At 43.0% G+C, this 144,179-nt stretch overlaps 2 protein-coding genes across 2 annotated transcripts in view; one reads left to right on the top strand and one right to left on the bottom strand.

Moving 5' to 3' along the window:
- The window catches only part of Ccdc177 (coiled-coil domain containing 177), a 5,358-nt gene extending 4,093 nt beyond the window's left edge, over positions 1 to 1,265 (bottom strand). Inside the window, exons 1-2 of the mRNA XM_075948029.1 lie at positions 974 to 1,265; positions 1 to 102 (exon numbers count right to left, since the gene is read on the bottom strand). The exon at positions 1 to 102 is cut by the window's left edge and continues 4,093 nt beyond it. Of these exons, the coding sequence (XP_075804144.1) occupies positions 1 to 74 (74 nt within the window). The 5' untranslated portion in view covers positions 75 to 102; positions 974 to 1,265. The remainder of the gene's footprint in view (positions 103 to 973) is intronic.
- Positions 1,266 to 32,591: 31,326 nt separating this feature from the next.
- Positions 32,592 to 128,850, top strand: Susd6 (sushi domain containing 6). Its single transcript, XM_075947252.1, has 6 exons — positions 32,592 to 32,726; positions 76,180 to 76,403; positions 116,354 to 116,551; positions 117,567 to 117,705; positions 121,834 to 122,261; positions 124,752 to 128,850. Exons 2-6 carry the CDS (start codon positions 76,283 to 76,285, stop codon positions 124,775 to 124,777), a joined length of 912 nt encoding a protein of 303 aa, XP_075803367.1. The 5' UTR covers positions 32,592 to 32,726; positions 76,180 to 76,282; the 3' UTR covers positions 124,778 to 128,850.
- Positions 128,851 to 144,179: the final 15,329 nt, after the last annotated feature.

Below are 144,179 nucleotides of genomic sequence, written 5' to 3'. Positions count from 1 at the left end.
GCTGTGGCCCCATCCCCTTCTGAGCCACCAGGCTCCGCTCCCTCTTTCTCCTCTTCTGGCACCGGGTCCACCATAGCTGAGTCTCGTCCTTTGTTGGAGTCCCTGAGATGAGGGGGAGGGGGACATAGAGGAATGCATCTGTGAGCTGTTTCTCCCTCCTCAACCAATATTTACCCATCCCAAGTTAATCCGATTTCAGACTAGGCACAGGGGCCTGATGGAACGTAAATCCTAAAACCGATGTCCTGAAAACCCAGGCTAAGCAGTTGGGGGTGGGGGTAGGGGACGCTGGGGCTCTGAATCAGCAGCCTCAGTGTTCCTCAGTCTTAGAACGCAGGGCCTGTGGGGAGACTACATTGATGTGAGGCCCGCTAGATGCATCCCCTTCCTGCTAAGACTGAGGCGCAAGGCAGCAGCCAGAAAGGGAGGCACTGGAGGATTCCTGGGAGGATTAGCTATTTGTTTGTAGCTTAGGCGGTCTGCTGGGATGCAGCTTTGCAGGCACACAAAAGGGGAAGGGGCCTGTTCATGTCAAAGTGCATTGCTGTGAGGGCCCCAGTTGCCTAGTTTATGGTTGATTTCCCACTGCCAAAAGGCCCCGGGGCGCAGGGCCCCTGGGAGATGGAAGAGCTGAGAGAAGTCTCCAAAGGCTCCTTTCTGAGTGAAGTGATGGATTCTTTCTCCTGCATCCCCGGCAGGGCTTGCTGAGAGCTCTGCCTGCTTCTTCTTCCGGCCCCCACCAGGTGTTTGCCTGGGATGCACAAGGCACCTGCATCCGACCAGATGCGCCCGATCTCCAAGGCTGAATGAATGTGCAGCTCAGGGTACCATCAACCCCAGTATGGTGGACTCAGACACCAGCCCCAGACACCCACCAGTTCCTTCACCGCATCTCAGGGAAGTGGGCTCGTAGCTCTGCAAACCCTGCCGCTCCATGCCGGGAGCTGCCAGGTCCCCGGGAGGGCTCACTTACCCCAGGTCCGGGCTCCGGCCCCCACGCCGAGGGCTTTTGTTCACCTCTCGCTGCTTTCCCCGGCGCCTCTTCAGTCCCTGCGCCGGCGGGGTCGGGTTACTGCCGGCTGCAGCAGCCAGCGTCTCTCCATGGAGGATTACGAACAGGGCGCACTTCCCAGATGCTACCTACCCCGGGGAGGGGGGAGTGCGACAAAGTCTCCCCAAAATAACGTGGCTCTGCTCCCTTGCTCACACTGATTCTTAAAAAAGGAAGCTGGGTTTCCTCGCCGCTGCATCCATCTCCACCTCTACCGCCAAGGTACCGCAGGTCTTTCTCTGCCTCTGGCGCCTCCTGGTGGCCACTTGAGGCTGTTCATTTGTTTGCTTAGAGGACTACAAAACCACTAAAACACAGTAACTACACATATTTATGTATGCATAATGCACATATACAGGGAGGTGTGGATATAGCAATATCACGAGAAACCTAATCCTTGGGCCCCTTAGCTGGCTGGAATAAAATGGGTGGAATGGAATATTTCTCAAAGGGATCCTGAGAAGCAAACAAACTAGACATCAAGTAATTGGTCAGAAATAGGACACCTGATCCAAACTGCGATTTTATTATTTAAGGAAAACAAAGATGGGAGAACGAATGAGAGCAAAGTATAATGACACATGCGTATGAAGATGCTATTACTTTGTATGCTAACCTAACCTAAAGTTTAAAAAAGCCAAACAAACACAACAAAAACACGCATATGGGTTTGAGGCAGGCAGAACGTAAGTGACCAATGAAAGCAACTTCTGAATTGCTGGTTTCATATGGTAAAACAAGTTAGTACCATTTAATGAGTGCTGTTTGCTGACACCTCATCCCACCGCTTCCATTTTGAGTGGTAGTGGCCAAAGAGATTCCAGATTAGAATCCTCCAAGGAGAGGAGCGTGGTGTGGGTGAGATGTAGCGTCAGGGAGTGTGGTGAACTGTGCTGTTGACTCTGGCAGGGAAGCTGTGAGAAGGGGAATATGAGTAGGGAAATGACATAGATATATTTCATATTTTAGGAACATAACTCTAGCAACAACAAAAAGACCAAGGAAGCCCAGTTAGGGAAGCACTGCAGTTACCCAACACGGGGAATGGAACCAGAAAGGGAGCAAAGGCAGGAAAAGAGGAGTCGGGGTTCTGTAAATAGAGAGAAAGAAATAACACTCAAAGATAAGGAAAGTAAAGGATGAAGGATGACTGCCTGGAATAGTAAGATGCTGTGTGTGTCATGGAGAGACAGTGGATCTAGGGCCAGGATCACCTGGTATGGGATACCAGTGTTGGACAACTGCTCCCCTCAGTCAGAAGAAGGCTGCTCAATAGGTAGCTGAGTAAGTCATATATGAGGTCTATACTGGAGCTAAATTGAGGATATGTCATCACCAATGTGCCGTTCCTGCGCTGGCTAGTTTTAGAAACTTGACACAAGCTAGAGTCATTTAAGATGAGGTGACCTCAAACTGAGAAAATGTACCCCCAACTGCTCTATACGCAAGACTGTGTTGCATTTTCTTAATTAGTGATTGATGTGGGAGGGCCCACATTTGGGTGGTTTCGTTTCTGGGCAGGTGATCCTGGGGCGTATAAGAAAGCAGGCTGAGTAAGCCTTGGGGAGCAAGCCAGTAAGCAGCACCCCCCACTGCTGCTGTATCTGTGCCTGTCTTCAGGTTCTTTCCTTGAGTTCCTGCCCTGACTTCCTTCGATGATGAAACTGTGATGTAGAACTGTACGCAGAAATAAAATCTTTCCTCCCCAAGTTGCTTTGGTCATGGTATTCTATCACAGCAATAGAAAGCCTAAAATAATAATATGGGTGAGATCACCCAGGGAGGACAGATGCATTGATAAGAGGACGTCATTGATGGGACTTCAGAGGGAAAAGGTGTTTCGATAAGACCAGTAAGGAGTAGAAGGGGAGTGTGCTGTGTAGGCAGAGCACTCAGAAGAATGCCAAGGGCTACAGAGGTCCACATGGGTTTATTCTGGAATAGCCAAAGAAACTAACAGATACCAGCCTTGGGTAACATTGGCAAAAACAAAACAAAAGCAAACAAAAAGAAAAAAATAAACCAGTGTGTTGTACTGGGAGCAGATGACAAGGCGCAATGGTGGCCGAGGAAGCGGGAGGTATTGATCCTTTTGACTCTTAGGTGATGATGTCATGAGCTGTAAGGTTTGACCTTTATCCGACTTACAAGCTAGCAAGTTAGCCTCCAGGGTGCATAGATGCTGGCAGAAGACGTGGTACTCCTGGGCCAGAAACAAAGCACTTTGTTAGTCGGGTACAGCAAGAACACGAAGTTCACTTTTTCTTGATTGGAGAGTGGGATCAAGTAGACACTGAACACAAAATGGGCATATGTTACATTTGGGGCACTCTAATCCTTTAAAGGGGGCTGTAATGTTTAATCTTTATCATCTTGATTGGACTTAGAAACACCTCTAGGTGTGTCTGTAAGGGCATTTTCAGAGAGAGAAGACCCCGTGTGAACGTGGGAGCACCACCATGATCGGGGGGGGGGCCTGGACTGAATGAAAGACTGGAATGAGAGGTGGGGGCGTGGCTCTGTTGGTGGAGAGCTTGTCTGACATGCACAAAGAGCTGGGTTTGAGCTCCAACACCGTATGAAACCCTGCATGACTGCACACTGTAATCCCCGCACTCGGGAAGTGGGGCAGTCAGAAGACTCAAGGTCATTGCCTCAGAGGCTAACCTGGGCTGCATTGTAAAGACCCTGCTGTCTCAGAAAGGGACAGAGAAGGGAATGTGAGCTCAGCACCCATAGTCTTATATTCATACGTCTCTGTTTCCTGACTGTGGACACGATGTGACCTGTCACTGTGCCTTCCCATCATAATAGACTGCTCCCCTTTTCAAACCATCAATCAAAATAAGTATTTTCCCCCCTAAGTTGCTTGTTTCAGATATTTGGCCATAGCAATGTGAAGAGTAACTAAAACAGTAGCTAATAGCAAACATGGTCTTGCTTTGTCCCAAGGGAGACATTGTCTTAGTTAATACCCTCTGAGCTGGGGGAAGTCGCTATCTCTGTTGTTCAAGGATGTTTGGTGAACAAGCATCTGTGCAGTAAAGTCTGCGAAAGTCTTTATAAGACATGAAGCATGAGATAGAAAAGGAGTCATTGGTCACAAGGTTAGTAAGAGGTGGGGCTGGGGTTTGGATCAGGATTTGTCTCATCCTGAAGTGGATGCCACGCTTTGTACTTCCACACTAAACTGTGGATCTGGAGAGATGTCGATTCAGGTGGTAATAAGTGGGGTGGACAAGTCAGCATATCCATGTCTGGGTGTTCCTCTGCAGAGAATCCCGTTAAATTATCTTGCGGAGCTAGAAACACTATGCAAGCAAACATTTTGAATGAGCAGTGGTAAACACCATTTATTTTGATTATTTTGGTAAACCATGTAGATATGGTAAAACCAATAGGAAGATGTGTGTATATGAATATGTATAATTATATACATTCATATTATATATTCATTATATAATTTCAGCCTTAAATTTGCTGAAAATGCCCTAGAACAACTGATCCTCCCGACTCTACCTTCCAAGTGCTGGGATTACACAGAGGTGAAGGGCTGGTGCCATCACAGGGAGATTCCCTGCATGCCAAAGATCAAGGATGTTACACCCAGTTTCATTGTGGCACACAGTAGAGAAAGCAACACCCACATGCCCATGGTGGTAACACCGTAATGGTGAGGGAAGGTGGACTTAAGAGGTGGATAGGTCAGGGGCAATTCTACCAGCCTGTGTTATTTCAGGCAATTTTTAAAATCCTTTTTATTTATGGTGTGTGTGTGTATGTTTGCAGAGGCCAGAAGAGGTCATCAGATCCCCTGAAACTGGAGTTACAGGCAGTTGTGCCCCAACTGCCACACACCATGCTGGGGGGGGGGGGGCAGAACTGAACTCAAGTTCTCTGGAAGAGCAGTAAGAACTTCTGACCTCAGTCATCTCTCTAGTCCCCTGACAAGGTTTTTTAAACCCCTCTGACTCTCACCTTTTTTTTTTTTTTGACTCTCATCTTCTTAAGTACAGATTATTTTGCCTTGCACCAGCCTTTAAAGATAACTCATTGGGTTCTTTCTTAGGCTTTTAATGCAGTAGCTCATTAATTTAGACTAAAGCAAAAACAAATCCTCCATGCCATGTACATATTATCTTTATTTTAATTTCCTTCGCTGTCAAGTGTGTTCGTCGTCCCGGCACTCAGGAGTTTGAGGCAGGAGGCTTGAGGATTTGAGGCTGCAAGACCCTATCTTAGAAGCAACCAATGAACAAAACCCCTAAATTCCTCCTGTTGGGCCTCCCTCTTCTGTCTTGGCTTCATGCACCCTACCCTTCCCCCCTCCTCTCTCTCTTTCTCTCTCTCTCTCTCTCTCTCTCTCTCTCTCTCTCTCTCTCTCTCTCTCACACACACACACACACACACACACACCGTCAATATACTCCTCTTTCCGGAGAAGAGGTTTGGTTTTGTTTTTCTTCCCTTTGAAGTTACACGCCAGGAGTTAGCTCAGTTGGTTGCCAGTTTTTGTAAATCAGGTTTTACTGGAGCCCAGCCACACGTATTTGTTTACATATTGTCTGTACAGCTTTCGTATGGCAAAGGCCAACCTCAGTAGTTTTGACAGAGACCTCATGACTCACAAAGCTCTAACTGCTTATTATCAGGTTCCTGGTGGAACTGTTTCTCAACCTCTGTCCTAATGACTGACAACTGCTTATGTCAATCATCAACTTACAGCTCCATGTCTACCCTGTTGTACCTGTCCTGGAAAAACAGACTAAGTCCTTCCCACTTGGCAGTGAGCCTCACGTGCAGGCTCACCAGGGGAGGGAAGAACCGGGGCAGGCATGGGGCTCCTGATTCTTCCTGGCCACTGGCGTTTTACTATTCTTGCTACCTGACTAGTGATACAGACGCGTGGGAACTTCCTGTGGCACTGTCCTCCGACTGAACCCCCAGAACAGTCGCTTGATGATGCCTGGGTTTAGGGACCACCTTCCTTTGCCCTCCTGAGGTAGACGTTGCCCGCCCAAGGCCTTGATTCTTGTTCTAGTATCCTGACTCTCCAGCCTCAATTCACCGGCAGTTTTTTTTTTAAATATTTGTTTATTTATTTATCTATTATGTATACAATATTCTGTCTGTGTGTATGCTTGCAGGCCAGAAGAGGGCACCAGACCTCATTACAGATGGTTGTGAGCCAACATGTGGTTGCTGGGAATTGAACTCAGGACCTTTGGAAGAGCAGACAATGCTTTTAACCTCTGAACCATCTCTCCAGCCCCTCACCTGCAGTTTTGAAGACTGTTTCCTCCTTGTGCAACAACTGTGGAACAACGTGCATCAGGCAGACATATTTGCTGCCTTAAAGACTGCAACATCACCTTCTCCAAGAAGGCCTGAACCATGGTCTTGAGGAAGGGTCTTCCTTTCACTGTCCTCCCTTGAGCACCCAAGGCTGAGGATTTTAGACCTCTATGTGTGTGTACAGTCATTCTCTTTTCTTAGTTTAATTCCTCTTGAAGTTTCTTCTGTTTAAATTACTGTGGCTTTTTGTTTCCCAAGTGGATCCAAACCAATATAATTAAAATATCACCATTCTTAATTTTTAAGATTAAAGAATTAAGAAGAAATCTCAAATGTAAACCAGTGGGTAAATGCAATATTTGACAAAAGTATAGGTTTTATTTTCTGCTTTAATAAGTAATATGTTCTGTGGCTGGAGAGATGGCTCAGCAGTTAAGAGCATTGACTGCTCTTCCAGAGGACCTGGGTTCAATTCCCAGGACACACATGGCAGCTCACAACTGTCCGTAACAGCAGGATCTAACATCCTCACACAGACAGATGTACAGGAACAACATCAATGCACATAAAATAAAAATAAGTAAATTTTAAAAGTAATATGTGCTAATCAAAATAGGAAATTAGACAATACAGAAATTAGGAAGGGAAAGGGTCACCAGTAGGAAAAGGCCCCTCAAAGACCATCACTGTTTCAGCTTGGTACGGCAACGCAAAGATTTCAGCAGCCCTGCAGCAGGCAGAGCCTTGTCTGTTTGGGTCACGGCTGTTTAGGAATGTATCCTTCCTGCCGGGTGCATCATTGAGAAGGAATGGGGTCTGAGTGAGGCTACACTGCTTGTTATGTGTCGTGAAACCGGCTGCATCAAAATATTTTGAGCTACTACGCTGCTTCAGTCAATCTGCGGCATTAAACGTCTGGAGCAGGTAAAGCTCTTGTCCTGTAGGGGAGCAGGAACCCGTAAATTGATGACTGCACTTTTTTCCTGGCCTCCCAGTCCCGAGTAATCACACAGAAATGACTCTGAGGTTTAATAGTAATTACAAACTGTTCGGCTTCTTAACTCAGACTTATTATTAACTAGCTCTTACAACTTAAATTAACCCATTTCTGTTATTCTATATTTTACCACGAGGCTCATGGCTTGTTACCCCATGTCTTGCTTCTCCCATGGCTGCTGGAATCATTAACTCCACCTTCTTTTTCCCTGTCTCTTTGCTTGAATTTCCTGCCTAGCTATATTCTACCTGGCTATTGGCCAAAGCAGCTTCTTTATTAACCAAATGGTAATAAAACATATTCACAGCATACAGAGAGGCATCCCATATCATCTCCTCTTTTCTGCATAATTAAAAAGAAAGGTTTAAACTTTAACATTGTAAAATTACATATAACAAAACAGGCATCAAGCAAGAACTACAGTTACAACATTTAATCTATGTGTATTTGGTAAAAATTAAAGAAAATATTCTATCTATTCTATCTTTGTGAGTCTAAAATCTCATATCTAATTTGTCTTTTGTCATAACTAAGAAAGCTATAACTACGTAGTCTTCAACTCCATTGAAGCCCCAAGAAGGATATAATATTACCTAAGTAAACAGGGAGTGCATTGTAAGTAACATTCAAAACTCTAGAAATGACAGAGATATTGCTGGGTCCAGGGGTAGGTTAATCCCGAATTTCCTGAGAAACCGCCACAGTGCTTTCCAAAGTGGTTGCACAAGTTTGTATTCCCACCAGCAATGGATAAGTGTACCCCTTTCTCCACATCCTCTCCAGCAAAGGCTATCATTGGTGTTGTTTATTTTAGCCATTCTGACAGGTGTAAGGTGGTATCTTAAAGTTGTCTTGATTTGCATTTCCCTGATCGCTAAGGAAGACCCAAAAAGAGGAACATGGGATGTACTCACTCATATTTGGTTTCTAGCCATAAATAAAGGACATTGAGCCTATAATTCGTGATCCTAGAGAAGCTAAATAAGAAGGTGAACCCAAAGAAAAACATATAGGCATCCTCCTGAACATTAACCTTCATCAGGCGATGAAAGGAGACAGAGACCCACATTGGAGCACCAGACTGAAATCTCAAGGTCCAGATCAGGAGAAGAAGGAGAGAGAGCACGAGCAAAGAACTCAGGACTGCGAGGGGTGCACCCACACACTGAGACAATGGGGATGTTCTTTCGGGAACTCACCAAGGCCAGCTGGACTGGGTCTGAAAAAGCATGGGATAAAACCAGACTCGCTGAACATAGCGGACAGTGAGGACTACTGAGAACTCAAGAACAATGGCAATGGGTTTTTTATCCTACTGCACGTACTGGCTTTGTGGGAACCTAGGCAGTTTGGATGCTCACCTTACTAGACCTGGATGGAGGTGGGTGGTCCTTGGACTTCCCACAGGGCAGGAAACCCTGATTGCTCTTCGGGCTGACGAGGGAGAGGGATTTGATGGGGGAGGGAAATGGGAGGCAGTGGTGGGGAGGAGGCAGAAATCTTAAATAAATAAATAAATAAATAAGTAAATAAATAAATAAATAAATGAAATGACAGAGATATCTGGCTGCCTGGACAGTCACCCAAACTTCTTCTGTATCATTGGAGCCTTCATCTTCAGCTTGTAGGCCTAGAGTGTCTGTCGGATTTCTCAGTGAAGCAGGAAATTTGAAGGACTGTCTTGCCTATTTCAGAAAAATTTGCTGCTTTCTTCTATGTCCTGCAGAATGTCTAGGAGAATCTTTCATGAAGCAGGAACCCTGAAGGGCCATCTCACCTTGCTTTGACAAGTTCAGCAGTCATTTTCCTGTGGGTACTGCATGTGCAGTTCATATAGCATACAGTCAAGCAGTCCAGGCAAGAGCAGTTTCTTGCCCAAATGGCTAGCCTTGCCACATTGAAAACAAACTCCATAAAGAGCTTCTTCAATGCCCATCTTCCTCTTGAAGTAATTGCTGCTGCCAGGTGGTGTAGGAGGTCCTTCTGTTTTTGTGTTGCTTTCATTAGTTAATAAAGAAATTGCTTTGGGCCTGGTGATAGGGCAGAACTTAGGTAGGCAAGGAGACAGAACTGAATTCTGGGAGGAAGAAAACAGGGAGAGAGAACTGCCATGGAAGTGCCAGAATCAGACATGCTGAATCTTTTCCAGTAAGCCACGACCTCGTGGTGATATACAGATTAAGAGAAATGGGTTAAATTAAGATGTAAGAATTAGCCAATAAGAGGTTAGAACTAATGGCCCAGGCAGTGTTTCTGTGTGATTATTTCGGGTGTAAGCTAGCCAGGCTGCTGGAACAAGGGGCCCCGCTCCCTGCTACAGCTAGGAACAAATGTGTCTCCCTGTTGATAAAAGTCTAAGTTCTTTTTTTTTTTTTGAGACAGGGTTTCTCTGTAGCTTTTGGAGCCTGTCCTGGAACTAGTTCTGTAGACCAGGCTGGTCTCAAACTCACAGAGATCCGCCTGCCTCTGCCTCCCAAGTGCTGGGATTAAAGGCGTGCGCCATCATCACCCAGCAAAAGTCTAAGTTCTTAAAACATTTTAAATGCCATATTCTGTCAGTTTTTGAAGTGTTTGAAGATTACTTATACATCTGAAATATATCTCTGCATATCTAGAAAACCTAACTAACATGACTATAAGTTTGGCTATTACAGATGACCATTAATTTATATTTCTTAACTGTACATTACATTTTTAAATGAGCTATCTAGACATAATACCCTAAATAATAGTAGAAATATACATACAGTATAACAAAACTGACCTTAAATTTATATCAATTTACAAAAATCCTTTAAACAAGAATAGAAACATATATACAGTGTAACAAAATTAACTTTAAATTTGTATCACTATAGCAAAATCCATGTCAATGCAAAATATCTGAGATTGATAGTTGTCTTTTTATCCTATATTCCTATATTCCCCTAAATTTAACAAGCATCCATAACCTACCAAATCACCAAAGACCATCCATACCCCCCAAAACTCTTAAAAATATGGATGTCATTTTCTCCAAACTGCTTCCTACTGTCTGTGGACGAAGTTAGGGTCCCTGGTAAAATTTTGAGATACTGACCAAGTCCTAGGAAGACCAGTGGTAATGTTTGTTGATAGCTATCACGTGTCAAGGTTCAGGAGCTCTCCCATGGTCAAAGCTGGTCCATCTTAACCTGGAACGCATCCATAGCCTCTTGTTTCCTGTGGAAACGAAAGCAAAACTGCTTCTCCAAAGCAATGCATTTTTTAAGTCCCATTTTACAGATATGTTTTTTGACTTCTGTTTTAAAGCTAAGGTATTTAAAAAATATTTATGTTGTCACATTTTATCAGTCTCTCTTTCAGTCCCAGGTCTCTGAGCAGCTGTCCTTTGCTTTTCAGCAACCAAAAAAAGTTCAAAATCGACACAATACTATACAGGATCCAGACTCCCTGTGTATTTTCCATCCTTACGTGGCTTTTTTTCTTTTATATTACTTCTACTATCTCTTTAAATATTTTGTTTTCCTTTTTAAAATTCTTTATGTCTTTTTATAACTGTCTATACTCTTCTCTTTCTCAGGCCTACGTACATTTTTTAAACACTCTGTGACCCATTTAGAGAGATTTTTTTGTCTGAATCTGTCTGTAAGCATAAGGACCTGAGTTCCTATCTTCCGAGCCCACATAAAGCTGGGCACAGTAGCATGTGTCTGTGATTACAGCATCCCTATGGTGAGATGGGACACATGGACAAGACAATCCCTAGACGTTTTTGAGTCAGCTAGCATGGGAACACAACAGCGAACAGCAAGAAGCTCTGTCTCAAACAAGACCAGCACCATATGTGTGCTTACATAATCCACACACAAATCAAACACACATACAGTTTTTTAAAAAATACCCCACATAATGGAGCTGTCATCAAGGAGGCCTAGAGGGACCATGACGATCAACCCAGTGGTGTTTTTCTCTACTGCGATTCTAACCAGAGCCATCTTAAAGGATACTGAGGATGGAACCTCCTTCCTGAGGGTGATCATGAGTTGGGGTGATCCCCTTTGGACATTTTATTGGTGGCACATGAGTCCACATAGGAGTGAGTGTTGCTCAGAAGCCGTGCTTGTTTCTAGCTTCTCTCTCTCTCTCTCTCTCTCTCTCTCTCTCTCTCTCTCTCTCTCTCTCAGAAGGTCATTGGCCTGCTGGGTGCTACAGGCCCCGTTACATACAGGCTATGTTGGAGTCAGAGCCATTGTTTTTCACAGGCCTCTTCCCTAACTCCACCTCCTTATCTCCTTATCTCCATCTCTCTCTCTTTTTAAAAAAGATTTACTTTTCATTTATGTGTGAATGTATGTGCACATGTGTGTGGATGCCTGTGGAGGCCAGAAGAAGTCAGATACCCTGAGACTGAAATTCTAGACAGTTGTGAGCCACAGAACCTGGGTCCTGGGAACCGAACTCTACAAGAGCAGAAAGCATTCTTAACTGCCGAGCCATCTCTCCAGGTCCCAGTTTTTTCTCTTTTTAATGGGGAGTCCTGTTGCAGGAGCTCCTTCCGCTCCTTCAGCCAATAGCTGCTGAGATACCAGCCCATTGGGGCGTGGTCTCTCTCTCTCTCTCTCTCTCTCTCTCTCTCTCTCTCTCTCTCTCTCTCTCTCTCTCTCTCTTTAAAAAAGCAGCAACTGTCCTTTGGCTTCCGGCTCCGCTTCCGGCAACTAGGCTCCCTTCCTGATTGCGCAGAGGGCTGTCGTTTGGGACTGTGATTTGTAAGTTTTCCCCCTTAAATAAATAACCATTCTATTAATCACAATTCCAAACTGGTGTGGGATTGTTTGTGACTTACGCCTTCAGAGTCCTAACTTCAAACATTGTACACCATTACCCAGTATAATACCTTAGACCAGTTATCCTGAACCGCGCTCCGAGATAAGTCATACTAAGCTTCTGGAGACAGTTGTCCCCTCTGTATGTGTCTCTTAGAGATCAGGCATTTGCCTTCAGGATCCCTTTCACACATCCAAATGTGTCAATCAGTCACACAACAGCAATAAAAAATGCCCTGAAAGGTTTCCACTACAAGCCATTGGACCGTGGGAGCTAGTGTAGAGTGCTTGCCTAACACGCACAGGCCTCAGGTTCCATTTCTGCACCACAAAACAGCTCACCAAGCTTAGCCTGGAAGTCTGGGAGCATAGAGGAGAAGACAGGGCTCTTGCCCTGCGTGTCAGGAAGAGTAGCAAGTCCCAGACTTTGAATAAGCTGATAAGTCAGTTACAAGAGCTGCAAATAAATGTGGCTATAAAGCAGAATGTGATCGGCTTTGCTAATTAGTTGTACACAATCAGTGCCTCGACTGCCCGAGACTTTCTTGATAGTGTTCGTTTGCTAGAGCTACCTAAGAATGTCAGTGTTTTTGCTTCCCCCGCCCCCTGAATTCTCACTGTGTCCACACGGGGGCCCTGTCTGTGTTTCTGAGCTCTGACCTCTTCTTTTTTGTGTAAGTGTATGGATATACTTACATAGATGTGTGTGTGTGTGTGTGTGTGTGTGTGTGTGTGTGTGTGTGTGTGTGTGTACTTCAAGGACATGCAGTGTGTCTTTCCTCAAGTGCTGTCTGCCATTCATTCTCTTTCTGGCTCAGAACTTGTCAAGAAGGCCATGCTGATTGGATAGCAAGCCTCAGGGCTCCTTGTTTTCACTTCCTTAGCTCTGTGCTAAAAAGGTGGACATCACCATGCTAAATATGGCTTCTGGGGACCAAACTTGGGTCCTTAATGCTTGCCAAGGTATTTACAGACTTAACTATTGTCTCTCCAGTCCCTAACCTCCTTCCTCACTTACCTCACTTATCAGAACACCAGCCATGTAGGAGTTAGAACTACCTAGACGATTCCTTTTAACTCATAGAGGTTTTTTTGTTTGTTTGTTTAAGGACTCTGATTTTAGTCACAAGGGAAGGCGCCAGCATCTAGGGATCCAATAGATGTGAATGTTGAGGGGCTACAACTCAACAGGACATTGGTGAAATGGAAACAATGACTTCTGCTACCTTCAGCCACTCAGATATCGAGTGTCTCCTGGGTGCCAGCCACTGGGACAGCAGTGGCATAGCCTTTCATTATGGAGACAACCATGGGACATTCTATTATAAATCAACCACACTGTGCTGAAAAGGACAGGGATGCCTGGGTGGGCATCTAATCGGGTAAGCATTGGACAGGCCTGAGCTGAGGCTGCAACAGGAAGATATCTAGAGTCTACGTGAGAGGGTTGAGAATGTAGCTCTCCGTGGTAGAGAACTTGCCTCTGTGTATGAGGCTCTGGGTCCAATCTCCAGCACTACAAAAAAAGTATATATGAGAGACAATACACACAATTGGTGAGTGATCCTGTGTGGAGTTAAAACCCCTAGGTTTCTGGGATGGGCCACCAAGTGAGAGTGGAGGGGAGATAGTGTTATTTACTCAGATTAGAAAAGGAGGAGGAGGAAAGGCAAGGTCGATGAGTACCACTTTGAATGTGTTGGTTGGCCGTATCCATCAAGTTGCTTAAGGATAAGCTCACGTGCTTCAGAGTCTATAACCAGAGTTCAAATCCCGGTTTGTCTGTATCTTGATTCTGTGGCCTTGAAGAAATTACTTAGCCTCTCTGAACAGCCATTTGACCACTATAGAATGGCTGTAATAAGGAACCATTTTCTTTATTTTGTCAATAAACTCTGCTTGCCCTTTGAGTTTATAGCTTTGTTCTGTTATGTGTATGGGCGTTTTGCCTGCATGTATGTTTGTGCGCCACTTCTATACCTGGTACTCAAGTAGGTCAGAAAATAGTGGCTGGGGACCGCAGGGGCTGGAGTTACACATGACTGTGAATTGCAGTGTGGATGCTGGGGATTGAACCCTGGTCCTTCTGAAGAGCAACCACTGAGCCAAGCCATCTCCCCCGCACTTGATTGGCTGTCTTTCCAAAGGGGGGAGGGGCTATAATACATCTCACAAGGCTGTTACTGAGAATTAAATGGGATTAAATATGTTCAGCACATAACACAGCATATCCGTGTGTCTGGCAGAATAATGAAAGGCGGTTATTACTGTTAACTAAACTGGAATGAAAAGATGAGCAAATCCAAACTTCCCAAACTTTCTTTTGGTGGGTTTTCTTTAGACTTGTAAACCATGTCTCTAATTGGTATCTCAATTCCTCTGCTCCGTTTGGGGGACGTTGCCTTTTATTTTTCCAGTTGCTGCTGGAAATGAGAGGTTTTCTCTGCTGCTGGGCTCCTGGACAGAGTTGAATGGCCCCTGGGTTAATGACTGGGAACTCAATGTGAGCTCCTACCTCCAGGTGGCGCCACTCCTCTTCTCATCAGCGTACAGTGAGGCCCTGACACCAGACCAGCTCCTGCAGTCCAGGAGTGTGGCTCTTACCCAAAGGTCAGTTTGATAAGAGGGCTGGATGACAATACCCATCCTTACCATGGAATTGATTTACAGTTCACCTCAAATGTCATCCCAGGGAGGTCCTCGATGACCGAGTCTTCAATTTGGGTTAGGCACCTCTGCACAATGCATAGTATTTGGGTGAGTGGCAGTATATAAAATTTAATGTCTTAGCCTTCCTTCTTTTCCTCCCTCACTCCCTTCCTTCTTCCTTCCTTTCCTTCGTTTTTTGTTTTACTTTTTTATTTTATTTTTTGAGACAGGGCTTTTCTGTGTAACAGCTCTGGTTGTCCTGGAACTTGCTCTGTAGACCAGGCTGGCCTCAAACTCACAGAGATCCTCCTGCCTCTGCTGGGATTAAAGGCATGCACCACTACGCCTGCCTTGATTTTTTTTTCCAGTGTTTCAAGACAGGATTTCTCTGTGGCTTTGGAGCCTGTCCTGGAACTAGCTCTTGTAGGTCAGGATGGCCTTGAACTCACAGAGATTTGCTGCCTCTGCCTCCCGAGTGCTGGGATTAAAGGCGTGCACCACTATTTCTTTCTTTCTTTCTTTCTTTCTTTCTTTCTTTCTTTCTTTCTTTCTTTTTTTTTTTTTTTGACAGAGTCTTACTATCTAACCCAATTTGTCCTGGAACTTTCTTCTACCCAGGCTGGTCTGGAAACATAATCCTCCTGCTGCAGTCACCTGAATTACTGAGATTATAAACTTAATACTTTATTATAGAGAAATTAAAGTGTGTATTGCATGCGTGTATCACACACACACACACACACACACACACACACACACACACACTATACGCCATGTTAGTTTAACAGTAGCTATTTTTCTTACCCAGTTCAAGCCCTGGAAAGAGACCTTTCTGAGGGGAGGACCTGTGTTTTATGTCTTTTGTCCCCAGCTCCTATGCTTGACATACTCAGTAAAGGTTTGTGAAGCAAATACTTGCTAATAACTCGGCCCTACTTCTCTTCCCTTCTTTCCTTAGAACTTCTCCCCACCTGTGCCTCAGCATTTGAGAGGCAAGCAGGGAAGCAGCCATGGGCATTCTCCCCAACACTGAGGACAAAGGAGAGACTCCCATGATGCCTTCCTCCACCAAAGCTGTGGAGTTAGACACAGCGTGGGTTTAGGACCAGATATATAGCTCTGTGTGTGTGTGTGTGTGTGTGTGTGTGTGTGTGTGTGTGTGTGTGCATAAATGCACATGCATGCTCTATAGAAGTCAGCGACAACTTGTAAAATTCAGTTCCATGTAGGTTCTGGGGATTGAACGCAGGTCCCTGGTTTTGGTGGCAAGTATCTTTATCTATGTTGGTGGCCCTCAAGTTACTTTTGTGGTTTTGTTTTGGTACTTAGGATTAACCTATAATCTTGCGTACACTAGGCAAGTGGTCTACCATGGAGCCACATCCCTTGTAAAATCACTTGGTTGTGAGTATCCATGCCATGGTTTACCACAAAAGCCTTGTGCCATAGGTATATCATGGAGTCGTACAATAGAATAACCCACCAACAACATGAGCAGAAATTGCATTTTTGTTAATCTGATCCCAAAATATTTAAATGCTCCATAAACTAGATGGAAAGATAAATTCCTAGACACTCCCTAACTCCAAAAGACATCAAGTACATTCTAGAGACACCCTCTTGAACTCCGAATTCCACAGTAGAACTGATGAGGAATTCTGCCTGGGGATCAGTATCAAAGTTGAAGGTTAAATGTGTACGTCACACCTGTTGCCTCCTTGGGCTGTGGAGAGCCAGCGGGTGCTGGGTAGAAAGGCCGGCTGGAGCCAGAGCAAGTGCGTGCAAGCCTCCCTTTTAACTCTGTGCCTCTTTCTTCATTCTTATCCCTCCCCGACAGCATGGAGATCAAAGCTGCTTGGTAGGCCATACAAAGTCACTGCTGGAAAAGCCACAGAAACATCGCTGCCCTTTGCTGCCGGGCCGGGAGTGGTGCCAGGCGGGAGAGTTTGGGAGGGAGCTTTTCAAGTTCTAGATTAAACCTCTGGAGCAGATGTTGCTGGGTGGGCGGCCAGCATAGACTGGGGGAGCAAATGGCTCCAGAGACCATAGGACAAAGACCCAAAGACACTGTACAGAGGCAGAGAGGAAAGGTGGGGTGTCAGGCAGTCCCCCCAGAGATGAGGAGCCCAGGAAGTCTTTTTGTTTGTTTGTTTGTGGTTTTTTTTTTTTTTTTGGAAGTCTTTTCAAACTTCACAGATAGAAGACAAAGCAAAGGAGCATGTTAATAGCTCCCTGGCTTCTAAGTTACAGAGTGTCCAAACATAGCCCTCCCTACATCTCCTTCACAAAATACACAAGACATAGTCCTTCCTAGATCTTCATCTGGAGTGCTTGACACAGAGTCTGTCTTCTTCCAGCTTTGGACTCAGCCTCCCTGTTTTTAAAACAGGAACAATTTAATGCCTGAAGTTTGCCAAGGAGTTAAAATTTAAGAGTTGGTAGAACTGCCAGGTGGTGGTGGTGCACATCTTTAATCCCAGCACTTGGGAGGCAGGAATGTTAGAACTAACGTGGGCACCACACTTGTGAATATGTCTGCACCCAAAGCTGAGTCACTCGGGCACAGCTGACCAATCTACATCCCTCTTGAGAAGAAGTTACTTGAGGGACCAGAGAGGTTTACCTACCGGAAGACATCTGTCTCCAAGGCACGCCCGAAATCCCACCACTGCCACTGAAGTACCAGGTAGACTGACTAGTCAGAGCAAAAAGAAAAAGAGAGAAGCCAATGAAAAGGAAAGACCAGGGGCTGAGGGCAGGATGGAGTTCAGCGCTGGAGCACTGGCCTAGCGTGAATGCGGACCCAGCACAGCCACGCTTCATCCCACTTCCTAACGGACAGCGGGAGATCTGAGGATACTTAGTGAAAGGTCAGCTTGGCCAACTCTTCCAATCTGCTCAAGGCAGCTTTAGGGGAAAGACACAGCTCAGGGTAGAAAAACAGTCTGTAGGCAGGTAATGGTGATGTTGGGTTCTTTTCTCAATCCCGACAGCCATTGCTAAAGTCAGGCTCACCTCATGGAGTTGCAGTGGATGCGAATGTGCTTTTTTCAATGGACGATGTGCGCATGCGTAATTCATTAAACGCCGTCACTAGCGATGTGTTTGGAGCTAGGATGTCCTATCAGCTGAATTTGCTTTGCTGTCATTGTTTGACTGTGCTTAAGAACTCAGCGTATCCTTGGCTGGTGACTTCAAAAGTGTGTTTCCCTGGAGTCCCTAAGAGGCTGGAGCCTTTGAAGGGTTCACATGAAAATGACATTTACATTTGAAACCAGTTTCTCATTGTCGTGTTTTCTCCCCTCTCCCCCTATCCCCGCCATTCTCAGCCTTTGAAAGAGGGCTTTCATATATTGCTAGTCATCCTAAAATTAATTTTCCTCTTAAAATATTTCTTACTACCAAAGACAGTCGGGCCCTACCCCACAAAGGTGCTCCACGGGGCAGGGCAGGAGAGGAAGCATATGCTCCCTGCATGGAGGGCTGGCAAGACCAGGAGCCAGGAGCCGGGAGCCGGGAGTGAAGTCGGGAAAGGATTCGTCCAGTAGCAGTCAGAGAGGGTGTGCGGGGCTACCGGTGACAGACTAGAATCCTGACTTAGTGGGCCACCTCACACGTAACCACGGTAAATAGCAACTCCCGTGGACAAACTTTTGGTGATGACAGAGCTTCCTGTCCTTGTCAGGATCCAGGCACGGGGGACACCTGTGTCAATGTGGAAACCCACAATGACGGGCCCTTACAGTCTTTCCGCCTCCACCCCCTTTCTCTAAACTTCCTGCCACCTCTTGCAGATTTTTGGGTCGATTTCTCTCACGGAATCCTCTCGTATACTGCTATCATTACCAGGAATGGCTAGTACCTGGGCGTGCACCCTACGTGATAGTAGATTATGTGCTTGGAAGAGCCCTGCCTAGCTTTAATTCTCACCACCTTGAAATTCTCAATGTTTTTCTTTTTATGGAGACGGGGTCTCATTAGAGAGCCCAGGCTGGCCTCCAGCCTCCGTTCCTCCCACCCTCGTTTCCTGAGCGCTGGGATTCTACCCTGCTATGTATGACACATTTTTTTCTTTTCTTTTTTTAAGGAATGTGTTGTGTGTGTGTGTGTGTGTGCGTGCGCGCACGCACGTGAGCGTGCATGTGTGTTACATATGTGTGTTTGTTACATGTGTGTAGATAGTCCTGGAGGCCAAAAGAAGACATTGGATCCCCTAGCGCTGGAGTTACAGGTGTTTATGAACTGCCTGATATGGGTGCTGGTAACCAATCCCAGCAATGTTCTTAACCCCTGAGCCATCTCTCTTCAGCCTGAAGCGACTCTTTTTATTTCTTTATTTTGAAATAGGGTCTCACCTGTGTAGCCCTGGTTAGCCTGGAACTTACCTACCTGTGTAGACCAGGTTGGCCTTGAAGTCACAGACGTCCGCCCGCTTCTGCGCCAAGAGTGCTAGAATTAAAGGCATGGGCCACCCCACCCAGCACGTCTCAACTCTTAACAATTGTGTCTTTGGACCTGTGCTTGGTCGGTGAAGTTCAGTACAGCCCTGAAGCAGGAATGTAAGCAGTAGAGATAAGACACCAGGTGGCTGCTCAAGCAGGCAGGAGCCTGATGGCCCTATACGCACACCTGTGCTTGCTTGTGACAGTTTATGCTTGTTTGAAACAAAAGTCTCACTGTACATCCCTGACCATCCTGGAACTCGCTGTGTGCCTTGAATTTGCAGCAATCCTCTCTGCCTCTGTTTCCTCAGGGCTGGGGTTACAGGTATGTGCCACCATGCCCTCTCTGTCCAAAACAGTTTTTAGAACGACTCAGCCTAGATTGGTGGCGCATATAGGGACAGCAGCAACGACCACAGGAGAAAGAAGAAGTTACCCGAGTGCTGGGACCCTCAATGGAAAGTCTGCTTCTCTGACCATGGCTGTATAAATAATACATCAGGTTCAAGAACAGGAGGAATTAAATTTAAATATCATTGCACGCCATGGATGGAACTTCATGAGAAACGCTTATTAAACCCATTATTAACAAGGCAATTTAAAAATTAATTTTCTTATAATTGAAGCCACAGTGAGAATGCATAAATGGATGTTTTAAATTATATATCAAAGCTGAAACTACTTTTGGTTTCTTGTGTGACTTTTACAAGCTACAGAAAATGTCAGAAGGAACATCCAAAGACCATCGTGTAAGCCTACATCTAAAGCTGAACTCAGCAAGCACAGTGGTAGAGACCTGTAGCCCAGTACTATTTTATATTCATAATGAGTAAATATTTTAAAGGCCAAATTTTGTGATTCAGTATAGGCAGTAACACCTATTTCTTGCCCTTTGAACAAAGATACCATGGTTTTTGTTTGTTTGTTTGTTTGTTTTGGTTTTTCAAGACAGGGTTTCTCTGTAGCCTTTCCAGGAACTAGCTCTTGTAGACCAGGCTGGCCTTGCTTCTGCCTCCCAAGTGTTGGAATTAAAGGTGTGTGCCACCACCGCCTTAGGCTTTGAAACCTCTCCCTCTCTCTTCCAGGGAACTCATGGATATTTATAGTTGAAGAATTCCAGGCTGGGTATGGTGAGGCAGTCTTATCATTCTAGTGCTCAGGAGGATCAAGACCAGCTTGGGCTACGGAGTAAGTTCCAAGCCAGTTCAGGTAATAGGCAAAGATGAGACTAAGCATGCCACAAGTGGATGGGCATGAAAGCTGTTTGCATGAAGAATCAAATTGATTCCCACCATCGGGGTGCATCACATCCAAAATGCCAACAATGCTACAGCTGAGAACCCTGCTCTAGGGTGCTTACTAAGTACAGATTTTAGAAACAAACAGGGCAGCCCCTATGGGGAGTTGAGATATTGACCCGCCGGTGTCATCCCTGAACTCAGAATCCTCATTTTAACAAGAGCCCTGGGTGATCTGTGTGCATACCAAAGCTCCAGGAGCAAGCTAGAGGATGTCACTCTGTAGACATGTTACAGGGGTCCCTTTCAGTTCCCTAACTGAGGCTATGGCAGGTTTTCCCTGTGGGGACTTGTTAACTGAGGTTTTCTGTCCTGCCCGGTTCCCACAATCGTTAAGTCCCAAAGAAATCGCACAGAGGTCTACATTAGTTATAAACTGATTGGTCCATTAACTCAGGCTTCTTATTAACTCTTTTTTTTTTTTTTTGGTTTTTTTCAAGACAGGGTTTCTCTGTGGCTTTGGAGTCTGTCCTGGAATTAGCTCTGTAGACCAGGCTGGTCTCGAACTCACAGAGATCCTCCTGCCTCTGCCTCCCGAGTGCTGGGATTAAAGGCATGCGCCACCATCGCCCGGCTTAACTCTTATAACTTATATCAGCCCATTATTCTTATCTATGTTGGTCACTTGGCTGGTACCTTATTCAGCGGGGTAGTCACATCTTGCTTCTTCTGTGGCTGGGCCAGGACTGCGGACCAAGCTTTCCTCTTCCCAGAATTTTCCTGTTCTTGTCACCCTGCCTCTACTTCCTGCCTGGCTACTGGTCAATCAGCATTTATTTAAAATATAATTGACAGAATACAGAACATTGTCCAAAAAGCCGGGTGATGGTGGCGCACGCCTCTAATCTCTGTGAGTTTGAGACCAGCCTGGTCTACAGAGCTAGTTCCAGGACAGGCTCCAAAGCCACAGAGAAACCCTGTCTCGAAAAACAAAAAACAAACAAACAAAAAAAAAAAAACATTGTCCCACACTTGGAACTCATATCAGTTACTTTTCTCATATCTGGCAAAAGCAACTTTAGATAGGAATGGTTTGTTCTGGCTAACAATTGGAGGGTACAGTCCATTGTGGCAGGGAAGTTTTGGGGGTGTGAAGCAGCTGGTCATGTTGCATCTGCAGTCAGGAATTCTCAGCTTGCTTTCTCCTTCTTATTTAGTATAAAACCCGAGCCGATGGGCCAGTGCCTCCCACATTTAGTGTGGGTCCGCCCGCCTCAATTGACCTAATCTAGAAACTCCCTCACAGACACGTGGAAGGTTTATTTTCCTGGTGATGCTAGATCCTGCCAAGTTCACAATCACTATTAAGCACCAGACTCTAAGGACTGTGCCGGGCTATTCCACATTCATTTCTTGCCCATTTCCTAAAGTCCTTATAGGTATAGTATAGGCAAGCCCAGGCGCAAAGACCCTGTGAGCCACGTCCCACCAGTATCTCAGTCCCAGTATTCAGATTTTAAATGTACTTTGCTGTCAAGCAAGCCTACAGGGAAAAGGGCTAATGCATCTGCAGTTGGTGTTAGTCTGCCTATGCTGCAGCAGGCTGGAGGGTAGGGACTGGACCCTGAGCATTCATCTGATTTCATAGCCTGAGACTCTGAACACGTGGCCCTCTCTCACTTTATCTACCTTCTGCTCAGCACTCAAGGCTCACTTATCAGCCCTGTCCAGAGCATTTGGTGTTCCTCAGGATCCCATAGTTGTCGCCAGACAGACCTGTGACATTGACTCCAAGCTTCAGGGTCTGCAAAGACCTGGTAGGAAAGTGGACAAAAGTCAGTTGCGGGTTGTGACAAGGGGCATATGATTTCCTGACCATATAAATTCAAACTTTAGACTTTTTAAAGAGAGGTAGAAAAATTAGATTCTAAAAATATGAAACCTTCTCATTTTATCTTACTGCAACTAAATGCAAGCTTAAACAAACAACAAACCACAACGCATACCAAACCCCTCTGTGGGAAGCTGGGCCTGAGATACACAATCTGTTATTCTGGGCTATGTTGACACTTGTCCTGTGGTTTAACTGTCGTCTTGTCTCCCTACTCAGCAGCTTGAGTGCCAGGACGAGCACCAGAAGTCCCCCGTGTTCTTGTGAACAAATGCATGAGGGGTTCTGTTCCTTGCTCGATGGTTCTGGCCATGCAGTATATTTAAAGCCTAACACTGTAGGCTGTTTGGACACCCTGGGGAGTGTTTTAGGCTGTTGAAGATGAGACACCTTTGGTGTTTAGCAGGTGGGGTCTAGAGCAAGACAAATAATATCAAATGCTTATTTTTTGCTTATTGTGTCCCAGGCTCTGATTTTAGATTTTTAATGATATGAGATCGTTTAATCTCCACACAATCTTACCCAGTACATTCTACCACCAACCCCATTTCACATGTGAGAGAGCATTGGTTAGTATGCAACAGACATGCTATCCCTAGACTGTACAGAAGCATCCTGTGTTGCATAGATCCCCACAGGCATGCCCTCATTTTGTTTTTATTTTATTTTATTGAGATCAGGGTTTTGTTTTGTAGCCCAGGTTGACCCACTTCATGGTCCACCTGCCTCCACCCAAATGCTGAGATTACAGATATGCAGCTAGCCTTTGGGTGTTTAATGTAAGAAAAAAAACTGTTAGGATTAGAAATATAGCCATCATGCATTGAAGAAGAAAATCATGAAGTTTTCACCTGTAGATCTGAATGGCCTGTGTTTTCAGTTTTGCAATGGGGGCATACCCCACTCCATAAAACAGAGTAAGTGCTCTGTGGGTCTCTCAGAACAGGCTGGTTTTAGAGGTAGGAAAGAGGTAAAGAAGGCATGAACAACAACAAAAAGCAGAGCCCCCATTTCAATATCCTTTTGTGTCAGTCGGGGATGGAGGAGTAGAAACAGAACGGTTTAACTTTGAGTTCGCTAAGGATACCTATGTGCGCAGACCAAGTCAGAGGAACCATTGTCATCAAGTTGATTGAAACTGGCCTGCTTGCAAAATTTGGCTAACTCTTTAATCTTGGTTTCTTAGAAAGTTAGACAAGTAGTGTAGTCTCAGATTAACAACTTGGAACTTTGGCCCAAGTGGCTCCACTTTGATTTTTTTTTTAAATGTTTATTTATTTATTATGTATACAATATTCTGTTTTGCGTGTATGCCTACAGGCCAGAAGAGGGCACCAGACCTCATTACAGATGGTTGTGAGCCACCATGTGGTTGCTGGGAATTGAACTCAGGACCTTTGGAAGAGCAGGCAATGCTCTTAACCTCTGAGCCATCTCTCCAACCCCCTCCACTTTCATTTTTACCAGTGTAGACTTTTAGTCCAAAGACTGACCTTCTGGCATTTCTATTTCACATGTGTAAACTGCCCAGAGAGCACGCTGCATTTCTTTACTAAAGAAGCTTGACTTTCAAAATCATGTTGTTGAATATTATTTTATGTAAAGGTGTGTTGTACTTGTTTATGATCTATTTGTTCAGTGATGTAAAGATGTGTTACGTTTGTTTATGCTGCGTTTGTTTAATTATGTAAAGATGTGTTGCTATATTACCTTGACTGCCTAAGGCACCTGATTGGCCTAATAAATAGGTAGACAGCAGAGGCATAGGCGGGGCTCATAGGCAGAGAGAATAAATAGGAGGAGGAATCTAGGTTCCAGAGAGAACAAGAGAAAAGGAGAGAGTGAGGGGGAAAGGGAGGGAGATGTCCAGGGCCAGTCAGACAAGCAGCTGTCAGCCAGTCAGACACAGAGTAGGACATACAGAATGAAAGAAAGGTAAAAAGCCCCAAGGCAAAAGATGGATAAAGAGAAACAGGTTAATATAAATTATAAGAGCTAGCAAGAGCTGGATGGTGATGGTGTGTGTCTTTAACCCCAGCACTTGGGAGGCAGAGGCAGAGGCAGGCAACTGTGTGAGTTCGAGACCAGCCTGGTCTACAGAGCGACTTCCAGTACAGGCTCCAAAACTACACAGAAAAATCCTGTCTCAAACAAAACAAAAAAACAAAACAAACAAAACAAAATGAGCTAGCAAGAAATGAGCATAAGGTAAGACCGAGCGTTCATAACTGATAATAAGTCTCCGTGTCATGATTTGGGAGTAGGCTGGTGGCCCAAAAGAAAGCCTGCTACAATAGTGAGATCATGTAACAGTATTTTCATCATCCTGGTATTTCAATCCTGACCAAAACTTCCCCTAAAGGTCACTGCCATCCCAATTTTTGTTGTGGTATTTCATTTGTATTTTAATAAATAAAATTTGCCTGAAGTTCAGCAAGTAAAACAGCTGCACTGATCAGTCTTACAGACCAGGCAGTGGTGACATACACCTTTAATCCCAGTAGCCACACTAGTTTGCCATAGAAATCGGGCGGTAGTGGTGGATACTTTTAATCCCAGTCCTAGAGAGGAATATAAGACGGGACAGCTCACACACACAGTCTCATTCTGAGATTCCTGGAGGCAGGGTTGCCATTTCAGACTGAGGTAGAGGTAAGAGCCAGTGGCTGGGTGATATGCTTTTTTGACCTTCAGGTTGAACTTCAATTTCTGCCTCTGGGTTTTTAGTAATCGTGCTAGGTGACTTCTAACACATTAAATGAATTTTGCCTACCTTTGAACTTGATAGAAATAGTGATTAGTCAAAATGACTACAGAACAGTAAAAAACATAGCAAAACCCCCACCCTAAACCTTTGAGATTTTTGTAACAGAAATAAACGGCCATAAAGACTCCTGCCGGGAAGTGAATCTGCCAGAGTGATTTTCTGGAATCTGATGGTATTTTGTAGACACTAGATTAGCCAGTTTGCCTCTTGACCTGGACATTCCGAAGGACTTATCACTCTGGTTCCCAACACAGAACTTATCTCAGTTCTCCTTATCATCCCCAAAGAATGCTTTTGATGTTGTGCGAACCTCAGCCCTGCTTATCTTCTGTGGAACCTCACCTAGCTTCTGAGCTGAGCCCACATCCCAGATTTGCAAATCTTTTCTGCACCCAAATAAAACAGTCTGTTATTTTAGTCTCATTTATGATTTCGTGATTTGCAATAAAAATCACGGTGCATCCATTTTAATGTCTGGCTCTCTTTAGTTTTGGTTCTATTTATGAGATTCGTTCACGATTTGGAGATTTGTTAATTTTTATCCACTGCATAGTCAGCCACCATAGAGCCATACTATAACCACCACGTTGGACATTGTCCACCGTTTTTGTTTGTTTGTTTGGTTTGGTTTTCTGTTATGGATTATAGTGCTATAATCATTTTTTTGTTTTGTTTTGCTTTTCAAGACAGGATTTCTCTGTGTAATAGCCCTAGCTGTCCTGGAACTAGCTCTTGTAGACCAGGCTGACCTCGAACTCACAGGAATCCTCCTGTCTCTGCTTCCCGAGTGCTGAGATTAAAGGCCTGCGCCATCACTGCCTGGCTCACTATAATCATTCTTGAACATGTCTTTTAGAGAACACGTGCATGCCTTCCTTTATTTCCTGCTGTAACACTACAGGCAGTTCTGCTAGGGTTTTCATCCCACGGTAGTAAGGGCATCATCAGAGTCTTGCCCTGCTAAAGGGCATAGATTCTGAGGCAATGCTTGAAGTCCCCTGGTTTGAATAATTGTTTCTGCTCGTGGTCTGTTTGTGCCACAACTGTTGCTCCTGCTGTCCTGTTCTAGGTGCCGAATATGCTCTGTTTAGGGAGAGGGTTTGAGAATTATGTCAGGAGGCTGGAAGGCTGTGGTCAGTATTTTCATTACCACTAGAGGTCACCTGCTTCCTCTCAGACCTGGTTTTCTCATCGTCCATGGTAACTTGGGTTCCAACTTTATCGAGAGAAAGAAATAGAGACCTGTGGGGCTAACACCAAACACCTCTGACCTATTCTGTGGGCCCACCTCCCATCTTCCCAGTTATGCGTAAGGTGTCGAGGGTCTGGCTGCCTCCTTGGGTAATGTACCCACCTTCACTCTAGTGGCTTTGCTGGTGAGTTTGGCTCATCCTAGGCCACCTGTGCCGGGTCCACCTCCTCCACTATTCCCGTTCATTCACATCTGTAGATACAAGTGTTGACAACTGTTGCATATTTTTTCTTCTTAGGTATATAAATTTGATATTTCAGATGCAAGTGTTTGACGGTGTGTGTTGAGGTGGGAGCTGATATAGGATTTTCCAGTTTCCCTTGTGTAAATACTTCCAACCTGATTTGAGGCTGTCAGTCCGTTGTTGTTGCCTATGGAGTTGAAAAGAGACACCATAATAGAACGACATTACTATTCCCAACATACAGAGAGAGCAAATGTAGGTAGACTTGAAAGCAGACAGAAAAGGAGAATGTGGTGAAGTAATTAAGAAGTGATATTTTGAGTGTCATATTAACATCACACTTTATTAAATTATTGCTATGTGATTTAATTTTGTTTAACAATAAACTTGGACATTTGATTGATTTATTTACTTATTTGTTTATTTGGTCCCGGGGATCGGACCCAGGACATTGCGCATGTGAGAAACCCTCCGTACCGCAGCTGTCAGGGCCTCCCAACCCTGACGATCTGAAGGAGAATTGCTGAACCATCATACAGTTCCCCCTTCACTCCATTAAGTCACTGGGAAATGAACCACCAAGAAACCTGGAGGAGGAAGAGTCACCAAGGGACAGTGGTGTCATAAGACTGAGAGCTGTGTGGGTGAGGTTTGTGGGTTGGCTGTAGCCACAAAGGCCATCAGCTGTCCCCTGTCTCTTCCTCCTTCCAGGCTGGCCATCTCCCAGAATCCCTGCCCAGCTCTTGGGCAAAGGTGATCTGGTTGACTAGCCTCGGGTGTGTGCCTGTGACAGGATCTGGCATTTTTCTCCCGCTGGGTTACCACCTGGGCCACCTGAGGACACAGCAGATGGACTCTCATCTTTGAATTATTCTCTCCCTTCCTCACGTCTCTCTCTCTCTCTCTCTCTCTCTCTCTCTCTCTCTCTCTCTCTCTCCTTTCTTTCTTACATGGTCTCATTGTGTCGTCCAGGCGAGTGGATGCTTTTATCGTGGTTTTCTTTGGTGTGAAAAATGGGTCCAACACTTTTACCCAGACTACCGGATCTGTGTTGGGAATAAAAATGTGCTTAGAGTTTGGTGCTTTAGAAAATCGGGAATGGGGCAGCGTCCACACTGGCTGGCCAGGCAGTCTCCAGGACACATTTTCTTTCTTTATTTGTTTAAAATTTACTTCTCTGAGAAAGGGTTTTTCTTTCTATCCCTGTCTGTCCTGGAACTGCCTCTGTAGACCAGGCTGGCCTCAGACTCAGAAAGATCTACCTGCCTCTGCTTCCTGGGTGCTGGGATTAAAGGTGTGGGCCACCAAGCCTAGTCAGGGCTGATTCTAAGTCTGGGGGTAGGGTTGGGGTGTGCAGAGCATTGCTCTGGCTGTTGAGATTCTAACCCTGAGCTCTGCAAAGCCCTATCTGACTGGTTGTCTCTGGAGATCTGGGTATGAAGTCTGGCTCTCACAGGTTCCCATTAAGCTGTGGGAAGGGGTATTCTTACAACAGTATCAGCTGACAAACCCAGAGCTTCCTCCTTGGATAGAATCTTCCGCTCAGCTTGGGCTGGTGGAGCCCCAGTGGTCCATTCATACTAGACTTCTGCTTTCTTTAGCAACTGAATACTTCTATTTCCCTTGGAGACAAGTAGGTTTCCCTTCTTGGTCTGTGAAGGCTACCCAAGGATTTTTTTTTTTTTTGGTTTTTTTTCGAGACAGGGTTTCTCTGTAGCTTTGGAGCCTGTCCTGGAACTAGCTCTCATAGACCAGACTCACAGAGATCCACCTGCCCCTGTCTCCTGAGTGCTGAGATTAAAGGCATGCGCCACCACCGCCTGGCTTACCCAAGGAATCTTGCATTAAAACATGAAACTGGAACTGATGCCTGTGTGTGTGAGATGAAATAAGCCAGTTATCGCCTGTGGTGGTTTGAAAGAAAATGGCCCCCAAAGGGAGTGGCACTATTGGGAAGTGTGGTTTTGTTAGAAGGTTATGTTTGTAGGTATATTCTTGTTGGAGGAAGTATGCCACTGTGGGGGCGGGCTTTGAGGGTTCATATATGCTCAAGCCATGCCCAGTGAGACAGTCCACTTCCTGTTGCCTTCTTATCAAGATGTAGCCGGTACCGTGTCTGCCTGCATGCCAGGATGATAATGGACTGCACCTCTGAAACTGTAAGCTACCACCTCAATTAAATGTTTTTCCTTTGTAGAGTTGCCGTGGTCATGGTGTCTCTTCACAGCAATAGAAACCCTAACTGAGACATCCCCTTACCTTAGCTGCCTTGGGTAAAATAGAGGCTGGTCATGGCTCACTTTGTGGGAATGCTGTGAGGATGCGATGAGTTGGTAGTTATAGACACCCTTTGAGAAAGAGGAACAGATACATACAGAAGGACCATTGTGTGGTGTCTGTCCCCCGCCTCCCCCGCCAGGAGTAAGAGAAGCTGCGTGATTATTTTTTATTATTATTTTTAGAAAAGAATGACCTTTGGAACAGACAAACAACAAATTCTGGTTTGGCAACATACCTGCTGCGTGGGTTTTGATTGGTTGAAACCTTTCTGTGAGCCTCCCCGGTAAAATGATGCTGATGCTTGACTTGGAAGGTGGTTACCGGAATTAGAAGTTACAGGGATAAAGATCCTGCCAAGTAAGTACCTGGCACACAGTAGGTTCTTTATACATAGGGGTTATCATTACAGCCGTTATATGTCATAGCCACAGCAACAGTGATGCTGTACACCCCCACTCCCTATCTCCCACAGAGATAAGTTTCTCTTCTCTGTTCCTGGGCCCACATACTCCTGGCTGGGTTCCTGGGAAAAGACAGAATACTTTGCCTCTGGACTTTTTCCTAAGGCACTGACCGCCTTAGCTGCTGTGCCCAGGACTGTCCTAACTTTAGGGCTGGAGTGCCATGACACCCTCACACAGACACACATGCAGTAAAAAACACCAATGTACATAAAATAAAAAATAAATAAATTAAAACATGTGTCTATGTATCTGCTTATTTATTTATCTCTACCACCACACACATGGAGGTCAGAGGACAGTATGAGGAAGTCAGTTTCTTCCTTCCTCCAAATGTGTTTAGAAGACCAAACTCAGGTCATTAAGTTTATGCCTTTCCTGGATGATCTATCTTGCCAGCCCTAAAGTTTCAAAACAAATTTTAAATAAAATTGGAGGATAGGATGTCATATCCCTATCTCTTAGGATGTAGTTGAGAAGATCTTCAGTTCAAGGCTAGCCTGGGCTTCAAAGACTCTGCTTCAGACCAAAACCAAAACAACAATGGCAGGAGGCTCAGTGGTAAATGCCTGCCTAGCGTGCACAAGGACCTGAGTTTGGAATCTGTGGTAATGGTGCATCCCTTTAATCCCAGCTTCCAGGGGTGGAGGGGCAGAGGCAGGTCCGTGTGTTCAAGGCCAGCCTGATCTACAGAGTGAGTTGCAGGACTGCCAGGGCTACACAGAGAAACCCTGTCTTGGGGGGTGGGAGGTGGGAAGACCTAGGTTTGATTCCCTAGCACCATAAAAATAATAATTTAAAAAACCTTTCTCCTTAAACCAGTGTTCCTCTTGTGCACTTGAGAATCGCACAAGTTCAAATTATTTTTAGTTATTCTTTCAGTTTCACATAATTACATATATGATATACTTTGATCATATCCCATAGCCCCATTATCCTCTTGTCTCCAGCCACCAAACCCCAAGTCACTTCTCTCCTACTTTGATGACTTTTTTTGGTGTGTGTGCCCTACTTGTGGGAACATAGGTTGGGGCACAAAGCATTCTTAACCTCCATCTTAGGATATCTCATCATTGGCAAAACAAACAAACCAAAACAAACAAACAAAAAACCCAACCAAACAGTCAAACCAAACCACACCACAACCAAAACTTTCCCCTAAGCCGGGAGTACTGTCCTCATTTTGCAAGAGAGTAGAGCGAGGTTTATTATAAGCAGGATGTAAGATCTTTGACCTAGATCTATAAGGAGCATTGGAACATAAGTTATGAGGGGTAGGAAGGAGGGGAGAGGTTGGTGAGCCAGGGTTGACGAGAGGGAAAAGGGATTCACCCTGGTCCTGGTCCTGGCAATACAATTTTGCAAAGTGAAGCTAAACCAAAGCACCACCAAGGGACAGGAGCTGGGCTGCACAGTAAGGAAGGGCCAATGGAAAAGGACACTCCAGGTAAGGGAGCAGTTGCTGAGGACTCGGGTGGGACGGTGGTGGCTTGTTAGAGAGCTTTTAGCCATGTTGGGAGGCTGGAGCGTTGGTTCTTCAGAGGGGTGATGTGGCTGGATTTCTGCCAGCCTGTTGAGCGCCCTGGGCACGATCTGTGCTGCGGACTTTGTTCTCAGTCGGTGGACTCTGGTAGGCAGTGAGTAACCATACTGTTTCCCTCTGTGAGACGTGGCAAGTCCTTTCTGAGGTCCCTTATTAATGGTCAAACTGCCACACATGACTGGAGACTCGCTGGCCCTCCCGGGAGAGATGACCTATGCCTTCATACCCAGTTTCTCCCCCGTCCGTTTGTTTACTCCAGTCTCTCCCTTATTCTGTCCCCCGATTCAAGCAGGCTCCAGTCCTATGGCGTTTCCCACCTTTTTCTTTTTGAGATAGGGTCTTGCTTTTTAGCGGAGGTGGGCCTTGTTGTTGGAATTCTCCAGCCTCAGCCTCTTTCTAAGTGCCAGATTTACAGGCTGCTCAGATCCTGCCAGGCTGATGTTTTCCAACCCCTTAATGGTCCGGGCAGTGCAGCTCCATGCGAGTGGGAAAATGAGTAGGATACCAGGTGTCCATTTTTCCGAGAGGAAAGGAGGAAAAGGTAGAAACATACCAGGGGTTTCTCTGTGGCCCAATGGGAAGAGCTCTCTAGGGGGTGGCTGTGTTGTGGTGGTGATAATTCACAGCACCTTTATTGAAAGCTCTCTAGGTAAAAGGCTCTGAGGTGTAGCTTTGTTCAAAGGGCATCTGGCTAAAGAAAAAAAAAAAAAAACCTCCCTCCCAGTAGAGCTAGGTAGGGCACTTGCCTAGAAAAATAAAGGGCAACTCAGCTAAAAGGCCTGCCTGGTTTACGAGCCACGGATTTTCAGGAAGGACTGTCGCAACATTACCGAGCACCTCTGGGACAGGTCAAGCACAAGGACACGGTACTAAGAGCCATAGTTTCCACTATCGTGTGGCCAACCCTCTGCAGTGAGAGGTCACTGATAAATGGATGCAGCGGGCCAGTATAGAGTTGCTCGCTGAGATGCGTTCCAGAGTAGAGCAAAACCAGAGGCCATGCCTGCAGCTCCGGGGTCCCCAGTTCTTGTCAGTTTTCCTCAGTTTGAGATCCAGCAGGCGCTTTGGAGTGTGCAGATATAGCACTTCGGGACACCCATTAAAAAGATTCACGAAGTCCACCCCAGCTGAATCTACAGTTCCATACCTACCTAAACCCTCGGGGCACTTTTGAGGTCGTTAAGTTACACACCATAACCTAGAGTACTGCTTAATAGGGAGATAATGACCTGCTTCAGAGATAGGTCAGGCAACGTGTGCAACCGAGCCTCTTAAACAGTAATATACTTCTTTGCAAATGACAGTAATTAAAACATCCAAATAACAACCAAACAATACAGTCAAAGAACTGGAGAGCGCTCTGGAAAGGTGGCAAATCAGAGTCGTCATTACAGCCTGTGCAGCCAGAGCGACTTGTCTCTTTAAGGGCTCCCCCACCCCACCCCTTAGGGGCGTGTCAGACGAGGTCGATGGCGCCTGCGCGCGACTCCGCGGGGGAGGTCGCAGCCGCGACGCGACGCCGGCGCTTATTGCGTGCTCGCCTGGCCCCGCCCAGGCCCCCGGCCCGTCCCTTCCCCCGCCCCCTCCGCGGGGCCTCCCCCGCCCGCGCTGTGCAGCTGGGTCAGTGACGCTGGCGCCGCGGCCGCCGCGTTCCATCCTCCGAAGCTGACCCCCGCTCGCGTCCTGCTCCTCCCGTAGCGTCCGCCAGCAAAGCGCCAGTCCGGGGCACGCGAGGCGTCGCGGGGACCCGACAGGGAGTGCAAGCAGGCGGGCGGGCGTGCGCGCGCGGCGGCAGTGGCGGCGGCGGAGCGGGTTCGGCGGCGCGGGAGCTGCGAGCGCCCCCTTCCCGGAGGTCTCGGCGAGACTCCCCGGTGAGTTGTCACTGGCGCGCCGGTCGGAGGGCCGGCTTTGTGTCAGCGGCGCGCGCGCGGGGCTGGTTGTCAGGGCACGGGCGGGCACGCATCCCCCTCCGGGACACGGGCCTCGGCGCGGCCGCCTGCTCCCGCTCTGGCCACTCCGCTCAGGTTGCTCGGCCCGGCCGCTCTGAGGGCGGCGGCGTGGCCGTGCGGTGCCGGGGAACCCGGGCATCCGCGCGGGCGGAGGCCCTCGGTGTGGCCGCGTTGGCCCTTCCCGCCCAGCGAAGCCGCGGCCCTGGGCGACGGGACAGGCTCGGCCGAGGCCGGGTTTCCTGAGGAAATGGTGCAGCCGCTCGCGTGTGCGCGTGAGCTCTCCGGAGCCGCAGCGCCTGGTCGCCTCTTTAGTCGCTGAAACTTTCTTATTATGTGCACTGAAACTCGCCCAAGCCACTTCCTGTTTTGTTGTTGTTTCGAATGCGACTGCATCTAGACTTTCTTTTTGAATCCTTAGTAAAATCACAAATATTTGTGAGTCCGACGTTCCCCCTCGGTTGTGGTCGTGCAGCCACCGCGGTGGAAAAACTTAACCTGTAACGGAACTGGGAGGACAGCGAGGCCCGGGCAAAGAGGCGTCAAGTTCATTGGGAACTTCACGGCTCGGCGGAGGCCTAATGTTGTCGCCACACACTTCTATGGTGACAAGGCAGTATGCTGCCCTTTGTTGCTTTTGCCGACTGGGGGTTGAAGTGCTCTGTACAGAGAGAGGTGCGGGGACATTCTCCAGTTCGGTGAAGCCACGGGTGTTGACTCCTCTCTAGACCTGCAGTACTGCTCTTCACAGTGATCAATTCTTGTTTTGCTGTTAGAATCCCTTGAGTTAAAAAAAATGATATTCTCTCTCTCCTTCCTCCCCCCCCCCCCCCTCTTTCGTGCTCTGGGAATTCTACACCCAGATTGTCACCATCTAGCGGAGACTAGTAGAGACATGCCCTTGGCATTGACTTCTTAGTTTTGAGCTTTGTACTTTTTTCTTTAGGTGCATATTCAAATAGAAACGAGCATTGTCTGAACTGGAGGGTGTTCTTATACTTCAGTAAAGGAACAGTTTCATAAGGCGGGGATGATGTGCAAAGCTTCTTAAGGGTTTACTGTGTACCAGGCTTGAGCTAAAAGTTTCCCTTAAAAAATTACATTTATTTAGTGTGCTTGAGTTTGAGTGTGGGAGCTTGTGTACAAACACACCATGGTGCTGGTGTGGAGGTCAAAGAACAGCTTGGCATGAGCCAGTTTTCTGCCTCCTGGAGATTGAACTTAGGTGATCAGGTCTGGTGGCAAGTGCTTTTAACCACTGAGCTATCACTGGCCCAAGTTTCACTTTTGATCTCACTTAATAACATTTGAGGCAGGGTGGATATTATTCTTGTTTTTCCAATTGAGATAAAAGCCACACAAGTTAAATAAAGCCACAAATGTAAGTTCTGGAGTCTCTAGATATTTCTCAAAGCACCATTAGTTGAGGCTGTTCCCCTAATTATAAGTGCCTCTAACTCTCCTGGATGCACATTTATGGTCAGTTTGCACAATGCTGCTTGTTCACCTTTTAAAGATGTTTTCATTCTATTTTGTGTGATACACAGCATATGCCAGTTGCCTGATATTAGAGATACTGTGATGAGTAAAACCGAAACCAGACAGGTCTTCACGGAGCTCTGATTTTTGTCCTCCTTAGGCCCTGCTTTTTGTTTTGTTTCTTTGAGTCAAGTTTTCTTTGCGTAACAGTCCTGGCACTCACTCTGTAGACAAGGCTGGTCTTGAACTCAGAGATCCGTAGGCCTCTGCCTCCCAAGCGCTGGGATTAAAGATGTGCACCACCATGCCTTGGTTGGTTCACAGTTTTTTAAATTCAGTTTATTTTGGTTTATTGTGGTAATTTTCATTACTGTTTGCTGCTTTTTAGAAACTTGTACCCATTAAGTTATTAGTTTGAAACCTGTAGGTGGGATTCCTGTCTACAGAGGGACTTTGGATATTGTGGTAGGAATGATGTATGAGTCAAATCCTCACCTATTGCTGTAGAGAAGTCTCAGGGTGTGCAGTCCTGAGAGCAAACCCACCAGATGGCAGTTTGACTTGCTGTGCCCAGCTTCCCCAAATGTAGCACTCAGGCTCATGGGGAGAAGAGGAAGACAGGTAAAAAGAGGTGCTGCAGCCTGGCAGGTGGCAAGACCTCAGCACTGTGGTTTCCTGGCTGGTCTTCATGGTGCGGTGATTGATCTGGAGCTCTTATGTAATGATGCATCTTTCTGACAGGGGATTTCCTCCTCTGCTGTTGCTGGGGCAGCAGTTCCTGCTCTACTACTTCCTCCACACGCATACATACATGTAGTAATTCACTTGGCTTCTAAAAGTAAGACTTTTTAATAAGTTTATTATTATTTTGCTCACATTATGCTTGTCCATTTTTGTGTTTAAAACTTGCCTTTGGTTGTGCTTATCTGTAATCTCAGCACTGGGGAGGCCTGAGGTAGGAGGGTCATGAGTTCCAGCTAGCCTGGATACACACATAGTGATATCTTGTATCAAAATCAGATGACAGAAAAAGACAAAAGCCCCCCCCCCCAAACCAATATCCTTGCTCTCATTTCGTTCTTCTTGTGCTTTTTCTGTATCTTTAGCTCTTTTGATATTCTTCACTGCTCATATCCTCTGTAGACTTAGAGAAATAATAGTGTCTTAAAGATTCAATTATGGGGCTGTAGAGAGCGCTTAGTGATTAAGAGTGCATGCTGGTCTTGCAGAGGGCTGGAGTTTAATTTCTAGCACCCAACCAGCTCACAGTCATTCATAACTCCAGCATAGGGGGGTTGGTGCCCTTTTCTGGCCCCTGAAAGCACACAGACACCTACACATAAACAATAAAATCTTAAAACTTTTGTTAAAACTAGTCATGGTGGTGAATGCCTTTAATCCAACACTGGGGAGGCAAAGGCAGAGTTTGAGGCCAGCCTGATCTATATAGTGAGTTCTAGGACAGCCAATGTTACAATGTGAGACCTTGTCTTAAAAAAAAAAAAGAAGAAGAAGAAGAAAGTTAAAAATCCAGTGAGGAGTATGATTTTCCTCATTCCAGTACCAAACAGGTGATCTGGGAGAATAAAGCAGAACCATTTGCTGGGCATTTGAAGGAAAGCCAGAGAACAAATGGTGCTTGTGTTTTCCCTTTGTTTCCCTGTTTATCAAGTGACAATTCATGAGAGGTAGTGACAGGTCCTTATAGCCCTCTTTGCTTGGTCACCCATCTTCCATACATTAAAGATTTTACCGATCTGTTACATAGAGAAACCCTGTCTCGAAATCTCCCCTGCCAAAAAAAAAATTATTTCTTGCTGGGCAGCGGTGGTAATGACTTTAATCCCAGCACTTGGGAGGCAGAGGCAAAGAGATCTTTGTCAGTTCGAGGCCAGCCTGGTGTACAGAGTGAGTTCCAGGACAGTAAGGGCTACACAGAGAAGCCCTTTCTCAAACATACAAACAAACAAACAAACAAAAAGCCACAACAACAAAAAAGAATTGCTCTGTTGCAGGCTTGAAAGTGAAGATTATGACATTTGGGTTAAGGGCAAACATTGAAACAATATGTAACAAGAGAATCTTTGGTTTCTCTGAAAATTGTTTCCATGCAGGGATCGTATCACTCTCTATCTCAATTCATTTCCTGTTATTGTAACAAAGTACCTGACATGTGGTAATTTGTAAAGAAGAGAAGCTTATTTGACTCACAGTTCTGGAAACCAGGAAGTTGGAGAGCTTGGCACCAGCGTCCTGCATCATAACACAGCACAGGGAATCACATGGCAAAATAAGCAAACTTGGTAACTTGAGTCTCTTCCTCTTGTAAAGTCAGCATGGGTGTGCCACACTCCAGACCTCACTAATCCTAGTTATTGGCTAATATATCCATTCACCTTTTCGTCCCAAACAGAATTAATATATAACTTTGAGGGTTTCTAGTACCTAAACTTTTAGAGATGAAGAGGAGGGAGGATCTTGAATTCAAGGTTAGCTTGAGTTGTTTAGGGAAACCCTGTTTCCAAACAAACAAACCAAAACACAACACCCACATATATAATAATGAGCCTTCACCTAGTCAGATGGTTTTTAGAAAATTCATGTTCATAAAGTATATGGCCACACTGTAGGACACTTAAACAGTGAAAAGGACTGATGTGGGAGGACTGTTGGCTCGCTGGGAGGAGGAATGCACCTGAGAGTTAGGGCTGCAAGCTTTGTAATGTGTATTGAAGTCGTTGATCTTGAGACCCAGGAGGCAGTCAGGCAAACCTTGGGGTGACTGACTTTGGGCATGAAGATCTATTTACTATATATATCATGACTGGGATTCAAGTAAGTAGATGTTTTCCTTTGGTTGATGTGTGATCATGAGTAAAAATCTTTTAGGTGAGTTCGTCAGGCACCTGTTGTTTATAGGCACCTGCTGTTTTCTGTCTTTATCCTCATATCTGTGCCTGTCTGTTGTGCACCCCCCCCCCATCTTTTTTTGGGCTGGAAACCAGCAAAGTTTCTTCATTTGCTCTTTTGTATTCTGGTTCTCGGTTGTATGTAGAGATAACCAGGTACCTAGTAGATCTTGAAGTGGTACTGAGCTGGGTCACTGCTGCTTCGATCCTGAGGCAGAGGGACAGTTGAGTCTCTCTGAAGGTACTAGGTATAAGAGTACAAGGTTTCGTACAGCAGCTGTAGTGAGAACTGAGCAGGGCTTCAGGCTCTGGGGCTGTCTGTGATGTGTCTCCCTCCTGGAGACATCTGAAGGCTGCATGCCAGGCATTCATGCAGAACTCCCGAAACAGGATATTAACTAAGCATTCTCTCAAGCAGAAACAGATGTAGTTGCCTGTTACTGTGGTCAGTGCTGAGAGAGCTCTAAAATTACCTGGTAGCTGTGTCCCTGATACACCCCCTCAAGAGTACCAGTTTAAGTGTTCTGGTTTTGTTTTTCTACAGTGCTCCATTACTTGGCTTATGAAGCTAGCCTGGGATTCCTCATGACAGCAGCAGACTCGTTGCCTTTTCAGACTGCAGAGGTGGTGACTAGCAGTTCTTTATTACCCAGAGCAGGATCTTTTATGTGGAAAAGTTAAATGGCTCGGGATTCTTTTCTCCTGTAGTTTTGAGATTAGGAGCAGAACCTCAAGAGAAGAGATTTGAATAAGGACTCTTCCAGACTCCCCTTTCTTACTAACCTTTCTCAAGGAGGACATGTATCTAATCTGTCCAGACCCAGTTTACCACCAGCAGTGACTCCTCTGCACCCACAGGAGTTTAGGGTCAGAGTGGAGTTGACTTTATGTAGACTGTCCTTGCTGAAGTTCTCTTTGGCTGGACTAGACTTTGGCCTTTGACTAGGCTGTGAATGCATGCATGTTAGTCCAGTTCTTCCCCCTTTGGGCCGCTCTCAGTAGATCTCTGTAAATGAAGTAGGTGGAAGTCTGAAAAGGGGAACCGAGAAGCTGGGTTGACTATTTTGCATCTTAAATTATAATTTTCTTTCCACACTGTTTGAGGGGAGGTTGACGGGAAATTTTTCCTTTAATTTCCATTAAAATGGGAAGAGATTTCAGAAAGGTTGAAATATGCAGGGCAAAAAAAAAAAAAGGTCATTATTGTGCAACCTAATGCGTCATTTCTGTGTATTCTTTTTCTAACATCTCTTGTGGTAATATCCCTAAACATCCAGGTTTGAATTGTGTTTTTCTCAGTGTTATTCTATAACCACTTTTCTTTGACTCACCCTTAATAGTTCAAATGGCTTTGTGGTTTTATATATATGTATATATGTATGTATATGTATGTATGTTTAGTTTCTAAGTTTGCTAAAGGAGATTTTTGGCATTTAGCATATTATTTGTCATGTGCCTTTTTGTTTTGTTTTTGTTTGTCGAGACAGGGTTTCTCTGCATTTAACAGCCCTGGCTATCCTGGAACTTACTTTGTAGAACAGACTGGCCTTGAATTTACAGATCCACCTGCCTCTGACTCCTGAGTGCTGGCATTAGAGGTGTGCTCCACCACCCCCTGGCTCATGTGCCTTTTAAAGAATTGACTTTGTTGGCTAATGACTTATATATCATAAAAATTCACCCATTTAACGTGTGGCTTCCTTCACATAACATGTTTTTGAGGTTTGTGTTATAGTGTGTTATTCTGTTTATTACTGAGTAATATATCTTTGTGTAGATGTACAGCTTTTTAAGATTATTTAATTAATTTATTTATTTTGAGTTTTTTGAGAAAGGGTTTCCCTGTGCAACAGCTCTGGCTATCCTGGAACTCACTTTTTAGACCAGGCTGGCCTCAAACTCAGAGATTCACCTACCTTTGCCTCCTGAGTGCTGGGATTAAAGGTGTGAGCCACCACTGCCCAGCTAAGATTTTTTTTTTGTTTTTTGAGAAAAGGTCTCAGTATGTAGCTCTGGCTGTCCTGGAAATCAGTATGTAGGCCAAGCTGGCCTCGAATTCATAGAGGTCTACCTGCCTCTTTTTCCTGACCGCTGGGGTTAAAGGTGTGTACCACCACCACCCAATCTATACCACTTCTTTATGCATCAGTTCATAGACATTTACATATAAAAACGCAACTGTTTTTTAGTATATTTTCAGAGTTGTATAAGATGACACCAATCTAATTTTGGACTAGTCTCATCAACTCTAAGTGAAATCCTTTACCAGTTATCTTTCTGCAAAGGTTTCCAGTAGTTTACTTTCTTTTTCTTTTTTCTTTTCTTTCTTTCTTTTTTTTTTTTTTGTTTTTGTTTTTCGAGACAAAGTTTCTCTGTAGCTTTGGAGCCTATCTTGGAACTAGCTCTTGTAGAGCAGGCTGTCCTCAGATTCACAGAGATCTGCCTGTCTCTGCCTTCTAAGTGCTAGGATTAAAGACGTGCGCCACCACCACCCAGCACCACTGGTCTACTTTCTATGTATGTTCACCTACTTGGACATTTCATATTATTGTAATTTTGATATGTAGTCTTTAGCAACTGATTTCTTCCATTCTAGTTACTTTTTAAAAAATGCATATATTTTGCCTTTATACCATGTTCATGCAATACCCTCGGATGCCAGAAGATGGTGTTAGATCTCCTGGGACTGGAGTTACAGACAGTTGTGGGCCACTATGTGGGTACTGGGAATTGAACCTGAGTCTTCTGGAAGAGCAGAGGTGTTCTTAACTGCTGAGCCATTTCTGCAGCCCCACTCACTATTCTTAAGGTTTATTGGTGGTGTAGCATTTATCTGCAGTTCAGTCCCAGTTTATTGCCAGGTAATATTTCTTAGTAGAGAAGATATACCACACCTTACTTTTGTATCAGCTGATGGATATTTGCATTTTTTCCACTTTTGTTTTTGAATAATGTTGCCGTCTGTTGTCTGTGTATATATCAATAATGTAGTCATCCATTCTAAACTGGCTTTGAATTTGAGATCTTTCTGCTTCAGCCTCCCAAGTGCTGGAATTACAGGCATGTGCCACCACAGACAGCTAAGAATATCCTTATATAAATTTTTATGTAGACATGTGTTTTTATATCTTGGGGCTATATTTTAAAGCTGCATCCATATATCTGGTTTTAGGTTAACCTACTTGATGGTGCAGTTTGAGGAAAAACAATGTTAGAACAAAATCTCTTCGTCTTGTTCTGTTGAGATTGCCCTATGGTGCAGAACCTAATGATGAGAGTTGACAGAGTAGTATCTAAATTTAGTGAGCATATACTGCTTCATTTTTTTAAAAAAAAAAAACTAGAATATTTTCAGTGCGAAGCCTCAGTTCTAAAGTGCCATTTCAGAGAGACCTTTATCCAGTAAGCCATAGTGCTTTCATTATTAAATGTGATCTGTAATTCTCAGAAGTTTTTCCCTTTTTGGTAAAACTTGTGCTGGGGTTCCATGTACCTTCTGGGGAGTCAACCAGTGAGACAGGGAAGCTCTAAGTGCAGTGCATATGTAGATCTGAGAAACAGTGCTCTTTAGAGCAGCTTTCACAGCCCTCATACAGGTGGACTTTGGCTACAGCTGAGTTTAAAAAAAAAGATCAGGCTAGACACCAGAAAGAGCAGATGGTGCTGCTGAGAGTGTCATTTCCCCTGTGGGAGCTAGCGCTGAGCATTTACATCAAGCCAGCCATTTTACTGGGAAAAAGGCTTGTCTCCTTTTGCCCTTGTCCTAATTGGAACTAGCCCTCATAATCAGCAGCAGGTTTTGCTTTTCTGGCCTCTAGATCATAACTAAAAGCCCTTGAAACTTACGCAGTTTCACCTAGTTGTTCTTTATCAGAGTGTCAAGACAGTTTCTTTCTAGAGAAGCATAGGGCAGGGCATATGCTCTCCAAGACAGACAAAAATGGGGAACTTTAGTTAGCCTTCTCATATCTGGAACCAAGCCAAAGATTAATTCTTCTGGAAAGTTCTTCAGGTGTGTGTATATAATTATTCATGAATATATAACTTAACTGGCAGAGTTCATTGTCTAAAATGTTGGGATTTGGCGTAGTCCCTGCTATTAATACAAATTCTATTCCCAAGTCTTAGAGTTTCAAGAGACCCAGTGAGGAGTCAAATTATGTTTAATTTTATTTACTTATTTTTATTTCTTGAGAAAAGTTCTATTTAGCCCTAACTATCTGGAACTCACTATGTGAGTCAAACTGGCCTCCAGTTCACAGAGATCCGCCTGTCTCTGCCTTCACAGGATTAAAGGTGTGTGACACCATACTGTCATAAAATTTTTGACTATAGGTAGGTTTCTGGGTTCTATTAGGTTCTTGTGCAACAAACCAAGTATATGAGGAGAAACTGTAGGCTCATTAAAATTGGGAGAAGTGGACTTTGAAGTCTAAGATCCTCTTTCCTTCTTAGAAGAAAACGGAGAAATGGAGGCTCAGTGCTTACTTTGAAAGGATCAGTGGAGAAGGAAGCCAGGTTCCTACCTCAGTATGATCACCTTTGTCATCTTGTTTCTTCTTGTTCTCTGGGCCTATCTTTAGAAAGTGTATTGGGTCCCCAGCCAAGTTTCTGATTCATATTGTTTTGTTTTGTTCTGAATAAACTCATGTTCTTGTATGGTGTGTTGTTTTTTGAGACAGGATATGTCACCAAGTCTGGTCTGGGACTGGCAAGTAGCTGAAGATGACCTTGAACTGTGATCCTCTTGCCTGTGCAGCTGAGTGATGGATTATAGGCTTCTATCCTGATTTATTTAGTACTAGGGATAAAATCCAGGGCTTCAAGAATGCTGGCAAACATTCTATCGTCTGAGCTACCTTAGTCTCTGAGGGCTAGTTTTGAGTCTACCAGTGTCTTTATGATGTTTGAAGGTGTACTTTAAAAAAAAGAACCATTTTTACTTTTGAGAGAGGAGAGAGAGAGAGAGAGAGAGAGAGAGAGAGAGAGAGAGAGAGAGAGAGAGAGAGAGAGTTTGTATAGGTATACTTGAGTGTGTGTACTCAGAAACCAGGAAGGGGTGTTGGATTCTCTGGCCCTGGGATACAAGTGGTTGTGAATCACCCAACGTGGTTGCTGGGAATCAATCTCTGGTGCTCTGGAGGCAGTACATGTTCTTAACTGCTGAGCCATCTTTCCAGCCCTAGGGAATGCTTTCTTAATATGGATACAGTTGCATGATAGCTAGGCTTCTTAACTAATATTTTTTCTCCTCTGTGTTGTGCTTTTTTTGTGATTCAGAAATGGTACTCTACCTCAGGCCAGTGGGTTGTGTCCTCTGTTGGTTTTGTTCTCCTTAAGTCTTCCAGGTGAGACAGTGACAGGTGCTGTTAGCATCCTAGACATGGTAGGATTGCTTGAGGTTGGAAGACAGCAGTCACCTGGAAGAATCCTACACCCCACCTCCTTACTTATTACCTTTCTCCCTCCCCACTCTGTTTTCTTCCTTCCATTAGCGACAGAACCCCTTCATAGCTGTGGGTTTGACTTCCTGGCGTTTATTATGTGTGGAATCAGCCACCTACTTAAAAGACACTGTGAACACATGTCTGTAACAGTATGTCTCTAGTCAACTAGGAAAGAAACAGTTCATATATTCTCTTTATCCCATTCCCGAAAGCTAGTGAACAGAGTTTTATATTTGCTGCTATTGTTTTGTTTTGGTTGGTGTTCTTAGAGCATTTCTAGACCATTAGTGAATTAGGTATGCTGACTGTGCACACCGCTATTATTAGTCTTTGATTGTTTCTCATCCACCTGCAGGTAGAAGCTCTGCTCTAGGCAAGCCATCTTCTTCCTTGTTTAATCCTATGGGGATTTTACTTGTTGCATAACAGGGTAGCAAGAAAACAGACACTGGGTTTCTTAAGAGTTGATTGGGCCACTTTTTTTTCTCCTGTTTATGTGTATTCTCAAGTTATAATAATTTATGAGCAGATAACCAGTTTGGGTTTTGGACTGGTGAGAGTTGCTGCAAAAACCAAAAGGAAGCAAATTTATTTATTCAGCATTCATATCGGCTAGGTGCCATATGCACGTTTATTTTTTATTTTTTTTGCACATTTTGTTTTTTGAGACAGGGTCACCCTATACAGTCCTACGGTTTGCTATGTAGATCAGGCTGGTCTCAAACTCATAGAGATCCTTCTACCTCTGCCCCCAGATTAAAGACGTGCATACCACCATGCCCAGCCCATATATATAGTTCTAAAAGAGAGTAAAATAATCACAGTACTTGCCTGCATGGAGTTACCAGTCTAGAAAATACCCAGGAGTTAACTTGGAGAACTCTGTTGTATACCATAGCCTTACTGTTCTGGCTTTATTAGTGTTTTCTGTTTATTGGGCTTTCAGTGACCCTGGAAGGGAGGATGGGCCTGGGGAAGAATCTTTGAGGAGTTCCTTAATCTCACTAGCAGTGAACTACTTGCTAGATCTAGGAACTTGATCTAGTTGGTGTAAGGCTTTTTTGCTGCTTAGCTTTACTTAATCAGATTTTAATCTGAGAGTGTTTTGGAACTCTGGAGTCTGTGTCTTTATGTGTGTGTTGTGTATGTGTGTGTTTGGGGTCAAATAGTAGCCTGAACTGTCTGACCTCCAAGAAGAAATGACTGACCACACAGATAAAAATATACAGATATTTAGGACTATTGGAAACCTATGTAATTTAACTGTTTATAAAGCCACAGTTAAATAATGTTAGGAAAAGATCTTATCAAATTAATAATTCTATCACGACCTGGCCCACCATATCTATAACTCAGTCTACTCAGACTGTGGCAGGGGGGTCTCAAGTTTCAGGTCAGCAGCCATATGGTAAAACTCCATTTAAAAAAAAAATAAGAATTGTGTACCATGTGTGTGCCTGTTGCCTGAGGAGGCCAGGATCCCTTGGTACTGGGGTTTTCAGACTGTTATGACTGCTGAGAATCAAACCTGGGTCCCTTGGAAGTGAAGTCAATGCTCTTAACCATTGAGTAATCTCTCCAGTCCCTGGCCTTGAACTCTTGAACTTCTTGTCTCTGCCTTCCAAGTGCTAGGGGTTATAAGTAGGTACTTTCATGCTTGGTTTATGTGGTACTGGGAATTGAACCCAGGCCTTTGTGCATGCTATGCGTGTCCTCTACCAATGCAGCTACATCCCAAGCCTTGTACTGCCCCTTATTTTCTGTTGAAAGAAAAAAAAAACAGTAAGAATGTGGGAGAAGGGAATAGATAGGATAGTGGTCTGTATTCCATAGGTACTTTTTTCCCTCTTTAATCCCCCCCCAAGTCTTTATATTTTACTTTATTTATTTGATTTCGGGAACAGGGTATTACTATAAGATAAGGTCTGGAGAGATGGCTTATCAGTTAAGAGTACTGGCTGCTTTAGAGAACCTGGGTTATAAATTCCCAACACTTCCATGGTGACTCACAGGGTTCTGGCTGAGTGGTGGTGGCACATATCTTTAATCCCAACACTTAGGAGGCAGAGGCAGGTGGATTTCTGTGAGCTTGAGGCCAGCTTGGTCTACAGAGCAAGCGAGTTCCAGGACTGACTCCATAGCTACTGTGAAGCACTGTCTCAAAAACAACAACAACAACAAAAAGATAAAACCCTCTTCTGACCTGTCGGCATCAGGCACATACATGGCACACAGACATACATACAAGCAAAACACCTATACACATAAAAATAATCAAACTTTTTTAAAAACACTTCAGGATTCTTTAAGTGTTAGGATTGAAAGCAAAAAAGATGTGTCTGCTAATTTGAGAGTGCAGAGTTTGTTTCTATAGTCCTGTTTGCTTTTGTAACAAAACAAAACAAAACCTTGGTAGGTATCAGTCATGCCCTAAAACCAATTTACACATTTGTTTTGCAACTTAGAGAAAAAAATATATCTAGCACTTAGTGTAAATTCAGTTACTAGATAAGGAAATAGGACAGGATGACTTGGTTCTTTTTTCTTTAGAAATAAATAATTTTGTTGGTGCTTGTCATTTGTTCTGTGTATGCTTCACTAAAAGTACATCCTTACTTTTAGGAATATAGGTAGAGAGTGGTAACATGAACAGATTTCAGAGCCATTGGTGACACCTTTAATAGGGAAGGTGTGGATATGGTAGTGCTAAAGTAAAGAATTTTCAGTAACACATCTAAACTCATGTGTTAATTGTACAAGAATTTATTGAGTGCCCTCTCTCATATTCTTTGCAGCACGGTTTAACACTTGATACTTTATCTGAGTCGTTCTCCAGTGTTTTAGTTAGTCTTTTCTTACAAATTTAAAACCCTTTAAGTGTGTTTTAAATTTTCTCTGTTTACTCTATGGGCTAGACGTCTGTATTAATAGCAGCCAAAATGCAAAAATTTTCTGCATTTTAAGCTATTCTTACACAAGGCATTTCATATAAAACATATAGAACTCCCTACTCAACTTTGGGAGCTCTTCATCTGTGGATTCAGCTAACCTTACATTGACAGTTTGGGGGAGAAAAATGTGTCTGTATTGGGCAACATGTAGACTTTTTTTTCTTGTTATTCTCTAAACCATATAGCATGACAATTATTTATACAGCATAGGTCTTACAAGTAATCTAGAGAGGATTTAATGTATATGGGAGGATATTTGTAAGCAACTGCTATGCTATTTTTAAATAAGGTACTTGTATCAGATTTTGGTATCCACAGGGGTTTTGAACCAGTAAACCTTGTGCCAAGGGACAACTGTTCTTGAATTTTAGTTTTGTTATACAAATGGGAAAAGCAAAACCTTTGACAGTGAGTTGGGATTTAAAAAATATATTTCTTTTAATGCATGTTGAGTGTTTTGCTTGTATGTGTGTATATGCATCACTTGTGTGCTTTGGGTCCTCAGAGTCCTGAAGAGGACAACAGGTCCCCTAGAACTGGAGGACATTACAAATGGTTGTGAGCTGCCGTGTGGTTCCTGGGAACGGAACCCAGGTCCTCTGTAAGAGCAGCAAGTGCACATAACCACTGACCATCTCCATCTTCCCTCCCCTGAAGGAGCTACTACTATGCTTATATAATGAGATGCTAACTCAGCCTTAGATCCAACATCGTAGCTCATGCTGGGAAATGGAAACTTCCAGGGATTTCAGACCCATAAAACTGACTTGCTGAGTATGTTATGGCGGTAGCTCGTTTTCTGTTCCCTTAGCTCAGCACAGGAGTCCCAAAGCCAGTATACTGTTTTTGTGTGTTGATGGAGTAAAAATTCCAATGTGGGACTTGGGGAGATGGCACAGTAGTGAAGAGCCAGTACTGCTCTTGAAGAGGACCCAGCATCCGTGCCGGAATACTCACAATTGCCTGTAACTCCAGGCACTGGCACTCAGACATGTTCAGACACATGTATGAAAAATGTGAATGTTTATAATCTGGAAAGGCTGCCTTAATATCCTAAGGAAGAATGTTCCCATATAATTCAAAAGAGGAGGAAAGTCCCCAGGGATAGAAATACTATCTCACAATCTATGTGGTTGAGGGTCAGATAGAAGTAAAACAAAGCAGAAATTCTGAGTTCATTAGGTTCCAAACACTGTGCCCTGGGGATTTTGAGAGGCTCCACAAGCTCACCCCAAATTAGGTATTGTTGGAATCTTGGTTCTAACACTCCCTTTGTAGTCTTCTGGTGGACTCTTAGGCTGGTGGTGTTTCTAGGCTTATGAGGGCTTCTGAAGACACTTTCTTCCTTTTGATATTGCCAAGAGGATGGTCTCTGACTCCAAACCATTGTCCTTGTGTTGTTTGCAGAGGTTGGAGATGAGATCGTGAGCTGCAAGGACATTATGGCTGTGGCTGCCTAGAATAGAAATAATATGAAGGAGTGCCAGCATTCTTATACCAGAGATGTACTTGGGCAGCCTGCCTGCTTTTTCATTTAGTTGGGAAAGTGGAGGCGTAAAATTGGCTATGGGCCTAGTGCAGTTTCCCTGTTCCTGTGTCCTTTGTAAATGACAGTTGTTTTCAAAAGGGAGTACTTAGTAGGAGGCAGCAGAGAAGGTAGTGGGCTTAGAGTAACCTTGTTCAGTCTCCGCTCTTTCTACTTCCCAGTTGTATGACCTTGAGCAAACTGAACTTTAACCTTCAGTCTTTAAAATTTGTTTTAGATGAGGTCTCACTATGTAGTCCAGGCTAGTCTCAAACTCTTGACAATCTTCCTGCCTTAGCCTTCTTAATGCTGAGATTATAGGCATTTATCACTGTGCCCTACTGATCTTTCAGTTTCGTAGTTTGTAAAATGAAACTGATGGTCACACCATCTCTAGAAAGGTAGCTTATTAACATATTAATGATTACTTAGGGAGGGAATTTAGGTCATAAAGAGAAACTATAACTTCATCTTCCTTCATTTTCTCTTTTTCTTTTCTTTCTTTTTTGGAGGTAGGTCTCCCTATGAGTAACTCTGGATGTCCTAGAACTTGCCATGTCAATGAGGCTGCCCTCAAACTCACAGAGTTTGACTAAACTGTAACTTCTTAAACTACTTTTCTGTATTACTTGATTTTTATAGTAGTGGTATGTTTAACTTGAATAACTTATTAAAACTGTATTTAGTACAATTCATATAAAAATCAAATCAATTCATATTTAAAACAGAAGGCACAGTCCTTCAAATAGCAGTTTGAGGAAGAAATAATAAAACAGATGACCCTTGCTTTCATACTATTTTTTTTTATCTGAGTACATAACTGTGAATAAATCTTTTTGCTGAGTCTCAGCTTCTTCAACTGAAAATGGGGGTTAATAATTGCTGTGGGTTTTGAGGATTATATGAAGTAAGAACTGAAGTGCCTGGCACATGGGAAGTATTTAGCTAACGTTGGGGTCAGCTCTTATTCTCATGACTATGACTTGAAGTGAGGTGGGAATTATATTTTAAAGTTACTGAAGGTAAAGCACAGGGTGATTAAGTGACTTTGCCTCCCTCCTTCACATCCTCTCTGCTTCCCTATTTCTTTCCCTTCTTCTTTTCTTTTTAGATAGATTCTTGCTTTAAAACCACCACACCTGGTTTCATGATTAGGAGGTCTTAAAGCCGAATGTTGGGTTACAGCAGAAATAGCACTGATGCCTATGTCAAACAGGTCTGGAAGTACCTGTTCTATTAGCATAAGATTGTAGCAAACTGGAGGTCTTGGAGGTCCATGCTTGTACTGCCAGGACTGTGGACAGTGGCATGGTAGAGCACACTGGTCTGCCCCCCAGGGGTTAATAAGGCTCTAGTTTGGTGGGGCTGGGGCCGGTTTTGGACCACATCTTTCCCCCCACTTTCTGTGTCAGAGATGGGCCACATCCTGGGTTACTAAAGGGTGGAACTTGTTTCCCCTTTTCCCTTTCCACATCTATCTTGTTTTGGTACATGGCAGACTGTGGTTCAAGTTTCTGAATTTTTAGGTCCAGAACATTCTAGTCTATCCACTGTGGAGCAGTCCTTGCTTGCTACTGACCACAGTACTGGAGCTGTGTTTACATTCTCCTTTTTCCCTTGTCACAACAGCCTGCACAAGACTGGTTGAGCTGCCTCGGGGGAAGATCTCCCTCTCAATCCACTTTTGTGCTCCTATGATTATCTGCTTATTGTTGATGGCTGAAAAGTTTAAGGAGTTACCCCTGAGGTACCAACTTTTTCATATTAAGACCATCCAGTTGCCTGTACATCTTTAGGCAGGTCTATTCTCAATCCTTTTGGCAGGAGTCTTAGGAGGATCTTAAGGAAGAGAACCTCTTACTGGTAGCTAATTTCAAAATAAGGGTCATTACTAGAGAAGCACCCTCTTACCTCTGTGTTGAGAGTCCATTTTAAGCACAGAGTGCTCAGGACTTTTATCTTTTTTCTCTAGTATTGATCTGGTTTTTGAAGGTAGTCTGTTTAAAGTAATGCTGGTGACTAAAAGTTTTGGACAAGGTTCTTATGAAAGAACCAGGTTGTGGGTTTATTTCAAGGCTAGCCATGAGTTTTCAAAAGTAGCTTTTGAAACACCAGGAAGAGAGACCTGGCACAATGTTTTGGAGCTGTCATCAAGGATACTACTACGTTTTGGGAATCAAATTATAGGCAGTCCTTGGCCTCTGAAAACTCATGCTTGGATCTTACCAATCTAATCAAATAGGGACCTGTAAATGGTTTAGTGAACAAAGGTTCTCATTGTCTGAGTTTGATCCTGAACCCACTTAAAGGTGGAAGAAGAGAACTGATTTTCATAGGTTATTCTGATCTCCACATTCATGCCCCCTCTTACAAATAAATAAATAAATGGAAATGTTGAAACTTTTTTCTTAAAAAAGAAATGAACCAGATGGTATTTCTAATAAAACTGACTGATGTTCTTGCTACCAGGATAAAATTAACCTATAAATGTGGGATTGTGGGTGCTCTTGCGTTAGGAGTTTTGGTCACACATGGCAGGTCTGTTCTTACCATATAGAGACTTAATGACTCTTCATTTCCATCCCTTCTGATTAAGAAGGCAGGTGCAAAGTGACCAGAAGGTTGCTGATAGGACCATGTGTCCACTACAGAGTGAAGTCACTCTTGTAGAATAAGACTTTTGGATGTTCAGGTATGATGCCTTGAGTGATTTTTATCTAAGTTGTAGTGTAAAGGAAGAAGGAACATCCTCTTGGAATTATGACAAGGCAGGAATTATTGGGTAGAACTGTAATGGGTGTTTGACCTAAGCAACCTGGTTTCACTGTATAGATCAGGACACCAACCTCAGCAACATGAAGTGTTGTAATTTGCTGTGTTGAAGCTAGAACCAAAGTTGTAGTGATTTCAGAGTCGGTGTTTCTTTAATGGTAGACAAAGTCAGTGGGGATAGGAATATTGAAGTGTGGGATGAGCTGGAGAGTGAGACAAAACAGCTTAAGAAAAGAGGGTAGGACCATGCAAAGGTGTTAGGAGCGGATTGTTTAGATGAAGGGTGTGGGAAGGAAAGCCAACAAAAACAGGATGGAAAAAAAGTGGAAAAAGAGAAGCAGTATACTTGGGGGATGGGGGCGTGTGCACTGTTTGAGGATAATTCTTTTGTGAGGGGTGCTTCCTGGGGTTTGCTCGGGGCATAGAGGACCAGATAGTCTCTCTGTTTAGGGAGGTGCAGTTGAGCCCCCACAGGAAACCTTTTAGTCCCTGGTATTTATAGACTGGCCTAAGCTCTGTAAAGGGCAACTCCCACTTCAATTAGCAAGCCAGCATTATGTGCCTCTGAAGCATATATGGATCCCCATTTGGCCTGTTGGGAGGGCCTGAACAATGTCCCATTACATTAGCCTGATTCCCTGTTGTTTCAGAGGTCATTTGTGCAGGGGCCATACTGAAATTTCCCTCTAAGTGACCTCTGACTGCTCCCTTCCCTCTCAGGAATGAATTGGAGTCTGGCCTGAGAATAGTAGCCCTCTTGTCTGTTAGGCTGGGTAAGAATGCCCAGGAATGATGAATTCTGTTTGTTCCCCATCCTCTGGCTACAGGGCTAGGGTTGTTCTGTTCATAGCCTGACAACTGTGTAGTCAGTCTAATTTAACATAGGTTTATTGACTATGTCCTAGTATGGGTGGGTGTGGGAGGGTATTCAGAGATGATGGAGGCAGGTCTCTGACCTAAGGAGGAAGACTGCTGTGTATTCAGTTCCTACCCTTTAGTTAGTTGTTTTTCCTTATTGCAGGAACTGTCCATAAACTTTGTCTGATCTAACTTAATGGCTATTGTGAGGCTTTAATATAGTCACGATTAAAATACATAAAAACCAAATCTGTATAAACTAAATTAATATAAGGTAGGATGATACTAAATGCTAACATGTGTGGAATAATGTTTTTGTTTTGTTTTGAGTCAGCATTTTGAAATGTACCCAAAGTGGCTTCAAACTTACAACATAGCCAAGGCTGCTTTTTCACTATTCTTTTGTCTCCCTCTCTTGAATTCTGAGATTACAGGCATGTACCATCATATTAGTGCAAGCTTTTTTTTGTATTAGACACTGTTCTTACTGTTTTGTATGTACTAATTGATTTTCTCCGGAACTTTGAAATTGTTTTTAACCATTTTGTATTTATTTTATAGTTAAAAGACTTTTTTCTTAAAAGACTTCCTATATGCGAGGCAAATGCTGTATGCTGTGTTACATCCTAGCTCTGCTTTTGTTTGATTGTTTTTGGCTTTTCGAGATAGGGTTTCTTAGGATAGCCCTGACTGCTCTAGAACTCATTCTGTGGACCAGGCTGGCCTTAAACTCACAGAAATCTGCCTGCCTCAGCTGCCCAAGTGCTGGAATTAAAGGTGTGCTCCACCACCTCCTGGATTTTGTTGTTTTGAGTCAGAATCATGTGTCTCGTGATTCTGAGAAACTTTCTATATAGTCAAGGATAACTTTAAATTTCTGATCCTCCTGCCTCTATCCCCCAATTTTTGGGATTGCAGGTATACATCATCATGCCATTTATATAATGTTGGAGATTGCAACCAGAGTTTTGTGCATGCTAGCATGCTTTACCAATAACTACATCCCTAGCTCTCCAGTCCTTTTTTAATGTTTTATTTTGAGAAAGGGTCTCACTAAGTAGCCTAGGTTGGCCTTGGTTCTTATAGCCCACACAGGGCTTTGAAATTGCCATTTCCCTTCTTTGGGTTCCCAGGTAGCTACTATGACAGGCCTGTGCCCCAGGCCTGACTTTAAAAGGATTTAAAAATCTTGCCTGCACTGGCACACCTTATAAGTAGCAGAACCAGGCTGTCTGAACTCTTGACCACATACTGTAATGATCTTCTGAGCTCACAATTCATGGGTAAACATTTACTATTTCTGGCTAAAGCACAGAGGCACAACTTTCAAGTGAGTGCATCTTTACTCAGTTTACAGATAAGTGCAGAGACCCCAGCTATATACTTTATGTTTAGATTCTTAAAGAGCACATCTCACCACACTAAAACAACAAACCCCTCCCTCTTAACCATTTCGGTATATATTTTTATTAAGAATGTCTGAATTGGATCATTGTTATGCAGGGTATCCATCTTTGGCAGTTAATTTCTAGAGAAATGAGGCTCATTGGAAAAGGCAAATGCTGATAGGTACATATCTAAAGAACAGACAGAATTAGTATCTTTGAATTTACGTCACATTCGACTCCATGTGTCAGTGCTGTGGCTTTCGTAATGTATGGTACCTATGACCGAAAGTGATTGTCCATCTCGTTTGCGGTTCAGGAAATTGCTCATCCAGTCTTGCAGCAGCTTCAGAACCCCCATAGAGTACCCGAAAATATCACCTGAAGTGTATTTTATAATCACCTGGTCATGATGACATGAACACAGAAAGGGAATTTTTTTTTTGTCTGCAAACAAGAAGCTTTAGTATAAATAAGAGGTTCAAGAGAACAAGGAATATCCTGGGATCTTCCATAATTTAAGACCATTCAAAAGCACAGACCTTAGTAGGGCGTGGAGGAGTGGGATTTGGGCTGGGATTGGTGGTTCTTGAGCTGTCTTCTCAACCTAGGGACACTGTGGGGCTGAGTTGTGGGTTGATTCTCTCCAAGTGATGAGTCACATGTTGGGTGAGAAAGGGATGTGGTTAACACTGATGTTTCAGAGGAATGGGTCATTATACTTGGCAGTGGATAGAGGATAGGGCTGAGGCCACACAGGTCACTAGAAGGGGGACTATTTTGGGGATTGAAATATGCCAAGTCATAGGAGGAAATGAGGGGTAGGGAGGGTGGTAATGAGGTAAATATGAACAATATACAACAATATATATAAAAATGTCATAATGAAACCCATTGTATTGAACTCTAGTATAAAACAAAACAGAACAGGAAGGTAAAACTGTAGCACCCTAGTCCTTCAAAAGTCAGTGCTCTCATGGTTGGGGCCCTGGCACCCAGTGTTCAAGATTTCCTCTGCTCATTTTCTGAAGTTCCCAGCACCTCAGGAGGTTGTACAGCTGTATGCAGCAGTCTGAACAGTCTTTAAAGCTTCCTGTTTGTCTTTTATGAAGGTGTGTCTTTATCTACAGTTCATCTGTAATGTTTTTTAGAGTTACTTTTTAAATGTATATGTATGTGTGTATGCCACATGTATGTGTGTATCTGAGGAAGCCAGAAGAAGGTGTTGGGAACCCTTGGAACTGGAGTTACACTGTTGTGGGTTATCTGACATCATTGCTGTGAACTGAACTTAGATCCTCTAGAAGAGCAGCAAGTGCTCTTAACCCCTGAACTATCTGTTCAGTCCAAAATGATGTTAATGTTTAAGACTTAAAGTACCTGACTGAAACACATTTATACCTCCACCAAGATTGTATGCTTTGGGACCAGAGTGCTTAGTTTGAAATCTCACCCAATATCTTTCTTTATGACCTTAGACTGGTTATTTAACCTCTGCTGCTAGGTTTCCCTGACTAAAACTTGAGATAATAATAGTACCTACCTTTTAAGGTGGTCGTGAGGGCTAGATCATATAGTAAGTGTAAAGTGCTTAAATTCATGCCCAGCAAATAAGCAGTCAAATGCTAGTTATATTAATAATAATGGTGTCATTATCTTGAGTATCCTAGGATGGAGTTTTGACCACCTCTGTTCTACAGAATGACAAAATGTCCCTCTTCCCACTAACATAGCCAGGACTGTTTGGCATCTCTAGGAGGCCTGATCCTGGGGGGAAAAAAATCATGCAGTAACAGGTATTTTCAGGTCATCTCCTAGATTTAGTTTTCTGAGGCCCTGTGTGAAAGAATACAGTGTGACTGTTCTGGGGTGTTTGAATCTGTCACTGGTGGGAGGGAAGTACTTGTTTAGAAAATGTCAGAGAACTCACCAAGTTATAACTAACAACACTTTGTTCTTCCTTCAATCTGCTCTCTTTCCCCCTTATGCTTATTTAATAGAAAAGTACTGGAATGCACTTTTCCTGTGTGAAGACACACATCTGAAATTTGTTCTTCCTGGGTCTTGAATATCTTTTAGAAATTCCAGATTGAGGGCTAGGGATTTAGCTCTGTTGGTAAAGTGCTTGCTTAGCATGCTTGAAGCATTGGGTTCCATTCCCAGTAAGACATAAAGCCTGGCTTAGTTGTGAATGACTTTAATCTCGCAGCCCTTGGGAGGCAGAGGCAGGTGGATCTCTTTGAGTTTGAGGCCATCCTGGTCTACAGAGATAGTTCAGGACAGCCAGTACTACATAGAAGAGACAGTTGCAAGATCAACTTCAGTTAAATAGTAGGTTTCAGACTAGCCTGAAATATATGAAACCTAAAAGAACAAACAAAAAATTATAAATAAGGCTTGCTTATTTGAGACAGGTCTTGCTATAGCCCAATCTGGCCTTTAACTTTCTATCTTCTTGCCCTCGTTTGAGACAAGCCTTTTGCAGTGTCTGTGCCTTATGTGTACTGTCCTGCTCAGAATCATCACTGGGAAAGGCTGTCACCCAGTTTTCAAGGGTGTTGTGTACTTGGAAGCATTTTTGGCCTCATATGTTGACACTTGGTTCCTGGTTTTGTACTCATTTTTTGCACAGCAAGGGAGTAAGAAATCTTGGGTTCCTCATCTTTGCAGAAACCAATCAGGACTTAGGGATCAGGGTTGGAAACTGTTGGTTCTCCTCTCTTCTCACTAAATGTATTCTGGGAAGGCTCTGCCAAAAGGGGAAATTGATTGTGTAAGAAGGGTAACTTCCCTTATAGCTTTCAAAGCAAGATGCTTCCTTCCTTTTTTCTCTTCTTGCCATAATTGGAGTTACCAGTAAAGCTATAGTGCAGAACTCTTGAGATGTGTTTGTCACAGTGTGATGGACAGAGGAGTTGCCTGTGCTTGTTCTTATCTTTTCATCGATCCCCTTATAAACAGGAATTACGGGAAATCACAGCTAGCATATAAAACCACAGACAGATGGGAAGAATGGAGCGTATAACCCCCATTCCCAGAAGCAAGCAGAGCACTGAGCTGATTGACCTTAGCATTTGGCATCTGAGCCAAAGCATCAAGGTCTAAAGATAATGACACCATCTGGGATGGAAACCTGAATCTTCCAGTTGTGCGCAGTGCCCCTCCTTCTGTGCCAGTCTTGTACCACCTTCTGCAGGTTCCTCTCACCAGTATCCCAACGAGGCTTCTTTTGTGTTCTGACTAGCCTTCCAGGTTGCTGTAGTTGCTCTTGCCAGGGTCAGCTAGCACAGTGCTTATAGTGTCAGGGGATTAGGTAAGGGAATAAAAACTGTATCAGAGTGTGGCACCCCTGTGCTTTCCTGTGCTCCTGGGGGCCCCTAGGTAATACTGTGGAACTGGATTAGGTCAGGTTTCCTGCTGAAGAACAGTTCTTTCCCACTGCCTCCTGACCCAAGGGTGAGTTTCCAAGCTGGCCTTACCTGCAGAGTCAATTGAATGCTTAATACTTTGTGGAGCCTGCAAGGTGGCAGAAACTAGGGAAACCTGTAAGAATTGTCCTGAGGATTTTAGATGGAATTTATTTTCTGTTCTTCCCTGATCCTTGGACTTTCCCCATCTAGGATGCTTAACTTCAGTATTCTACTCCAAAAAGAATTATGTGTCCCCTCTCTTTGCTTTTTGATAATTTTTTATTGTTGTTTTTAAGATGTGGCATTATTGTCTAGCCTAGGCTGGCCTCAAATGTGTGACCCTCCTGTGTCAGCCTCAGAGAGCTGTATTATAGCTTTATACCATTGTGACAGACTGCCTTCTATACTTTCTTAGCCTTCAAAGCTTTTATGTCCAACCTCTGACTTTCTTCTAGAAGGCCTTCTTTGATTATCGTGGTTCAGATTAATTTCTTTGTTTTCTATTGTTTTCATTATTTTGTTCATAACTCATGAGTAGCTGTTGCTTATTCTTCCTCATTTTCTCATTACTTATACTTCACAGTTCAACATTTATTTTACCCACATAGACTATTGAACTAGGTACTCCTGTCTTGGTTATTTGCTCTCTGAATCTACAGTCTCCTTAGCTCTATTGAAAGTATTGGTGGGCTTGAAGTCTGTGCCTTCTGGACATTTTACAAGCTGTGTAGAGAAAGTTGTTAGAACACTATAAAACAAGGAATGTGGTTCTTAAAAATTTCAGGTGGCCCGAGGGTAGGGCAAGGATCTGGAGACTGGGTGCCATTGGGGAGTTTTTAGGATATTGGGAGCCAAGACTTGAGAGAAACTGGCAAGTTCAGGCATGGTCAGACTTGTGTCTCAAGAGTTTGTCAAACTTTGAGATTCTCCTATGAGCTGAAAGGTTTGGGTAGGAAATATGTTTATTCTACAAGATTGCTAGGGTTGTTGGAATGGTGGTAGGAGCAGGTGCCTCTGATCTAGTTTCTTTTTGAGGCAAATCCTCCAGTGGTAGATGCGCAGGATGCCTAGTCACAGGAAACTTACAGCTTAAGAGACTTGATAGGAGCACCAGAAAGCACATCTGTCAGACTAAGGATTTATTTATATGTATTATTGACATTTGTATTGGTTTTATCTGGGCAGCTTGGAAATTTGAACTTGTTGTTCAAGTATGAACATCATTTTTTCTTTGCTTTGTCACTGGCTGGGTTTATAGGCCTATGTTAGGTTTTTAATCTGAGTAATAGAATCTTGGATAAAATTAAAAGTAGTGTCTTCTACTTTTGACTTGGGGGTAGAATTTTAAGCATCATGTTGACCCCCCCCCCCATTTCTCCTCTGAACAATCTAGGACTGTGGAATACTTGGTAGCAACTGTGGGCAGGGACAAGCTTCAGCAAGATAAATTCTTTGGCTATATCCACATTTGCTGAAACTAGGTAGAAAGTGTGGTTACATAGAAAACTCAGGAAGTTGTCATTTTTGTGGAAATGAAACTAGTGTCAATTTTCTTCTCATAATAAGACCGCCAAACCTTTCTCTGCCTTTATAGATCCTTTATTTTTAAAAGTGGACTTTTGGATGGCAGAGCTTCTACTGTTAAGGTGGATAAGCTAGTCATTGATTCTCAGAATCCTGTGTCTTTGAAAAATGCTGCTGCCTCTTCCTGTTCTTTTCTACCTAAAAAGATGACTTGCATTTATTTACCTATGTGTAACAGCATTTTGTGATAAAGTTTAGTTTTGTGGTGATGGTATTGGTGACATATGGTATCAGGTACACTGATTGAGTTGTGAACTAGTATTACTACTCTGTAAAATGTTTTTCTTAGTAATTTAAAAATTTTAAATAAACTTTATTATTAAAAATTGCAAATAAATAGAAACACCACATTCCAAAATTAAGCATACCTGAAGTCTATTTAACTTAATGAATTTCTATACAGTAAGAGTAGGTATTCAGAGTGGAAACTGTGGAGTTTTACATTTTACATTTTGTACTTAAGTTACCACCCAAAACAAAAAATTAACGACAGAATTAGAACTAGAAAAACAATTAGCTTTATATTCTCTCTAATAATTTGCGCTTACTACCTGCATCCTCTCCTTCCTCGCCTCCTTACATTTAGCCTTCTTATTCTCTTATGTTATACTTACTATACCACCTACATGTACATTTGTTTAGGTATATTATTGGCTAGAATCTATATAAGAGAAAGCATGCACTTTTTTCTTTCTGAGATATGTGACCTCACTTAATTATTACACATTCTAAGTTTATGTATTTCCTGCAAATTTTTGAGCTCTATTTTCTTAAGAGCTGAGTAGTATTCCTTGTGTGTGTGTGGAGAGATATCAGATTTTTATTGTCCATTAGTCTGTTGATGGTCAACTCAGTTGTTTCCAATTCTTTGCTATAGTAAATCAAGAAGTAATAAACAGGGGGATGTAAATATCTCTATTGTAGGGTATAGAGTTCTCTGGATATATGCCTAGGAGCAAAATAGCAAAGTCATATAATAGTTTTATTTATAATTTTTTGAGAAATCAGTTTGGAGAGCTATCTTCATTCCTTTCCTGTTTTGTTTTGTTGTTGTTATGTTTTTTTGGTTTTTCGAGACAAGGTTTTCTCTGTAGTTTTGGAGCCTGTCCTGGAACTAGCTCTTGTAGACCAGGCTGGCCTCGAACTCAATAGATCCCTCTGCCTCTGCCTGCTAAATTCTGGGATTAAAGACGTGCCCGTTTTGTTGGAACGGATATTTTGGCTTTTTTGAGGAAGTCTTTACAAGGGTGTAATGGCTCTAGCACTCACTGTAGTCATCCCTTTTTACCCTTAGCTGTCATTCCCTTAATGGGAGCCTTCATCTGTTTTAAGAAGCAGAGAAAAAAAGTTCTGGAAATCAGAACTGCTTTTCCCTTTTAGGAATTCAAGGTTCAAAGAGTGATTTTTTTTTTTTTTGAGAGCAGTCTGGATAGGGTCCTCTCATACAGACATAAACACCCTCACCTCCACCCGTAGCTTTCTTATGGTAGGTGTGAAGGAGTTCAGGATACAAGACCTGAACATGGCTTTTCAGTCCTTGCATAAGTCAGTTCTTTTTTCAGGCCACGTATGTGCCCTGGTTTTGGCCCTGAAGGCCAGTGTCAGAAAGCTTTTATGATGACTTTTTGGTCCTGAGGATGAAACCCAAGGTTTCATCTTATTTGCTGTGTAAGTGCTGTACTACTGGACTACACCCCCAGACCTCAAAGCCATCATTTGGCAATTACACTGGAGTATGTGGTCAGAGGAAGAATCCAAGGACTGTGGAAGCAGCAAAGGTATCTGGTCATTAGGCTGTTTTTATCATACCTTTGCTTCAAGGTCTTGTAGTAGATGATCACCAGGCAGTAAATGGGATAGTAAATAGATCTGACCCTTTATTAGCCTCTTTGTGTACTTTTAAAAAAATGTTTATTTTGTGTGCATGGTGCATGGAGGTCAGAGGACGACTTGGAGTAGATTCTTTCCACATGGTGTTTTGGGTCCTAGGGTGTACTGGTCTTTCCCTAACTCCAAACCCCTTACCCAAACTCTTTCTGAGTTCTGTGGGTGCTGGAGAACTTTAGATAATGCTATTGATTTTGAGCTATGCCAACCTCCAGGCACTCTCGTAAGCATTGACGGCCCCTAGTTTTGTCCTGCTATCCGCCATATTCAGTCATCTGCCTAGGGCTGGGGCCATCTGTTGCTTGTGTGTGACCTGAGCAGGGGAAGAGGTGTAGGGTGAGCAACAACCTGTTTTTTTCAGGGACTGACTGTATTGATGGGTCCAGGGCTCCCTCCCCAACTCTGACTTCTGTTGCAGGGCATGTTACCCCTCATCTTATCTCCAGGTCTTGATTTTGTTCCAGCTGCTGCCCCCTAACCACTGTGCTAGAAAACACTTGCTAGTTTTTGTTTACTCAGGGAGCTTTTTACCCTTTTGCCCTGGCCCTTGAGAATCTTTGTTATATAAAGTAGCACAGCAGGAAGAAAAACCAGGGAAATAAAGACCTCCAGAAAAGAAACTTAGGATCTTTTAGGTGTAATAATGAGCCTCTACCTATCGTATGGGCTGAATTAGTACTTGAAAGAATTATAATTTAGGTCATGGGTCAAGCTTGCTTTTCTTTAGCTTTGTCCAGAGAAGGAAAAATGCAAGGGGAAAGTAATGTGCTGTCATCAGACTTGGTAATCTTGAGTTTAGAGGTTCTGAGCTGGCATAAAATTGTGTGTGTAAACTACTAGGAGGTGGGGTTATCAAGGGAACTTGGGCAAAATATTAAAAGTTATTTTTTACTAAGTGAAATAACAACAGAATAATGACTCAAAGTTAGCATAGTATAAAGCAAGATTTCCCAAATGTTAATGCTCAGATGGTTATCTGGAGAATGTTAGGAAATGCCGATTCTGATTGAGTAGATTTGGGATGAAGGCTGAGAGGACACTGTTTCTGAAAAGCTGTGCTCAGATGAACCTTAGTTGGAATAGCAAAGCCTGGTCCTACTTTTGTTGTTTTGTTTTGTTTTGTTTTGTTTTGTATTTTGTTTTTTTCCATCAGAAGGATTGACCTAAGGAAGGCAGTTTGGTACAGACTTTCATGTTTTAAATTCAGGACTAGCTAGTATCTAAAAGCCTTCGTTCTCTCTTATATGAGCTCTTGACTTCTTAATACTTATTTTGCTTGAGTTTGTCTCTTACCTCCACAGGTTATACGAATCTTTCCCCCTTTTGGCTGATTTATTGTAAACAGATAAGACTAAATCTAGATTTTAAAAGAATTTTAAAGGTACAGGAACTCTAACCAGAATATTGAGTCCAGAAAAATATCATGTTATGCCTAGAATTACACTCAGTGGTTGAGCTGAAAGAAAACTAGCTGTTTTCATTCCTAAGGTCTACTTTGCTCTTCCTCTGCCTTGTTTTCAAAAATTAATTTATTGCTGGGTGGTAGTGGCACATGCTTTTAATCCCAGCACTCGGGAGGCTGAGGCAGGTGGATCTTTGTGAGTTCGAGGCCAGCCTGGTCTACAAGAGCTAGTTCCAGGACAGGCTCCAAAGCTACAGAGAAACCCTGTCTCCAAAAAAAACAAAAATAAATAAGTAAATAAAGAAGATATTGTCATGACATGCTAATAGACCTCATTCCTAAATGTTTATTTTTAACTTGACTTATTTTGTGATGGATTGAAGACCTTCTGACTCACAACTAGTGTGCTAATATTCCATTGTTGTTGTAGGATGGCACAGGGTTACAGGTTGGGATGTTAGTGGGCATAGGTAATTTCCTTTAGTATAATCCTAAAAGAGGGTTTCATCTCGTTTCAGTTCTTGGAGGATGCTATAGTTGTAAATGTTTTTCAGACTATTGAATCCTTGTGCTCAATAGTAAGCACCATGGAAAATATTTGAACATATAGTTATTACTGGTAGGGTGGAACTTCCATTGCCTCTTGGCTTGCTTGGTTTCTGGCAGTGGGTCTGCTATAAATCTTTGTTCCTCTATATGTAGTGGCTCTATCCTTGCCCCACCCTAAGCTGCTTTTAAAGTTTTCTTTTCTCTTTATTTTTCAGTATTTTGATGATGATATGCCTTGTATTTTTTGTTTTGTGCTTCTTTTTAAGATTTGCTGAAAATCTTGAATCTATGACTTTAAAGTTTCCATCAATTAAAAAAAAATCTTTGACTATTTTGTCCTCAAAATATGATTTTTTTTTTGCCTCACTGACTCCTCTCCACTCCTTACTCCAGTTGTCATAGGCTATTTCATACTGTCCTGTAATACTTTCTTTTTTAACTCCTTTTTTCTTTTTCTTTTGGATAGTTTCTCTTGTTACTTTGTTTTTTTGTTTTTCAAGACAAGCTTTTTCTATAGTCTAGTCTTGGCTATCCTGGAACTCCCATTGTAGATCATGCTGATCTCGAACTCAGAGATCAGCCTGCCTCTGACACCCAAATGCTCAAGTTAAAGGCTAATGCTGGAAATAAAGGCATTTTGACCACCACTTCTTGAGACTTTTATTTTGTTTTTGAAATCCTTCTCAGTTACTTTGCCTTGCAAACCCCACCCCCTTGACCTCCTCCAAATTTCCAGCTCAACCCACTAAAATTGCTGAGCTCTGGTTTCTTTCTGCCCTACTCTATAGTTTAGGACCTCTAGGGCTGGAGCACAGGGGTTTGCTGCATTTATGTCTGGAAACCATTGTTCAATCTGTTTTAAATGCTGTTTAAAGACAGTGCTAGTAAGGCGGTTAGTTCATTGGGCAAGAGAGTTAGCCATAGATTTGAGCACCTGAGTTCTAATCCTCAGAGCCCAGGTAAAGGCCAGATGTCCAGTATGCAATGGGGAGATAGGAGGTAGAAATAGGAAAATCCCTGACTTCATGGACCAGTTAGCATAGTCTCTGTTGAAATAAAACAACAGAGACCTCATCTCAAATAAGGTAGAAAGTGAAGACCAATGACCTGAGGTTGTCTTCTGACCTCCACACGTGTACTATGGCAATGCACACTTGCATATTCATTCATATTCTCTACCTGCACCCACATATACAGAAGAGTAAACCAGTCTCTTTTATTCTATCATAAATAAAGTAGAAGACCCTCAGGCTGTTATCCCAGATAAATTTTTAACTTAGCTATTATCTTCCTGAGAACTCAATCAAGGTTAGATTATGTTAATTTCTTCTTGAATACCCGTTATGACCAAAAGAATGATCATGTCTCAGTATTATGTTGTGCATGGTATAATCTGTAATTTTACGTGTATTCTGATGCTGCACATTCTTAGTAGAAAACCAAGTATGTGCTTCCAGGTATTACCCTGGCATGAACGTAACAAATATGTATTTGGAGTCTTTCAGTACTTCCTGAAGATGGTACCATTAAACCTAGACAGTTAATTGAACTAACAAGTCACAACTGATAAGCAGACAACAAATGTTTGGCTGTCTGCCTATTTACTAGTTAGATCCAGACAGTTCAGTAGGTATTAAGTCTTACCTTGCCTTCTCTATGCCATCTAGTAATATATTGAATTTAAAAAAAAATGTTCATTGGACTCTGCAATTCTACTAAGCAAGTGCTGGTATCCTACTTTTTTCTTTGCTTTTTTTTTTTTTCCTTCTCCAAGACAAGGAAGGTCTTACTCTGTAGTTCTGGCTGTCTTGGTATTCATTATGTAGACCAGGCTGGTCTCAATTCACAGAGGTGTGCCTGCCTCTGCCCTCCAAGTGCTGGAATTAAAGGTGTGCACCACTATGCCCAGAGTAACTCCAAATCTATGTGTGACAAAACTCATATCTGTTGGGGGCTGGAGAGATGGCTCAGTGGTTAAGAGCATTGCCTGCTCTTCCAAAGGTCCTGAGTTCAATTCCCGGCAACCACATGGTGGCTCACAACCATCTGGAATGATGTCTGGTGCCCTCTTCTGGCCTGCAGACATACACACAGACAGAATATTGTATACATAATAAGTAAATAAATATTTTTTAAAAAACTCATATCTGTTAAGCAGTAAGCATTCATAAGTTCTATAAGAAACAAGAACCAGGATTTGACTTCTGTTTATACGATCATAAAAGCCACATAAGATTTATTAGACTATGTTGTTTGACTCTATATCTGTTTCACTTCTCTCTTCTGGGATGCAACTACCTTCCTCTTTTGTCTTTGACATGTTGGTTGTATATCTCTCATGTCTTTTCACTTTTTGCTTCATATTGTAACTTTTTGTATGTGTTTCTTACACATATAAATATACAGAAATCAGTTAACTCTTTAAGAACACATGCTTTGGGAGCACTGTTCCCATTTAATCATCTGTCCTGTGACTGAGTAGGGGGAAAGTCGTTTTCTCCCACCCACCATCAACACCTGAGGCAGATGGGAGAGCTGACCCTGAGGTCATAAAATGTAAGATTGGGAGAGTGGCCCCTGCACCTTGCCTGGACTACACAGTAAAGCTCGCTGGCCCTGAAGGAGTAGGTGTGGGAGAACCAACCCTGAGGATGTGAAAGCAGGAGAACTGGCACTGCCCCTTGCTCATCACTACAAGGGATGAAGTAGCCAGGGCAGTGCTGACGAGCTCACCCTGGTGGTGAAGACAAGAGCTGCTGGACTGACCAACCTGCAACTACCCTGGCCCAGAACCAGGGTTATGTGTTGGCCCACCCCAACACCCACCCTATCTGTGATCTGCTGAAGTGGGGGGAGCGAGGTGTGTCCTACGGACCCAGGGCTTCAGGATCTCCATGACACAGAGGAGTAGCGGGATGTCCAGGAGGAAGAGTCCTACTGGAGGGCCCAGCGTCAGTGGTGTGGCAGAGACCAGGGGCCTCGAACCAGACCAGTGATTCTTTGTGATGAATACCTGCATGTAAAGATGTATGGATAAAGGAGTTTACTGTGTGATTCACAGAGTCACACTATAGCTTCCTTGACAAGATTTCCCCTTCCTTCTTTTCCTTTTTTTTAAAAAAAATTTATTTATTTGTTTGTTTGGTTCATTGGTTTTTCAAGATAGGGTTTCTCTGTGTGGCTTTGGAGCCTGTCCTGTAATTCAATTTGTAGACCAGGCTAGCCTTATACTCACAGAGATCTGCCTGCCTCTGCCTCCCAAGTGCTGGGATTAAAGTCATGCACCACCATCACCTGGCCCTTTTTCTCTTAAATTTTATTGGGTCAGAGGGGGGATGCGAGGGACCAGGAGATGAGTAGGATTGGGATGCATGATGTGAACAACACAAAGAATAAATGAAAAGAAAGTTAAAAAAAAAAAAGACATGCTTTTACCCTTTGCACCCTCATGGAATCCAGTACTTGAAGGTGCTCAGTATGTCTTCAATAAACTCCGTAAGTTCTTTAGGAAAGTATGTTAGGAATGAATTCAGAAACCATGTCTGGAGGAGAATTAAACATTATCTCCAGTAATTTAAGATGCTCTTTCGTTGGACTGTGTGTTTATCCTAGTCTCTCTTTTTGTTATACATTTTAAATATATTTTTAATCTTTGAGAATTTCATACAATATATTTTGATCTTATCCACCCCCTTATTTTTACCGCTACATTTAAAATTTTTTTGTGCATATGTATATGGCATGTGTGCATGCATTCTTATGTCATGTGAGTGAACCAACATCAGAGGATGCCGTTTTCCTTCTTTCCTGAGGATCAAACTCAGCCTTGTGCAACAAAAGCACCTTTACCCACTGAGCCATTTACCAACTTACTGTCTTCACTGTCTTCCAGGACACCACTGATCTTTTCAAAGTTGTTTTTTTGTTTCGTTTTGTTTTTGACAGGAACTTGTTATGTATCTTGTAGCCCAGATTAGCATTGAGCTTGTGATCCTCTTTACTTTTCATATACTGGGGCCAACTTTTTTTGGTGTCTTTACTTGAAGTTTGACAAATTCAAGGTTACTTTTGAAGTCTCCATCTAAATATTTTAGGGACTGTCCCTTAATGTAGATTAATGAGATTCTATCTCTTCCTGAATGAAGACCCTACCTAGAGAGAACTTGAAATAAGATTTTGGTTGGAACTAGAACATATTGGATCATTTTTGGTGAAAGATTTTATACAGTTAGATGTCATGCAGTCATTGGGACAGTGGCATGGGACTAATCAACAGGAAGAAACAGTTGGCAAGTTTCTGTTTCTTGTTTTCACTTGGACCTGACCGTCTACCCTTGGTAGTTCACAAGAAGTCTGGGTAGTTTGTGAGGGAGAGGACAGGAAGAACCGTGGTTTTCTTAGGAGGCTTGCTGGACTCATGTAAGATGGAGAATATTCATTCAGACTCAGAGTCTTATTTGACTTGAGTGTTGCTACCTCTGTATAGTACTTAGAAAAGCCCCGTGAAATAGGTATGCATATAAAAACTGAGGCTCAGTGAAGTTGGATTATTCAGACCTTGGCGTTATGATGGCTGAAGCACCTCTTGTGTTTGCTTAAGGTGAGTTTTTTCAGTTAGAGGTGACGCATAAGTAGAACCCAAGTCTCTTGACTTCCATTGAGCACATTTTTTGTTTTGTTTTGAACTAAAGATTCCTTCTCTGTGATTATTTTGTCTCCTTTTTTGCTCTCTATCCATTTAATTTCAGTGAAATTGACTGAAATAGAGGGAAGGATGGTTTAAGTTTGGAGTTTTTGGTGAGCTTTTAAAGTTTTATTTTTAAATAGGCAGCCTTCCAGACAGACTGGGAATGTAGCAGAAGGCCTGAGAACCAGGAAGTGACACAGACCTGTTTATATCATCCCACTTGAGGGCCTTTGAAAAGCCATCCTCGTAGATGGTAAAAAGTAAACACAACTGCAGCAGCCTTTTCCTTTGGGGTTGCTATTTTTGACGTGGAGGAGGTGTTTCCTGCACAGCTATAACTACTTTGAACACTAAAGTCTGGCTCCTAAATTTCCTCTCCAGTGACATATATAGATAGGTATTTATTTCTTCTTACAGACAGAAGCATTTTGTGATTCTAGGCAGACAAAATGGATTGCACCTCTCTTCATCCTTTTGAGTGACTTAGTCTTCTGTTTTGTCTTAATTTTTGTTGTTGTTGTTTAGTATTTTGTTTGGTTTTTTTTTTTTTTGATTGATGCAAGTAAGTAGTTTCTGTATGCAAAGATTGTCCCAGAAGTGTGATCACCAGTATGTACTTGAGAGTAGGGTAATCTTACCCCACAATACACACATCAAAAGTCTTTGTTCTTAATCTCCTTTGTTTTCTTTTAACACTGTAAAATACTTTTTTCTTTGGGGTCCTAGTAACAATTTGGGTGTTATAGATAAACATGTACTTCTTGAGAATATTGTGAATTCCTTGAGAATAAGATACCGTATATGGTCTCTATAATTAACCAAACCTTGCATAGAACACAGCTAGTAAAGATTTGCTGAATTGGAAACACAGAGCCCTAAGGGTTCAGATTGAACAAGTCACCTTCTTGACCTTTTTTTTTTTTTCAAAGTGAGTATTGGAGCCTGTTCCTCTCAGCTCTGCTGTGAATCTTGAAGAGAGTGTGATGACATGAAAGATCTATCTCTGGGGCCTAGAAACCAATCGCTGCTGTTTCTGTCAAGCATGTTTTGCTACCTTGTCAAAACTTGTTGATATGCCTCTTCTCCCCATTTTATGCAATGATTACCTGTGGTAAATGCAGCTTGTGAGAGAAACCTGTTTCTGTATGGCTTCAAGGAGAGGGATATACATGGTTGTCTCAAGATAGAATTGACTCAGGAGGCAGAGACAGGAGAATACGAGTTCAAAGATAAAATTGAACATGGCATTTTATTTGGAAAACAAAAGAGCAGGGCATTCTTCAGGCAAATGAGTATTTAATTTTTCATGAAGCAGTAGTGCTTAGAGAAAAACCTTTAAAAATATTTTGAAATTTGGACAGAGCCTTATTTAAAGTTGAGGAAGGTTCTTTTTAACTCATTGGCTGTTTTTCATTTTGTTTGTTTATTTTTTTAAAATCTGAATTGACCTTGTGTATTGAGCCTGATTTCAGGATGTTTCTAATCCACATACAAAGGCTGCCCTTTGGGAGTCGAGTGGGTATCAGCCATAGCATGATAAAAGAAAGGGCCCTCACCATCATAATCTGAAGTCTGCAGTTTCAGATCCATCCTATAGCATGTATTTTTTTTCCCACCTCACCTAGTCCAATAGTATCAGTATTATCCAGATTGCAGATGGGAACCAAAAATTCCCTAGACCACCCAATTAATTCAGACCAAATAGACCAAAGATTCTAGCCTGGTCTATACTATTCGTGAGAGACACTTAGCTGAACAGTTTTCCTGTCATTGATAAGGAAATAGAAGCACAGGAAGTGAAGTTTTTGTCATAGGTTAGCCTGTCAGACCGTGGTAAAGCTCTTCCCTAAAAAAAGTGACTTCCTGACTACAGATTAGAAATCTATATGCCTGAGTTCCTTGCGCTCCTTATTTTCCTGTTGGAATCAGTTTTGCTTTGTTCTCTTCTGCTCTTTTCTCGTGTGCTTTCCTCTAACCTCTCCAGGCTCCTGCAGTGCTCCAGTGTTCCTTGTGTGTAGAGGCTTGGGGTGGTTTGGTTTGGTTTGGTTTGGTTTTTTTCTCTCTCTCTCTCATTGTTAGGTGTTTGTTATTTTTGGAAAGCACTTTGGGAACACTGTGTGCTAGGTGGTGGGTACAAATGTGCTGGTGGATTGATCAAACTCTCCCGAGTTTACTGCAATGCAGAGGAAGATAGATGCTGGAGTTTGGGTTTGGACTACTAGGATAGATTTAACATTTCTTCCTTTTAGCTAGAACTTTTGTTGATTTAATTTTTCAGAGGAAATACTTTTGGGTCCCTCCTAGAAGACTTTGAATTCCTTAGACCTAAAAGGGCCTTGGGAACCATCCAGGTTCATCCCTGTGCTCCGGGAAGACTGGATGGCTTGCTTGATGTCGAGCCACTGCCTAATGCTGAAGCTGGACCTAGCTGTCTCCTGTGTCAGGTTCCTGCTGTAGTCAGACTGTTGCTAGGTCCTAGAAGAGAGGTGTTGGAGACCAAAGAGAGGATTGAAGGAGGATGTGGTAGTTAGTGTGTCTGATCTTGGGAGAAAGTGTGATGCCCTGCTTGTATCAACAGCAATTCTTCTGGAGCAGCACAGGGGTATAAGAAATATGAAAGCAATTCAAGAAATCTGGCATGTTCCAGTAACTTTTAGGTGGCTTAAGAGGAAATCTGAGGGTAATTTTTGTAATTAGGAGAAAATTAAATTTAAACAAAAGTTTGTTTTTAGCTAGGAATGGTGGCCCACGGCTATAATCCCAACAGTTGGGAGGTTGAGGCAGTAAGATTACAAATTCAAGGCCAGCCTGGGTTATCTAGCCTCACCTTCCCCTCTCCACTGCTTTCTTTCCCTACCTGCCTTGAAAGGCCAAATGTTCCTCAGATCCCAGCAGAGGGCATTGTGGTAGTTGAAGCACTGAAGTGTGAGTGGCTGAGTGGAAGCAGAAGTTAGTGACCGGAAAGATCCACAGGAGGCATCAGAAAAACCTCTATTGTTTGTAGGTGTGGTAGGAGGTTTTGATGATTTCAAGGTGAATGGGAGTGAAAGGGGGAACAATGCAATCCCTTCCGGAAGGTGAGAGCTAAGGAAGGGGAGTCACTTTGATTGTTCTCTGGGAACTCTGAACTTCTTATCAACTGCTTCATTCTGTTTGTACTTCAGGAAATGGTCTTTGTCCTTTCTCATCATGCAACAGGGAGAGGATTGGTGTAGGTGGTTGTTGTTCTAGACTCTCTTACACTCCCTCCATTCCTTTTCATGTTAGTCTGAGACAAGAAAAGGCTGCAAATTTGTTCTCTTCCCCATTCCCTTTCCTGATTAATAGCCAAATGATTCATAGTTTACTGAAAAATTTGTCCTAAAAATTATGTGTGAACTGAAGCTGACTGGCCTTCTAGTAATGGGAGTCAAGGCCTACTGAGTCAGGCCCTTTTGACTCCAGAGAGGAGAGCTCAATGTAACATAATCCCCCCCCCCTTTCAAAACTGTGGCGTTCTCTCCAGGGGCATTCTTTAAGGCATCTGGGCAAATGGACAAAGATGTGTGCCCAGCTGCCTAGAGAATAAGGTGCATACTATTTCGTGGTTGCTGCTTTCTCAAGCATTGAACTAGTTTTGAAGATGACTCTAGGGCACCTTTAACCTTTTTAGCAGGCGGTGTTATTAACCTGGAAGCATTTATGGTAACAGCAAGCAAGTAAGTCTTAACGAACTTTGGGCTCAAGTTGCAGGTTCTGGCTAAGATTGCACAGAAGCCCCAGATCTAGCTTACAGATTTTTTTCCTCTTTTTTTTGGGGGGGAGGGGGTTGACTGAGCTTCATCAGAGCCTACTGAGATAATCAAAGCAAGCAATACCCCTCTCCCATTTTATGAAGGAGGAAACAAGAGGAGATGAGATTTGACACCCCAAAGTTAAAATCATAGCTTAGGGGCAGTATGGAAGCTTAGCAGCAGAAATGAGTGCTCATTACATTCAACAGGATACAGTCCGCTGGGTTTTATCGTTGTTAGTTCACAGATGTGAAGAGTTAACACCTTGTTCTTATGGGGCTAACCATCTATAGCTCATTGAACTTGTTGCTACTGCCCTTTTTGGTGACAGCAGCTGGGTTTCCAAGAACGGAAACCAGAATAATGAATACAGGTTTTCCATGTCTTTTCCTGCCCTGTGTTTTGGAGGGGAAAGCACTACTTGAGGAAGACTTGGGTTTCATGAAGAGAAATGTAGAAGCAATAGAAAAGAATCCTATGGCGAATTCTATGGCTGAGATAAAACCTGAGAATCATTCTTAGAAATGGAAATAGAAGCCAGAAAGCCTTGCTGCCTGGTGACAGAAGTATGACATACAAGTAGGCTCAGGTTCTTCACCTCTGCTCACCTATAATTTCAGTTGTTACATTCCTGTGAGGATGGATGAGTGCTGGCTTTGAAAACTAAGGCTTGGGGCTGGAGAGATGGCTCAGAGGTTAAGAGCATTGCCTGCTCTTCCAAAGGTCCTGAGTTCAATTCCCAGCAATCACATGGTGGCTCATAACCATCTGTAATGGGGTCTGGTTCCCTCTTCTGGCCTGAAGGCATACACACAGGCAGAATATTGTATACATAATAAATAAAAAATAAATAATTTAAAAAAAAAGAAAAGAAAACTGAGGCTTAGTTGTAGTTATTTCTTTTCAATCATATTGCATGTTTTAGTTTTGTTTTTTATTTTATTTTTTAAAGATTTATTTATTATGTATACAGTGTTCTGTCTGCATATATGCCTGTAGGCCAGAAGAGGGCACCAGATCTTATTACAGATGGTTGTGAGCCACCATGTGCTTGGTAGGAAATGAACTCTGGGCCTCTGGAAGAGTAGTGAGTGCTCTTAGCCTCTGAGCCATCTCTCCAGCCCTAGTTTTGTTTTTTAAATAGAGAATATAAGACTGGAGATGATTCAGTGGTTAAGAGCCCAAATTACTCTTCCAAGGGGAACCAATTCAATTCCTAGTATCCACATTAGGTAGCTTACAGCTATCTAAAACTCTTAACTAAAAGGGACCCAAAGTTTCTGACCCTCACGGCACATGCATGCACCTGCATGTACTTCTATAGACACACAAGTATACATAATTAAAAATAATAAAAATAGATCTTTTAAAAAGTAGAGATGTAGTCAGGTAACACTATGGTGCACACTTGTAATTCCAAATTCTAGTTCTCGGTGGGCAAAGGCAGGAAGATGGTTGTAAATTCAAAGATATCATGAGCTACACAGGGAAGGAAGCCCTGTCTCAAAAATAAATAGATTAATTAATTCCATGGTCAGTAACATACCAAAAGAATACTAATGTGCAAATGAATCATTCCCCCTTTTTGAACATTTTAAGTCCTGATTTTTCTCTAGGGATAATTATACTGTGCTGGCTTGTTTTATGTTGACCCAACCCAAATTAGAGGCATTTGGGAAGAAGAAACCTTAAGAAAATGCCCCCTCCAGATTGGTCTGTGGGCAAGCATGTGGTACATCTTCTTGATTGATAATTGATGTGGGATGACCTGCTCATTTGGGTGGTGCCACCCCTGGGTCCTATAAGAAACAGGTTGATCTAGCCATGAGGAGCAAGCCAATAAGCAGCGTTCCTCCATGGCCTCTGCATTAGCTCTTGTCTCCAGGTTCCTTCCTTGTGTAAATTCCTGCCTTGGCTTTCCTTAGTGATAACTGTACTTGGAAGTGTGTGCTAAAATTATCTCTCATATTCTCTGTCTCCGTCTCTTTCTCTCTCTCTCTCATGTGTATACATACATGCACACTCCTGACCCATTGAGTTTGAGTTTGGGATTGCCTGCAGAAGCATGGGTGGAAGTTATTTGTGGGAGTATGGATGACTTTAGTGGTGACACTACTAATAAAACTGATTCCTTCTCTCCCAATTTGGTGGTGTTTGAAACAGAATCTCATTCTATAACCCAGGTTGGCCTTGAAATTATAGCAGTTCTGTCTCAGTCTCTTGAATTCTGAGATCATAGGTATATAGAACCATACCCAACTGAAGACTTTTTAAACTTCTGTTTAAAGCAGATAATTCCTAATTTAGATTTGGTTTACTGTATTGCCCTTTCTCCATAGTTACTGGATTTTCTTATAGCTGGTGGTACTCTGGGATCTTGGGAGTTGACGTTCCTGTTTTACTTCTGAAGCAGTAAACTTGACCATTCTTTACATAGATACTCATTGATGACATTCTGTTTATGTCCCCCTACTTTTTTATTGATTGATTGTAAAAATTCACCCTTCCACTATTCTTTCTGTAGTTGATCAAGGATTAGGTGGCCCTTGGTTCAGGTAGCTGCTTAAGGAGTAAGAGAGCAGCCAGCAGTTGGTGTAACAAAACAAATCAGGAGCGTGTACTCTTCTACCTCTCCACTTTTTATTTCCTCCCACAATATTCAAGAGTTTCACAAACATTTGCAATCTCCTGTCAAGTGCCAGGGCCTTTACTAGCTCTTAAAGATTCCAAAATGAGTGATTTACAGTTTCTGCCTTCAAGGAACTCAGTCCACCAAGGTGATGCAGATGAATAGCTGTATGTACTAGCCTGTTCAAGCTAGTAGTAAAGGGTTCCAAGGAGCCAGTTTTGGGGATGAGCATGTTAGGAAGTGTCAGGAAAGGGACTCTTACTGGAGACGCTCCCTAGACAGGAAAGTCTTGCTATATTAAGTTGATTTGTATTTATCTTTTTGAACAGTTAATATGGGTACAAAGTACAGGGCTTAAGAAGATTGAGAAAAAACATTTAGTAAATGTATAGTAAGAATTTTTTATTTTAATTTTTGCTTCCTGATTTTTAACTACTCAGTCCCCCTTCCTAAAGACAGTGTTTCTTTCTTTTCTTTTCCTTTTTATTGACTCAGGCAGGGTGTTCAAGACAGGGATTCTCTGCATAGCTCTGACTGTCCTGGAACTTGCTCTGTAGACCAGGATTTCCTGTCTCTGCCTCCCAAGTGCTGAGATTAAAGGTGTGCGCCACCCAGCAAGGCAGTGTTTCTTATACCTTATTCCTAAGGGACTTTGGTACATATAGCTACGTGTGTTAACATACGCCTTTTAAAAACCCAAGTGTGGTTTAGGTAGAGTGGTATATACTTGTGTAATCCTAGCACTTTGGAGGCTGAGGCGCAGGCTGAAGAGTTAGAAACCAGCCTGGGCTACCTAGCAAGGTCAACATCAATCTGGCCTACAAAGATTTCATCTTAAAAAACTAAAATATAAGTGTGCATTCAAACTTTTTCACACATTAATTTTAGAGTTCATTTCGTATTAACAAGGATTGTAATGCCCTGTTTTAAGAAACTGAACAATATTGAGTGCACTATAACTAATTTAACCAACCTCCTTTTAACTTTCAGGTTGCCCCAGTCTTTTCCCTTTCTAAACAGTGTTCTGAGTATCCTACATATGTATATGTTATTGCACATGTGTGGTTCTGAGGACAGATCTAGAATTAAAATCAATAGGTCAGAGAATATATACTGTTTTGAACCTACATCATTCAGTTGCCTTCCAAAGGCATTATATATAAAATACAAAATGTTAAGACTATCTTCTGTCAGCCGGGTGATGGTGGCACACAACTTTAATCCCAGCACTTGGGAGGCAAAGGCAGGTGGGTTTCTGTGAGTTCAAGACAAGGGCAGCCTTGTCTACAAATTGAGTTCCAGGACAACCAAGGCTACACAGAGAAACCCTATCTTGAAAAAACAACAAAAAACAAACAAAAATTATCTTCTGTCTCCACCCATTCTTTAAAATGCCTTCCAGAGTGATCTAAAAATAAAGATTTCCTGAGACTAGAGAGATGAACCCTTACTTCTTCCAGAGGTCTGGAGCTGCCATATTAGGCAGCTAACAAGTATGTGTAACTCCAGTTTCAGAGGATTCAAGACCATCTTATGACCTCCTTGAACCTCTACACTCAACGTGTACGTGTGTGTGTGTGTGTGTGTGTGTGTGTGTGTGTGTGTGTGTGTGTATGTGTGTGTATACATACATGTATACATAATTTTAAAATAATAAAATCAGAGAAAGGACTTTACTCTTGTAACTTCCCTACTTAATTTCTTGTCATTATTACCTACAGAGACATACAGACTTAACTCCTTGGCTTAGCCTTCCTCTGAACCTCTACCAGGAGTACTCTAATTCACCTGTATATAGTAACTCTGCCCCCACCTCCATATCTTACACATCATTTAGGAGTAAGCTGAGCATTAGCTCCTCTGGGTAGTATTGTTTGACTCTTGATACTCATGTGCAGAATACCAAAGGGGCACTACCATATATATATATATATATATATATATATATATATATATATATATATATATATATATACACACACACATACACACACACTCACCACTTAAATATGTACTGTGCATGTGCTGTGATGTGGCACAAGCAGTTGGCATTCTTGATGGTTCCCAGTTGCTGCTTTGAAGAGATGACTAAAGAATGCCTCATAGGGTTATCTAGTGTTGATGTACTGAAATAGTAGTACCATAAGGCTACTGTTATTAGCCAGCTAACCCTGAGCATATCCTTTAACATCTTTGACTTTGAACACCCTTCCCCCCTTTTTTGCACCCGAAAGAAAAGCAGCTTAAAGATTCTTGCTCAAGACTTATTAGTGGCTATAAAAGTAATGACAGTTGGGGACTTAAATAGGACTGGGTACTTTGTCTGAATCTAAACCTTATATCAGTGCTATTTCACAGAGGTACCTGGGGCTAAGACCCATGAAGAGCAAATATCTGAATATAGCTGGGCATTCTGACTCTAATTACAGCCATTCAAATGTGAACAGAATCCACACATGCACAGACATACAGACTTCTCCATGAACCACTCTGTCTATAGGCTTCAAAGGCTCAAGTTAGTGTGAGTAAAAGCTAAGGACCAAAGATGCTATTGTCACAATTACCGGGCGAAAGAGTTGAAACCCAGTAGCTAGCTCTGTTCCTGATCCCTGGCTAATGTTTACTAAAGATTTTTATAACTGTTGTCTTTTAGACTGAGAGAACTCATCTTGCTGCTTAAAGTTGTCTTCTCTGGGAGGAGACATGGGTTTGAGTCAAGACTTCAGACATATTGAAGTTGAGTCTAGTTAACATCTTTGGTCAAGGCTCAGGGAGTCCTTTATTGGGGTTGTAGATGGCAGGCCCGCTAATCTGTGTCTATATAGCTTTATGTTGAATATATAGAACTTAAAAAAAATAACCTGAATAGCCAGGTGGTGGTTATGCTTCACCTTTAATCCCAGTCCTCAGGGGGCTGAGGCAGAAGAACCTCTGAATTCAAGGTTAATCTTATATACAAAATGAATTCAAGGACAACTCGGGCTACAAAGAGAAACCCTGTCTTGGAAAACAAAACAAAATTGAAGTAGGCTTACTTTATAAACGTCATTAACCCAACATCTTCTCTAAAGACATTTAGAAAATAATCCTTAAATTCTTGACTACTGATTGATTTTATTTGTTTGTTTGAGACAGGGTCTGCCTCACTATGTAGTCCTGGTTGGTCTGGAACTCCTTGTGTAGACTAGGTTGATCTCATATTCACAAAGATTTCTGTGTCTATTCCTCCCCAACGCTGGGATTAAAGGTGTATGCCACCACACATGGCTTGGTTTCTTCCCTCCCTCCCTCCTTCCTTCCCTCTCTCCCTTCCTCCTTCCCTCCCTCTCTCCCTCCCTCCTAACTTCCTTCCTTCCTTTCTCTCTTTTTTTTTAAATAATACTTTTTACTCTTCAGAAGCCAACCTGAGCCAAAATGGGTGATAGGGCCAGTTAGCAACTACAGACTGTCTTCTACCTCCCCATACTGTCAAGGATAGTCAATAAAATGTCACCCCTCTGGTCACAGGTATCAGGTCACAGGTGTCAGGTCACAGGTGTGTGGGTTGAGCCTTGAATAGTTTTGAGATTCGTGGCTGTCGAGTCAGGTCCTCAGGGGCTCCTTAGTCTCTAACAGGTTAGGCCTTTGTGGCCTTGGCTCCTGCTGCTGCATTCCTTCTCTAGGCGGTGTAGTTATTCCTTTAAGACATGTGCTCACTCTGTTTTTCCTTTTGGTTAGCTGAAGTTGCTTTGAGGCCAAGTGACACAGGCATAGCAGCTCTGTGTCAACAGCTGCTTTCTGCTGGAGCTCATAAGTCAGTGGTCCTAGCAGAGCAGGAAGAAGTCTCTGAAAGCAGCACTGATTTGGCTAGCCATGCAGGTGACGTCCAGGTGAGCTGGAACTTTTTGCAAGGGTCTGACTCCTGGACCAGATTTTGACAACAGCTAGTAGCAAGCTTTGGCAGCTCTCCAGGAGGAGCTGAAAACCCACTTCTGTGCTTGTCTCTTCTCTTGGCAGTAAGGATTCATTTGCTAGAATTTTTCCAACTCAGTGTGGGGGATTGTGGCTTCCTTGCAGAGTATTTGCTTCTAACCAACTTATGGTTGAAATTTTCGCTTTACTTAAGTCATTTTGTCTGTTTGTTTGTTATAGGTGAAGCTACTTCTGGCTGGCTTTAGGATTCTTACTTCTGGATTTTAAAGTCTTTCTTTTTAAAAAACAAACAAATAAATAAAAAACATCGGACGGATAAAAGATGTGCCATGGCAGGATAGCACCAAAGAGCAACTCAGCATTTGTTGTGACCTCCGTGGGGCATGGAGTGTTTCTTCAGCTAGTGATCCTTAGCACCCTGCTTGGAGATGGATTAACCTCTGGTAAGTAAGTCCAGACTTGCTTTCTGTGTGTGGGAGGAGCCTGGGGTGTGGGGGACTTGCCTTTTGTCAGGCAGTTTGGGAAGAACTTTTATATTCTTTTTTTATTCTGGAGACCTTTCTTTGGAGCTTAATGAGCAAATACAAAGAGGAGGGGGAACCTGCTGGTGATTACATTATCTCCCCTCCTTCCAGCTGCAGCTGTCTTCAGGCAAGAGAGAGGTCTAGAATCCGGAGCCTATGACATACAGGGAAGGAAACAGACTGTGGTTAGATTGCCTGTGTTCAGAGTTCATTCCTACTGTCTATGATCCTGAGCAAATCACTATGTTACTGTGAATGTCTAGCTTCCTCGGCTGTAGAGTGTGTTAATAACAGTACCTACCTCACTAAGAATTGTAAAGGAATCAATGTTGCATAGTAAACACTTAAGGATGCTCCCTTTTTATTTGTTTGGTTTTTTTTTTTTCTTGTTTTTCTTTGCCTTTTCTCAGACCGAGTACTTAGTTGAGATCCTGTATCTTAGTGAACTGACCACTAACGTGGAGTTTTGGGCAAAGCCACTTAACTGTCCCATAGCTCAGTTTCTTCGCGTGCTAAACAAAGGAGTTGACCTTATGACCTTGAATGTTAACTTCTAGCTCCTCAGTCTATACTTTGCTGACTGAGAGTTTTCTAATTGATGCTAATAAGCTGGAACGTTTCCAAGAGAGACTGAAAATTCAGGAGTGAGCCATTTTGAATTTGTTGATCCTTGTTTTTAACAGTAATCTAAAGTCCCTTATCACTTCACTTTGTGCAGTATCTAGACCAAGCATTTTTTCCAGAAAGTACATATTTGGATGCACTCCACAGGCCATTGGATGATATGCCCAAACCATCTCTGTATCTGTGAGTCTTGATAAGAACATTAATGTTTATCAGTATTAGAATCGCTGCCAGAGTTCTTTAGAAAGACCTTGATGGCAGTTTTCTTGGACACATTCCCTGGAGAGTTATCACAAAGCTAATCTAGAAGGGGATTATAGTCAGATTTTTCTTTGGGCTGTCAATAATGACATGGATACTTATTAATTAGAAAGCTCATCCTTAGCTTAGGCTTGTCTCACTAGCTCTTACTGTCATGTGGCTCATTACCTCATCTCCATACTGCTCATGCTGCTTCCTCTGTGACTCCACGCTTCTTCCTCCCAGAGTCCTCTCTATCTCCAGAAGTCCTACCTATACCTCTTGTCTAGCTATTGGCCATTCAGCTCTTTACTAAACCAATCACAACAATTTATCGTGACACAGTGTACGAATATCCCACAGCATTTCCCCTTTTGTCTAAATAAAAAAGAAGGGTTTTAACTGTAACATAATAAAACTATATACAATAAGAACAATTATTAATTAAGAATTACATTTTTTAAGAATTAAGAATACTGGACATTATAATGTCCAGTCTATCTATATTTGGTAAATTCAGAGAAATTTATTATCTATCCTGTCTTGGTGAGTCAAAAGTTTTGTACCTAATTGACTTTCTATCCTAACTTGCATTGCCAGCCCAAAACTATCTTTTTAGGCCTTAAAACATTTTCTTAAATAAACAGGTTAAACTTTTGTGTCTTTCAACCTTATATACTTTATACCTCTTTTGTGAGTTTCTTTCCTGAAAACTATAATTATAACAATTTAGTCTTTAACCCCATAAAGATCTGAGAAGGAGGCAGTTACCTGATTAAACAGAAAATACATAGCAAGCAATTTTCAAAACTAAGAAATGACAGAGATATCTGGTTTCCTGGACAGTCAGCCAAGGTTCCTCTGCAACGTAGGGGCATCCATCCTTGTCCTATAGGCCTAGAATATCTGACAAACTTTTTTGTGAAGCAGGAGATTTTTTTGAAGGACTGCAAAGCTCAGCAGCCACCTTTTTTGTGTTCAGTTTGTCCAGCATACTGTCAGCAGTTGAGGCAGGGGTAGTTTCTTGCCCAGTGGCTAACTTGGCTACAATAAAAGCAAACTCCATATGGAGCTTCTTCAATGCCTATCCTCCTTTTTAAAAATAAATTGGTGCTACCAGGAGCAGATGTGTCTTATTGTCATGAAAAGTCTTATGTTATTAAAACATCTTTTTAAAAAATATTTTATTTTATTTATATGATCATTTTGTGTATGTCAGTACACCACTTGTATGATCCTGGAACTGGAGTTACAGACAGTAGTGAACTGCCATGTGGATACTGGGAATTAAACCTGGGTCCTCTGGAAGAGCAGTCAGCGCTCTCAACCTCTGAGCCATCTCTCCAGCCCAAAACATCTTAAATGCCATATTCTGTTGATCTCTGAAGTGTTTGAAAACCACCTAGCTGTCTCAAATTTATCTCTGCTTATGTTGCTTCCTCTGTTTCTGGCTGACGGCTTAACTCACTCTTCTTCCTCCCAGAGTCCTTTCTGTCCCCAGAAGTCCCGCCTATATCTCCTGCCTAGCTATTGGCCATTCCGCTCTTTATTAAACCAGTCACACAGTGTACAACTATCCCACAACAGGGAACTTCAGTGGTGATGAGGTGCCTTATTTGTGGCTGTGGTCTTCTTGTAACTCAGTGCTTGCTCTTCCGTTACTTATCATTTCTATTACCCTTTTACCCACATACACTGATAATGGAGCAGGCTCACTACTTATTTTAGTAAGTAACATTCTTCTGAATTGTTGAGAGAAACAGTTATTGATTCCATGTTCCATTATAGCTTTCCCTAGCATTCACATTCTTTCTTTTCTGTTTCCCTTCCTTTCACCCTATTCTGGGTCATACCTTTCCTTCCTAGCCATGAGGAACCTCAGTATATCACTCAGTACTATTGATGATTAGGACTCCATAATATGGGATCATGTTTGTATGAGAAGGAACATTAAAAGTGATAGGTATAGAAATACAGTGGGAAAGTTGTCTTGCTTGCTGCTCTTGACTCTAGAGCAGAAGCTAGCAAACTGTGGCCCCCATGCTAACCCTCCCCTCCAGCTATATAGCCAGAACTGGTCTGAAAAACTGGATATAATGGTATGATGCATGTTGGCCTTGAGCTCCTTTCTTTACTTCTTAGTGTTGTGATTACAGGTATGTACCACCCACCATGCCTGGCTTGCTACCTGCTTTGCATGACCTGCATGCTAACTATATTTTTAACTTGTTGAAAAAAGCAGAAAAGTAATATTTTGTGACATGTGGAAAGTATATGAACTTTAAATTTTAGTGCCTATAAGTAATATTTGAGTGGAACATGGTATGTTCATTTTTGAGTATTATTTTCTGTGACTACTTTTATGTTATAATGGTTTATATTAAAAATTAAAATTTATTTTAAAATTAAGAATTAAATAGATACAATAAAGACCAAATCTGAATTATTTGGCTCTTTGCCTATAATTTCAACATTTAGGAGACTGGACAGGAGGATTGTCCATGAGTTTAAGGCCAGCCTGGGCTGCAGAGTGAGACCCTGCATCAGACAGACAAAAGATTTGCCCCTTTATTCAAAGTTCTGTATTCCCTGCCCCACCCCCCACAGTTAGTTTATACTCAATAACAAATGGTGTTCAATAGGTATGTGCTTGAATGGGACAGCTGTCAGAGCTAGAAGGAAGGGTTAACTTCTCAGCTAGATTTCAGAGGTGGTACGTTTGCCTGAGGTCTTAACAGCTAATGGTAGAGCCAGGGACAGAACCTGGACCAGTGCCTAGGACACTACTGAAACCTGCCTCTCCCAGAATTTCTCCCAGGAAGCTGCCCTAGCATGTTAAGCAGCAATATTGGTAGTGGAGTATCAGAAGTCTTTAGCCCTTTTAGTTTCATTAAAGCCATCTCTCCCAATCCACCTTCCTTTTTATTGGCTCTATGCTTTCTTCCTTCCCTTCCCTACCCCACTTTCCTCTACTCAACACCTTCCGCACTTTCCACCCAGGGTTTCAGAGTAGCTAGATAAAGGGATTATTATTCTTCAATGTGGAGAAACTATCTGTTTATAATGTGGGCCCAGACTAGAACTAGAATGGGAAAGTTGAAACTTATTTTTTACCCCCTCCCCATTACAAAGACTCCTTCCTCCCCTGCCATCCTAACATTCAAGCCATTTTTATTCCTCAAAATGTGTACTATCTGGTAGCCAAGTGCAGACAGATAGATGGGCTTCACCATTCCTAAGATCCAGTGTGCCAAGTTGCTGCCGGTGTTTCCCTCTGTGAAGTGGCTTCTAGGGGAGGGTGATAACCGCCCTTTTGGCCTGAAAAACCTAGAGCACACCTGCGTGGCTGTGACTGCCATAAGCAGTGTGCCAAGTATATTCACGAGGAAACCAAGACTCAGATACTGTGAAGCTAAAGAAAGGCAGTTCCTTTCAGAAGGAGCCTCTGCTTCCCGTTTGTGTGCGTGTTTTGTGAGAATGAATGTGAATTTGTAAATTCTTGTACCCAAACATATGCATGAAGAGGCCAGAACAAAACAACTGGTCTCTTCCTCCATCGTCCTCCTAACTGACTTGAGACACAGCCTCTCACTGTACTAGGAGCACTGTTTTGACTAGCTGGCCAGTCAGTGAGCTCTCAGGATCCCCTTGCTCCACTCCACAATATAGACACACATTTTATAGGCTTTTTATGTGGATGCTAGGGATTCTCGTTCAGGTCCTCAGGTCCTTAAGCTTGTATAGCAAGTGACCTTAACTTACTAACTCATCTCCTCCAGACCCCTCCTTCTTGATTTCTTTCTTTTTTTTTTTTTGTTTTGTTTTGTTTTGTTTTTCGAGACAGGGTTTCTCTGTGGCTTTGGAGCCTGTCCTGGAACTAGCTCTGTAGACCAGGCTGGTCTCGAACTCACAGAGATCCGCCTGCCTCTGCCTCCCGAGTGCTGGGATTAAAGGCGTGCGCCACCACTGCCCGGCACCTTCTTGATTTCTTACCTGGTTTTTATAGCTGCTCTTGAATACCCAGTTCAGAGATAGCTTAAAGTGAGAGTTAGTAAAATATATGGCCTTGTTACCAGTGTGCCCTACTAGATAACAGACATGCTCACATGTCACATTCATGGCTCTGAGAATCCATTGGCTCATAGGTAATGCCGTCCCCAAAGGCGTGCAAGCCTAGTCTCCTGATTATAAACATCTGTGCAGTCTTGGTTTTAATCTCAGGTTAAACAGAAAAGAATCATGTGTAGAGAGGCACTTGAGAGTTCTAGGGTAAAATTACATTATTTGGGGGCTTGAGTTCCATAGCCATCCTGCCTGCCTGCCCTTTTGTCTATTTTTTTTTCCCTTCCTCCTCCTCCATGTTTTTTGAGACAGTCTCAACTGTGTAGCCAGACTGACCTTGAACTAGTGATCTCCTGTCCGTTTCTCAAGTGCTAGAATTACAGCTGTGTGTTACCATACCTAGCTGTTGTTACTCTTATCTATAGCTCAGGATTTAGAATTATATTAGCAAAAGTATTAGAGAAGCATTAACCAAGGGCCACATTTTCCTTTGTCCCACAGGACAGGGAATCCTGATTGCTTTTCGGGCTGGGGGGGGCTTAATTGGGGGAGGGGGAGGGAATTGGGAGGCGGTGGCGGGGAAGAGACAGAAATCTTTAATAAATAAATAAATTAAAAAAAAATAAAAATAAATAAAAAAAACAGAAAATTATTGGAGAACCTTTTTTAGGTATGACAGAAGAAGCATATCTTGTTCTGCAGTCCCACCATGCTGTGGGAAGACCAGAATTAAAAACAAAATGTTTGTATATACTGCTTTAACTTTCTTGGACTAGAGAGGAACTAGGACCCAGCTGTGGGGCAGTCTCTCTGAGCTTTTTCTGTCTGCTCAAGCTGAAGAAACCTGAAGTAGAACCTTGAGCAAATCGCTTGATCTCTTCATTCTGCTACTAAAGAGAAACAACAATCTTTAGGAATCTCAGGTTGGTGTGTTGTATAGACTAATGAAAATGATTGGAGGGCACATGACATTTAAACATGATGTAACTCCTAAATAACAACAGAGTTGTTATGTGACTTATCATTGAGTCACTGAACAGGAGACTTTGTGAAGACACCTTTGCTCTCATGAAAACACGGAACTGAACACTCAGAGTCAGTGTTTGTCCTAGTGAAGAGATTTGGGAGCAGGTGTTAAATTTGACCAGTGAGAAAGGGTTGATTACTTGAGGAATCCCTTTTGTCTTCCCAAAAGCTCATGTTTGCACAGTTTGATGATCTCAATTGAGTTGGCCTGCTGAGACATATCAAAAGTTTTGCTTTGCATTCTCTGTCCTGACAATATTTACTGACAAACTCAGTATTTTTTGTTTCTGATCACCTACTCCCCATGTTGCCATGATGCATAAGACCATGTTAAGCATCACAGTTCACACAGTGCAGTTTTAAGATAGTGGGGAAAACAGCCCCCTCTCTCTCTCTCTCTCTCTCTCTCTCTCTCTCTCTGCATGTCTACACAGCAGAGTGAGAAAGGAAAGTACTTAGTTTTTGTTGAAGATGGAAATTGCTAAGAACCAGGTTCTCTGTGATAGGATGTGGCTTTGGCCCTGAACGCACTACTGTACCAGAGAGGTGTTGACAGACCTCCTTGCCTTTCCTCCCCATCTCAGAAGGACCTGGAGGGAGGTAATGTACACTTATCTGGGATGGTAGGACAGCAGATAGGAGTACATAAGGAATACCATTTCTGTGCCACATTGAATGAGAGATGAACTGAGTTGGATTCTGGGTAGCTTACTTGGACACATAATTGCAAGTAGTGGACCTGGCTGGGATTTGTGTTTGGTCTGACTCTGCTCATGACATCAGCCTACCTGATGTCCTTGGACCCGTTTCTTAGGTTTCCAATTGAAAGGTTTATACCAGCCTTCAGAGACTTATTCTGATAAGGATACAGGAGTCATCTCAGGGATACCATGTTTCCCTCTGAAGTTGTATTCTTATCCACAATGGCTCTTGGTTGTTTGGTTCCAGTTTAGACATAGGGTTTGCCAAGGCAGTTCTATTCTTGGAAAGGAACAATGGAAGCCATATCAAAGTGTTTCTAAATGAGGATGTAGTTCCAAAAACATCCTTAAAACATCTTCCTGTCAGCTGCAAACCCTACTGACAAAAGTGATGTAATCTCTCTATGGGGTAATTACCTGTGACTATAAAAAGACTTAGGGATTGTGGTAGGAGGCTGGATTGGTCATTGCTGCGTTTGTTGAACCCTGTTGTCATGAAAAGACATTGAAAAATTACTCCACATATTTAATTTTGTCATGTTTAGAACATTCAGGTACATGGTACTACCTTTGTACTGTCTTTCTAACAAATGAAACCTGAGCCCATCAAATTGAATGCCTGACTGAATCTCAGTTGGTTTAAAAATCTTCATTAAACACAAACTTCCATCTGTTCAACAATGGTATCTTTTCTCTCTGGTCTAACTTGTTCATTTGGAGGTTATTTTTCTTACCTGTCCATGTTTTTCATCAAAAGAAGGTTACAGGGTGCCAAAGGGGACAAGACAGTTGCTAATCAGAGTCTCTAATGATTGTGAGTAGGTTTCTAAATGAACTTCCTACCTACTGGAAGATTCCATTCTTCTTTGTCACTCAGGAGTATAAGCCTCTAAAGGGTGTGAGCAGCTTCCCACTCCAGGTGGTTTATGTTGCTGTGGCTGAGTGCCAGGCCTGTGGTCAGATAGGCATGACTTAGGCCTGCATGTTGTTTACCTTTGGGACTCAGAGGGACAGCAGTATTTAGAAGACTGGCTATTCCGTGGTGTCATGTGAATGAGAGCTTCATTGGTTGCTTTCCTTAGCATTTGATCATCCAGCTCTTGAGCAAATTAAATACAAGGAAATCCGAACTCACAAGAAGATAAGGTTCAGATTAAAACTTTTTTTAAAAAGAGAATTATTCCTGTAATTTCTTCGTTTAGAAATGTGAATTGGTGATTCTGTATATACCCTCAGTAGCAACTCTCATAGAGCCACTGAGGTTAGCTATTGTTTGGCTTCACCTCCCACCTTCTGTTTTAGAGAAGCGCTATAATCATTAAAAGTATGAACTCCAGAGCCAGGTTATCTGTGCTTGAGTATTTCCTCTGTTCCCTGCTGTCCATGTTACTTGGGCTAGTTTTCCTGACCCTACTTTGCATTCCCCCGGAATGGTGTATGATAGTACCAGACTTCACAAATTCCTTGTAAGGATTAAATAAAATGGCATTGTCTGGCACACAGAGAAGTAATTCCTTATCGGGAATTCAAATTCAAGCGCCAGTTGATGCCTTTGTTCAGTTCAGCTTCTATGATGCCTTAGCTGATTAGTTCAGACTAATGCTATATAAGGTGAGATGTTTCTTGTTCCTTCTGTATCTCTAACGTTCTGTTTGATTCCATTAAATGCGACCGTGAGCAGAGTTATACCCCTTATAGTTTCCTCAACTGTCTAAATTATCAAATGCTGCATGCTGGCTGGCATCTTGTGTAAGATTAACATGGCTGTGAAAGAGCGGGTGATGCCATCCTCTTTGAGCTCTTGGTGCCTGCCCTTCAATGAGATTGTACCTTGTTGGCATTTTAGGTTTGTTAGGAGCTTGGGAGTCATTTTTGAAACCTTGTATGTGAGTTTCAAAATGCCAAGGATATGTTCATTTAAAGACAGTTTATGTCTCTAAGCACAGTGATAAAAATTTTTTAAAAATTACATTTTTAAAGATGTAATCCAACATACACTTAGAAGAATTGGAATTAAAAGAAATAATCTCTATGTTCTCTGCTTGGTGGGTTTTTGTTTTTTTTTGATACAGGGTCTTTGTTGGCTGGCCTCATATCTACAGTCTTCCTGCTGTAGAGCTTGAAAGCTGCAGTCACAGAATAGACCTGTAATACCTGGCTTCCACTTTTCTAACCTGTATTTCCTGTGTTTATTGGCATTCCTTTTTAGAATTTTACCCGTATGTGCACATGCACATGGAGGCCTGAAGTTGATGTTGGAGTCGTCCTTGATTACTGTTCATTTTATTCATTGGGCCAGGGTCTCTTCTTACTTGAACAATAGTGTACCAGTCTTGCCCATCTGGCTACCCCGCTTGAGCTGGGGATGCTCCATCTCTACCCTCCCAACTCTGGAGTTAACAGGTGGGCCTTCATGCCCACCCGGCATTAACAAGGGTTCTAGATATCCAATGCCAGTCTTCACATACAGACAGCAAGCACTAAAACCACCGAGCCATCTTTCCAATACAGAACTTCTGATTCTAAGAATCTTTCCTTTTCTATCTAGATTCTTTGACATTTCCAGGATTGGAGATTTCCCTTCATTTGACTTAACTTTTTAGCTTTGCCAGTAGCCACATATTGAGGTACAGTTGTTTAACCATTCAAAATTCTGGGCAGCCATACAAGGACGATAAATAGATTTTTCTTCAGTTTTTCTTTTTCACAAAACTCTTTTGAATGTAGAAAGTATTTTTGACATTGCAACTATGGAGGGTGGCACAAATGGGTTTCAGGAAGTCAGGGCTGAATACAGCAGGATTACAAAATCTGCTCTAGCTTTTATTATTCTGAGTAACAAGGAACACTATGAAATGTAGACGGTGAGGTCAGCTCCACATGTGTAGTAGACACATGTCTCCTCCAGGGGGATGGGACTTGTGTTGTCACTGGCTTGAGTTCTGACAGTTCAGTCTTGTTGACTTAGGAAAGGCTTGGGACAGAAGAGTGTAGCTGAGACAACTGCCTGCAAGGAAGTACTGAGTGGCCATCATGACAGCCTGGCAGTGCAGAGAGGTTTAGGGACAAATGGGAGAAAAGCCTCTCTCTTTCAAGTTGCTCACTTCTTATGGAGGCTGGGCTGCAAAGGATCCCGTGGTGTTTGAGCCACTACAGCTCACATAGGCCCAGTGATGGCTATGCACAGTCGCTCATACTTGCCAATTTCTGCACTGTGACGTTAGCTAGAGACTTTCTTAGGCGTTTAGCTCTCTGCTTTATATCCTTACAAAGGAACCTTAAGCTAGAGTAAATTTTTTCTTGTTTGTGGTCTTAGTATTTTATCACAGCAACAGAAATGAGACTTAATAGCATCTAAAGGAAGGAAAATGGGCTGTGCTGTATGTCTGTGCTTAAGTGGAATCAACGAGAGTCTTTAGTTCTGGTCCTCCATTTTCAGAGAATGCCAGCATTTTCTTAAGAATAGAATTATAATGCCTGGCTGTCTTTGATTTGAAAGGATCAGCCAGTTTGATAAGACTTAGGAAACTGTGACCCTGGAAAACCTGAACTCTTTATATGGAAGATGTATTATAATATATTATATTAAAATCTTAGAAACTTGCTCCAAACTCTAATGACCAAGTAATTATTAATTTTGAATATCAACTTGATGGGATTTAAAATCAGCATGAAAATGTCTGAGCATGTTTGTGAGGTTTCTGTGTTACATTTTCGACATCAGTTTCTGATGGAGGTGGGAAGACTCACCCTAGATGTGAGTGACACTGTTCTGTAGCCCAGAGTTCCCAAACTGAGTAAAAAGGAGAAATGGAAATGAGCAGCAGTGCCCCTGGCGCTCTTCCTCTGACTGGTTGCATTATAAACAGCTACATCACATTCTTGCTAACAGCCAGAATGAACTAGTCCCTCAAACTGTGAGCCAAAATAAATCCTTTCTTCTTTATGTTGCTTCGCCAGGTATTTTGTCATAGCAACAATACAAGTAACTAGTAGAGACCCAGATTTGCTATGAAAATAGTTAGGTTTAGTATTTTCATAATCAGCATTGAGCTCTTTATTTAGCAAGTGCACGTTGACAGAAGGTGGACAGGGAGGGACACAGCAAGAGATATGTAATGGCATGGAAGGCTTCCTGGGAGCCAGATACTGAACTGGTTTGTAATGGAAGCTGTCACTTGTTAGCCTGTGAGATCATCAGTGGTAGCCAGTACTCTGACCTGGAATGAAGGCTGTGATCCATGGTGAGTACATGGCTAGGCCATGGCACTACTGTGTGCTGTGATAGTTCCATGTGACATCTGCTCTCATGAGGGAGGCCATGGCACTACTGTGTGCTATGATAGTTCCATGTGACACCTGCTCTCATGAGGGAATTGAGCAGTGCAACTGGAATCAAGATACTGGATCTCTAAACTGGTGTTCCCATTGCTGTGGGTGGTCAATGTATGATCTCCTTCATTTTGGTGGAATATGTTCAGAAACTGAAATTTCCAAAAAGAAGGCTGGTACTGACCATGGCCTAAAAGTTCAAAGAGTTTAAACTGCATAGCACCAAGAAAACAGTTTAGTGTCCTCGGGCAGAGTCAGGTTGCTGCTGGTGGAGGTAGACAACCTCCCAGTGCATTTCAGAGCCGAAGAGGAACAAACTCTTCTTGTAGGATCTAAAGGGGTTAAAGTGTGCGAGAAAAACAAACACCAAGGGATTGACTCTAAGCGAGGAAGTAGGAGGGTTAGAGAAAGATAAGTTTAAGTACGAGTTGTGGGAGAAGATTGAGGATGATAAGATTGGTAGTTGGGCTTCAACACCCCCCTCTTCTCCCCATCCCCACTCCCAGTTTTGGGACAGGAATCAACAGACTTTTTATGCTGCCTTCCCAGCTTGCCTCTGGGGGAAGAGTCCAAATAGGCCCTCCATCCAGTCCCTTTCCTACCACAGCTCAGACAACCTGTAAAGACATGCTTGACAAGGGTTTCTTATTTCTCTGATGCACTGTGAAGGGTCCCCTGTGGGTCTTGGCTAGCATCATGGATTCCTTGGGGACACCAAAGGATGTAGGAGGTTCTTACTTGATTAGAGAAGGAAAAATACTGAAGGTGCCATCTGGCTCATGTGGATGTATTCCAGGATTCATCATTTGAGATCTGCTCTGCTGGGGTAATTGGGGAAGTAGGGTGAGGACTGCTCTATTTGATGTTTTCTAGATTGCAGAGATGTGGCGCCGGTTTCTTTAGAATGGCTTTCATTCTTAGTACCCTGCTAGGAAGTTTTGAGGCTTTGTGGTTCAATTGTCCCTTCTTGCACTCAGAAAATTGATTACTAATCTATTTTAACAAATATAATGTTGACTTTTTATGCCCTAGGTCACAAGAATGGCCTTTGCTGGTAATTTTTGGGGGAGGGGGAGTGGTGGACGATGTTTTGATTTGTTTTGGCTTGGTTTTCAAGACAGGATTTTTCTGTCTAGCCTTGGCTATCCTGGACCTCACTCTGTAGACATTGAACTCTTCTGCCTCTGCCTCCATCCAGATGCTGGTAATTGTTTTTAAAGTTGCTTTTTTTTAAAATTTAGATGATATTAATGTCTATAACAGTTTATAATCTTTTTTATTTAAATATTTATTATATAAACAATATTTTGTCTGTGTATAAACCTGTAGGCAGAAGACCTCATTACAAATGGTTGTAAGCCACCATGTGGTCCCTGGGAATTGAACTCAGGACCTTCGGAAGAGCAGGCAATGCTCTTAACCCCTGAGCCATCTCTCCAGGCCCAACAGTTTATAATCTTTAATGTTAAAAAGCAAGTTGAGCTGGGTAGTGGTGGCACTAGCTTTTAATCCTAGCATTGGGGAGGCAGAGACAAGCAGATCTCTGTGAGTATGAGGCCAGCCTGAACTAGAGTGAGTTCAGGACAGCCAGGGCTACCCAAAGAAACCCTGTCACAAGAAACCAATAACAACAACAACAACAAAAGTTGGTTGCAAGTAAATGTAGGAATAGTAAAGATTGTGAGATTCTGAATAAGGAGATTTATAGTGTATGTGTCTTAAATGGTGGCTGAACTATGAAAGTATAATCCAATGGGATTATTATGGAATTAAAATTACAGGGAACTATTATGGTTTTTTTTTCCTCCAGTAAGCATCTCTTTTCAGAATTAATCTTGAACTAGTTTAAGTTTGCAGACTTAATCCGTTGAGTATATCTAGAACTTCCGAATGTAATAAATAATTTCTTGTTTCTGAGAGTAAAAAAGGTAAGAGAAGAAAAGGAAAGATTGTTGAAAAGGAGTTTTAAACATTTTAAAATTATTTTTCAGTATGAGTCCATGTATGGGTATGTAGATATGAATACAGGTGCCTGCAGAAGCCAGAGTCAGATCCTCCTGGAACTGGAGTGAAAAGCCCTTGTAAGCTGTCTGGTTTGGGTGCTGGGAACTAAATTCAGGTACTCTAGAAGATTAATACATGTCCTTTACTATTGAGACATCTTTTCAACTCCCCAAATAATTTTTTTTCAAGAGACAATGGTCATATCAGACAAGGGTATTATAGTTAGGACATTGAGTCTGGTATTTGTTTTCTTGTTGTGAATTAATCCTGTTGTGGACTAGAGAAACAAAAGGCCAAGAAAAGTGTGCATGGAGTAAAGGTGCCAGCAGAGTTCTTAACTATTCTCTTAGGCTCTGGTTAACAGTATCTGAGATGCTGGATTGTATACCACAATACTGACTTCCTGGGACACACCAGTGGAAACCCACTCTCTCTTCTGGTGTGTGTCAGGGTGTATCAGAGGACCCATAACACTTTCCATGGATAGGAGTAGGATTCTCCCTCAGTGAATGTCTATGTCAGTTTTACTGAAGTACAAGTACTTAGCTACTGTGGATAGGATTTGGGCAGAATGGCCTCATACCAGATCTCTAGTCATAGAGAAGCCTAGATCCATTGGCCTGCCTGTTACCTATCTGGAAACTGGTCTCTCCAACTAAAAGTTGGTGTGGAAAATACTGCTTCATCAATAACTAGGTGAGGCCCTTAAGTGGGGTTGGAGGTCGGGCATCAGATTTCTTTCCTAAATCCATGCTTCTACCCTCCATCATCACCTTGCATACTTTGAGCCCTCAGTGGCCTAAAACTCGGTTTGTCTGCCAAGTTGACTTCAAACTGAAAGAGATCTGCCTCCTGAGTGCTGAGATTAAAGGTGTGTGCTACCACACTTAGCCATTTGTGTGCTCTTTTGTGTGGTCTTGTACCTACAGAGCAGAAGAATATGCTGAGAGGCTAGTCTTACTTTTGTGACAGTTATATGGGCTCTGGGCTAGAAATTCTAGATGTCACTAGTGTAAAGAGGTTTACGTGTGAGGGCACCGATGGACTGACCTTACAGGCTATCTATCCCAGTAAATAACCTGTAACTCTCAGATTTGATTGCTCATATCCTCTGCAGGGTTTATTAAATGTGTGCTGCTGGCCTGCACAGAGCTTCTCATTCAGTAGATCTGGGGTAAAGTTTGAAATTTTTACATTTTCCTGAGTTCCGCTGGTCTGAGAATCATGTTAAGAACTACCAATTACAAATGGGATGAGTAAAGCTATCTTACCCTTTTCAGAGCAAATTTTGGTGAAGTGGGGAGAGACGGGTATAAAGATTCTGAATCCACCCACCAACTAACTTAATTTTAAAACTAGGAAAATCTAAATATTAAGGGAGGGTCCGCAGGCCTTTGTCTTGTCTCCTCCAGATTGGTCTGGCTTTTGCAAACTATCCAACAGAAAGGAGTGGGACTTGGTAAATCCCTGACCTGGGTTACTTTGGCCATTTCCTCCCAGTACTATTCTGCCCTTTCTGGCAAATTGGGCTCTAAAGGCTACATTGCATGCATTACAGGGAGCCTTTCCTAAGCTTGGGCTCCGTGATATGAAGGAACAAGAACCTGAGCTGGGGTACTTGCCATCAGTCCCATTTCTAGCAGCACTTGCCCAGGGGCCATGTAATGCTAAGATATATTTAATATCTTTCCCTATATCAGAAACCTAAGAATGATTGTTACTTGGTTTGAATTTTCCTGTGAAGACTTTTGATAAGCAGCACTGAGTCAGAATGGTGTTCAAAGACTGGCTGGCCAAAGTGAAAACAAGTTGTCTGTGTTGCTTTCCTAATGCCTGCTTCCAGAGAAGAATGACTAAATGTGTTTGTCATATCCCCACCCCTATACTCAGGGTTACCCTCCACACTTCATTACAAGACTTCACAGGCTGTTGATCTGTTTTTATTTCCAGGGTGCATGGGATTGTTAGCCAACTTTCTCTACTATCTGGCACAGTGTGGCCTGTGTTATGGGTTGTAGCAACAGGAAATTGTATCTGTCCCCCCTTTTCTTCCCTGTAGTTTCTCCCTTTATTTTTTTTAAAGATTTATTTATTATGTATACAGCGTTTTCCCTACATATATGTTGCAAACCAGAAGTGGGCACCAGATCTCATTACAGATGGTTGTGAGCCACCATGTGGTTGCTGGGAATTGAACTCAGGACCTCTGGAAGAGCAGTCAGTGCTCTTAACCTCTGAGCCATCTCTCCAGCCCAGTTTCTCCCTTTATAAGACTTGGTACAGTTGTCTTCCTCTTGCTCACTTCCATCCTTCCCTCCTTACACCTGTACTCAGTGTAATTCCTTCCATTCCATTAGGGCTGCATACCCTGTATAAGTGTGTGAAGCGTCTCTTCAGGGCTCTCAGTCCCCTTCTCTTTTCTGTCCATGTTATTCTGGGTAGCTATGAGTTAGAGAAGGTTTTGTCCGAAAGGAGTTTGCTGTTCTGCAAGCTGAGTTTGACCTTGTTTTCTGCCTTTATTTCCTGCTGGAGCCTGGTGATGTTTGTATTGGCAAGCTAAAGGACTTCTGATTTCAAAGGAATTAACATACTGCCTCAGAACCATTGTCTGGTCCTGTCTTTCTACCCTGTGACAAGGGAGCTAAAGATTTCCCAGCCTTGTTAATTGTTTCTATCCTCTCTGATCCAGCTGGGGCAGTTTCCAGGGAACTCAAGCACTGACTAGCCCAAGATCTCTCTTGAAACAGGCCAAGACTGAGGTTGATTTCATTCATTTTTAAGTAAAATGATCAGTCTTTTGATGATTTCATTAATTTCCTCCCTTCTGAACTCCCTCTTGTTAGCAGTAATTGGAAATTCTGACTGTTTCTCATTTCCCTGACCACACTGCTTTAATCTAGGCAGCTTGGTACCGTATTCTGCTTTTTCATCTGCTGGAAGTGTGGTTTGAAGATGATTTTAATGACTGGCTTTGGCTGGATTTTCCAAAAGCTGAGGCTGTTGCTGTGATTAACTTCACACCTACCTAGAGCCTAGGTGGGACAGGTAGAGGAGAAGAATCCTACCACAGAGTGCTCTTTTCTCCCAGGAAGGATGTCTGCAAGTTTTTCATTGCTCATTTTTAGTACTCAGCATTTGTAGACTTCCTGGAATGTGACATGCACTGTTGAGGTTCCCAACAGTGGGAATCCCATGTGGGAATGCAGAAGCTTCAGCAGTTCAGATTCCAACAGGGTGCTGGCTCCCCAGGGATCTCCTGGCCTGCAGTAACACCTGTAAACATTTTCACAGTTGTAATTCTATTTCTTGTGCTTCTCCATTCTTGACTCTAAGAAAAATAAATAATACAAACCACCTCAGGAGGCCAGAGTCAAAGCAGATAGTTGTAGCTGCCTGTAACAGCTAGATGTAGAGCAGATTTGTGCGTATTTTATTATGTTGTTATCCTTGTAAGCATGATGCAATTCATAAAGGATGAAGCTGGGATTAGAACCCAGATCCTTTCATTGTAAATCAAATACTTTTTTAAAAAAGAGATTTATTTTTATTTTATTTGTGTGAATGTTTTGCTTGCATGTATGGATGTACACCATGCACATTCCTGGTGCATATAGAGGCCACAAGAGGATGTGGAACTAGAATTAAAGGTGGTTGTGAGCTGACATGTGAGTGCTGAGGACCCAACCTTAGTTCTCTACAAGAGCAGTAAGTATTCTTAACCATCAAGCCATTTCTCCAGCCCCTCTAATATTTTTGTGCTACATAATTTTGTCTGTTTTGTTTTAACACTGACCTCTCATATCACTGTCTAGTATTGTTTTAATAACTTAAAATGTTTTGCTATTTTGAGACACAGGATTTTCTAAAACCTGTCTCAGCCTCCTAAGTGCTATGATTGAAGGCATGCACCCCTACTCAGCCTCTTGAGTATTATGGACCATTTGTGTTCATGTAATAGGTCCTCTCACAGGATGGAGGGTCCTACAGTCTACGTGGGGGCAGGAAAAGAGAGGGAATCTTAGTTTCTCTTGAGTAATTCACACACTGAATTACTTCTAGCAAAGCTTTGAGAAGAGCTGAAACTTAACGGGGGCTGGTAGAAAGGCAGGATCCAAATCAGGTTTCAGAGAAGGTGAGTTTTGGTTGTTAGTTGACTTCTTGGCACTCTGGGGTGCAGGAAAGAGGCTGAGGTTTGTTTGATTTCTTCATTAGACTTATGAAAAACTGTGTCATTTGAGGTGATGCTTTTACCAGTCTGCTGGGCTGTAGTGATGGTAGGAATCCTTTAACTCTACCTGAATAGAAATTGTGGGTAGACAATGAGAAGTTCAAGTGTTAGTCTCAAGCAGCATTGCTTGGCAGCGGGCCCTGCCAATAGACAGGCAGGAACAAGTGACACTTTGTATTGTTGCAGTCCTCCTATGGGCCTCTGGTGTTAGGACTCTCAGCTCTACAAGTGTTACCTTGCGTGGTCCTGGGAAGTTGGGAAACTGGAATTTAAATCCAGATCCTCTCATCTATACAGGTATCTAGTCTGCATGCATGTATGTTCACCATGTGGATATACATACAATATGCTCACACAGTTTTTGGCTGTGGCTGCAATTGCAGCTTCCAGGAAGGCTGTGGCATCAGGATTCCTTAGCCCTTCACACTGGCCTGTGTTACAGTTCTTGTTCCAAGGTCTAGACCGTTTAGCCCATTGACAGCTCTCTGAACTCCTGGCAAGTAGAGCCTGCAGTTTCTCTTTGGCTCCTTCCTGCTTTTATCCTTCTGCCTCATCTGTCTGCCCTCACTTGTCATCTCTCTCCTTCTATGTCCCTTCTTCCTGCCCTGGTTTCCCTTGAACTGTTCAGCTGCTGCTGCTTCAGCTGTCAAGTAGCCGGCTGCCTTGCTGTTTTCACAGCCAGTCCTGCCAACTGTTTGGCTATCTCTCCATACAATTGTTCTTCTCAGTCTGCGCTAGTAAAAGTAGGCAAGAAAAGACTACTTGAGAGAAACCTAACCCTGGTGCTGCAAAACTAATAGGAAGCAGCCTAGGAGAGGTATTCCAACTGACTCACCAAGTGACCCTAAGCAGCCTGCTTTCTTAGCCCCAGTAGTCAGCCTCTGCGGGGCCACCAGCAGTACTTCCTTTCTGGCCTAGGGTTGCAAGGTCATCCAGAGTTCACTGAGGCTGTAATAACAAAAAGTCTGGTGAAAACTTGCCTAGGCCCTGCCTTTAGGATCCCAGCTGCAGTTTTCTCAAGGCTGGAACATTGTAGATAGCCAGAGCTGGTAGATGGTAGCTGGTCTGGCTGTTTGACCAAGCGTTCTTTTAAGGTAGACAGGCAGAAAGAGATTTTAATAGCAAGAACTCAAAAAACTTAACCATTAACAGTGACTTTAACAGTGCTTGCCCAGTGCCCCAGGGAGTGGTGGGTCTTTTTCATCTGCCCCAGCGCCCTTTGTTTGCTGTGCTTTTAAAATCAGATTCACATCCCTATACAGACCTGAGGAGCAGACCAGCAACCCACATTCTTTTTTTTTTTTTTTTTTTTTTTTTTTAAATTTATTTATTTATTATGTGTACAGTATTCCTTCCATGTGTGCCCACAGGCCAGAAGGGGGTGCCAGGTCTCACTTTAAATGGCTGTGAGCCATCATGTGGTTGCTGGGAATTGAACTCAGGACCTCTGGAAGAGCAGTCAGTGCTCTTAACCACTGAGCCATTTCTCCAGCCCACCACTGAGCCATTTCTCCAGCCCACCCACATTCTTTAAAAAACAATAAATAAATAAAAATGTGAAACAGTTTCTCAGATTATCAGTTCTCCTCGCTGAAGAGAGGAAACTGATTTTTTTTTTTCCTTTCACCCCATGCCCCCCTTATTCTGTGGCAGTTGGTGATGGTAGACCACACCAAGATACCAATCCAAAAACATTCTGGTGCCTTCTATGATTTCAGAAAGCATGAAAGGTCAAGGCTCTGAATTTCTACATCCTGTCTTGAAACAAACAAAGACAAAAAAAATATGTATACAGGACTTATGGCATATACCCCTAGCAGCAGGGCTGTTGGATTGTGGGACGTTTATGATTCCTACATTGTACATCTTGCCAGTTAGCGCTCCAAAATAATTGTGCCAGTTTATGCTTCTGCTGAAGTATAAGAGAATTATTTTTTCTTAACAATTTCTTGACTTGCTTGTTACAGCTTATATTGTGAGTTTGTCCATCTAATAAATAAGTGAAATCTTTATAAGGCTTTCATTTTTATTTCCTTTGTTATTTCTTAGTTTGTAGGTTGTTTTAGCTTTTTTTAATAACTGAGATTCTTGAAAGAGAATTTCAGCCTTGACATGGTTAAAACTATTATTACCACTGAGTTATTTGCCCTTTTTGCACTCCTATGTATTAAGCTTAATTTATAGGGGCTAGTGTTAATATCCATTTTGTGTTTTTCTTTTTAAAGATTTTATTTATTTATTATGTATACAACATTCTGCCTGCATGTATGCCTGCAGGCTAGAAGAGGGCACCAGATCTCTCCAGCCCCACCCCCCATTTTGTAGTTTTTTTTTTTAAGAATTTATAAATAAATTAGTTATTTTCAAATATAATAACAGAAAGAAACAGATTCTGCTTTACTGGCTCAGAGTCCTTAATAATTTTGATCCCTTCCCACCATAAGAGGTGTTCATTCACTATGTTGCTCAGACTGTTTGGCCCCAAATTCCTGAAATCAAGTGACTTACCTAGATACTTTCAGCCTCCAGGTTAGCAAGAACTACAGGCACATACCACAGCATCTGGCCTATACCAAGTGTACGGTACTTTCTCCCCTGCTGCTAATGTCTGTAATAACAGTAAAGGGACCTGAGAATAGTTTAAGAACCAACGCTGTTTCAACTGTTATTTTTATTAGTATTTTTTTTCTCTCTGGGATATGGTTTCTTTGTCCTGCTTCAGATATTCTTTCAGGATGTATGAGATGGATTAGCAGGTAAAAGTGCTTTCATGCAAGCCTGGTGGGAGGAGAGAACCGACCCTAACCTCCACAGACACACTGTAGCACATGTGCCCCCACACAGCATGTGTACACACACAATAACCAGTTTTTTAATTTAGAAAATATATTCTCTTATCCTAATTTTATAAAGATAGATTCTAATATTTTCGTCTAGAAGTTTTAGGGTGTATTTTATGACTGGCACCTCCCATTTCCCAGGACTTTCAACTACTAGAAATAATGTTTAGCTTTATGTCTTCCCTCAAGACATAAAATTGGTCTGGGGATGGGATGTGGGTGGGAATGGGAGCAGGGATGCAGAGGTTCTGCCACTTTCTCCAGACTGTCTTTAATTTTAAAGAGAGGCATCTGGCATTTTGCAGACTACAGCAGTGATTGATTCCCTGATGTGGTGCATATTCTTTGAATCCCTAGTTTTGTAGCTTGCTGTCCAGAGGCCAGAATCTGCCAGTGACAGAAATTCTAGAAGCATCCCCAGGAAGCACTGGTGTTCTTATTTCTGGTGGTATCTGTGGGGGTGGATAGGTGGGCACACAGCCAGTCGGTTAACAGTAGTCAAGGGCAGAAATGATAGCCCACTCCATGGAAAAAAAATAGCTGACATCCAATGTCTTATATCTCTTATTGGTTTTCCAATCTCCAATATCATCTCTGTTGCTCTCTCCATAAATCTCCCTTCTATCGTGCTGCCAAAATAACTCTTAAAATCTCAGACTTGGAGTGATTACACACAAGCAGTTTTAACCCTCATCTTTTCTTTTAGCTTTTGTCCAAAACTTACATCCCTATCATACATCATGGCATGTGCCTCCTGTGCCTTACTTATGCTGTTTTTTCTAATTCAAATGTTGCACTCCAGTTGTCTCTCAGACCTCAACTCTGTCATAATGAGAGGATGGTTCCCTTAGCCTCTCTGGTAACTCAATTAAAATGAAGCTTTCAAGTTAGCCCTCCTACTAGGGGTGGGGGACAGGGTGGCACTTGTGCTTGCTAAGCAAGCACTCTATCACTGACCTAAATCCCTCACTCTCTAAGTTATTTTCTGTCTTTGTTTTAACTTTGTAGGAGGAAGAAAGATGATATATCTCTAGCCCTTCCCTCAAGTTCCTTCCCATAAATTCTATTTATAGGGTTAGCCCCTGTCACTTTGCAGCCAATTGTTTAGTAACTTCAAGAAAAGAGGATTTCTTACTTGTGGTTTAAGCAGCTGATGGAGACATCCTAATAAATTGTCTTTCAGCGTAGCTTGCCTGCAGTAAGGGGGCATATTGAACAGACTCATAGAAACACTTAAGTTCTCCCTTTCCCCACCTTTGATTTTCATGCTGCTCATTTTAAAAAGTAATAAATTGCTATCCTGGTATATTTTGAAAGTGATGTGTGAGTTATTACTGCTGCCTAAAGGAAGGTTCTAATCAGAGAAAGAATTTTGGGTAGTACAGCAGATTCAAAGTAAAATTTAATAAACTTGGATAATAAAATTAAGGCAGATTAATTTTTGTTTTCCGAAATTGTTTTGTAGCAGGAATCCATGTGGTTACCCAGAAAGGAAACTCCTAATTTATGGTCTAGGGTCAAAACAGCAACAATAGCAGAGGATAGACTGGAAAAGAGGAGGGCCCTACAGAGACACTTTGTGGGAATTTTCTACATCCAATAGAGTTGAGCTTTCTTTAGCAACTTGTTTATGGCCTTTTCATTATTCTTGAGAATAACTACTATAAAGATGAGGCTAAGTGGGACAATAAAAGGGGGAGAGAATATTATATATTCTAGTCATCAGGAAAATGCTAGGGGTTGATGTGTTACAAGCTGCCATCTAGCCCAGGCAAACAGGCTAAATGGGAATGAATTCTCAGGTTTGGTAGGGGTTTTATGCCAAAGAAATGGGATTGGAACCCTCACAAATGCTGTATGAATATATAAGATGTTATCAAGACATGGGGGGGGGGGTGCAGACAGAAACCTGAGGGAAATATCCTTTGTGGCTGATGTTTTTCTTTCTTCTTCCATGACTGATGAGTACCTCCAGTGTCATAGTAATATAGTAGTTTTAATCTGGGAGATTGATAAACCTTGCATACCAGGCAGATTGATAGGAATTTTCTGTTTTTCCTAGGTTTTTACATGTTCCTGCTCTGTAAACAGAGACTGTTCTTTCGTTTCCTGGCCACTCAGACCCAAATAATCACACAGAAAGTATATTAATTACAACACTGTTTGGCTTATTAGCTCAGGCTTCTTATTAACTAACTCTTACATCTTAAATTAATCCTTTTCTATTAATCTGTGTATCACCATGAGGCTGTGGCCTACTGGTTAGGTTCTGGGGCGTCTGTCTTCTTCGGTACCTACATGGTATCTCCCTGACTCCTTCTACTCTCTCTATATATCTCTTCCAGCCTGGCTATATTCTCCACTGCCGTGGGTCAAAGTAGCTTTATTCATTAACCAATAAAAGCAACACATATACAGAAGGACTTCCCACTTCACTGTCCTGAAACCAGTCACTCTAATATAAGGTAGAAAACCAGAGCTGGAGAGATGGCTCAGAGGTTAAAAGCACGGGCTGCTCTTCTTAAGGATCTAGGTTTAATTCCTAGCAACCACATGGCAGTTCCCAACTGTCTGTAACTCCAATTCCAGGATCTGACATCCTCACATAGACAAACATGCAGGCAAAATACCAATGCACATAAAAAATAAAAGCGAAAACCACCTTATAATCTAGCCAGGTGTACGGGATGCAAAATGTACCCTCCCCGCTTTTTGCCTCTTTTTTTTTTTTTAAAAAAAAAAAATAATAGTGTGACTATAGCAAAAAGATTTTATCACCATCCAAAAGAGTCATTGTGCAGTTATTTTTATGTAACAAGTGCTGTAATGTAACTGCAACGTGATTGGATTTGCACTCAAGTTTTTGGGGCACATCCATTGTTTAAGATATGTAAAGAGAGCTGGGTAGTGATGGCACATGCCTTTAATCCCAGCACTCAAGAGGCAGAGGCAAGCGGATCTCTGAGTTCGAGACCAGCCTGGTCTACAAGAGCTAGTTCCAGGACAGGCTCCAAAGCTACAGAGAAACCTTGTCTCGAAAAACCGAAAAAGGAAGAGAGAGAGAGGGGGGAGGGGAGGGGAGGGGAGGGGAGGGGAGGGGAGGGGAGAGGAGATGTGTAAAGAGGAAAAGAAGAGTCTAGACTTCAGGGACCATGCAGGATCAGGTGCATCATCTGATAATGCTAGGATTCTGGAAATTACACTGAGTTCCTGTTCCTGTTTTTCCCCTGCATGCCCCCATCTCTCCTGTTTCTGTGTAGCAGCTTTGCCAAGGATAAAGGGCCTAGATGTCAAATCCTTTTCTCTCTCTGCCTTGGCAGGGAAACTGATCTGGTTTCCAAGAAACCATTTTTGCACTTGGGGGCTTTTTTTCCTTTCTCTTATGGGAAGTTGCTTCATCATTTCCCAAAAATACACAGCACCTCTTGTTTAAATAGGGTGCCCTTTAAGAGCTTTGGAGCCTGCAGCAAGGGTGGGGTTGTGAAATCTTTTGTTTGATGCTTGATGCAAGTTGGAATGTGGGCTGTCTGTAGGCAGAAGTCTCAGATTGGCTAGGACTGAGTCAGGAGTGGCCTGTGAAAAGCAGGGACTCCATGGAAAACAAGAACCTTGGGTGTTTTTGAGCATTTGGCTTGTCTATGATATCAACCTTCTGGACACAGGCTTTGTCTCATGTTTGTCCAGTAACTTAAATGTGCTCCAGGTGGTGAAAGTAGAAAGTTTTGTCATGAGTAACTCGTGGCTGCTGGACTAGGAGGACACACACATTTTAAAATAGTGAACATTGATGAGGGGCCGAGTGGTTAAGGCAATGGACGGCTAAAATAGTGAACATATTATTGTAGAATTGTGTGCTTGATTGTTGGTATCAGAGACTTGAGTTCAGAAGAGGAAATTTCTGAAGGAGATGCTAAGATACAGCTAGTCTTTGATTTGAGTTTGAGTTCAGCTGTGGAAAGGCACTTATTTGGCAGAAACCCTGATACTGATAGAAGTTGGCACCATTTGAAAGATTCTCGAAGAAACATCATGATGGAAAATGTGCTTAGAAAAGGTTAACCTATGAGAGCAAAATGGAGTATACCCCTAGATAGGCAGTAGAAAGAAGCCAGCTGCCCATAGTTGAGAAGGAAACCATGAAGGTAGGCGTTGGGAAAGAGGGGTGGCTGACAGAAAGTTTGCCGTTTTTATCTTTGTCTTGCTTGATCATGCAGTGGTGGTACCAGTTTCTCTCATGGGACCTAGCAGCTAAAGCCCTAAGCTGTTGCTGGCTCTATGATCAGCTATTGGAATAAATAGCTTTAACCTGAATAAAGCTTTAACCAGATCCTGTTCCAGGTGGAGGTGAAGTTTCCAGGGATCCCAGTGGAGTCTAGCATAACGTGATCATTTTAAAATGAGATTGACTGAAGATTATTGCTCAAGTCTTGGGGACATCAGTCACCTCATACGTATTTGGCAGTGAAAGTGTTTCTAAAAACCCTAGCCAACGTTGAGTGAAATAGTCTTCACTTGTATCTGTCCGCTTTACAATTTTTCAAAAAAACAAAACAAAACAAAAAAACCTTGGGAAGCTTTGGGATTTTCCTAAATTAAAAGAGATAAGTCAAAATAAGTCAAAGGTGTTTTTTGTTGTTTGTTTGTTTACTCAAGACAGGATTTCTCTGTAGCCCTGGCTGTGCTGGAACAGACTGGCCTTGAACTCAGAGATATGCTGGGATTAAAGGAGTGTTCCATTCTGCCTGGCTAATAAAACTGTTTGACTTAGCAAAAAGGTTTTCTTAATAGAATATAATTGTTGCTCTCGTTAAGAAATGGAAATTGGGGGAAATTAATATTTATTGAGAGATCCTGTGGGAATGAACAAGCATAAACACACTCAACACTCATCTCAAAATTCTATTAATTCCTCATAGACATGGAGAAGGTAAGATGATTTCCTACAGAAAGTGAATGCATTTCCCTTCTATCTGCTGGTCCTTGGTGGAGCTGCCACTCCCCACAGACCTGGCTCAGGTACTTGGCAGAGACCCTAGAAAGTGAGAATTTCTTTTTGAATCAACCTCATTTGTTGCCAGGCCGTGATGAGACTCCACCAAGGAATTTGGGGCTCATAAGGCAGAAAAAGTGCTAAGGAGGAGTCCTGAGTTTTCAACATAAGCCCCATTTTCTGCCCTTAAACAGCAAAATCTTCCTCTTTTCTTGAAAGCTTGTATTTGGGTTTGTGTTGTGAAGTATCTCACTATGGTTGAGTAATAGTCCTCTAAAATAGCCCTCTTCTGCCAGAGTTACAGAACTTTGCAATTTGTCTTTTTCTGTCTACTGTGAGAAGATTGAGGGTACCCAGGAAGGAGAAAGCACCAGGGCTAGAGTTCAGAATCAGCCCTAAAGTATATTTTAGTTTCTGCCCTTTCAGCTGAGTGGTTTTGTTTGGTTTCGCAGGCAAAGGACTGACCTTAGAGGACATTGTCCAGTTGTGTTGGAGAAGTGAACACATTGATTCTGTTTGCCATAACTGAGCTGCTCCCAGCTGAAGAAACTCTTGTGCTATCAATACTGTTCCACCAGGAGGCCTTGCTGGAAGCATCTTCAGGGCTCTGTCTGCATAGTTGACAAGTCTTTTCAACAGTGTAGGAGCTGGAGAAGCCCAGGATGAGCTATCATGTGAGTTGCAGGCTTGTATAGGTGCTGACTAACTTGGCTTTCCTAATGAGGCACAGCAAACATCTGACTCTGGATTGCAGGCATGCTTTCTGGAAAATGCAGGTGTATATGTTGAGTGCCAGAGACCCGTGGTCGTAGCCACATTCCTCATTTGCAGGTGAGGGTGCCTAAAAATATATTTTCTCAAGTTGTATTACAATGACTCTGAGCCCTTGGAAGTAGGAGCCTCCAAAGCAAATTGGAGCAGTTTACTTCTGGACATTTAGGAGCAACCTGCTTTCTGGTCTGTTGTAAATAACATCCTAATACCTCAGAGTAATAAATTTGGACAGTTGTGCAGCAGCTGATAAAGAACTCAACATCATACTGTGAAAACAGACTCATACTCTAAGCTGTGTTGCCTGTTCCCTATACTCTGCAGGAGAACTTTTAGAATTTAATCTTCATTTTGTAAGGTTAAACTAAAAATGGGAAATGAAATTGCTGATTCCAGTTATAAGAAGTGTAGGTCTTATGAAGTTTACGTACTTGAAGAATTTGCAGTTTAGTCAGTGAATGTGTCAGAGGTGGGGGGACGACGCGACAACAATGGCATAATATTTACTTGAGTGTGAGTCAGCAGCCCTGCTCAGCAGTGAAGAAGAGAACACGTGTACAGCTATGGACTGTTGTTTGAAATACCGAGATTGTACTGTCCCCGGTTATAGTTAAAAGGCAGGGTATAATTAAGCATTGTTAGTGTCCTTTTCTGGCTGAGAACATGGCTTCCTTTTAATATGTAAGCCCATTGTGTGACATTGAGGGGCCATTCAGGAAGTAGGGGGACAGGTTCTACTATAACTTTAAGTCATACAGAAATAAAATTTCTTTAAAAGGCTTTTCTAAAACTGGGAGCGTGTTTTCTGGAATATATTGTGTGGGTCCCTAGCCTCTTCCTGTAGTAACAACTACACATTGTGCTCACTCATATATACTCATTTCTGTTGTCTTAATTCCACCTAGATATTTTAACCCATGGTTTTAAGTCTGTAAAATAAAAGCTTCCCTGTTCCAGTATTGTTAGCTTTCTCCAACTTGCAAATCCTCAAGTGTGAGGAGTTAAAGAGAACCATCAAACAATAAACAAGCTCCTAAGCTGTGCCTTTTCTATTTTCTAGCCCTTGTCCCCAACTTAGAGAGTATTGAGTTGTTAAGTATGTGCTTTAAATAATAAGGTTTTTAGGAAAAACTAATTAATATCCTACACTGGGTTACCATTGTCCTAGAAAAATCTCTAGTTGTGGCAGTATGGGGAGCCTCTTCAATGCCTGGCTTGTCACTGAGTAGAGTTGATAAGCTACAGTGTCTTTCATAATTGCTGCTACAAGATTTTAATTAAGAGAATTCAGCTGTGGCACCAGCTGGGGATGTCTGGCGTTGTGGAGGATTGCAATTAGATGCTATATATTCTATCTTCTTTTTCCCCTTTCAACTTTTGTGGTGTGCCTTTGAGAAGGAGCTTTTAGTCTCAGCAGTATAAATACTTTAATGTGCTTAATTATGTAATCACACAGTTATACTCTGCTGTGTACATACACGTCATTTTATGGATTCTTTAATTCCTCTTCTAATACTGAAATGTCTAGTCTGCTTTTTAGTTGGAGGCAGACAATGCATTAAGCAAGAAAAGGAGGACCAGAGATGTTTAGTGATTTTTTTTTTTCATCTGGTTATGCTCTATCCTTCTGTCTCCCTACTTTATGGTCATGTTCTTTAATGGCTGAAATAATTAACATCTCATTTTCCTAGCAAATGCCAGGCAATTTATGTAAAATTAGATTTTTATAAAACTTCTCTTCTATTAATTTACAGATGGAGCCTTTAAAGTAAGTTACGTCATTTTTTCCCAACTCTTTGTTCCAAGCACATGCAGGGGCATAAACCTGGCATAGGAGAATCTGACATGCAGGCACAATGGAACCCATTGATTTCTGGCATTGAGTTTGTGCAGCGAGGACCTGTGACCCCAGCTGTTAGAACTAGAACCTAGGAGCAGCTGCTTTCTTGGATCCAGTCCTCTAGGGATGCACTTCCATCTGCTGCCATGTGGCAGCCTCGGAAAGAAATTGACCCCAAGTCATCTTTTATTCCTTTTCTCATTACCCTCCAGTTTTTTTCCCTGTCCTCTTGCAAACCTGAGAAGCAAGATGACTGTCCTGGAAAACTTCCGTGATTTTCTTCCCCTTTTCCTGATTCTACCTCACTGCACATCCAGTTCCATTGGGAAACACTTATTTCAGAAGTATGTAAGCAGATTTATATGCCTGGCTTCTTCAGGAGAAGAGTTAGTACCATAAAGCAGACTTTCATTTTATTATGAGCTGTGCACTTCTACATTTTAGGACTGGAAGGACCCTTAGAATGCTCATTTCTTTGGAGAAGAACCCAAAAGTTCACATTTAGGCCCTTGCATTTAGGGCCTTCTCTAATTATCTGAACCAGACACCAGGCTGACATCTTTCCCTCTGCATTCCCCTAAAACAGGAGCTGACTATGTCGGCCTGGCTGGCTTGAACTTGCAGTGCTGAGATTAGAACTGGCTGCAACACCTAGTTTACCAGTCTGTCTCTGTCTCCTGCTAATACTGGACATATTTGTTACTTTTTTGTTTGTTTGTTTGGTTTGTTTGATTTGGTTTGAGAAAAGGTTTCTTCCTGGAACTCACTCTGTAGAACAGACTGGCCTCGAACTCATGGAGATCCACCTACCTCTGCCTCCCTGAGTGCTGGGATTAAAGGCATGTGCCACCACCCCCACTTTATTTGTTATTTCTTATACACAAGCCATCTCCTTTTGCTTTTCTGTCTTTGCCGTATTTCCATCCCCAGTGTGTTCCTCCTGTTCTTCTTATCTCTGTCACAGTCTTTTATCCTGTGGCAACAGGTCCTATTTACCGTCCAATTGGAACTCTAATTTCTCCTTCTCTCCTCATTTCTCCATTGGGTTAACCCTTTTTCAAAAACCTCTCGTATCCCATATTAATTTATGCTGTGGTCACTTCCTAACCAAGAGTCCCCAAGAGAGTAGGGCCTCTCTCTTTTTCATCATTCTACCTGCCTTCCTCCATTGCCTGGCACAGTGCTTGGTACTTAGGAAAACTTTCTCAAGGGAATGGATGGATAAATATGATCCTTATGTGAACTCTGAAGCTTAAACAGAGAGTAGATGAGATGTTACTATTTATTATAGGCTACTTGGGCTCTTTGTCTATAACCCTAGAGAGACTGGATTCTCATCAAGGACAGATGCTCTTGAATTTGTAGCACCAGGGACATAGTAAGTATTCAATAGATGATTTCTAAGTTAATGAAGTAACAATAGGATGAAGAGTTTTCATTTTTTTATTGTCTTCTAGGTAAAAGTTGTTAAATCTACTCTTTAGATAAGATTAAGGGATATTTCCATTTACTAAATGTTGCATTTGTTTGTTGCTGTCTGTAGACATACAGAGTAGGAAAGGCTTATCTGTAGACACAAGTAGGTGAGGCTCTGTCAGATAATATCTCCTGACCAGGATTGTTAGACTGGCCAATCAAAAAAAGGCTTGCTAGAAGCTGGGTACAGTGGGATATACTTTAATACTAGCTACTTGGAAGGTTGAGGCAGGAGGATCTCGATTTTGACTGTATAACAAGGCCTCATCTTAAAACAACAGCAAAGGCTTTCCTCTGCTTTCCAGAATTTAATAGCCACCAAAGGGAATAGGGTCATGAACTTCAGCCTGATTTAAAGCCTACCTGGTTGCATAAAGAGTTCTAGGCCAGCCATGGCTCTATGGTGAGACCCTGTCTTAAAAATAATAAATAAGCCAAGTGTTGTGGTACACACCTTTAATCCCAGCACTCAGGAGGCAGAGGCGGGCAGATCTCTGTGAGTTCCAGGTCAGCCAGGGAGACATAGACCCTATCTCAAAAAACCATAATACTAAATAAAACATTGAATTCAGACTGTGTAATTTGTCTAGACCCAAGGTTTTACAAATTAATTACAGATTGATTTTTGTAGTATGTATGTATGTATATATTTGTTTTGTTCTGTTTTAAGACAAAAATCTTACTGTGTAGCCTAGGCCAACTTTGAACTTTGTATCAACTTCCTCAAACACTAAGATTACAGATCTATGCCACCATGCCAAGCTCACAAATTGCTGTTTTGAGGTTGCTTTATGTGATGGTCAAGGGACACATGCCAGAACCAGACTGATTAAGTACAGGCTCATAGAACAGGCAAATCCTAGACCTTTAGTAATGATCAGGCACTTGCTTTGGACTTTGCATGAGTTTAGACTAGATTGACTATAATTCAAGCCCAGTCTGATCTTCATAGTGAGTTCCAGGCAGCTACTGCTGTCTCAAAAAAAGAAAAGAGAGAAATTTAAAGTAGTGCTGAAGAGATGGCTGAGTAATTAAGAGTACCTCCTGATTTTGCAAAGGACCTGTGTTTGGTTCTTAGGACCCACATGTGGCTGCCCACAACCACTTCTACTGGCACCTGCACATACAGAGACAGACGTATACATACAATTTTAAATGAAAACTAAGTGTGGCTTCCTCAGAGAACAGTACATGGAAGGAGGAGTACCAGGAAAGAGATAAGAAGAGTAAAGGCATTGCTGAGCCTGTACAGAGCAGCCTGATGGTCATCACTGGATGGCAGAAGGGAAGAGCAAACAAACCGTCAGACACGACTGGCACTGCTCAGTGGTAGTGTTTCCATGGTATTGTGAGGCCCTTGGTCAATCCGCAGCAGCACAAAACAACAAAGAAACAAAAGACCCCACAACCCCCAATAACAGTACAAATACTCTCACCGTTCACGATCAGCTGACATAAATTCTCCTTGTGGGACATGCAGACCATGATTTTATGGTGATGTATAAGTGAGACAAGGTGATTCATGTTGATAAATGCTATTCTCTTCCTCATTTGCACAAGAAAGACTAAGTTTGTTTTACATTTAAATGTATGCTTCTTAAATGGATATACCTAGACATTACTTTTAGATGGTAGAGGAAATGAAGCTACAACTTTGACCTTTATATGATGCCTCTAACTCTATTTTCCCTGGAATCCCTCAGTTTATTATCATAGTTACCCTCTGACAGTGAGCAGCTGTCTATGGCGTCCTCCTCCATCAGACAGCTTAGGTAGGAGCTAGGAGGAGGAGATGAGACTGGGTAGCCATTGCTACTGAGAAAAAAATAAACTCCTTTGATTTCTCTTGACCTTTCTCTACCACCCAAAGGTAGTACAATAATATGTTAGCACGCCCAGAATATCCTGACTCCTTAGCTTTGTGATCATCTTTCCATCCTGGGCATAGAGAACAGCTATGAGCTGTTCTCCATAGCTAACTGAGCTGGGAGAGACGGGTGGCTAGCAGTGTTGGCTGACTAGATTGGTGGCCTGGCCTGGAGTAGCAGGATAAAGGAGAATACCCTCATGCCTGACCCTTCTTCTAGCAATCATAACCCTGGGAAGGGAAAAGGACCCAACCCAGCTGTCAATCTGTTCTCCCATCCTTCCTGGGCTGTGAAAACAAGAGGTGAAAGGCTAACAGAACATATGGAGGCCATTTGTCAGCCAAGTGCAATCTAAGCTCTGCAGCTGAAAGGGGAAGGGGAAAGGGGGCTGGCTCATCTGCTGAGATGGTGCAAAGGATGAGCAAAGAAGGAGTTTCCATCCTGCTGTTTTCTGCCAGTCCGCTCTATGTAGCTTCAGGGCCTGTTCTGGAACTAGCTCCCGTAGACCAGGCTGGCCTTGAACTCACAGAGCTCCACCTGCCTCTGCCTCCTCTCCAGTGCTGGGATTAAAGGTACCACCACCACCTGGCTCTGAAATAGTCCCTTTTTTATGTAAGTCTTTGTCCTGCCCCATTCAAAACTCAAAAATATGGGGTTTAGCTTACTTACTCTGTAAAGTAAATGTAAAAATGTTTTAGTGCCTATTATATGTGCATCATTTTCATGAATGTTGTTTTTATTAATTGGCTCATTACACTGGTAGAACTAGATATTGCTGTCACATAAGGCTCAGAGAAAGACGGGGCTGTTGATAGGTCACAGAGTGGATCCTTGGGTCAAACTCAGATTTATTTGTTTGACACCTAAGACCATACTCTGACCCTTTCTGGTCTGATCCTGTTAGGCAGGCAGTGTGTTTTCATGATTAGCTAGGGGCTGATTTAGAGAATAAGAGATTTATTTACTTGCAGAGAGATTCGGTTATGTGGCCCATTCTAGTTAGAAGCAAGACAGTGTTCGCAGTGAGTAAGCTTTTGCAAGCTCTATACCATTTTCTATTAAGTATTTACTATCTGTCACTCCGGACTAAACCAAATCCCTGTCCTATAGTGTGGACAGATGGGTGGTGGCTCTTAGTGAAGAAATGAAGAAAGAGTGATTTGTGGAAAAATAAATTCAAAAAATGATATAGTAATAGTTTATTAAGAGGAATGAAGTTGTTACAGAAACAGAGGGAAAATAATAAAAGTTCCTGCTTACTGAACACTTAGTATGTAACAGACCCTGTGCTTGTCTTATATATTTGAATTAATCTTCACAGCAACCATATGAAGTAGACATCTTTGTATCCCTGTTTCAGATGAGGAAACTAAGGAATAGATCTTTCCAAGACTGTAATGGGTAACTTTTGAAGGCAGCAAACAAATTAGACATCTAATTTTGGACCCACACTAACAAATTCTAGCCTGTGCTCTCTGGCAGTGGCTAGAGAGGTGTTCAAAGAGCTACAGCCTTGGAACCCCAAAGCATAAAAGTGGGAATTTCAGCTGGCTGTGTGTGCTTTAAGGTTATGATCCTTGGCCAAGAAGAACAACACTTTATTCTGAGTGACTAAGGAGTTTTTGTGACTTTCTCCAAGTAATAAGAGTTTCCATGTTTGAGACAATAAAAGAAAATACTTCTCCTTCTTCTGAGGCTACTGGTTATAAAAGAGAGGGAAGGAAGGAGGGGGGAGTCTGGTCCTAAAACAAGGACAGTCTCTCAGCTAGACTTGTCTGCCAGTTGCCGATGTCCCAGAGCAAGGCTTGAGTTAGGCCTTTCTTAGGAAGATGATGGGGCCTGAGATGGGCTGTAGTGAGACAGCCTAGGTTTCTGTGGTTCTTCCCTGTGTCCTTCAACCCAGCAAGTGTCACACCCTCAGAAAGGCTTGGGCTACGACAGGCGGACCCTACCCACAGTGTATGTGGAGTTCTCTAAGAAAAGAGATTCGGACTGGACAATGGCCTTCCTGTCTGACTGCTAGGAAGGTTTGTTTTATATGAGAAGGTTGCAAATGGCTTGAGAAATCATCCTGATTCCCTTTCTCTGTAGCCTGTTTTAGATTTTTGACTTCTCAAGTGTTGATCACTAATACAGAAGGCCAGGAAAGCCATTCAGAAGCAGTCCTTGGGTGTCTTCTAAGTAATGAGAGTTCTGTTTTCTGGCTCCCACATCAAGCCTGTGGCAAAAATCTGCGCCATTGAAGGAGCTCTTTCCTGTATAGAAAACAAGGTGCTGCCAGCCCTTCATACTCAGGTCAGCTTAAAACCACTGTAGAAGTTTTATAAATGAACCTCTCAGAGGTGTGAGGTTAACCACATCGTCAACTTCAGACAGATTTTCAGTGTCAGAAATGACCCTGATCAGAGGTGTTTTAGTTTAGTGCCTTTGTGTGCTGAAACAGGCCTAGAAGTGACTTCAGTGTATGCTTACAGTGTCCAGATTGACCTTGTTGCTGAACTTCTCACTGAGGCACCTTTGACAGGTTGAGGTCTGGAGGAGAAGCTAGTCAGTGAGACCCCCTGATACGTTGCACCAGCCTTACCTGCTCGTTAGCACTGAACCTCTCTTCCTTACTTTCCACATCTGTATTGTGCTATGAGTATATTTAAGATAAATTTGTATATGCACACACACGTGTGTGTGTGTGTGTGTGTGTGTGTGTGTGTGTGTGTGTGTGTGTGTGTGTGTGTATTGTGAAAGATAAAGGAATTCCACTTGTAAACTGCTTAAAATAGTGCCTGGCATGTATCAGTAAGCATGAGCTGTTAAGACTCAACTTGTGAAGGATATCACAGAAACTTTTGACCATCACTAGATGGTCTTCTTTCTGTATTTATAATGCTCTAATTCCAACTTGTCTGGGATGCTTTTTGCCTTCTCTTTGAACAAGCACGTGCAGGTCAGCCTTGGGGAAAGTCATTCAACTCAGAAGAGTCTCTTTATCCTCACATGTAAAATGCATCATGGAAAAGGAACTCAGGAAAGTTGCTTGGTGCTCCTAGACAGCTGTGTACTGTACCTACTGTTTCCTGCACAAAACAACATTGTAGTGGTATAATGTTTGTATTTTAATAAATAAAGGTTGCCTGAAGATCAGAGTGCAAAGCAGCCACACTAGTCAACTATACAGACCAGGCATTGTTTGCACACACCTTTCAACCCAGCAGTCATAGTAGTTAGCCATAGGGGGTGGGCAATGGTGGCACACACCTTTAATCCCAGCACTAGAGAGGAATGTAAGATGGGAGGAAGGAGACAAGTCTCAGTCTCGGTCTGAGGATTCGTGGAGACAGGATTGCTTATTTTGATCTGAGGTAGAGGTAAGAACCAGTGGCTGGTTGCTTTGCTTTTCTGATCTTCAGCTTGAGCCACAATATCTGTCTCTGGGTTTTTATTATTCGTGCTACACAACATATTTAAACAGCTTTACTTTCCATAATCCCCTTGTCTTTTCTCTGGCTCTACTGCTAATAAACTGGAAGTAGAAATTGAACCTTTACACATGAAGAAAGAGTTTTACAAGTGAATAGATAGTCCTCTTCTAAATAACCTTAAAGGGTCCTCTGTGCGAAATGCTGAGTTTTTGCATGACTGCTTTTTTTTTTTAAGGAGTGGGAGAGGCAACATCTCACTGTATAGTCTAGGCTGTCCTCTTGAACTCAGAATCCTCCTGCTTCAGCCTCCTGATGGTGGAGTTATAGGAGTGTGGCCACCACACGTGATCATGTCTCATGCTCATCATATAGATCTTTGCTGGTTTATTTTTTTGGGGGGGTCCACAAAACTATCTTCCAATATTTAGCCAAGAACTCCTTTCACTAAGACTCTGCTGACCTTTAACTTAAGCCTTTCCTAGCCCTGTTGTTAGCTTTCAGTTATTGTGACAAAGTCCTTGAGAAAAGCACCTTAAAAGGAGACAATGGCTCACCATTCCAGCCCACAGTCATTTGAGCCTGTAGCAAGGAAGGGAAACATGATGAAACAGCTCTTTTCTCCTGGGGGTAGCCAGGAAAAAGAGAGACAGGTGGAAGGTGGAATGGGAGGAAGGAGGTCATGCTGCTAACAGGCCAAGGAATTTAGACCCTAGGTTCTATTCATACTGTAATGTTCTTTTTTGTTACTTCTAATTGTTTTCTATAACTATAGCTCAATAGGGCAGTTACAGTACTACCCCAGCCCTGCTCCAGTGATTACTGAGACTTGGGCCTGGGACCTCTTTCTCTTCCCCTCCCCGACTGTCATCCCCAGAAGAGCTTCTCTCTGGCCATCTTCCTTCAAATTAAACACTTTTTTTTTAAGATTTATTTTTTATTTTATGTGTATGAGTGTTCTGCCTGCTTGTAGTCTGTACATCACATGCATAAAACATCTGTAGAGGCCAGAAGAAGACACTGAGTCCCTTGGAATTGGATTTAGAAAGGATTGTGAGATACCCCATGCGCTGCTAGGAAAGGAACCCTGATTTTCTGGAAGATCAGTCATTGCTCTTAACTGCTGAGCCATCTCTCCAGTCCTCTAAACACCTGTTTCTTTGTGCTCATTTGTATCCCGAATGCTAACACATTTTAGTGTGAAACTGTGTTACTGCAGACCTCCAGTGAACACTTAAACACAACGCAGTTTGTTAATCCTGAGGCTCCTGTGTTTGATAGTGTAATATTTTCTTGGTGGCTGTTAGCCAGAAACCTCTTTTGTTTAGTCTTTTGAAAACATGCTGGATATTTTAATTTAAATGTTTGCCAGCCTTCTCACCTCTAATCCCTTAGAGTCTGGGGGCTGGCTGCATACCCCTACTTTCTATAGCTTCCTACTTGTCTGAAAGGGTTCAAGTATTTGTTCTGTTTACCCCGAGGCCATTCCTGGAGTTTTAATTTTGCTTGTTGAGCTGTTATAAAAATTTGCTGTAATTTGTCTCTTTCCTGAAAGACTGGGCACCAGAACAACAAAAGCAGGACATTTAGAAGGGCTTTTGGGTTCTTGTTGGCTTTTGAGGCATGTGTGAGGCCAAGGTGAACCTGAAGCAGAAACTTCAGCTGGATCAGTTCTCTCTAACTTACATTCCCAGTGCTGCCTGGCTAGAAGGTCACTGAATGCTCACAGTATGTTATGTTAGCTTCCCCTGGAGACACTGCCTTCTGATAGGTCAACCCCTTCCCCTGAGGGTTTACTTTGCTATGTGAAAGTAAACAAAGAATTATCAGTATCTGTCATGTACTTAGCATGGGACAAGACAGTTTCAGATATTGCTTTACTTGAAATTTATGGAGCTGAGTGTTCCTTTTGAGAAAGTCTCAGAGGAGACAAGCCATTTAACACTAGGGCCCTAAGTATGTGTGGGAGATGATAGAGTTCAGAGACAGCAGCTAGGAGAATGAATCTTTTCCCCTGTAAGTCGTCTGGCTTTCTAGCCCTCTTAAAAATTAAGTAATATTGCCAAATCACATGAGTTCATTGTATTCCCAGGGTTAAGAACAAAGCTTGAAATTCCCTCTTTGTGTGAGGAATTTCCCAAGAAAATCTGAAGGATAGCTTGTCAGCCTCCTGGCCAGGACCACGGCTTCCCAAAGTTGCTGAGTATTTCATCTGCTTTGTGGGCTTTGGTTTCCCTGGATGGTCTTCCCTTTCCTGTGAACTTCAGGCTTCACTGAAGGCCTATACTTTATCTTTCCTGTGGCCACATTCCCTCTTTGGACTAAAGAACATTTTGCATGTGTACCATTGATGCCTCAAAGTGGCTTTGCCTGTTGTTTTCTGAACTTCAGGCTTCACTGAAGGCCTATACTTTATCTTTCCTGTGGCCACATTCCCTCTTTGGACTAAAGAACATTTTGCATGTGTACCATTGATGCCTCAAAGTGGCTTTGCCTGTTGTTTTCTGACCCTTTATTCTAAAGCTTCTTTATTTTCTTGAACCCGGGTCTGTTTTGATGCTGAAGCTGCTGTATTCCAGCTTGCTACCTTTGAATGACTTTCATAGATAAACACAAAATAATTTTTAAACCAAGTTTATTTTTGTTATATTGCTGAAATAATCTGATCCATCTTAAATTAGACTGATCTGTTTTTGTTAAGAACCTTAAACATATAACAAGCTTCTCTTATTGTGAGTCAAGGTCCTTGCTAAGGTTTTTGTTAATCAGTTTAGGTAAACTGGGATACTTTCAATTCTCTAGGTTTAACTTATATTCTCTCTTCTCATTGCATTTGTTTCAAATTACCTCTCCTCTCCTGATGAAAAGAAGCGCCACTTCTCCCAGAGTTGTTCTGAGCCCCCATACAAGCTGCTATTTTTGCTGCTCTATGCTCTCTCTCTTAAAGTAAGAATCCCATTCTTTGGGACATATTAGAATAAGTCTGCATGCGGAGATTTTCTTAGAAGCATAAGGGGAAACTACATGCTGAGTATCTTTGGACGGAACTGATTGGCCAGAGCACAAGGGAATGTCTGGCTTTTCACTGTACACTTTATTTTTTTTTAACTTTAAGCCACATATATGCTGAGATCCTGTCTATTTATGGGATTTATAGAGGAAAAAATATGTAGCAGAATAGGCATGGCCTTAGAATCCTAGCCTTTCCTCTGAGAGCCTTTTCCAAGCTCGCTGGCCTGTGGGTTCTGCCTGCTTTCAGGAACTGCCCTGAATGTTCAACATTAATTATGCCCAGGAAATGAAACAATTATGTACAGTCTATAGAGAAACAAGAGTCAGTCAGAAGGTCTGAGGGGGGTTTACTACTCTGAACAAAAGATAGAAAATGAAATAGTAAAGCAGCTGGTTTGTTGGCCAGCTCTCTGAATGACTTGGCCACCACTTTGAATACTACGGAAATACATACATTCACTTCCTTCCTGTTCAGTACTTTGAGCTGTGTAGGTGGTAGGGATATCAGAGGTGTGTCCTTTAAGGGGATAGGGCCTCATATTTGTATTCATCTTCTAGTTCCATAGTTGCTGTCAGACTTACTGATCCTTTTGGCAACTTTTTAAATTAGCAACTTTTTTTTCTTTTTCTTTTTTCTTTCTTTTTTTTTCTTTTTTTTTTTTTGGTTTTTCGAGACAGGGTTTCTCTGTGGTTTTGGAGCCTGTCCTGGAACTAGCTCTTGTAGACCAGGCTGGTCTCAAACTCACAGAGATCCGCCTGCCTCTGCCTCCCAAGTGCTGGGATTAAAGGCGTGCGCCACCACCACCTGGCAAATTAGCAACTTTTAAAAAATTGTTGAGCTGAAACTAGCTCAGTGGTAGAGTATATACTAGTATGTGTAAGGCCCTGAAATCAAAGTATTACCAATCGAACAAATAAATGGGAAAGTGAATGGGAGTGTCTGAGTGATAGATGCTTATCTAGCATGTACAAGTCCCTGGTTCAGTTCCAAGTAAAACCCAAGGAAAACTATAAATGTACTTAAATGACAAAACAAGAGAAAATGGCATATTCCTACCTCTAAGGATGTGCAGCCTGAGGGTGAGGATCTTTTTTGCATCTAATATCTTCTTCCTGCCAGACTTGAGTCAACCTGCATAATAGCATTCTGGGTCAGAGTTAGTGGGATGCTACAAGGTTATGTCTACTGAATGTAGTCTGGGGTTTTCACATGAAAGTGAGCCAGGGCATTATCTTGATAGTCAGACACTCTTGTGCAATTCCCAGTCACTCTGGGCCTTTTGGAGGAAGTGAGAAAAGGAAAGATCATTCTGATTCCCACACAGATGTCTCTGTGATACAAGGGATAGGCTGGCATGTAGTCAACAAAACTGAATTTCCTTTGGAAAAATCTGTGTTGTATCTTGTGTTTGTAAAATATTTAGAAAGTTGGAGGTCATGAGTGCCTGGTCATACTGCCTTCTCCCAGGCTAGCCGGTTCAGGGATTCCTTCATTTACTACTGGACTCCTCAAGTATAGCTAGAAACACCCCCTTTGCATTACGTGTCTTGGAATTCAGTTCTGTAATCTGTCTGAAATAGAAATAATTCCCTTCTCCTAAGAGCTGCTGAGACCTTCCAGATCCTAAGACGCTGTGACAGCTTCTCTAAACCACAGTCCCACAACACCTACACCTTGTTTGCCATCTTAGTTGACCAGACTGAGGGAGTGAAAGGATGTGATCTTGGTACACATAACTTTATAAATCAGTCAGCTCATGGGAAGAAGAGCTCAGGGTTAGAATCAGAAGACCTGACTCTGGTCCCCAAGTTGACATTTACCCTGCCCTAATCTTGGCTAAAAGTTGCTTCCCTTTGTGGGATTTAATAGTCTCATTGTCAGAGGGAAGAAATGATAATTATTGCACAGAACTTTAAGAGATGATGATGACTTTAAAACTAGATTGTCATACCTAGAGGAGAAATGTGGGGTTTATTGTGGGAAGTGAGCCTGGCAGACAAGAGAAGGTGTACAAGGCTTGGGAAACCTCCCAGGAAAGCTTTCTGGACTCTTCTCAGAAGCCAAACTCATGTTTCAATTACATCAGGGAGTCCTTCCTGGAATTGTTGTAAACAACCTAACACTTGCCATAATGAGTTGCCCATGCTTTATCCTCACTCAGCCTGACTCACTGTTAGTAGGCGCTGTTAGAATCAGGTCCAAATTACAGCAGGTACAGAACTTTTCTGGAGTCTGCTGGCCAGTGGGGAGTAGAGAAATGCTGTAAGAACCCAGACTGACAAATGCACTTCCCTCTCTGTCGGTGACAACTTGAATTCCATACTAGTTCAACAGGCTTTTCCAAGGATGGTTCTATGCTCCTAGTATTTCAGGACCATGCTACTGAGAACACATGCCCATTGAAAGCCTCATTGTGATTCCATCTCCCTCTTTCTTTGCAGTGTGTCCTCTGCCCCCAGAGCCAGAGAATGGTGGCTACATTTGCCACCCCCGGCCCTGTAAAGACCCCTTGACAGCAGGCAGTGTCATCGAGTACCTATGTGCAGAAGGCTACATGTTGAAGGGCGACTACAAATACCTGACCTGCAAGGATGGCGAGTGGAAGCCGGCCATGGAGGTTAGCTGTCACCTCAATGAAGGTTAGTCTACAAGTGAAATGGGGTAGTGCCTGGATCCTGCTTTTCTCCTAGTTTCTGGGGAATGGTGCATGCTTTCTTGAGCCCTCCCTTGGCTATGTTAAGCCCTTTGTCTCCTCTTTCTTTGGTATTCCATGTCTTTGTGGATGTCATTGGAGTTGCTGGTGCGTGTCACGTTGCATTCCACTGGACCATTGAGAAGTTCTGTCTTTAATGAGGCATCTGCCTGACTATGTAAAATTCTTTTGATGTCAGGATCTCTGTCTGTCTAGTCAGATGTTGATGACCTTAGGCTGTATTCTGTCCACTAACAGCAAGCAGCGAGCACAGCGCTAACACATTTTCCTGTATCTCTTCCATTTCATTTTTCCCTTGAAAGTGATGGTTTTGTTATGGAGCTCTGGCCTTGCTGTACAGAATCCTTTTTATTTACTGCCCTATCTTGTCTTGGATGACATAAAAATACAGATTCTTAGAGGAAAATGTGTGTTGTATGTTGTATGGTCTTTTCTCTTGCTACACACTTGGGCTTCAAGACCAGAACATGCCTAACCCATAACACCTCAGAAGAGGATGGAAAACAATATGGGGTTTACAATGAAGGCTGAGGGACTTAGGACAAGACCTTATTATTTGCCCACTTCTTAATTATCCTGCTGTATGGGGAAAATATAGTGGAATTCAAGGTGGTAGAAAAATGTGGCCCTTTTAATGGTTTGTGTTCACCAGCTTGCTATTGGTATTTTAAGAACTCCAGAGTTAAGTGAGTTTAGGTACCAGTTGAACTGAGTGGGGGGGCGGGGGGGGCGGATCTTACTCAGGAAACAGGAAAAGGAAATGTTTCCAGAAACACCATACATACATAGGCCACTTTATAAGATTTTTTTCCTGAAAGGGCCCAGCTGTAAAATAAATGCTTCTGTATATTACCATGTAGGGAATATTTGGCTACATCGTCCATAGAGCTCATCTGTTATGTTTCTGGGTACCAAATGTTTGTGATGACTTGTTTCCTTAGACAAAGAAACGCACACGTCCCTTGGGGTCCCTGCGCTGTCCATAGTGGCTTCCACTGCCAGCTCTGTGGCACTCATTCTTCTCCTCGTGGTGCTGTTTGTACTGCTGCAGCCAAAGCTGAAGTCTTTCCATCATAGCAGGTGAGCACAGTGTTAGTCTACCATCTTCCTGAGACTGACCTTGCACTACTTATAGGTAGTTGTTGGCCTACAGCCTCTACTAGTCTGTATCTTAGGGAAGTGGAGAAGAGGGTCTGGCTGTATGTTAAACTCCTGGATATGCCTGGCACTGTAGTTTCGTTCACATACATTACTAATTTTGAACCTAATGGGAACGTTACAGACAAAGAAACTGAGGCATTCACATTATATCTCAGGTTGATTGCAGAACTGAGATTTGAATCTAAATCTGTTCTACCTCAAGGCCATGGTATTTCCACTTGTCTCTGGAGTGTGGTTCTAGCAGCATTAGCACCACTTCTGAAATACTTGGATTTGTTGTTCTCTGTATGATGTTGATACATGATTGCATTTGCAAGCTACCTCTTCCTGCTCCTGGCTTCTAATCCTTAGTGCACCTTGGTTTCCCCCAAGTTCTAATTTATTCAGTTTGGAGTGGGATTGTGACCTTATCATTTTCTAGAAAGCTTCTCAGATAATTTTAATATGTAACAAAAATCCAGGACCATGGTACCATTCTGAAATCATAAGAAGTGGGTTTTCTTCTCTGCAGATTCTCCTTTCCCTTTTATAGTGTATTATAACTAATTATCCTAGACTCAGGAGATGGGAGTGACAAGTGGGAGTAATGTCCCAGTGGGAATGAGGGACTTTTCTCCTGCACTACCTTGGTGTGTCTATAGTTGCTCAGTGCTTGAGGGTACCTCATGCTTTGAAGAATAGGCCATTTATATTAATTCATGGTCCTACATTAGTCATGTTTTAGCTCTCAGGCAGAACAGTCTAGACGAAACCACATTCTATAAAATGCTCCAGATTTGGAACTTACAAATACAGACTACCCTGAAGTGAATTTCGGTATGGGAATGTGATTCTTCTTCCTCTTGTTTTGTTTAGAATGAAGGAGGAATAGCAATTATTTTTAAAGAGGTATTTTGAGGAGAACTATTTAATTATATTTACTATGTAAGTGGGCATGTGCCATACCATGGTATACATGTGGAGATCAGAGGACAATATCCACTAAATAAATGAATATAATTTTTGGGGTTTTGTTTTGTTTTTTAAGGCATAGTTTTCCTTTGTAGCCATTGGTGTCCTGAAACTCACTCTGTAGAACAGGCTGACCTGGAACTCATTCTATAGAGCAGACTGACCTAGAACTCACAGATGCCTCCTGAGTATTGGGATTAAAGGCATGTGTAACCATGCCCAGCAAAAAAATAATTCTTTTGCAGTTTCTCATTCAGAAATCTCTGGGTACTTTTAGGGATGCTAATTGTCCTCGGTGTATACATGTTTGAATTAGGCAGCGTAGATTGTGTCTGCCAAGTACAAGTAAGGAAATCAGGAGCTAATCACTTGTGAGCAATGGTAATGTCGGTATAGGCTGACATCTGTTCTGTGCCTCTCAGTGTGGTAAACGAAAGAACTCCCTCATCTAGGTAGAGTTCTCGGTAAAATTTAACTTAAGTTCAATTATAATGAAAAATAATTACACACATCTAGGTATACATCCTCCTAGAAAGCTGGCCTGGGCACTTAAAAAATTGTCATGGTCTTGAGGCTAGAGAGATGACCCAGCAGTTATGAGCACTGGCTACTCTTCTAGAGGACCTGAGTTCAATTCCTAGCATTCACATGATGGCTTACAACTATCTGTAAATTCAGTTCCAGGGTATCTGACACCTTATTCTGGCCTCTCAGGGTGTTGCTCCACATGGTGCCCCACATGGTACACAGACACATGCAAACAAAACAGTCGTATACATAAAATAAAAGAATTAAAGTTTTTAAAAATATCATGTCTTAAAACTCTAGTGGATACTCTAGACTGATGGAAATGAAAGGGACAGGACAACTAAACACAGAGAGTGTATGCTTCTTAGGGTTGCTGGTGCTGTGACGAAACACCAAGACCATAAACAAGTTAGAGAGAAAGGTTTACACTTTCACATCCATAATCCTTCACTGAAGGATGCCTGGACAGAAATTTAAACAGAGCAGGAACCTGAAGGAAGGAACTCATGTTCCGGCCATGGAGAAATACTGCTTACTGGCTTGCTCCTCATGGCTTGCTTTGCCTGTTTTCTTATGAAACCCAGGACCTCTAGCCCAGGGATGACTCCACCCACAATGGCCTGGACCTTCCCACATCAATTACTGATTAAGGAAATGCTCCGCAGGCTTGTTTACAGCTCAGTCTATGGAGTCCTTTTCTCAATTGGAATTCCCTCCTCTCAGATGACTCTCCTCTAGTGATTCTCAATCTGTGGATTTGACCCTTGGGGGTCAAGTGACCCTTTCATAGGGATCACATGTTAGACACAACATTACAGTTCATAACAGTAATAAAATGACAGTTATGAAGTAGCAACAAATAATTTTATGGTTGGAGGATGGGGTTACCACATGAGGAACTGTACTAAAGGGTCACAGCATTAAGAAGATTGAGAACCACTATTCTAGCCTATGTCAACTTGACATAAAATTAGCCAGCACAGTATGTTTGATTCTGAATAAAATCAAAGAACAAAGCGGCAATGGATGATTTTGCAGACAGTTTGGGAAATTTGTATTATAGTGCACCTAAACCATTGTTAAGTTTCTGGAATGTAACAACACTGTAAGCTATATGGGGAAAGAAGTCCTGAGGCTTATCCGCTTATACAGATTATGTCTTCAGCATGCTTTCAAACGATTCAGAAGGGAGAGAAGTGTGTATAACAAGCATGATCCTCAGAAAAGGTGGCTGTATAAATCTCTCACAGTGTTCACTGAAAAGAAGCCAAAGGGGTTGCATGCCTAAACACAGAAATTTAGAGCTAAACCAGTGTTAAAGAGTTTGTGTTATAGTCAAAATATTAAAATAAAAAGAGCCAGGCAATGGGTTACAAATGCCTTTCATCCCAGCACTCAGGAGGCAGAGACAGGAAGATCTCTGAGAGTTTGAGGCCAACCTGGCCTACAGAGCAAACTTCAGGACAGCCATGGTTACACAGAGAAAGCCTGTCTTGAAAAACCAAAGATAAATAAGTAAATAAAAAGTAAGCTAGGCCCTGTAATCTCAGCACTTGGGAACCTGAGGTAAAAGGACCCTCAGAGTTAGTCTGTATTTAAATAGTAGCAAGACATGTTTCTTTTAAAACAAAATCAGCTAGACATGGTGGTATATACTCTGTTCAAAAAAATAGAAATCAGACAAGTGGTTTCCATGCAAGTCAGGATAGTGGTGGTAAGATCCTTGTGGTAGTGAGGAAGTGGGAGTACTGGGATGGGTGCAGAGGATCTGGGCTTCAGTTCTGACCTCAGTAGGAGTCTACACCAGTGTCACCTTTGGATCATGCAGGGTCCTGCATTTGGGTTAAAATTCACAATTTTATATGTGATATTTATTTATTTTTCTTAAGACAGGGTTTCACTGTAGCTTAGGTGCTTGTCCTGGAACTTGCTCTGTAGACCAGGCTGGCCTTAAAACTCACAGAGATATGCCTGCTTCTGCCTCCCAAGTGCTGGAATTAAAGGTGTGCACCACCACTGCCTGGCTGTGGTTTTTGTTTTTTGGTTTTTTGTTTGTTTGTTTGCATTCTGTAGACGATCTGGCCTCAAATTTATAGAGATCTTCCTGCAACAGCCTCCCAATTACTGGGATTAAAGGCATGCACTACCATGCCCGGCAAGATGTCTGAGTATTTTACTTGTCTGTGTATGATATGTGGATGCTGGAATCAAATCCCAGGTCCTTTGGAAGAGTAGCCAGTGCTCTTAACCATTGAACCATCCTCTCCAACCCTAAGAACATTCTTTAAAAGTATGTAAAACTGGATTCAATCTCAAGTTCATCCCTTACCAGCTCTCAGACTGCCAAGCAGTTACTTAATTTCCCTGAGCCAAGCCTATATTCTTGGTGAATCCCTACATGAAAGGGCTCAGGTGAAGTTCCAGTCAGTGTTCTAAAGTGTTTAAAGCACTTCCTACTTGATGGCATATAATAAGTGCTGGAAAATGATGGATTTTATTGATACAATGTTATTGAGTCACCTCTTTGTTACTCAGATTCTTATTTTGTCTTGTTCTTTTCTAATGCAGGCGTGACCAGGGAGTTTCTGGTGACCAAGTCTCCATCATGGTGGATGGGGTCCAGGTTGCACTACCTTCATACGAGGAAGCTGTGTATGGCAGTTCTGGTCACTGCATGCCACCGGCTGACCCTAGAGTACAGATCGTTCTGTCGGAAGAGTCTGCACCTAGTGGGAGGAATGTGCCAAGGGAGCAGCAGCTGCAGGGCCAGGGTGCCTGCTCCTCTGCAGGTGGAGAGGATGAGGCCCCTGGCCATTCTGGGCTGTGTGAAGCCTGGGGTTCCCAGGGCTCAGAGACTGTGATGGTGCACCAGGCAACTACATCTTCCTGGGTGGCCGGCTCAGGGAGCAGCCGGCTGACACACAAAGACACTGCAGATTCAGAGAACAGTGACATACAAAGCCTTTTATCCCTCACATCAGAGGAGTACACAGATGGTAAGTGGTCTTTGCTAAACATGGATTATTGCTGGGAATGGGGAAGCCCTGTGGGCCACTATGATAATTGGTATATTTTCACACACACACACACACACACACACCTTCCCAAAAAAGATAATAGCCAGAGTACAAAGTAGAATTTGATCCTCAGAATGCCAGGTAAAGCTTTGGGCTCTCATAGGGAGACTTCATTGAATTTCGATGGCTCCAGAGTCTAATGCTGTCCACAGCCATAGGCTTCGCTAACCCAGCTAGATGGGGTTCAGGGTATAGAGCTGTTAAAAGTTTTGTGTTCACGGAAGGCAGAAAATAACAAGGAGACCTTGGGCTGAACTGCTGAGAAAATTGTAGTCTACTTGTCTTGTAGAGAAGATTGCTGCTTCACTTTACACAGGAGTATATTGCTGGTTTCCTTGTGCTGTCCAAATCATTTAGGCTTGAGTGTAGGTATTTATGACTGTCCCCACGTTAGAGATGGAGAAATTGGAACCAGTTTCACTTGTCATTTATCCACTGGTAACTGACAGCTGAGAGTTAAAGCTAAATGACTGTGACCAACCAAGATTTTTAACCTCAGTCTGTGAGGGCTCCCAGGTAACTCTAGCTCCTTTGTGTCAGACTGGCCATAGAGTGCAGTGGTTGTCTGCTCACAATCTACCTTTGCTGGAGCCTGGGGAATTTAACTAACATTTGAATCTGTCACTTTAAAGAATATCTATAGGCGAATCTCAGTATAGTTCAGGATTCAGACAAAGCTTAGAAGCTCCCTGTAGATAGTTAACACTTTGTGCCTTTCTGAAAGAGCCAGAAGAAACTTCACAGACCCTGTGTGCTAGAGAGAGGCCATGTCAGACATTTAGAAATGTGTCTATCAGTAGTTTGCCTTAGTTGCTCTTTGTTGGAAAGAGATGGCAAGGGCCCTGTAATAACTGATCCAGTTTGGATGTGACAGTTACCTCTGGACCCTTGGGTACATCTACTACGAGCCTTGGCTAAGGACGCATGGCATCCTTTATCTTTCCTCAGGAGCCAAGGAGGTTCCTTGTTTTTCCTTGATGACTACTTGTTTGTGGTTTTGGTTCAGGCACTTTTGTTTGTTATTTTGTTGTTGTGTTCAGAGACAAGGCCTCTCTGCATAAGCCCAGGCTGCCTTAGAAATCATTGTCCTTCAGCCTCAACCTCCCAAGTGGCTAATCACAGCTGTCTCCCATGTGCTAGCTTAAGCAAGCTTTTTTTTTTTTTAATTAAAGACAGGGTCTCACAATGTAGCCTTGGCTGGCCTGAAACTCACTATGTAGACCAGGCTGGCCTCAAACCCACAGAGATTAGCCTGCCTCTGCCTCCAGTTAAAAGTATTCTGCTGGCATTAGCAGTAATGTGTCATCACGTCTGGCTTGAGCAAACCTTTTTGAAGCCCCATTTTCTGTTTAGTTCCAAATGAGGTTTCAGATCTGACTCAAGCAGGAAACATGCTCCCTGTTGCATGGAGTATCAGTTGGAAGATAGTGGGGTCTGCATTGGAGAAATTATGGAGCCAGTAACTGTAGTGCTATCCAGATATGGTGTCTCAGGCCTACAATCCTAGCATTTCAGAGACTGGGGCAAGAGAACCACACACAAGTCCAGGTTAGTTTGAACTGCGTAGACCCTTTCTCTAAAATACGGTCAGCATGATGACTCAGCAGGTAAAGGCTCTTGCTACCAAACCTGATGCTCTGAATTTGATCCCCAGGCCCCACATGGTAGAATGAGAACTAACTCTGAAAAGTTGTTATCTGACATGCACAGTATCACATACTTCCTACAGTGTGCAGATGTATACACACACATACATTTAAAAATAAACAGGAATAAAGTTTAATATACAATAATGAGGGCTGACTCAGCGGTTAAGAGAACTAGCTGTTCTCCTAGAGGACCCAAGTTTAATTCCCCAGCACCCACATGGCAGCTCACAACTGTCTGTAACTCCAAGAATCTGACACCCTCACACAGACATACATGCACACTAGTGCACATAAAATTAAAATTTTTTTAAGCAAAAAAAAATGCAATAATGAAATAAAATTGAAGAGCTGATGTCATAATGAAGTCTAACCTTCTCCCCTCTGGTGACCTATGAGAAGATCAAATCCCAGAGAAACAAAGTGATTTGTCCAGGTTCACACAGATGGCTTTAAAGAAATGATGGGACTTTGTGGCTTCTTAGAGCAAGATTAGAGAATTGAGAGTAACTAGACCAGCAGAGAAGGGAGGCAGAGTCATGTTGGTGGGACCAGAAAGTGTGTGAATGCCAGGCTCAGCATTGTGATTTTATCATACAGGCAGCGGGAGAGATGAGACAGAAAGCAGGAAATTCTTACTTGCTTAGGTGTGTGCAGCAGAACATTTACTTCTTTAAATGGAGTTGTGTGGGGTCCCTAAGGTGGAGTAATACTGAAGGACGCCTTAGGTAACTACAGTTCTTCCCTCCCCGTCTTTCCGCAGATATCCCACTGTTGAAAGAAGCATGAGGACTGCCACTGGCCTCTCCTCTCTGCCCGTCCTCTCTCCTCCCGTGGGTTTGAGTACCATGTCCTCTCCAGTTGCCCCACCTGGATGCCTGAGCTGCCACCTGTGTATCTGTGTGTATCTGAGGGCCTGCAGGCCACCCCACTGGATACTCAAGGAAGATTCTCACCATCTGCCCACAGCTGGAGGACCTGGCGCTTTGCCTGGCCCAGCCTTCCCATCTGTCAGGGACGTGTCTGAATGTGCTGGATTGAACCCTCCCTTTCCCCGAGCCACTGGGTCCCTTCCAGCCAGCTCTCTGGTGGCCGCCCCACAGCCATGAGGGCCTGAGCACTGCTGTTTACTTGTGCCTTCCCCCACCCTGTCCAGGTTCCCTGTTGTACAGGTGGGTTGCTGTTCACAGGCCTTAGTGGCTATTGCCATCTGTACATAGGGGCTGGACCTGGGGCTGCAGAAACAGATTGAACAGTAAGGCCCTCAGAGCAGGAGTGACTCTTTTCAGGGCCAGAATATGGGTCCTTGAGCTTGCCCTGTGTGTTGACACTGACGGCATCTTCCTTGACTGAGGATAGGTTTGGGAAGCCATGCCAAACCTACTCAGCACTCAGCTGTCCAGCCCAGGTGCAGCCTCCTGGCTCTTTGAGTTTCCAAGAAGCACCCAGAAGACCTGTGGGAGGGAAGGAGGTTGTCAGATAATGATTGTCTTCCTAATATGCAAGTTCTCACTTCCTGCTTCCAGCACTGGCTGCCTTGGCCTTGGATTCTGTTCCTGGTTAAGGGGAAGTTGCATGCTGTCTCCTGGACTTTGTCCTAGGTAGCTCTGGCTTCCTTGCAGTCCACAGAACCCTGAGATTTGTGAGATGCCAACAAAAGCTCATCTGGGTTTTGGCATTCTGGGCAAGTTGCCCAATTCTAGGTTTGTGGTGATGGAGGGGAGGTTGAGAGGTACAGACCAAGTCCCCCGTGGCTGCTGGCAGCTCCGGCCAGGTCCCGAGGATCCTCCTCACCACAGTCATGTGCCTTAGTAACTCTGCCCAGGAAGTGGCCTGCTGTGTCACTGCTTCTGCTCTCTTCTCCATGCTCGTCCACATGTCATTGCTGACAAGTCACTATCTTTCCTGCCCCCCCGGCTTTGCAAAGCTGGTGTGGGTTGGTGGGTGCTCAGAAGCCTGAGATACAGGCCTGGGAGTGAGAAAGCGCTATCACTGAAGGAGTGCTCCAGTCACTGTGCTGGGTCCTCCCACAGCACTGAATGCCTGGGTAGCTGAGCCCCACCAGGCTTCTGCCATCTTGAGAAGATAGATGTGGTGTTAATGAGCTCTCTCTTTTGCTTGCTCGCTCTCTTCTCTCTTTTTCTCTCTCTTCCTCTCTCTCTCTCCCTTCTCTCTCTGTCTCTCCCTCCCTCAAGCCTCAAGGCTGGGAAACGTCAGAGCCAATCCTGGACTGTACCTATGATGTTTCTCCCCGAGCCTATCTGGGGTGGTAAAAATAATAAAAAGCCCAGTGTATTTATAGTTCCTGACCTAACAGGGTTAGCTCCAGGCATCAGTGGCAATGACGTCCCCTAGCCCACTGCCACTGCCTCCACTTACAATGCACTTTAGTCCCTGTCATATCAGGCTTCCTACCACCCTCATCTCCTTTCCTCTCAGGGTAAAGGCAGTGCCTGCTGGCTACTCCTCCACCCCCACCCAGGAGGCCAGTCTCTTGTGCAGGTATCCAGGCGAATGTGGTGGCTAGGAATGGGCTGGAGAAGGTGCTAAAACTAGAAGACAAAAGCTCAATGGAGATATTGCACACCTCTTAGCAGTGGCTGTCATAAGCCACCTCACCATGGCGCTCCTTCACCCTCAGTGATGCCCACCCTCCTCAAGAGAGAAGTGGTGCAGAGAGGAGGAGTCTTCTGAAGGAGCCTTCCTCTTCTGTTTACTGCTCTTCTAAAAGTCTGGATTCTGCTCTAAGGGTTTTTAAAAGAAAAATGGAAGATCCTTCCCTTTTCTTTGTCTTTACTCTGGGTTTTTACCCCTTAACAGATTGCACTTTTTGTTTTGGATTTATTTAGCCACATAGGTGACTGGCTTGACCCTTGGGTAAAAGAATCTGGTGCCTCCTTCCTTCTCCCCATCCATTAACCTGCTCTCTGGGGCTCACAAGCCCAGGCTCTCTAACTGGAGGGTAGAAGGGCCATGTTCCCCATCCTCCTGTCATTGAGAAGGTCTGTTCTTGCAGTTTCCCACCTGCTGCTGCTGGCACGCTACTTCTTCCCATGTTGTTTCTCTTTCTTCTAAAGCAATTTCTTAGCCATCGGCCATGTGCTGTGGGTTTTGCATCTGGACTTGGTCCCTTACAGAGGGACTGGAGGACTTAATTGCCTTGAGGTAGAGCCTGGCTAGAAACAGGGTCAGTGGCAGATGTCAGGCTGTTGGGCAGGAAGGAGCTTGGAGCAAGTGGGAAGAAGTGAGGCAGCCTACTTTGCTGGGCTCACCTCCAGGGGCATCCTGCAGACTTGTCCAAGAGACAGTCAGCACCAAAGGACTTTTAAACCGTTTTTTTGTTTTGTTTTGTTTTGTTTGTTAGTTTGGTTTGGTTTGGTTTGGGGGTTTTGTTTGTTTTTGTTTGCCTGAGATTTTTTTGTTTTGTTTTTATTTTTGTTTTGTTTTGGGAGACGTTTTTGCTTTTTTTCATACTTGTGCTGACTCAATGCAGGTTTTATATCCTGGTGACTTGCTGTCACAGTCTATCAATTTTCAAGGGCCAGAATGGTGAAATACATAAATAGAAAAGTCCGTCCCTCCATGCCTTAGTTTAATAGTTAGGCTCTATCTGCCCAGTTCTGTATTCTGTGTTGTTTCTGTATTACTGTTTCACTGGGTGAGAACTGTGAAATGGGTGGAGTCCTGACCACTTTGGATTTGTTTGCTTTTATAAGGCATTTCAATGTACATTCTATAAGCACTCCATTAGCAAAGAGAACTTAAAGTAATACCGTCTTCCCCATTCATCTTGCCCTTCTCCCCCAGCTCCAGCTTTATAGTTCTGCAGAGAAGCCAGGCTAAAAGACAAAGGTATACTTTTCCTGCTTTGTGAGTGGCTGAATGGGGACAGAGAGCAGTTGGCCTTTTTCCTCCCAATCCCATCAGAGCTCTTGAAGTACTTGGCTTCCTACATAGCAGTGTTTCCTCTGTTCCTGGGGAACATTCTAGAATAGAAAATGGAATATTCTGCAAACATTTCTGGATCCTTGCTCCCTTCCACCTCCTTAAAGAACAAAGGGGCGGTGGTGGCGCATGCCTTTAATCCCAGCACTCGGGAGGCAGGAGCAGGCGGATCTCTGTGAGTTTGAGGACAGTCTGGGCTACAAGAGCTAGTTCCAGGACAGGCTCCAAAGCTACAGAGAAACCCTGTCTCAAAAAACAAACAAGAACAAAGGGGCTAGAAGGGACACATAGCATGCCTACTACACAGCTCAATTCCAGGTGCGCTTATGCCTGACAGTGTGGCTGGAGCCTCTTGTGCGGCCTGCTGGGTCTTCTGCAGCCTTAGAGAATTAAATTGCTTGGCAGATGTTTAGACTGAGTGATGTGGTAGCTGGTTCCCTGGAAAGCCGAAGGTGGCAGGGCCAGTTTTTCTGAAATGTGACTTAGTTTCCACCTGAAAACCTAGTAGAGGTTTTGAACAAAGCCCCCTCCCCCCATACCCTCTTCTAGTAGCAGAGCTTACTGGGGGGATGTGGGGGTGCCACTTAGATTGCCAAGTAGGGAGAGGAAATGGCTGTGGGCTGCATGGCTGTATGCACACTGGCCTGGCTTCTTAAGGTTGTGCACCACTTTGGGATCCTTTGCAGAATGGTACTCATATAATGGTTTAAAACAACACATGCATAATTGACTGTGCAGGATGTCAATCAGTCTGGGTTTGCTTTATTTTATTTTATATATATATTTTTTGGTATCCTGTACATTGCAGTGGGTATGAAGATAGTATTTTAATATTTGTACAAAGTTTAATTTAATTTTAATTGTTCTATGTATATAACTGCATTTCTAAATAATAATAAAAATTCTTATGAAGGCAATTTTGGAAGATGTAGTTTTTTCCACAAAAAAAAATCTACAGAATTCTAGATGATTGAAAAGAATAGGTATAGGAGATAAAGCCCTAGCTTAGTGTTAGAGCTCTTGCCTGGCATGTGTGAAGTTTTCTATCTCCAGTACCACAAAAGGGAGGAGAAGAGAGATCAATTCTAAAGTGTAAGCATGGGGGCCTGAGTTCAGATCCCCCGCACTCACATAAAAGCTGTGCATGACGGTGTGTTTCTGGAATCACGAGCTTGTTGGCCTGCCAGTCCAGGTTCAGTGAGAGACTGTCCCGGAATAGTAAGTTGGACAGCAGTAGAGGAAAACACTTGATATCATCCTTTGACCTCTGCGTGTGTACCCACACACATACACTGCACACACACACAGTAGATGTGGGCGAGAGTTCGAGACTGCCTGGCGCTGGGTTAAGGAAACTGGACAGATTCATAAACCGCTCATTAAGGACAGAGAACCAACAGTTTGGTGATTGGATGAGGGGACTTGTTGGGAGTGCACAGACCACGGCTGGCAGTGCAGAGGAAGGTGGCCTGGGAGAAGAAGCACCAGCTATCTTCAGTAGAAACCCATTGTCTCTTGATAAAGTATCTTTCCTCTCGATACCAACCGCTGTGCTTGAGCCTGATATGGTTGGAGCCAGCATAGAATGTCATTTGGGCCAGGAGAGTAGACAATGAAAAAGTGTTGTAGGAACTGGAGAGATGGCTCAGCGGTTAAGACCACTGGCAGCTCTGAGTTCAGTTCCCGGCAACTACATGGTGACTCACAGCCATCTATAATCAGATCTGGTGCCCTATTCTGGCATACAAGCTGACAGAACACTGTATACATAATAAGTAAACAAATCTCTCTTTTTAAAAAAAATGTGTTGTGATATAAACTTGAACCTACAAGAAGGTGGGATGGAGACTCCAAGCCTTCAAACTGAAATACAGCTAAACTGTATGAAGGAGCCTAGATAGGCCAGATGAGTGATACATCTTATGTGTGGGCACAGAGGGAGCCATGCAAGAAGTTGCCCCTTTTGGGCCACAAGGATGTAATATGGAGAATGGAGCCTCCGCGGCCCACTAAGGATGTTTGAGTACCCTTCAGGCATAGAAATCCCCTTTGGTAGCTCTTAGCAAGATCTAGAGTGGAAGGGGTTGGGAGCCAAGTCTAACTGCATATAATGAATGGATTTTAGAGGTTTAAGACACTGCTGAGCTGGGGAGATGACAGTGGTTCCTCTGGGATGATGATTGTTGGGATAGAGAGATTGGCAAATTCGTGAGGCGCTTGTTACAGAGAACACAAAACAGTGGTGACTACATGTGGAGGAAAATAGACATCCCAAGGGTGCACAGACTTGCTGGTGGTGCAGAAGAAAGCTAGAAGGAAATAACTAGGAAGATCAGGAGTGTATTGTGAGGGGGATGTCCTATATATGCATTGCTTTTATTGGTTAATGAATAAAGCTGTTTTGGCCAATGGCTAGCAGAGTAAAGCCAGGCAGGAAATCAGAACACAGATAGAATAGGCAGAGTCAGAGAGATGCAAGCCAACTGCCGAGGATGTAGAAAATGAGGTAACACCTCAGCTATGTGGTAATACATAGACGACTAATAGAAATGGGTTAATTTAAGGTGTAAGAGCTAGCTAGAAATACACCTGAGGCATCAGCCAAACAGTGTTGTAATTAATATAGTTTCTGTGTGATTATTTGGGTCTGGGCGGCCTGGAAACAAAAGTGTAGTCTCCTATTATATGTTGTACACCTTAAATGCTGCCCTTCAGAGGCAAGATCGGAGGTTGAAGGCCGGCCAGCCTGACTTATGCAGTGAGATCTTCCCATTTTTATTTAAAACAAACAAACAAAAAAAAAGGGTTATGTAATTCGGTAGAACAACACTTTGCTTGCCTGGTACCATCAAAGCCCCAGGAGTTTGAGTCCTGGCACCACAAGAAAAAATTGTGGTTTAGAGAAGAAGCAGTGAGAACTGAATTAAAATGGAGACAGCTGGGAGTGGTTGTGCACACAGCTCTTGGAGTTTGAGGCCATCCTGGCCTACGTAGCGAATTCCAGGGCAGCCAGGGATACATAGTGAAACACGGATGGATGGATGGATGGATGGATGGATGGATGGATGGATGGATGGATGGATGGATGATAAAGGTCCATTTCTGTTGCCCAAGAAGCTATAGAAGTAATAATTAATGGAGGTCAGGTCACTGAGCACACACAGGAACAAAGCAGGGACTTAGGTGTGGTGGAGAAGCTTTGGGAGAGTCAAACAAAAGATAATAACAAAGTATCTATGAAGTTAGTCGGGGCTCAGTCTACACTCACCCCTCTAGTCTAGGGTTGAGGCAGAGATGGGGAAGTGAGGATAGTGGCATGATGCTTTCCAGTGATGAAATGGGCTCAAAATTGTAAATGATAGGTACTGATTTAAGTCTTTTTTTTTATAAACCAATTCTTGGTAATTTATTGCTCTTATTAGACAAAGAAACTTTTGTCATAGTTAGGTTTCTATTGCTGTGAGGAGACAACATGAACATGGTAACTCTTATAAAGAAAACATTTAACTGAGGGTTAGTTACAGTTCAGAGGTTCAGTCCATCCTGGCAGGGAGCATGGTGGCATGCAGGCAGATAATGGTGCTGGAGCTGAGAGTTCTTAACATTTTCATAGGCAGGCAGCAGAAGGTCAACTGGTTGTCACACTGAGTGAAGCTTGAGGAAAAGACCTCAAAGACCACACCAATGGCACACTTCCAACAGAAGGTATGGCCCAGATTAAAGGTGTGCCCTCCAACCTCGACGCCTGGATTAAAGTATGTGTCATCCAGCCTCCAACAAGACCATACTTCCTTCAACGAGGCCACATCTAGTAATGCTACTTACTCTCTGTGAGTTTATAGGGGCCAAATACATTCAAACTACCTTTCCACTTTCTGACCTCCACAAACCTTTAATGATATCATAATGCAAAATGCACATATCTCAACAATGTTTAAAAGTTCAAAGTACCGCCGGGCGGTGGTGGCGCCTTTAATCCCAGCACTCGGGAGGCAGAGGCAGGCGGATCTCTGTGAGTTTGAGGCCAGCCTGATCTACAGAGGGAGTTCCAGGACAGGCTCCAAAGCTACAGAGAAACCTTGTCTCGAGAAAACAAAAGACAAACAAAAAAAAAAGTTCAAAGTACCTTCTGAGATTCATGTAATCTCTCAACTATAATCCTCTGTAAAGTCAAATCAAAAATCAGATCACATACTTCCAACATATACATTACCATTTCAAAACATAGGGAAGAGAACATAGTGAGGAAATACTCCACCAAAGCAAGACCAAAACCAGCTGGGCAAACTCCAAACTGCATCTCCACGTCTGATGTCGAAATGTTATCCATATCTCCAATTCCATTCAGCTTTGTTGACTGGAACACATATATTTTTCTAACCAGGGAGTGGCTGGTTCCACTCCCTGTTAGCACTCTCCTCGACAGGTATCCCCTGACTCTGGCATCTCTAACATCTTGGGTAGTTTTTAATTACAAAATTCCAACTGTCCAATGGCTGGAATCCTCTCGCGATCTTCTGAACTCCTCCAAAGGGCTTGGGTCATTTTCTGGCTCTGTCCTCTGCAGTACATAAAGCTCACCTTCTAGGTTCCAGCTGGCTCCACTCCACTACTACTTCTGTCCCTGGTGGTCCTCCCATGGTACTGACATCTCCAAAACACTGGGATCCTCTGCTGCAACTGGGCGGCTGCATTTCCACCAATAGCCTCTCATAGGATCTCACGGTGTCAAGCCTCACTTCTTTGCATGATTGCTTCAGTCCTGGTCCTTCAACTGCCACTGAGGCTGCACCTTCACCCATGGCCTCTCCTGGCCTTTCTCAGTGTCAAGCCTCAGCTGTTTTCCATGACCCCTTCATGCCTTCAAAACCAGTACCACCTGGTGGTGCTTGCACATTACCAAGTCCGGCTGCCAGCACAGGGTACAATCTTGGCTGTCCCTGGAAGACAACTTCTCTGTGCTCTCAGGAAACTCTTCCCAGAAGATTTCATCTCGGGGAGGCTAGTCTCTTCTTAATCACTACTAATTTCTCAGCTCCAGCCAACAGCATCAAGAATCCCAGCAAAGCAAAATTTTGCTTTAGTAGTTCTGGTGTCTTGTTAATCACAGCTGATTTTTCATCCCCAGCTAACCAGAACCACAGAGTCTTAGCTCCTTTCTTGTATCCTTAACACTAAAGCCAGAACCACCCGGCCGACGGTGGGGCTGAAATATGGTCCCCTTGTTTAATTCCATCCTCACCAGCTTTCAGTCTTTCACTGACTAAGCTTGGCTGTCCTTAACCTCACGCTGTAGACCAGGCTGGCCTTGGATTCACGGAGATCTGCCCCTGACTTAAGTCTTGCTTGAGCTATATAGCAAGAGTCTATCTCAAACAACAAAACCCAAAGTAGGGATGGTGATGGGCCTAGCAAGCACAGTTTTGTGTTCTGTCCCCATACTGCAAAATAATGATTAATAATAAAATTGAGGAATGCTTTATCATAAGGTCACACTGCTATGAAGTAATGGATTCAAACATGACTGTCTTCCAGCCCACACTCTTGATATAAGCCTCAGAGAACTTGGCCCATAATCCCAGACTGCCTCATGATGCAAGAACAGAAAACCACTCAAAACTAGCTCTACCAAGACAACTTGAAGGTTGTTATCCCTCGCACCCGGAACTTGCTTCAGTGTTGAGAGAAGGACTACCAAACCACTGACCCCACAGTGGTCATGCACTTCCCAGCTTCGCAGATGAGGGTTCTGACATATCCAGCTGTGTGCTGACTGGCCAGTTAGCCGAGCAGGGATGGAGCTGAGCACCAATGTGTGTCTTTGTCCCCACCCTCGGCAAGTCTACGTTCTGCTTGGCTTTTTTTTTTTGAGGAAAAAAATTAGATGATATATTTTGATCGTTTTTTCCCTCCCCCAATTCCTCCCAGATCATTTTCACTTCCCTACCCATTCAACTTTATGTTCTCTCTCTCTCAAAAAAGAAAAAAAAAATCCAGCACATAATCATAAAACCACAAAAACAAAATCAAAATAAGCAAAAGGCCAATAAGACCAAAAAAAAAAGTCCAAGGAAAGTAAGATTAGACCAAAAATTCTACAAAAAATACCACTGAGTTAACTTTATGTTGGCCAAGTTCTGGGAATGGGGCCTGCACTGGGGTGCATGGTTAATATACCCAGTGAGACTTCAGTGTAGAAAACGGAGTTTTCAAATGGAAATCTATTACCTTACACAGTTCTGGAATAAGCTGTGTCTTTCCAAAAGACTCCAGTGGTTCTAAATAAAAAAAAAAAAACTCTACGTGAAGAAAAAAACGGGATTTTTCCTTTGCCAGCAGCTTTAATTGCAGATAGCTTCTTGATCAGGGGTCGGAGCTCATTGTCTGCTTCTCCCCCTTATTGCTGGGACCCTGTCTGACTTGACCCTGTGCCTGTCACCTAGGACTCTGTGAGTTCTTATGGGCATCAGTCCTGTTGTGTCTGGAAGATGCTGTTTCCTTGGAGTCATCCGCCACCTCTGGCTCTTCCGATTGGTCTTTCTGCCTCCTCTTCCACACAGGTCCTTGAGCCCCGTGGAGGGTTGGGTGGGGTTGACGAAGACATCCCATTTAGGAGTAAGTGCTCCTAAGGTTCTCACTTTGCACACTGTTCGGTTGTGCCTAGCTGTGTGAGTTCCCATCTACTGCGAGAAGCTTCTCCAGTGAGAGGCACTGATCTATGGGTATTGTAGTTTGTTATTAGGAACCACTTTTCTGCTATGTTCCTTTAAGAATAAGTCTTGGGTTTCCCCCAGACCTATGGCCTAGTCAGTCTTGGGGTCTTGGCCACTTTATCAGTGTTAGATATGGGTTCTATCTCATGGAGTGGACCTTAAAGCTAATCAGAAAGTGGTCGTTTAGTCCTGTAACGTTTGTCCCACTCACACCAGAATATCTTACAGGCAGGCCACGGTAGTCCATTGCGGGATTGTAGCTGGGATATACTGATTATCTTTGGCCTCTGGTAGCATGCAGAGTACCTTCTGATACCTTGAATGTTAGTCAGTGGGTGATGCCTCTAGTCAGACACGAGTTCAGCTTCTCTGTGTTTGATGATATATGTAAGTTTGCTCTTCAGCAATAGGACCTTCAGGTTGTGGAGAGTAACCAGTAGCCTTGATCTGCTTGGCTTTTGGAGCCAGCCCTTCATCCTCCTCTCCAACTAGGCTTCCCTCTGCAGAGCGCCCACTGCTGCTGCTTGCTTCAGGGAGTCAGAGCTACTTCAGGCAAGTTCAAAGAAAGTTCCTCAGCAAAGACTCAAGTTGTCTTCACTCCCTCCCTGGCCTCTTCAGATGAGGCACAGAGAAAGAAGAGCCCAGCGTGAACTGGGAACACGTGCCAGAGTCCTAAACCAAGGCAATGCCTTCACTTCAAACCCCACCTCTCTTCTAGATTAGACCTCAGGCTGATCTTCAACCTGGACTAGAACAAAGGTGCTGAGACAGAAGAAACCTCCTGCCAGGCACAGCTAGCCTTTGTCCCCTGCCCTGAGTTCTACTGCTTTAAGAGAATCGGAGAGCTGAGACTTGCCTCTTCTGCTCTGATTGGTTAGAGGGTACTGGGGAACCTCCATTCCAAATGCCAAGGCCCAGCTAGAAGGACAGACTCTTTGCTCCCAAAGGCCTTGAACACAGAGCCAGGAGCCAGAAGGAAATCTGAACAGTGCACCCCATGGCAGGAGTTGGTGTTCTGCCTTCTCAGCAGTATCCCAGGATAAGAAACATACTGTCCGGTCTGCCCATGCAGTCACAAAGCCCAGCCTTCTACCCACAGGTCTGTCTTCAGCACAACAAATGTTATTGCTAAAACACGTGTGCCCCAACAGGGACCCTGTTGTGCCCCTGTGAAGAAGCCATTTGTACAAGGCAGACACTGTTTACCCATTTCACAAGTGAAAAAAAAAAAAAAACTCAGACATAAGTAACATAAGTAACTGAACTAAGATTTGAGTCCAGGCATGCCACCCTGAACTGGACCCCCTCAGGAATCACTAGTCACCTCCACATTGTTTCCCCCCTCCCCCCTCATTTCCTGATCACTACTCCCTGGGCATCTTCCCCAGCACCTGGTCCTAGTTCACCTATTATCCTTATCACAAATTCCTCTTCGGAATTCCCAAAGCCAGGGTACCAGCCCCTTTAAAGCCAGACCTTCAGTCTCTGGGGCAAGGCTTTGCCCCAGCAGTCAGCATGGTTCCACCCTGCAGCTCCTGTCTGCCCTGGCCCAGAGGATTGTCTGGCTTTCAGGACCTAGTGCTGCCGCCTTGGTCAGGGTTTTACCTTTTACTATTAAATGAGATCTCATTGGACTGTGAACCTGTTTGAGGCAGGACACATTACTGAGCCAACCTTGGCTCTCTTGCAAGCTGCTGGTGATAGAAGAACATTATAAAAGCACAAGAAAGTGACATCCCACACCCAGGAGGGGAACAGCTGCCTGGTTTTCTGGACTTCCCCCTGATACCTCAGAAAAGGAAATTTCGCAACGTAGACATGGTCCCCTGCAGTCTGCACAGGCAGCTTTTGTAATGGTTGGTCTCATGTTCTCAACTTAGCCCCGCAGGGCAGAAGGTTTAGCAAGTGTGGACATCCCCTGAGGAGAACTTCCTGGGGGAGCAGCAGTCTGGCGATGATGAAGCTTGCCAGCTGAGTTCAACATCTGGAGAGACTGAGGGCCTGTGAAACAAAGACTTTGGCCCAGCACAACCACAGCAGACATGCGTGGCCTCCTTTCTAGAAACTACTGGTTTCTCGAAGCCCTTGAGCAGCTGGGCTCAGAGACTTTGTGGGACTTTGTGCTGCCAGCACTCTACAGGATGGCTGCTCCCCCACCTCTTTCAGTCATTTCATTGTTCATCCGGTTTTGAATGTGTTCAGTAAACTAGTGTCTGGCTTTTTGCAAAGCCTGGTACTAGCTTCTCAGAACACAGTGGTGAGTGAGACTCAGTCTATACCCTCAAAGTGTGTGTACGGTGGGGCAGAGGGGTTAAACAGCCACCTGAAACCTACGAGTTTTTAAAAAGCAGAAAAGGCTGTAAGGATAGATCTGCAAAGTGTCTGGGGAGTGAAGAGGACAGGATGACACTCAGTGCTTTGGGGGAGGAGCAAGGAGTCCCCAGGGAAGAAGCTGCCTCTTGCTTTGTGTCTTAAAGAATAAATTATGTCTTAATACTCTGCAGAGAAGTAAGTAAGCAAGGGGGTGTTGGATGAAACAGGAAGAAGGGGGCCTTTCAGGCTACAGACATCCACAAGAATATATATATATATATATATAAACATCTGAGTGAGGAAACACAAGGAATTGCCCCTTCCTTTATTTTACTTATTTTTTTGAGATTTAAAAACGTAAGGTCAGATATGAGGCAGTTTCAACCAAACCTATGATTATCTTAAAACCTGATCAAACTGAGTGCCTTCTCAGGGTTAGATTTCGGTAATTTTTAATCCAAGATGCAGGAACGGGATACCCACAAACATGCCGAGACACTTTCTTCCTGAAGACTATGGTTCACCAACAGCTGAATGGAACTTCCTGGGACTAGCCAGCACTGCCTCTGCAGATGGAGGCATCAGATGTGACAAGTACAGACCATACTGCTTTCTCTTTGGCTGGGACAACACAAGGAGTATCCACTGTTTATAATGAAGTTTTTTTCAGCAACAGCCAGAGGACTAGCTACTCCAAGTGACAAATCAATCTTTTTACTGTTTCCTTAGTGCCCTCCAGAAACGAGGGGGAAAGCCAAGCCCCACGGCTCAGGTCAATAATCCTATCTACTCAGGAAGCTGAGGCAAAGGGACTGGAAATTCAAGGCCTGACTGAGCTACTGACTTGGTTCAAGTCCAACCTGGGTAACTTACCAAGACCCTGTCTCAAAATAAAAAATAAATAAAATAAATAAGATTTAGAGATATAGGGGGCTGGAGAGATGGCTCAGAGGTTAAGAGCATTGCCTGCTCTTCCAAAGGTCCTGCGTTCAATTCCCAGCAACCACATGGTGGCTCACAAACATCTATAATGAGATCTGGTGCCCTCTTCTGGCCTGCAGGCATACACACAGACAGAAATGTTGTATACATAATAAATAAATAAATATTTTAAAAAAGATTTAGAGATATATAGCAGTGGTAGAGTGCTTACCTAAAGTGCATGAGGTCTGCATGGGGCCCCAGGTTCAAAATCAAGTACTGAACCCAGAGGGACACTGCTGAACCTGGAGAGACAGTGCTGAACCTGAAGAGACAATGCTGAACCTGGAGGGACAGAGCTGAATCAGGAGGGACAGAGCTGAACCTGGGGGGACAGAGCTGGACCTGGAGAGACAGTGCTGAACCTGTATGGGACAGAACTGAACCTGGAGGGACAGTGCTGGACCTGGAGGGACAGTGATGGACCTGGAGGGACAGTGATGGACCTGGAGGGACAGTGATAAACCTGGAGGGACAGAGCTGAATCAGGAGGGACAGAGCTGAACCTGGGGGGACAGTGCTGGACCTGGAGGGACAGAGCTGGACCTGGAGGGACAGTACTTCCACCCAGCTACATTCTTTCCCTATCAGTTTCCATTTGTCACTAGAGGCATTCAGAAATGATCAAGTGATTTATTTAATAATAGTGGCCATTAAAGCATCAGAAACAATTTATCTGGCCTGCCAGGTTGACAAAAGAAACAAAAGCAATAGTAGTAAAAATTGGAACATTCCCCGAACATGGCGACCCACGCCTTCAATCCCAGCACTTTGGAGACAGAAGCAGGTAGATTTCTATGAGTTCAAGGCCAGCCTGGACTACAAAGAAAGTTCCAGACAGCTAGGGCTACACAGAAAAACCCTGTCTTGAAAAACAAAAACAACAAAATCAGACAATTAGAATCTTCCTTTTTTTGTTTGTTTGCTTATGTTAATCTAGGATTGGAGACATGGCTAGCAGTTAGAAGTATTTGTTGTTCTTATAGAGGACCTGGTTTCAGTTCCCAGCACCCATGGTGGCCATAACTGTCCATAACTCCAATTCCAATGCCTTCTTCTGATATCTATGGGCTCCAAGCATACAGGTGGTACACATACATACATGTAGGCAAAACACTCATACACATGTTTTAAAAATCCGAGAAAACACGATATTGAATTGTGCTGGGTAATCACACTTTTAATTCCAGCCCTCTGGAGCTAGAGACAGGTGAATCTATGAGTTCCAGGTCAGCCTGGTCCAAATAGTGAGTTCCAGGCCAGCCAGGCTACATAATGAGACTCTGTCTAAAAAATTAAAATAAAGAGGAATTCATGCCCATTCTCTGGTACATAGCAAATTTAAGGCTAGCTTGTCTACTAAGTAAGTCTCCAAACAAAACAAAGCATCCTACAGCATAGTGATGAGAATCACAAAGCTTGAAAGTTAGGAAGAAAGATTCCCACACCAGGCCCCTCCAGGAAACAAAAGAAAAGCCAAGACCAAACACAAACAAAAAGAGAATAAAACAACAATAAAAAAATCCCCAAGCCTTGCCGTGTCAGATTACAGTGGGAGGGAGCATGATCTCATGGTTTTCTTTTTCTTTTCTTTCTTTTTTCTTTTCCTTTCTTTCCTTCTTTTTCTTAGACAGGGTATCTCTGGCTGCCTGTAGGCTGGCCTCTAATTCACATAGGTCTGCCTGCCTTTGCCTCCTGAGTGATGGGACTAAAGATGTGTATCATTATACCCATTTAAACTCATGGTTTTCAATATACAAAAATTGACATAGCCCCTCTTGATGGACAAAGTAATGCATAAATAATGTGGGTGTGCATACACTGACACCCCAAGGACAGTGAGAAAAATGCACTGGCATTAGAAATCATTGCTTTTATTATTGTTGTTGTTATTTTATTACTACTACTGCTGTTGCTGCTGCTATTTATTTGTGTGTGAGTGCGTGTGTGTGTGTGTGTGTGTGTGTGTGTGTGTGTGTGTGGTTCTTCAATACAAGGTTTCTCTGTGTAACAGTTTTGGCTGTCCTAGAACTCACTCTGTAGACCAGGCTGTACTCAAACTCACTGAGACCCACCTCCATCTGTCTCCTAGGTACTGAGATTAAAGGTGTGCACCACCACCACCCGTGCTTTTCTTTATTTTTTTTTTAATTTACTGTATGTGTATGGTGTTTTGTCTGCATGTCTGTGCACTATGTGTGTGCAATGCCATCAGTGGCCAGAAGAGGGCATGAAATCCCTTTGTACTGAAATTACAGAAGGTTGTGGGCCTCCAATGCAGAGGGCTGAAATGGGGTCATCTTGGAAGGACAGGCAAGTCTCTTAGCCGCTGAACCATCTCTCCAGCCTGTTTATTGTTTTTAAAACCCATTTCCAGGGCTAGGGAGGAGCTAAGTGGTTAAGAATGCTTACAGCCCTTGCAGAGGACCTAGGCTCAGTACCCAGAACTCACATGGTGGCTCACAACTACCTTTAACTCCAGTTCCAGGAGATAGGGCATCTTTATTTTTTTTTCGAGACAGAGTTTCTCTGTGGCTTTGGAGCCTGTCCTGGAACTAGCTCTGTAGACCAGGCTGGTCTCGAACTCACAGAGATCCGCCTGCCTCTGCCTCCCGAGTGCTGGGATTAAACGCGTGCACCACCATCACCCAGCTGAGATAGGACATCTTTTCTGGTTTCCTTGGGCTCCTGAATGCACTTGGGGCTCATAAATGTGTGTAGGCACATGCATACACATAAATATAATAGATAGACAGACAGACAGACAGATACATGTGATTCACGCCAGAGCTCCCTGGAGAAAAATGGCGGGCTCCAAGAAAGCCTACAGAAGGAACCTGGACTGTTTATGTTAAACAGCAAAAGTTTCAAAGAATGGTAGATATGTACCCAAAGGACTCTCGCTACAAGTAACTCCTTTAAAGATTTGTCTTTTGTGTGTGTTTGCCTGTGTGCATGTATGTGCATCTCATGTGTCCCTGGTGCCTGCTAAGGCCAGAAGAGGGTGTCCAATCACCTGGAGCTGGAGTTACAGATGATTGTGAACTGCCATGTGGGTGCTGGGAACCAAACCAAGTCCTCTGTAAGCCCATCATAGGCTCTTAATCGCTGAGCCACCTCTCCAGTCCCTCAAAGTCGGAGGTGATTAGATCATCAAAATAATGCTAACGATAATTTTAAAAAGTAAAACCTAAGGTGTCCATGCATTGTGTAGCCAATCCCTCTGGATCGACACATCCCCTTCTACAGGGAACAGGAAAGCCCTGAAACTCACAGGAACCTAACGAGCTCCCGAAGCTCACTGGCCCTTCCCAGGGGTTATGAAAGCAGTAAATAGTTCTTATAACGCAACTTCCTGGAGTCCTCACCCATGCTGGGGTGGGACTTCAGGTGACAGAGCTGCCTCTGAGTCACCCACGCTCCCTAAGTAACTATAATCCATTCATCATTTTCCCCAACCTGGTCTTGGCCACAATCGTCCCTTTATTCTGTTATCAGTGCCTCCTCTGAGGTAGATGGGCATTTTTCCTCTGTCCCCCCTGAAAAAGATAAGGAAAAAAAAACACATAGAAAAACCTCACGGTGAAAAAGCCTGACAGACTTTGACCAAGGAGATAAATCAAAATTATCCACCACCTGACAGGATGCATGGAGAGATGATAGCACCAGTCTCTGAATTTCCTCAGGAAATGCCCAGATCCACCCAGCCACAGACGGTCTTCCTTGTGATATCTAACTTACTCACTGCAACTACTAAGTAAAGCAAAACTGAGAATAATTATCAAGACAGACTAAATGCAATCAGCATCTACATATGGATACAGCAGAGAAAGTAAAATAGCTAAGACTGCTTTAAAAATTGAGGCAAAACCCGAAATTGAGTCATATTTTACAGACGGACTGGCTGGTAGTCTCCAAACTGTAAGATGATGAAGATCAAGGTGAGACCAAGGAACAGCTTCAGACTAAGGAAGCCCAAAGAGACATGAAGCCAGAGTATGTCCTGTGATTCTCAACCGAGTCTTTTTATTTGTTTGTTTGTTTCTTGCAAAAAAAGCACTTGTTATCTGGTTAAAAATTGGATGGGGTGAAGGTTAGGTGGTGATGCTGTCACTGGTGTGTGTGTGTGTATGTGTGTGTGTGTCTGTGTGTCTGTGTGTGTGTGTGTGATGTTTGTGTGTGTGTGTTGTTGTTGTTTTGTCCTAGCCTGTAGGAAACACATATGGTTCAGGAAGCTTTATGAAAGTGTGTGATTGTTTCTAAATAAAAGCATTTACTTTAATTGAAAATAATTACCATGGGGGCTGGAGACATGGTGCAGTGGTTAAGAGCACTGGCTGCTCTTACAGAGGACCCAGGTTAGATTCCCAGCACCCACATGTTCGCTCACAGCCATCTTATAACTCTGGTTCCAGGGGATTCCAGTGCCCTTCTCTGGCTCCCAGGCATCAGGCACACGTGTGGTACACATAATAAGGCAAAACACTCATACACACGTTAATTGATTAATTTTTAAGAAGGACAGGAAACAATTATCCTATACTGTTTGACCTTGAAATTCTACGCTGTAGCCCATTCTGGTTGCTATAACATAGTCCTTTAGACTGTATAATTTATAAAGCATAGAACGTTACTTCTCAGTGTCCAGAGAACGGGAGGGTCAAGGCCCCCGGCTTGTCAGTGTCTGCTGGAGCCCTGGTCTCTACATCACTTGCTGCTTTCTCATAGAATGATGGACATTGTAAAAGAGACTAATACATCCTCAATAGCAAAAGAGATGGAAGATGAAGAGATGAAAGGGCCCATAGGGCCCTGGCTACTCTCTCCAACCCTTTTACAGGGCATTACACTATCCCAAGATCTATTTATACATACACGCACCCCACAACAGACCCCACTTTTTATCGCCACCTTAAGGGTTAAGTTCCAACATATGAATTTTGGAGGGATGTACTTAAATGGTTCCCCTTATTAGTAGAGTTGGGGTTTTTTTTTGCAACTATTCTTGCTAATTTGTGTCTAAGTTATTTATTGCAACTGTTTAATAAAGCAAAAATGTTAATCTAAGTCAAATAGTTATCAACCTTGGCTGGTTAAATACATCTGACACATCCAAATATACAATCAACATCAGGTAAAAGTCCTAAAATTAAAAAAAAAATGCTGGGCGATGGTGGCGCATGCCTCTAATCCCAGCCCTCTGGAGGCAGATGCAGGTGGATCTCTGAGTTCAAGGCAACCTGATCTATACAGAGCGAGTTTCAGGACAGCCAAAACTACATAGAGAAACCTTGTCTTGAAAAACAAAGCAAAATTAAAAAAAGAAAGAAAGAAACAAAAGCAAATTGCTTAAGAGGCAATGTACAGAACATGCTGTGGTCTGAGAGAAACCAGGCGCCAAAAAGATACTATCTTTTCTACTTTTATTTTCAAAGAGATGAAAAGACGGTATCTGCATGCGTATTTTCCTGCAGAGAGAACCACTAGAGGCAAGCGCACCCAGCATGGTCAGTCCGAGTAGCACCGAGTGCCCCTGAGGAACAGCGCTGGAGACTGCTGGAGTGATGTGGGAGGGGGAATCACTTAATCAAGACCCTTTAAATGAAGATTTATTTGTTTTCTAATTTGTGTGTGTGTGCACGAGCGCACGTTTGTGCTCAAGTGCGCTTGAGTGCAGGTGCCCAAAGAGGCCAGAGGCATCAGATTTTCTGAAGCTGGACTCACAGGCAGTTGTGAGCTACCTGGTATGGGCTCTGGGAGCTGAACTTGGGTCCTCTGAGGAGAGCACGTGCTCGTAACTGCCGAGCCTTCTCTCTAGTCCTAGACCCTCTTGCACTTTGGAGTTTTGAAGCAGGTGAACACAACATGTGTTCGATAAATTACTTGAATTACATATATAAATATATTCTATATACACATACCCATCAAGTCATTTCGGGTGAAAGGCCTAAGATTCATGGGTGTCTATATGGAAGATAAAAAGATACACAGACAAAGGGGTTAGAAGGATTACAACTCTAAGGCAAGAAGGAAACAGAAGGTCCAACACGGCAGTGAACTAATGGCTTTGGTTTGTAAGAAAGCATTGGGGGAGCCCGTGCAAAGAGCCAAGACACGTGGGACTCGGGCTATGACCGGATCAGAAGAGGGTCCATCGCATTTGCTCTTGGGGATGACCAAAGCTTGTTTCCAGGTAAAACAGAGGTGGCTAGATTTGTAAGGTGGGAAGGACTGGAGGA

The sequence above is a fragment of the Microtus pennsylvanicus genome, chromosome 14, assembly GCF_037038515.1.
Source record: "Microtus pennsylvanicus isolate mMicPen1 chromosome 14, mMicPen1.hap1, whole genome shotgun sequence".
NCBI lineage: Eukaryota > Metazoa > Chordata > Mammalia > Rodentia > Cricetidae > Microtus > Microtus pennsylvanicus.
This window is presented reverse-complemented; position numbering and strand designations above follow the sequence as displayed.

Excerpts from the sequence above, each read along its gene's own strand:
- Susd6 (XM_075947252.1), top strand. The coding sequence starts at position 76,283 with ATGTGCCATGGCAGGATAGCACCAAAGAGCAACTCAGCATTTGTTGTG. Across the intron at positions 116,552-117,566 it reads TAGCTGTCACCTCAATGAAG|ACAAAGAAACGCACACGTCC; the intron begins GTTAGTCTACAA and ends TTGTTTCCTTAG. Across the intron at positions 117,706-121,833 it reads AAGTCTTTCCATCATAGCAG|GCGTGACCAGGGAGTTTCTG; the intron begins GTGAGCACAGTG and ends TTTCTAATGCAG.